We start from the raw sequence: 144179 nt of genomic DNA, 5'->3' as shown, positions 1-144179 counted from the left end.
GTAGAGGTTGAAGAGCAGGGAATAAACCAGGGAGTGGGTTGAAGCAGGAAGGAAGGGGGAAAACCAGATTGGATTGTGTCCTGGAGGACAAAGGAAAAGAGCTTCTGGGAGGAGAGAGTGGTCAGTGTGGTCAGATGTTGGTGACTGGCCAAATGAAATGTGGACCCAGAAGTGAGCAGTGAACATGGCGTTGTGGGGGAAACTGGTGACTGATGGGGGGTGGGGGTGGTTGGGGAGCCATGAAATGGGCAGAAGTATGACGAGTGGGCTCGAGAGCACTGAGAACCAGCTGGCCCTCTTGAAGAGTTCTGCTGGAACGACAGGACAGAGGTTAGGCAGAAGATGGAGGCAAAGAGTTCCGCCGTCATTGTGAAGAAGGAAGAAAATAGAGATGCTTGTGTTTAGGTGGTTCTGCTCCAATAACAGGAGACACTGCTCCAATAACAGGAGACAGGAAAGAGGGAGTCAGGTCCCAGAAAGGCAGGGTCAGGTCCTCTAAAACCCACTCCTCCAGGAAAACAGGAACCCTGGCCAGAGAAAAGTCAAAATCAGCTTTTCAGAACTCTGAGATTTGACTAAGGGCTTCACCTTATTCAAGAAAAGCAAGTGATGATTGGCATGAACGGGGAGCTTGTTGGGTTTTAACGTGACCAGTTCCCATAGCCCTTTCCCCAGCTCTGTAGCAACCTCAGAACTAGCTCCTCCTGGCAGCTCCTAGAAGGAGAAAAATGGAATGGACCTTCAAAATAAGTCCCATCTCTAGAGAAGTGCCACCATATGAGCTGATGCCAGCTCCCTGGAAAAGCTTCACCTTCGCTCCTGGACTCAACCCGCTGTTCTTTGACCTGATTATTCTTATTCTTATTCTAGCTTATTCTCTGTGAACAGTTCTATCTCCAGTGTTCACCAAACTGGTTAACAGTACACCCAGCTGAATTTGGGCCTGATAAAAGACTAAACAAACAAAATAAAAACAAAATTAGAGGGGAAAACTAGTGAACAAGATGACAACGTTGGACTGTGAAGAGACGTAACATATCAGGGAATGGAGAAGGCACATACATGCAAGGCTGTGTGTCTACACAGGGAGACCCGACAGGTCCCTTCTCTGGAGGAGCATTAGGCTCTGCCCAGGCAGCAGTGAAGACAAAGGTTGAGTTGTAAATTGCCTGCTAGACAACATGACCCCACGGTGGTTATACACATTAGGAACACAGACTTCATAGAATTACTCCAACAAATTCATTAAGTAAAAAATATCATCAACAACACACAGAACAACAAACCTTGAGAAATAAGGGAACACAGTCTTCAGTCTGCCACACTATATTCATTAAAATGCCTGGCTTTCAACAAAAAATGCACATCATGTAAAGAAACCCCCAAACATGGCTTATACATAGACAGAATAAAACAACCCACAGAAATGTCTGAGGAAGTCCAGATGTTGAATTTACTAGAAAAAGACCATAAATCAGTTGCTAAAAATACGTTCAAAGAACTTAAGGGAACCATGTCTAAATAATTAAGGAAAGTGTGACAAAGTCTCACCAAATAGAAAATATCAATAAAGAAATCTAAATTATAAAAAAGGACCAAATAAAAATTCTGAAGTTAAAAAGTCATACAGCTGGCTGAGTGTGGTGGTGCATGCCCAGTGGCTCGGGAAGCTGAGGCAGAAGGATCACGAGTTCAAAGCCAGCCTCAGCAATGTAGTGAGGCCCTAAGCAACTCAGTGAGACTCTGTCTCTAAATAAAATACAAAAAAAAAAAAAAAAAAAAAGCTGAGGATGTGATTCAGTGGTTAAGTGCTCCTGAGTTCAATCCTTGGTGCCAAAAAAAAAAAAAAAACCAAAAAACAAAGAAAAACAAATAAAATAAAAATTTCCCTACAGAGGCTCAGCACTGAGTTTGAACTGTACAAAGAAAGTATCAGTGAGCTTGAATATAGGTCACTGAGATTATCTAGTCTGAGGAACAGAAGCAAAAAGAATCAAGGAGCCTCTAGGACACTAACATATGCAAAATTGGGTGCTCAGGAGGAGAAGAGAGAGAAAAAGGCCAAAAATTTTTAAAAGAGATAATGACTGAGCACTTCTCAAATTTGATGAAATACTATATATACATATCCAACACACTCCAAGTAGGATGAACCCAGAGACTAACAACTAGACATATTATGGTTGAATTGTTGAGAGACAAAGAGATGATTTTTGAAAAGAGCAAGAAAAAAGCAACTTGTCATGCACAATTCAACCTCAGTTAGATTAACAGCTATTTTTCTTTTTTTATGAAACAATGAAGGGCAGAAGGCAGGGGGATGACACATTTAAAATTCTGAAAGAAAACACTATAAACCAAGAATTCTACATCTGGAAAATGTATCCTTCAAACATGAAAGACAAATAAAAACATACCCAGAGAAGGCATGTAGGATTAGTACACCTGCCCTGTAGGAAATGCTAAAGGGAGTCCTTCAGCTGGGCACAGTGGCCCACGCCTGTAATCCCAGTGACTCTGGAAGCTGAAACAGGAGGAAGCAACTTAGCAAGACCTTGTGTCCAAGTGAAAAACAGAACAGGCTGGGATGTAGCTCAGTGGTTAGCACACCTGGGTTCAAAAAAAAAAAAAAAAAAAAAAAAGCAAGGAAGGAGGAAGGGAGGGAAGAAGGAGAAAAAGTGTGTGAGGGAGTCTCCAAATTGAAGTAAAGGGACATTGGAAAGTAACTCAAAGACATATGAAGAAAGTGGTAAAGGTATCCAATGACATTAATATAAGAGCCAGTGACCTTATAGTTTTTATTTTCAGCTCATTTTTCTTATATGATTTAAAATATGAATATGTAAAACAATAATCATAACACTGTATTGACAGGAATATAACATATAAAGGTGTAATTTGTGTGATGATAATAGCACAAAGAAGGGGAGGAGAGAATGAACTTTTTAGAGCAAAGTTTTTTTTTCAGTATACAATCAAAATTTAGTATTAATACAAACATGAATGTCTTCAGATATTGTCATTCCTGAGACATCCACTAAGAAAATACTTAAAAAAAATTCTTGGGGATGGGATGTGGCTCAGAGGTAGGGCACTTGCCTAGCACATGTAAGGGACTGGGTTTCATCCTCAGCACCACATAAAAATAAATAAATTAAATAAAGGTATTGTGTCTGTCTACAACTAAAAAACTTTAAAAAAAACTTCATATATACCCACATACACACGTGGGGGAGGGGATAGCAAGGAAATTAAAATGATAGTCTAAAACATATCTATTCAATAAAGTAGAAGGCACTAATAAAGAAATAGAGAAACAAAGAAGCCCCAATATATACAAAAAAAATGGTAAGATGGCATATGTAAATCTTACCTTATCGGTAATTACATTAAATGTAAATGTACTAGCCATTCTAACAAAAGGCAGAGACTGGCAGAATGGGTAATCAAACATGACTCAACTATAAGTATGTCTATATTTAAATTCAACAGCATAAAGAGGAAGAAAGTAAAAGGATAGATGAGAATACACCATGCAAATAATACCTCAAAGAGAGAGGGAGTGGCTGTGCTAACATAAGACCCAAAAAGACCTTATAACCAAATTGTGGAGACAAAGATGACATGATACTTAAGTATGTCAATCATCAAAAAGACATAAAATCTGTAAACATATATGTACTTAACAACAGAGCCCCCAAATCTGTGAGGCAAACTGATGGTAATGAAGGAACAAACAGTAATAGAGACTCCACTATCCCCCTTCAGACAATGGGTAGAGCAACAAGTCAGGAGAACAACAGGAAACAGAAGACTTGACTGTTACAATAAATCAGCAAGACCAACAGTAGACGCATACACATTTTCTCAAGTACATTGTGCGGAACATTCTATGTTCTGGCTGTAAAAAAAAAAGCCCCAGCAAATTTAAAAGGGTGAAATCATCCAAAGAATGTGCTCTGATCACAGCAGAATGAAATTAGAAATCAAAAAGTGGAAGGAATTTGGGAATTTCACAAACACCTGAAGAACATACTCTTTGATAATTAATGGGCAAAATTTTTAAAATTACAAGTGAAATTAGAAAATACTGAGATGAATTAAAGCAAATGTACATTATACCAAACCTACAGTTTGCAGCTAGAGTAGGGGTTAAGGGCAGGGGGAGGGTGACTGTTAAAGGGTGGCTGTTGGAGTTTTTGGGTAACTGAGCTATTTGGCATCTTGATTGTGGTGGTGGTGGTTATGCAAATCTACTCATGTGGTATATTCATAGAACAGTGAGCACACACAAAATTTACTTTTATGTATGCTGACATAAAAATAAAACCTAGAGGCTAAGAGTAACATTTGTATAGATGATTGTTTTTATGCACTTTAAATAATAGCCATTCACAAGATCCTCCTTATAGAAGAACTCCTTAAAGCTCCCAATACCAGTTGTACATTTTCTTCAGTTATACAAATAAAATATTTGGCTTAGTTACAGAACAACAACAACAACTACAACAACAAACCAATAGGATGCTTATGACTGCTACTTCTAAACAACTTGTACAGGAGGTCCAAAAATAATTGAAGACATAAGGATTGTAAAGAAGGAAATAAAAACATCATTCTTTATAAGTTAGGGAGAGGGAGACCAAGAACTAGGGAGGGAACAGATCTTACCCCAGATGCCACCACAGTGCAGATGTTGTGGTCTGAGGCTGACCTGAGCCAAGAAGGCAGAGGATTTTAAGTGAACTATGCAGCTCTAATGTTAAACAGGATTACAAAGTGCCTCACTCTCTAAAGAAGAGACTATTGTTTAGCACCGAAAGTGACTAAGCTATGAGAATTTCCACAAATGCCAGGAATATTGAAAACACTAGATGTTGTAGAAAACAAAAAAAGAAAGAGAAACCTGCTTTCAGATGGCACCATAAGAAGACAAGTTAATTCAGTAGGCTGAGGAGATGTTCACTCTGCCAAGGCCAGGACAGCACCGCCATGTCCCTGCCTGGTCCCTTCACCCACCCCACGTCCACTCCTGCCAGAGGATAGAATGTTCAGGGACAGTCCCAACTCAAAGTAAACAAAAGAACACCTTCCCTGCTCCCCTGGAATCTGCAGTCCAGGACGGCATTGATGGGAAGGCCACGTGTGGAGCTGTTAAAGAAAAGGGTGAGTGCATCTGGCAGGCGTGAGTGGACAAGGGGAAATGACAGGACCCAAGGAGATGAACTTGGCCGTGAGGCTGGGAGGGAGGCTGGGGAGCACTGGAGCAGGGGGCCCCTAGCTGCAGTCAGACTGGCAGGGCGTCAAGCTCATTTGTCTGCACAGATGAAAGGCAACTGGCTTTTGCTGTGAACTCGATTACTTGCATTAGCTGTACGAGATTTTCTTCTTGAATAATTCTGTACCTTGCTGAGCATCTGAAATACAGTTTCGTGTAACTATGTTTATTTTACCACGGTGCGAATTTGTGCTTTACAATGGGGAACTATGTCTGTTCAGGCATTAGTTTTATCATTAAAAATTAATATCAACAAAGAGAAATACATAATGTCATTAATTTATTTATGAGCCACTTCCTTAGTTATCCTTAACTGGCTTCTTTCTCCCCTGCTCACTGTTTCAGTGCCAAAATCATCTAGGAGATTCTAAAAAGTGCATATTGATTTAGGAAGTCAACTTGTGGCAGCTTTTCCTACCCTTCATAAAAGGCTCGTTAGTGGGTAGAGAATATAACTAATGATAGGACAGAGGAAGTCTTAAGAGGAGGGATGAAGCTCCTTTGCCCGTGCCTTCTGTTCCTGGGGAAGTGTGTGCCGAAGCACGGCAATCACAAATGCTCCCCAACTTCTCCTGAAGCACGTTTGTCTCCCTTCATCTTGTGGGGTTCACTGTCTGTGGGGTAAAGTGTTCTGAAGGACTCTCTTGAGCAGAGTTTGGAGGTTGGTGGGTGAGGGGGGCTGGTGGGGTCCCTCCCACTGACATGGGAGGCCTGTGCCACACATAACGGGATGAGAGTCAGGAAGGAGGAGACCTCCGGAAGTCAGTCTCTCTCTCTCTCTCTCTCTCCCTCTCTCTCTCTCTCTCTCTCTCTCTCTCTCTCACACACACACACACACACACACACACACACACACCCTGGGGAGGTGGTGGAAAGTGTTAGAGTGGGGAGGGAAGAGAGCAGCCTGGAGAATGAGAGGAGGTGGTCTTGGAGGTGGGTCCTGCAAGAAGAGCAAGGCCACAGGAACCAGCAGGGACCAAGGGTACCATAGTGACAGAGTCTGATGGACAGATGGTGACCGTGAAGACTGGCAGGCTTGGGATAGCACTGGCTGGGAGTAGCTCACAGGGCAAAGACCATCACTTCCTGTTCTAAGATGAGCTTGTGGCCTGAGGCAGGCAGGGCTAGAGGAGGCCCAGAGGCCCTGGTGGAGTCTGTAGAGATCAGGCAGGAGCTGAGCAAAGGAGGGAAGGAAGGCCCGAGAGGCCCAGGGAAGACCTCTTGTACTTCAGAACACTGAGTGATGGTGGTCTCTTCCATAACTACGTCAAATAGTTCTCAGCCATAAATTAAGCAAGTGAAAAAGGTCTAACCAAGTTAGCGTTCTCATGTTACGTCATTGCTTTTCATGAAATATTCAAAATCAAAGTACTTTCAACAAACACTTTGTTTGTGCTATCCTTGGGTCCTTACAATGCCCGCTGAGACTCCACTCAACATGGTGTGTCATCAAGGAAGTTCCAGCTAGAACAAGATACCACACAGAGTACATCCACTGGAGTGTCCAAAAGCCTGGACGCTGAAAACACCAATTTCTGGTGAGAATGTGCAGCAGGAGGGACCCTCATTCATGGCTCTTTGGAATGCAAAATGGTGCAGCCACTTTGGAAGGCCTTTGGTAGTCTCTTTAGAAACGAATCGTAGTTTTACCACATGACCTAGCAATCCCACTTGTGGGTATCTACCCAAATGAGCTGAAAACTCAGCACGTACACAGAGGTTCATAGCAACTTTATTCATAACTGAATGAAGTAAATGGATAAACTAATACATGAAAAATTATAATATTTATTCAGTGCTAAAAGAAATGAGATTTCAAGCCATGAATAGACACAGAGGAACCTGAACTGCATATTGCTAAGTGAAAGAAACCCTCTGAAATGGCTACATATTATTTGATTCTACAATAAAAGACCAGTGGCTGCCTGAGGTCATGGGGGAGGGTGCCTGGGGGATGTTTAGAGCAGTGAGACCACCCTGTCTCTGTCTACTCCACATCTACGATGGTGGGTTCTTGTCACTAAATATTTGCTGACACTCACAGGCTACAAACACCCACAGTGCAGCTTCCTTCAAGCTAGGGACTTTGGACGAACTCAAGGTGTCTGCGAAAGTTCACTGATTGTACCCCTCCCTGGGCTGCTGATAATGGGGTAGGTGGTGCTATGGGTGAGAAATCCCTGTATCTTCGTCTCAATTTTACTGTGAACATAAAACTTCCTTTAAAAATTGTGTTTTAAAATTTTTTACTTATTTTTAAGCTTTTATTGGTGTGTGACAATCATACATAACAGTTGACTTCATTGTGATATGTCTGCACATGCACCTAGAATTTGGTCTGCTCCATCCCCGGTCCTCATGGTTCCCTCCCCTCACCTCCCCTATCCTGTCCCCCTGCTCTACTCTTCTTTTTTATGAGGCTCCCCCACCCCTTTTTTCTTATTTGTGTTCCTACCTTCCACATATTAGAGAAAACACATGACCCTTGACTTTCTGAGGACTTATTTTGCTTAACACAATGCTCTCAAGTTCTGTCCATTTTCCTACAAATGACATAATTTCCTTCCTTTTATCCTGGTTGGATAAAACTCCATGGTGTATATACACCATATTTTCTTTATGCATTCATCTCTCAATGGACACCAAGACCTGTTCCATAACTTGGCTGTGGACACGGGCATGCGTGCATCTCAACAGTACTCTGGCTTTAAGTCTTTGGAGTGGTTTAGTTGGATCATCTGAGGGTCCATTTCTAGTCTTTGAAGAGACTCCATATTCATTTTCATAGTGGTTGTACTAATTTACAATCCCATCAACAGTGTAAAAGTGTTCATTTTCCCTCTCATTCTCTCCAAAATTTATTATTATTTGTATTCTTGATGATTGCCATTTTGAGGTGAGATGAAATATCACTGTAATTTTGATTTTCATTTCCTGATTGCTAAAGATCTTGAATTTTTTCATATATTCGTTTGTCATTTGTAGTCATTCTTTACAGAAGCGTGTATTTGCTTCATTTGCCCATTTATTGGGTATTTGTGGGCTTTTTATTTTGAGTTAAGTTTTTTGAGTTCTTTATATATTCTGGATATTAATTCTTTTCAGAAGAGTAGCTGGCAAAGATTTTCTCCCCTTCTGTAGGTTCTCTCTTCACATTCTTAATTGTTTCCTTTACTGCACAGAAGCTTTTTAATCTGATGCCACCCCATTCACTAGCTCTTGGCATTATTTCCTGCTATAGGGGTCCTACCGAGGAAGTCATTGTCTGTGCCCATATGCTGGAGTGTTGACCCTCTGTTTTCTTCTAGCAATGGCAAAGTTTCTGCTCTAATTCTTAGGTCTTTGATTCATTTTGAGTTGACTTTTGTGCAGGACAAGTTTCATTCTTCTACATGTGGGTATTTAGTTTTCCCAGCACCATTTTTTAAGAAGGCTTTTATTCCCCAAGGTAGTTTTATCAGATGACTGTATTTGGGTGGGTTTGTCTCTGTCTTGGTCAATGTGTCTGCTTCTATGACAGTACTACGCTGGTTTTGTTCCACAGTCCTGTAGTATAATTTAAAATCATGCATTGAGGGGCCTCCAGCACTGTTCTTTTTTGTTTAATATTGCTTTGGTTATTCTGGTCTTTTATTCTTCCACATTAGTTTTAGTTCTGTTCTTTCTAGTTCTGTGAAGAATTTCATTGGTATTTTGATGGAGATGGCAGTGATTCTGTAAGTCACCTTTGTTAATATGGAACATATTCTTCAACTTATTTCTCAGTGTTCTATAATTTTCACAAATATATGGAACACTTCAAGGACTGGAATGTCTTCCTTGCACAGGACCCATGCTGACTTTCCTGTGTCATTCTGGTTTTAGTGTATGTGCTGCCAACCCAGCACAACATTTTTTACTTTTAAAAACTGCAGTGTTGGTACCTTATATACAAACAGAGATACGATAAATTGTGGTATAAAGGTGTATTAAGAATTGTAATGCAAAAAACAATAAGAGAGCTCATGTATAATGGCATAAATTGCCGTGAACAGACTTTATATACAGAGCTAAGAAAAATTGTGCTGTGAATGGATAATTATGAATGTAATGCATTCCACTATTGTCATGTATTAAAGAAAGAAATTTTTAAAAAAGAACATTTCTAAGTTAAAAATTAATGGTGTTAGACCTGAGGCTGTAGCTCAAAAACAAACAAACAAAAAGACCAAAACAAACAAACAAACAAAAAACCTGCAGTGTTGGGTTGTGACAGTGGGATGGGACAAGAATCACCCAAGATTTCTGAGCTAGGAAGTGACTGGGTGGCTTATGACGTCACTGGCAGATGTCAGGGCTCTTAGGAGTGTGCTGGAGCCGAGCAGGTGGAAGAGCTGAGCACAGAAAGGCCAGGAGACCCTTGTGGAGAGGGTTCTAGGTGGCACAGACTCTCCTGTCTAAAACCCCGTCTTTCAAGGGTACTTGGAGAGCTTAATGGGGTGCAGATGCTGGCAACCTGACACATGGTTTCTCACATGCTGACATTTAGTAACTACTTTATCCCTTGGCCAAGAGAATCTAATTCCAGAACTCTCCGTATTCTCAGGATGTTCATTTGGCAAAGTAGCTATGGACAGATATTTAGGCTTTTCTAATTTCAACGTCCTGGGTCCACCAAAGGGTGTGGGGGGAGGCTTCTTTCATCTGCTGGTGAAGAGGGCACCAGCAGGCCCTATGCAGCTCAGGGAGAAGCCAGGGCTGCAGACTCCTGCAGAGGGGCAGAGCGCTACTTTCTGCAAAGAGTTGCATGTCCTTTGCCAAGTGGGAAATGACAATTCTGGGATGTCAGTTTTTCCTGAGGATGCTGCTGTAAGAGTTTCAAAGCCAAGCAGCCCGGTGTTTTTTCCCCCATGCAGCAGTTTTGGGTGACCAGGATGGGCTGGATACCCACCTCTGACGTGTGCCTGTGTACGTGAAGGATCAGCATCAGGGGCTCCTCCTTCTCTCCCTTGTCTGGAGGGGGAGCCCAGCAAGCAGTTGTAATGGAACTGAAGTGAAAATAAAAGAAGGGAGGGAATAAAAAAGGTTATAAGTTTCCTGAAGTTTAGTCTCAAAGTGCACTGCAACTGTGGATGGTTAGGAAACCCCAGAGGCTTATACACCAAGCTGAGTCCTGTGAGAAACAGGGTGACTCATTTGTGCAGAGATTTCTGGCCAACCTCAACAAACAACGGAGGCCTTAGTGAAAGAGAACAGCAACAACTTCACTGTGTGGTTCTAAATGTTTTACTTCTAAACTTTTGTGTGGAAATAATAGCAACTGCCTGCAGTTTTTAAATTCATGGCTCAAATCGTGTTCTAAGGAAGTGCCCCTCTCAGGAGGACCCTGAGCTCACAGGTTCTCCAGGGAAGACCCTGAAATGGTGTATGTACTCCAGGGAGGACCCTTCGCTCTGTGAGTACTCCAGGGAGGATCCTGAGCTCTCATGTGTTCCAAGAAGGACCCCAATCCATGTGTATTCCAGAGTATGTTTGTGTGCTCCGGGGAGGACGCTGAGTTCACATGTGCTCCTGGAAGGACCCCGAGCCCATGTGTGCTCCAGGGAACTGGGCTCTGCTTCCTTGACAATCCTCTGCAAACCCGTCCCCGTCCCTGTCCTGCAGGCCCTCGCCATTGCACCAATCAGTGCCGGAAGGGGAGAATTCTGGGACTGCAGATCTTAAATTGTGACTTAATCACAAGACAAGAAAAGGATAGTTACACAAGTCATAAGGCCACTGAGAGTCAAAACAATGACTCTTCATAAGGACATGCTGTTTGAAACCCTCCACACCTACCAGAGTGGCTGTAATCAAGACGGTGAGTGTTGGCCAGAACTAGGAGAAGGTGGACTCCTCAGACATCGCTCATGGGAGCATGAAATGGTGTTTTCCACTTTGGAAAACACTTTGGCAGTTTCTTAACAAGTTAAACCTGAATTTACTATAAAACCCAGTAATTCCACTCCTAGAAATTTGAGAGAAATAAAAACATATATCCACATGAAGACATGTACACATATTCACAGAAGCAGTTATGAAAGTAGCCAAAATGTGAAGACCATCCAGATGTCCGTCACCCGATGTCTGGTCAGGGATGTGCTCACTCATCTGACGCAATGCTGCTATAATGCAGAAGAAATGAAGTGGCGCCAGGTGTCACCCTGTGGAGAAAGCCACAAACAGTAAACCAAGTGACAGAAGCCTGGGGCAAAAGACACTGCTATATCATCCTACTTACATGAAATATCCAGAAGAAATAAACCTGTAGAGATGGATTAGAGGTTGCCTGGGGGTGGGGAATAGGAAGCCCGATGCCAGTGGGCAAAAGGGACCTTTCTGGGTGATGAAAATGTTCCCAACTAGATTGAAGAATTCTGAAAATTTCCTACAAATCATTGAATTCTATGCTTAAAAAAGGAAGTCTTATGGTATATAAATTATACTTTAATAAATCAATTAAAAACAATGATGATGACTATAACCCAGGAATCTCAACTCTAAGTTGTGGAGGACCTGGGATCTAGGACCTGCCCTTGGAAGTCACATTCCCTCTTACAGGCAAGAGTTCTAGGAGCAAGAGCCAGAGTCCTGAGTTCCTGGGCCAGTGAGCGAAGGTAGCAAAGCTGGGAGCCATCAACAGAGAGGAACATTATGTGACCCTGTGCCTTTGCCGGCTGCCACCCACCACCATGCTCCCTTCGCCATCCTTTCCAGGCTCCTGTGTACCTTTGGAGTGACCTGGGACTGGCATCCAAGGCAGCAGGAAAGTGGACAATAGATGCAGTTGCCCAGCTTTGTCCATTCCGAGTGGTCAAGGATGAGCCAGAGCTGAACTCTCCCCTGTCCAGCTCACTGCCACAGCTCCAGAGACCAGACTCTGGTGTCTCAATCCCGGCTGGTAATTCTTTTCTTCAACTAACAATGCTTTGCTAGGACACAAATAATGCATGTTGGTTGTAAATAAAATTAGAAAATCATCACAAGCCAAGAGAATAAAAAGACCGTCGCTGCATGACTTCCACCTAGAAAGACCACTGTGAACATCTTCGTGTCTCCAGACTTTTTGTATACAACATAAGTATATGGTACACTAGCGGGCACCAACTGAGATGGAAATATGTGGGATGCCGTGTTTGGGAATCTGCTCTTTCACTCAGTGATGTCATGGACATCCGGGCCAGGCAGGACTTTCCATCTGAATGATGGAAACCCCATGAAGATTGGCTGAAGCCCCAAGGGAACTCATCAACAGAGTAACTGGAAAGTCAGGAGCCAGAGGCCATCCTAGGAACATGCCCTCCCTCCCACAGGTTTGTCTTGCCCTCCAGCATATCCCCCTGGGTGGCCCTGGCCAAAACATCCTCAGGACCTAAAATCTCTGCCCATACAAGGCGGCTCTCTCCCAACAGCTCCAGGAAGCACCAGAACGGGGCCCTGGCTCCCACTGGCCTGTTGGGCTGGGGCTGCCTGAGCCGGCTCCTGTGGTTGGGGAATGTGGAGCTGCCCCCAGCAGGCTTCATCTCAAGTCCTGCCCCCACCGGTGGGGACAAGTGGGGACAAACCACAGAGATGAATGGTGAAGGGGTGTGAGTCCCCCGGGAAACTTGGGGTATAGGACAAGGAGAAAGGACAGACTGTTTTCCTTGTAACTCGTCATTCTTCCACCGACAGATGAGTAAGGGTGATCTACCCAGTCCCTACTGTGCGTGTTGAGGTACTTAGCGTGCTGTTGCTCTTCTCTGCCCCGTTATAAAGATCCCTAACCCTTGCTGACGGGTAGCGAGCCTGATACAGCACAGGCGGCTTTGGGCTCCTTGTGGTGAGCAAGCCATGCCAGCAACAGGCTCAAAGCATTGTGTCTTTCCCAGTGTCAGAAGCACACCACTGTCAGCATGGCAGTCTGCTCAGTCCTGGGGGTCACCCGAGACTCATAAGCAAACACAAATTCTTTTGTTCCAGTCTTAAGTTCTAATATTTATAACACTCAAGCCACACATCACACCTCACACACACATGTGCATATATGTGAGTGTGTGTATGTGTGTGTGTGTGTGTATTACAGAAAGACTCTGAAAGCACAAGGTCCAGGAGGCTGAACTGAAAGCGAAGGCTTGGAGCAGGTGGGAATGCAGAGTCACCGTAGGTGGTCAGGTAAGATTACAAACCCATCTTGCTCAGGGTGCAGACCTGTCAAAGTGCAGGAACTTGCTCTAGGCTAGGGTCTGGATGGTCAGCAGCTTCAGAGCATCAGCTTGGAGTGGGTCACCCATGGTTGTCACAGATAGGAGACGCCTGAGGGCACATTTGGAAGTATGTCACTGTGGTGAATTTCCTGGGCAAGGCTTGATGAGATACCAGGTAACTGGGTCTGGGACCCCAAGTCTGGTCCTGGGGTGCTCCTCATTTTCTGGGCCTCGGTGACAAGGTTCCTTCATTCAGTGTCTGGTGTCTTGGATAAGCTCATGGGTCTGGTTTTTCTGATTTGAGTTTAGTATATTCATGCATCCGTGGACTTCTGCTAAATCAGTACGTTCACAGGTGGTCATTTTTATTAGCACGATTACTTGGTGCCAGGCAGATGGTGGTGGTTTACCTGCACAGACCAGGTGTAGAGCTTTCCACCTCAGCTCTTAGAATGGAGGAGCTGGCGGCAAACTCCTGCTCTATAAGGTGGAGTCACCCCGGGCCTCCTTCTCCTCTCCCACGTCCCCACCTCTTCCCTCACCTCCAGGTCCTCCCTGTAAAGAACTCCCGGGTTTACCGCCTGCGTCCCCCACCCAGGCATTCTCCAGACTCTGAAACACCTCCCTTCCTCTCAAACTCTCGCCTCAAAAACCAGCCTAATCTCACTGAAAGCAAAGTCCTGGGTGCAATAATGCCCTGAAGAGGACTTTCTTAAATCCGGGACAGCATCTAAGGAGACTTTGCTGGCTGGCCTTAGGTGCTTCTGACTTGGCCCTCCTCAGCCCTGTAGGTGACCAGAACTGCCCCCTGCCTGCCCCAAAGGGCCCCTCCATCCTGTGGCTGGGGAGTGTGAAGCGGCAATGGGCAAAAGAAGTTGCAGCAAAACTGAGCTCGAGTTAAAATCTTGTTCCATCCAAGGCTGGAAACATTTCATAATGCCAGGAACCCTGCAAGGTTTCTTAGCCCCAGGCAAGATACCTCAGTGAGCAGGTGTGAAGGCAGAGGGCATTTCCCTGTCTGCTTCTGGAGTGGGTGGGCGATTTAATATCAATACAGTGATCAGAATATCCAGCCAAGAAGCTGGTGAACTCTGGCCCTGTCACTCCCACCATATAAACAAGGCCAGCACCCTTCTCTACAGAACATGAGTTAACAACATTTGCTCATCTGTACTGTTGGGTCGCTGGCAGAAGTTTATGATCTGATCAATGTGAATATATAAAGTGCTGTACAGTCATAAAAATTAGTTCTTGTTGCCAAAGTCCTTTCAAGAATAGATATGTTTATGTAGAAATGTAGCAGAATGAACACTAATAACCCTATTTGTCTAGGAAACTATGGAACGTTACTTTTTCTTCCAGTAATGGCCTGCAAACCAGAAATTCATATTCTGCTCTCAGTGACAAGTTCAGCTCTTGATAGAGGAGGTCAGAACCCAGAGGATATGTTCAAACATATTCCCAACCCTGTGATGTGTCTGCACTGCTCAACTTAGCCTCAAGAATCAGAAAGAAATATTTATGTGTTAAAAGCACTCTCTTGAGGGCTGGGGATGTGGCTCAAGCGGTAGCGCGCTCGCCTCGCATGCGTGCGGCCCGGGTTCGATCCTCAGCACCACATACCAACAAAGATGTTGTGTCCTCCGAGAACTAAAAAATAAATATTAAAAATTCTCTCTCTCTCTCTCTCTCTCTCTCCTCTCTCTCTCTCTCTCTCTCTCTCTCTCTCTCTCTCTCTCTCTCTCACTCTCTCTCCTCTCTCTCTCTCTCTAAAAAAAAAAAAAAGCACTCTCTTGAGAAAAATTCCATGGGGTGTTCAAAGTTTTCCGATTATTCAGAGGAAATGCTTGCAACCATATCCCACTCATGTATTCAGCAGATTTTAAGGGCCTATTCCACATCAGGCACACATTAGATACCAGGCCTTCAAGGCCCAAGCCTCAGGCCTCCTCTAGTCCAATGGAAGACAGTGCAAAGGTGGTGGTAGAGAGGCTTCATGGTCAAAACCACCTCTAGACACATGATGTGTTCATTTCAATGAGACTCAGGCATGGGTCCTGGGTCCTGGACTCTGGAATCTTGGGGAGCCTCTCCTCTGCTTATACAGAGCTAAGTTTACATTTCCTTCAAGGCAAAGGAAAACTGCACCATGAATTTCTGTCTGAATGCAGTTTAATAGGACTGGAGGGGTCACTGAACTCAGTATCTAATATGACTGTGATTTCATAGTTTTGGGAAAGGGAGTAGTGGTTCTTGAATTTCATAGTTTTTTTTTAAGGAGTCAAACCCTATTCAAGTCAAGATGATGTGAACTGGTACTGGAGCAAACTATTCCCCTGCTCAGACGCACCCTTCATCCTGAGTGCAGCTGCCATGCCCCTAGCCCCACTTAGCCTGCCAGTCATCCGAAATCACACAGAACTGGCCAGTGGTACCCATGTTAGCAAGCAGGACTCCTGGGAAATGAGACTAAGCTCATTTCTCAATTATTCAGCAGAAGTTTGCAATTTCATTGTCAATGTAATAATTTATTCATTTATTTTTTATTGCTCTAGGGGATCATCTTTTGTACCAAGTAAGCTAGCCTATAAGGCATCTTCTTGTGAATAATAATAATAATAATAATGAGTCCCTTTTGAACAGGCAATTTAAAAAGTGTCTCTTCTGATAAAGTGTCCCTTTTTAGTTCCCAGAAAAAGGAGTTAGTGAACTGACTGACTTCTGATGGATTTCAGCCCTATCTGACTGCAGTGCACAAAGGGCACAACAGGATGACAGTCCTTCTGGGGTCCCTTGGGATCTTATCTTGGCTCTAGAGAGTACCCTAATTGCTGTATTGAAACAATGCTGCCTGTTAAAAGGATCTCTTCATCATGGGGTTTCAATTTTCTTTTCTGTATACTTTTCCTTATAAAATAACAAAAGAAATGTATTACTAACATTATACAACCCACAAAAGTAAACTTTAACTTGTAAATCTTAATGATAATCTTTATTTCAAGTTCTGCTTTTCATTTCAATGATTTTTATTTTTGTGATTTTTATTCCTAGATTTTTTTTTTTAAACTGGGGATTGAACCAAGGAGCACATTACCACTGAGCTACATCATCAGCCCTTGCTATTTTTTGAGACAGGTTCTCACTAAGTTGCTGAGGCTGGTTTTGAACTTGCAATCTTCTTGCTTTAGCCTCCCAAATTGCTGGAATTACAGGAAGCGCCACTACTCCTGGCTTATTCCTAGATTTTAAAGAACAAGTGGCCACACTTCTTCATCTCAGTCTCCTTCCTATTCCTTCCTCCCACACCAAATGAAATCGTGGAAGAGGGCAGCCACTGCACACTGCTATCCCAGATGCTGAAGCACCCTGTGATGCTTTCTGAGTCCTGCAACTGTAGGAGAAGAAAGTTTTCAGCTATGAAACTCCTGGTGCTTCTGGTTGGGTGTGTCTTAGAGATGGACAGAGGCTAGAGAACCAGTCTCACAGGACTGAAGTGATTGAGTGGTACTCACATCCCCAGGGGCTGTCCCATTAAGGAAATACTTATTTGTGCTGTATTCAAAGTGTTCCTTAGATCCAAGCATTTGTTGACTTGATATTTTCCAGTTCCTGGGGACTTGTACCAAGGAGCCAGCCATAAGAAGAAGTTAAACCACCAGCTGCAGAATAGACTAGGTTGGAAAGCCTGTTCCTGAGGCAATTACAGAACGCGAGATCTGGGTTTGTGTAATTCTATTATGTCTAAGCTCGGAATGTATTCTGAGAAATTCGGGCACAGGGAAGGAGGAAGGCTCATAGGGATGGGGCTGGCACATAACCAGCGCTGAATAGGCTTTGGTTCCGTGAATGCCTGGGCCAGAGGGGCGGATGCTTTCCGGGACCTTCAGCTGTGACAGTGCCAGGGGTGAGCGCCACCCATAGCGGACTCGCTTTTTACTTGGAGAAAGGTCTGGGGAGCAGGAGAAGCACCCCGCTCCGTGTGTGTGTGTGTGTGTGTGTGTGTGTGTGTGTGTGTGTAGGGAAAAGGATGGAGCCCCGACGCCCCCCTGCTTAATAAAGACTGGGATTTGATAATCGAAGCATGCTCCTCCAGATTTTACAAACATGCAGATGTAGGCACATTGCTGAGCACTTTCTCCTCGCCCCATAAGCGGAAATCAGTGTGTCCTCTTTACGTGGAGAAAGACGCCGGGAGCCTTGGGCTGCCTGGGTGGGAGGCGGCTGTTTGATCCTGGGCGGGTGGGAAAGGGCGCACCAGGTTGTCCCAGACATTCCCTGACGGTCCCGACCCCCAACTATACCCGGAGGAAGCCCAAGTTGAGGTCGGAGTCGGTGGAGAGGGAGGGGATCGAAAAGAATAGCAGCCCACCGGGGAGCCAGGGGTCCAGGTGGGACCCGGGCGCTCCCGCGGCTCAGAGCTGGGGCGTAGGCAGCGGAGCTGGCGGTCGGGGGCGAATCCACGCGGATTCCGTTTGAGTGAGGGACTGGTCTTCGGGGGAAAGTGGGACGTGGCTGCGGGCGGGGGCCGAGTGGAGAGGGGCGCCTGGCGCGTCCCCCGGGAGCTGCGAGCGGACCCGCCCGCGGGGCTCGGTGCGCGCCCTCCCCTCCTCCCCGCGCTGCCCCTCCCCCGGCCCCCCCGCCCGGCGGGTCCTGGAGCTGCAACGCGAGCGCGGGGCGCGGGGCTCTGGCGGCGGCGGGCCGGGCCGGCCTGGCCATGGCGCGGGCGGCGGGCGCGCGGTGCGGGCGGTGTGCGCGGTGCGGGCGGTGCGGGCGGTGCGCGCTCCTCGCCTTCGCCGCGTGGACCGCGGGCTGGGTGCTGGCGGCCGCGCTGCTGCTCCGCGCGCACCCGGGCGTCTTCTCCGAGCGCTGCACCGACGAGAGGAGCCGGCGCATCCTGGCCGCGCTGGTAGGTCCCGCCGCCGCACTGCCCCGCGCCGCGCGTCCGGGGTGGGGGCCTCCGACACCTCCTCGGGCCACTGGAGGCTGCGGCAAGGCTGCGCCCACCCCGCCCCGGGGCCGAGGGCTGCGGTGGCTCCCGCCCGGGGGAGGGGGCCCCGCCACCTGCGTGGAAAGCCGAGGTTCACGGCCGGGGTCTCAGCCTGGGAGTCCTCCATGGGGGCGCGGGGAATAGCCCTCCCCTTTTCGTCAAAATCGCTCCTTTGTCCCAAGACAGCGTCCCTGCATGACTACCCGCCGCCACTTCTGAGCCTAAGCTCCCGAAGAAAGTTTGCGGGTCGGTTCCTGGTTTCTGGTGCCCGCGACCCGTGTCAGGCGGCCGGGATCGGGGAGTGGGCTGGCTTGGGGTTCGGTGCTAGTAGGGGACCGCGCGTCTGTCCCTCGGGTCCTCCGGTGTCCCTAGGCCAGTCGCCCTTTTTTGAGTCCACCCTGGGATAACTTGCTACCTGCAACTTGCCTAGTTGGGCGCACAACTTGCCTGGTAGGGCCCCGCCTCTGCGCCTCAAAGCCAAGGCTCTACATGGTCGGGCCCGTGGGAACCCAGGCAGAGCGCTTGCGGATGAGCGCAGCGCGCAGCGAGCAGGCTTGGTGCCTTGAGGGGCCCTGTCCTGGTCCTCCACTGCAGTCTCCTAACGCAGTGGAGGGCTTGCAGGCACACACCGAACAGCTCTTTGGCTGGCCTGGGCAGTTAGGCAGAGAGACACACTTGGCTTCTGCAAACTGCTCTGTGCCCTGGGCCTTGTGCCCCCAAACGAAATGCTGGCCTTCCTGGATTCCAAACAAGAGCTGCTCTTGTCCCTGGCTGCGGAAGATTATGTGCAGCAGAGACTGGAATACAGGTAGACAGACACTCCGCCCCAAGGAAATAAAAAAAGAAGACCTCAGCAACTATGTTGCTTGATTTCTTAAGCGATTGTTTATTTCCTAAAATAGTGATCATCTACACATTTGATTTGAAAGGTGATTTATTTAAGAAATCCCCAACACATGGGAACTGTTCAGTCCAATTGCTTACATATGGGTGGGGTTTTGGGATTGCAGATTTTCAAACCATGGCAGCATAAAGGTTTTTAAAATAAATAATTTAAAAAATGAGATTGGAAAAAATAAAGATCTAATACAAATCATGTTCCCTAATTGAATGGGAATCTGTGAGGAGTTGATGGTTTTTTGGTGAGACACATCCTAGACTCTCCATCCATTCCCCCCACTGTTGCACAGAATTTCGATCAAGTTTTAAGTTTCAAGAGCTGTATGGTTTTTTCAGTAACTGAAGTAAAAATTCCTCTCAGTTATAAAGATTTCTCCCCCCCCCTTTACTTTTGGGGAACGGATTGACTAAGGTAAACAAAAATTAATACTTTGACTAAGATGCAAGACCTATTTATAAATTTAATATGATAATATTCTAGATTAACATAAAAACAAACACAGTTTTTCATTTATTTATCTTTGGCCAAGAGGGGAAAGGCCTAATGGAAATTAAATAGCCTGTGATAATTTAAGTAATTGCTAATCATAACTTTCCCAGCATTCCAGGTCCAAAATTAAAACCAATTCTGTTGAGAAGTTTGCCAATACATCTTCAATGGCAGCCATGTGGAATCATTTTCTAGTCTGACATACCACTGAAGAGAGTGATTCTGCCTGTAAAGGCTCTCAATCTTAACCATTGCCAAAAGAAGGATTCAGTGACACATCTGTCTTCCCCAGGTTTGTCTGAGGGTGTCTCAGGTGAACTGATGTGTTGGGAGCCGTGAATCGTCCTGTGTGAGTTTGCTCTTCCTCACACTCGCTCAGAAGCTCTCTCTCCCCCTTTATTACTGCCACATCTCTTTCTGCTGTTCTGCATTTGCTGGTGTGAGACCTACCCAGAGCTCTGACTCAACTTCTGTCCAGGACACTCTAAACTAGGACAGGCTTAAATATGACCCCCATTTCCACAGCCCAGACGGGGCTGGGCTGGGCTGCCAAGCAGAGGGTGGCATTGTGGCTTCTGAGGACTCCAGCTGAATTGAGCCTCTGTGTCCCGGCTCCCCCGGCACTTTTCATTCTGCCTGGCTTTCATCCTACATAATAAAACGAGTTGTTATTTTCCTGATTGGCCTCCAGACTCTCATTAGCTTTCACTCTGAGTACCGGAGCACAGAAGAATCAACTTTGCCAGCCAAGCCAAAGGGAGCCTCTGGCAGAGCCAGGAGTGGTAGTGAATCCCCGACTCCTGTTCCCAGGCCCAGCAGGGCAGGTGGCATTGCTGGCCTAGGAGAAGCTGCCTGCAGATACTGCCACCAGATGATGAAGTTAGGGGATGGGGTCGGAGACCTATAGGCTCCCCCATGCCCCCAGCCTACCTCCTGGGGGAGCACCACACTCTGGGGACAGGAGTCCCTAGAAGAGCCAACTTGAGTTGTTTGAAAGGATTCATAGCCTGGGTCTTGGAGCTTTGGATTTTTTCAGTCACACTAAGTGCTCCTCTTTCTGTGGCTTTTCAGCTTATACCGTAGTCCAGTTGCACAAGGAAGCTCAGCCAGGCTGAGGGGAATTTGACTCTGCTTGCTCAGTTTGGTGCCTGGCTGCTGCTGCAGGCAGAGCACTTCCTCAGAGCCTGAAGATGCCTGCTGCCGGCACTGCGGATGTGCTCTATGGCAGGCACTGTGCAGAGGATTTGTGCATGTATTATTTCATTTTTAATCATCTTGCTTTGTAGTAGCCCCCTTTTTCAGAGGGCAAAACAGAGCTGCAGGGAGGTAAAGTAACTTTGTCCTTCTTTACCATTGTGTTGAGGAGCCAGGGTGTGGCCCTGTGCAGTCCCACAGTAGAAACCCTGAGACAGTGCGTGGCTTCTCCTGTGATTAAACCCTAAACTGTGCTGGGCGTGGTGGCACACACCTGTAATCCCAGTGGCTTGGGAGCCTGAGGCAGGAGGATCCAAAGTTCAAAGCCAACCTCAGCAAAAGTGAGGCACTGAGCAACTCAGTGAGACCCTGTCTCTAAATAAAATATAAAATAGGGCTGGGGGTTTGGCTCAGTGGTCGAGGGTCCCTGAGTTCAATCTCTGATACCCACAAAACCAAGACAACAACAGAAAAAACCCTAAGCTGTTACTTAGCGGATACTCAGCTTTTCCAGAGGATGTCGTTTTCAAAGCACTTCAAAACTATCCCCAGAGACTTGTTATCAGGAGGCTTAACTGCCTTGTGGCTGGTTAGTTTTTGATGTGATTTAATTTTGTGCCTTTGTTAGGGATTCATTTTTAACAGGGCAGGCTTATCTTTCTTGGTGGCCCCCATGGGACCCAGAAGCCAGGACCCATACCCAGGAAGATTTCATAACAGTAACTGGCTCTTTCCTTGAGTGCTTGGCCATGTTTTTAATATGGAGAGGGACTGCACAGTGGACCAGCTATCGGCTGAGATTGTGCAATGCGCATCGTGGCGGCTTGAGGAAGCAGTACCCTCATGAAAAATGAATGTGGCTAACCACACCGGAACTGAATACTTCTTACAAAACCAAGCACATAAAAGAAAACAGCCCTTCAGTATGACCTCTGAGAGCCTGCTAGTCGTTTCCTAGATTAGAGTGGACAGGTTTTGTTTTTGCCTGAGAACCATGATACAAAATGCAAAGACACTAAGCAACAACCACAAAGAACACTTCCAACAGGAGCTGGGGCTGCCCCATGGAAATGGGCATTTGTGTGTTTGTACATGTCTATGAGAAACTCAAATCCTCTGTGAACTTCATTAACTTAAATAATGCCAGAGCCAGAGACAATGAGGCCTTTTTTCCCCCGATTTATTTAAAAATATGACACCTGTGGATTTTGTATGCACAAATTTGGTTACAGAAATGTACCTGTTTTCAAGCTGGCAGTTAGGAGTTCCCCATCAGCAGAAAAATGTCTGATAAAGTCTGACTTTAAAAATAAGTAAACCCCTATGTGTGTGTGTTGGGGAGGGGGACGCTGTGGATAAAGCCCAAGGCCTTGTGCATGCTAGGCAAGTGTATTACCACTTAAGTAGCCCTGAACAAACCACTTTAAATGAGTTAAAAAATTTCTAATTCAACAGGATATGCTGCTAATGAGCTAATCCAACTCTTGTCTCTCACATGATGAGAGCTTTCCCTTTCAAACTTGCTATTTGTGTGTTAAACTTACTGTCTTTTAAATTGCTGGATGAAGCTTTAATTGTGGCCAGCGGGCACAGGCATGCCAAGAAACCTTAGGCACTTACTGAAGCGCTGGTAACCAGCCACAGCCTCACAGTCTGTATAAGAAGGGCAAAACCGAGATACCAAAATGCATCATAAAGGATAATGGCAAACGGCAGCTCTGTGAAAACTGTGTGTGTCTGTGTTTTAATGTAAATGATCTATCATGGCAAACAAGGTAACTGGGGCACTGAAAAGTTAGGGCAGAAACCCAGGGTCTCACCGTGGTAACTGGCAGGGCCAGGCCAGGCTTTGATCACCCACCTCCACTTCTTGCCCTTTCTGATACTCTGTATCCCAGCAAGGAGCCAGCCATGTGGACCCTGCACTGATAGGCCAATGTGCTGACCTCCAGAAAAGCAGCCAAGATTAATGTTCCTCTTAAAAACTCACAGGCTGATGCCAAATCCAATGGTCAAACCACTGTTCAAATGTCCAGCAGCTCCTGTCTGGCATTGCCTTCTGAGTTCACGGGGCAAAGTTTGAGTACACATCTTTAAGTTGGCTCTCTCCTCTGCTGGTTCCTTCTGGTTCTCTGAACACTAGGTGCTACTTTGAAGCTTGGACTGGGCCTCTGCATCCTGTTTCCTGGGCCTGATCTACATTCACCCTCATTGTCTCTGGGCAGAGTTCTGCTTTGTCTGTTCAAATTAAGCTCAGATGCATCTCCTCCAGGAAGGAGCCTCCTGACCCCACCTTTCATAGCCAGGGGTGGGAGGGTGGAAAGGGAGCTCTCATTGCTGAGGCCACTGTCCTGAGGAATGTGCGTCTTCACCTTGTTTGGCCTGTCAGGCTTCCTGGGACAAACACAGTCGTCCTCATTGTACGGCATACAAACCAGCACATAGCCTGTGCGGGGAACTCTGGGGGCCAACCCAGCCTGCCCTAGAGCTAAGCCTCACCGTCTTGGACATTTCACCTTTTAGTGCCGTTCAAGAGCATCCAGGGCAGTCACTTCTGTGAGCTGACGGGTGGCTGCAGGTGGAGGATGACCCTTGAATGCTCACCATCAGCTGGTTAACTATGGAAGATGGTGTTGGTGGTTTGCAGGTGGCAAGGTGGGGCTGAAAGCCCGTGGCCTTTCCCAATTGTGTCAGTATCCAGCTGGCTTCTGGGCCCCCAGCGGTCATTCATGGCTCCTGGCAAAGGTGGCTGCAGCTCAGATCAGAAGCGCGAGGGTCCTGGCGGTCAGCTGCCAGCCTCCTAGGCTTTCCCTCCCCTCCTCCCAGCACGGGTCACCTGTCCCCGTTGCCCCCACCGGGCTCCTGCTGCCCACTTGACTGTCTTTTTCAATTCTGTTCCGTACTTCACACAAAAGCACCTTTGGCTAAATTATAAATCTAGAGACACTGGAAACATGTTTATGAAATTGAATCAAACCATGTTTGGAAATCATCCTTTATTTGTTTTTGGTGCTGGGGATTGAACCCAGGGGCACTTAGTCACTGAGCACATCCCCTGCCCCTTTTCATTTTTATTTTGAGGCAGTCTCACTAAGTTGCTTAGGGCCTTGCTAAGGTGCTGGGGCTGACCTGGCACTTGTGATCCCCTGCCTTAGTCACTGGGATCCCAGGCGTGTGCCACCATGCCCAGCCTTTTTTTTTTTTTTATTGTTGTTTCTTATTTAAAAGGAAATTTAGGGCTGGGGATGTGGCTCAAGCGGTAGCACGCTCGCCTGGCATGCGTGCGGCCCGGGTTCGATCCTCAGCACCACATACCAACAAAGATGTTGTGTCCGCCGAGAACTAAAAAATAAATATTAAAAATTCTCTCTCTCTCTCTCTCTCTCTCTCACTTTCTCTTTAAAAAAAAAAAAGGAAATTTAAAATTGTTTATTATACTGAAAACACCAGATAAAGTAGGAAAAAAGAAAACACAAGTAAAATCAATAGCCTGCCCAGTGTCTGTGGTTCCCATCTTCTAAGGTGCCCACCTCCTGTGGTCTCTGGGACGCGTGGTTTCTCACAAGGACAATATGGAAGCAATTATAGGCAACGTGGCTGACACCAAGGGTCTCATCCTTTCCATGGTCATTTCATGACAAGTTGCCTTAGAAAGAGGTACCAACATTAAAAACAGGCATTTTACCAAGATTCTGCAACGTTCCAAGAAGAATGCATATGATTTCAAGGGTGTTTAGAACTGTTTTTCTGGGTGTGTGTATTAGTACAGCTTCCTCGTGGGTGTCAAAGACGAAGTTCCAGCCATAGGTGATGGGCCTCCTTCACTGGCTGGAGGGTCTGGCTGTGGCTCTCTGCTGGAGAGCATTATCCTTTGTCACATTGTCTTTGGCAAATGTGCCCCGTCCTTTAGGGTATGCAGAGATGTAGAGCCTCACAGCTGGCAGGGCACTCTCAGTAGGAAGCCAGGTGTCTGTGCTCTGGGCTATTGTTGGGGCAGTGACCCAACAGTGCTGGAAATTCAGTGCTTACAAGCACTGGGGAGGATTACTTGTTACTATGTGGTTTGAACAACGGTGATCCATTATCTAACACTTTGGGGTCAGGTGTGTTTTGGAATTCAAACCTTTTTGGGTATTAGGGAGATCATATAGCACACATGCATTTTATTTTGCATATGGGAAGCACCAGTAATCAAATTAATAATCTTGCAGCAAAATATATGCAGATTCACACTGAATCAAATACATGCAGACTATAAATAGCCTCTCATTTTTTTTTCAGTCTGATTTGGATACTACATGAGGCCAAATGAGTCAGGAAAACTTGTAGTTTGCAATTGTTTGATTTTGGAACTGTGTATGTGTCCAGGCACTGAAAGTTCATTTTTCAACTTCAAGGAGCATCTCATAATCTACTTGAGGTTAATAAAGCTAACAGGAGACAGCCAGTTAGTCTTTGGAAAGTAGTTAAATAGACACTTAGCTGCAAGTGCTGCTGGAGGGCCATCTCCCGGCCTCTATCCGCCCATATTTTTTAACTGCCACACCCGCTCTGAACTTGCTGTCCTACCTGTGCCAGGAGGCAGGGCCCTGTGATACAGCAAGGCGATGTGCTCAGGGCATAGCAGCAAAACTGGGGAGGAGCCAGGTTTCTGGCTCTTGGGCCAGTGCTTTGTCCTGTGTTCCATGCTGCACAGTGTCCACAGCTGGTCCTTCAAGGTGTTTTATAACCAACAACGTGGGGTGGAAAATTACTTTAGGATTTTATACTTGTTTTATGACCTTGTAGGGAAGAAGGCGACTGGTCACGTGCTGTAGAAGTTCTGGGGAAGAGAGGCTATATTTGTGGTGTGGGAGGCAGATTCCTGTGTGGGAGAAACAGGTGGGATTAGAAAATATGCTCAACCTGTAATAAAAATGGGTCTGAAGATTTACATTTCCTGAAAAAGATGAAAAGGAAAGAATCACAATCCTCTCTTTCTTTCTGCTCTGTATCCCTCTCTTCTTTCCTTCCTCTCCCAGGATTGTTTGGCTGGACAGTCCTCTTAGGGAATTTGTGGGTGGTGGGGAAGGATGTTGGGTCCCCCATTGGCACTATCTTAAAGTCCCCATCCGAGGGTGCTGGGTGGGCTTCCTCAGCACTGCTGGAACTCAGTACTCCCTACGCACCCAGCAAGTGACCCAGAGGGGCCATTCCTCTAGCCCACCAGCCACAAGACCTCTTCTAACTCCTGTGTCCTCCTGGTTTTCTCCTCTAAGCATCTGCAACCCTACAGCTGCTAGCCTCGTAGGCCACGTCAGTTCATGTTGAGAGCAGCAAGCTCAAGGTGTGTCCCTGCTGGAACGGGCAGTCCCGTGGTTGGCCCTGGGAGCAGGCGAGGACCTGGTGCCCATCTGGGTTAACAGCTCTTGGGTGGGAGTGTCTAATGCTCTGTGGGGGAGCTTCACATGCAGCTGGAGTTGAGATCCACTGGCCTGGGCCAGAGCTTTCATCTGACTCGGTTTTCCCAAGCAGCTGGGCCACAGAAGACAGCTTCTGGCCTCCAGACCTCCTGTTCTAAAGACTGGTCCTTGGCCCGACTGAGTGATGTAATCACGAGGAGATTCTCTTCCCTCCCAGAATGAGTTGTCCTGGGGATCCACAGGGGGCTGTTTCCAAGACTCCCATGGATACAAAACCCAACCTGGGGGTGCTCCAGTTCTTTATATAAAGTGGTGAAGTATTTGCACGTAACTACCCACATCCTCTGTGTGCTCCAGATCATCTCTAGGTCGCTTGTGCTCCCTAGAGCCATGCAAACACCACGTGAGCAATGTACTATGCTGTTTAGGAATCAATGACAAGAAAAGATCTGTACATGTTCAGTACAGATGTAGATTTAAAGAAATATTTTTGATGGGTGGTTGGCCACAGAACCCACGGATGCAGAGGCCTGCGGTTCACCTCTGGGGGCTTCTCTCCACAGCTGGATCAGGAGCCCCTGAGTGAGGACCAGCCTGTACTCCCCCCGCCCCGACCCTGTGGTGACCCACTCTTCCTTTCCTTCCAGTGCCAGGACTACCGGGGCGGCTGGCTGGTGGGCGACCTCTGCGAGGACCTGTGTGTGGCTGGGGAGCTGCTGTACCAGCGCTGCCTGTACTACGAGCGTGGCAAGAGGGTGCTGCAGGCCCAGTGGCGGGGGAGGCCCGTGGTGCTCAAGTCCAAGAGGGAGGCCTTCTCCAGCTTCCCGCCGCTGGGCCTGCTGCAGGAGGAGGAGGCTGGGCAGAGGGGCCAGGGGGTCCCAGAGGCGGAGCTCCTTCTGGTGCTGGCTGGGGAAGTCAAGAACACCCTGGGCCTGGAGCTGCCCAACAGCAGCATGGGGCCCCTGTGGCCTGGCCGCTGGGGTCCAGGCTGGCGGCGGCAGCTGGCCAGCGCGTGGTCCCTGCTCCAGCAGGAGGAGTACGTGCACCTCAGCCTGCTGCAGGGCCTGAGTCGCCATGTCCTGCCTGTGCTGGGCTCCTGTGGCCACTTCTACGCGGTGGAGTACCTGGCCGCTGGCAGCCCCCAGCACAGCGCTCTCTTCCCTCTGGGCCAGGCTGCTCCCCGGGGCGGCCAGGCCCAGGCACAGGCCATCAGCCATATCGCGCTCAGCTTCCTGGACATGGTGAGCCATTTCGACCATGACTTCTCCCACCGTCTTCACCTCTGTGACGTCAAGCCCGAAAACTTTGCCATCAGGAGTGACTTCACAGTGAGTGGGCCAGGGGAGGGTGTTTGTGGAGTGAGCTGCGCTGCGGGTCTGCGGGTCTGGGGGGAGGAGAGGACCTAGGCCAGCCCTCCTGCAGAGGAGGAGCTGCAGAGGGCCATGTGGCTGTGCGCACAGTGGCCTGGCCCACTCACCCAGTGGCCTGGCCTGGGCACATGGTGCCCAAACTGCCGTGCGCTGCAGCAGCGTGTGACCTCTCAGTACTTCTCTTCTGGAGAGGTTCTAGTTAGTTTCCAGTCTGTGTTTAAGACTGCCAGCAGGGCAGGAGGAGTCTGGTGCCCGGGTCAAGTGCTGGGCAGCTGTAGGACCCTGGAGGCAGAGAAGGGGCCAGAGGGACTCAGTGCTCTATTACGAGATACCCCTGTCCCCGCACTGGGCCCACACAATGTGTCAGGGTAGCTGCTTCCCCTAACACTGGCCTCATTGTCTGCCCTGACGGTACTTGGTCCCTCAACAGGAAGTGGTGACAAGACTGCCTGTGATGTGGTGGCATTAAATAGGTGTTGGGGAGCTGCGCTCTGGTCCCTGCTCCTGTACAAGCTGGTGTTCCTGCACTGCACACACTGATCATCAGGGTGAGCGGGCTCCCGTGGGACTGGCTCATGATGGAGTAAGGCTCTTATTCTGGTCAGGACATAAAGGGACAAAGAGGAGGTGCCACTGCTGCTGGCCATGACTTTGAGGGCAGGTGGCACAGGAGTGACATAGCCTTCTTAAAGCAGCTTGCCATCTGGAAAACAGAATCTGCCTGCAGCACAAATCCCTGGTCTACCTGAGGGACTTGTCCCTGAAGGGCACTGGAGCATCTGACCTGTTCTCACTGCCCTGGGGGGCGGGCAACAAGCAGGTGTGAAAGGGACTGAGCTGGAAGGTTCTGGCAGGTTCCAGAAGGCTCTGGGAGCCTCCAGGGCAGGGAGCTCAGGGCCCTCAGCCCCACCCGCAGTGCTCTGGGCTCCCCATTCCCACAGGGGCCAGTTCCCACGACTCATCCAGCAAGTGTGCCTGAGTGTCAGTGAGTGGAACTGTGGGCGCCGCGGGCTCCAGGGACCTGGGAGGAACCCGGCTTCATGGAGGGGCTGGGGCTGGGGATCCTCTGTGTGGAGGGGGCGCCCTGGGTGTTTATGGGTCTGCGTGCTGATGCCCCAGTTCCTGGTTCATGCAGCCACCTAAATTGTGCCTCCGGCGTCTTGCACTTGGTGGTCCTGAGAGCTCTGCTCAGTGAAATCCTGACCTGCTCCTCACCATCCCTGACTGTGCTCCCCAGAGCCGTCCCTCTGAGCTGGCTCTGGGGCAGGTGGGGTGGGGAGGGGAGGGAAAGGGTGAATCCCTTCACAAGCCCAGGACCCTCCTTGAGACACCAAACTACACGTCAGCTGTCTTACCTGGATTTTGTCTAAGTGAAAACCAGCAGACCCCACATCACCTAAGAACTTTTTTAGAAATTCAAATTCTCAGACTGCACCCCTACTGAATCCACATAGGCCGGATCTTAAACTCTGGGGTGGGACTCAGCAGCCTGCGCTGTAGGAACACCTCCTTCCAGCTGGCTCTGGCTGTGCTCAAGTTTGAGATCTGGGTGCTCTAGGTCCCAGTGGGTGGCTCCTGCCTTTGAGCCCCAGCTGCCCTGCTGCCCTGTGGTGGGAGGGGTGCCAAGAATCCAGGATTCCAAGTCTCCCCCCACCTGCAGGCCCAACCCTCTGCAGGTATGGAGAATTTATCCAGTGGTTGCAAATGAACAACTAGGTCAGGGCTTGGTGACCCAGACTGTGGCAGGCAAGGGCACCTTTTGAGCAAACTGTGTCTTCCTGCTGTAGAGAATGATAACGGAGAATAGACTATGAAACAATTCCATGCAGCGGAGAATGAAATAATCCTCACTGATCTTTCTATTCTGATGCCCGAGGAAATCTGAAGATAGCAATGCACCTTCAGTAATTTCATGCAGGAAGGGCTCCACGGTTCTCTTGATGTCAAGAAACATCACACAGGTTTCTGTGTTTGTGTGGTTACTGTTCTTATTTTAGGTGTGTAGGGTCGAGCTTTCAAGAGCTGTAATTCATCCTTGGTGCACAATATAAATTAGGAGGTAAACCTGGCTCTCTCTGGGATGAAAAACCAGAAACCACCAGAAACGGGAGCGAGAAGGAGCCAAGGGCTGGAATTCCACCTTGGAGCCCAGGAGGAGCTGGGGAGGCTGCCAGAAACTCCGGGAAGAGGAGCTCGCTCTGGTGATAAGTTATAAAGATGATAGATTCATTAGCACAGCCCTCATCCATTTTTAGTATATTAACCAGGCTAAATAATGAAATTAGCCATTTATTTTGGCTGAATAATGAGATAAGAAAGATTGATTAAAATGATAAATTCTGTTTGCTGTGCCTGAATTAGTTATTAGGCAAAGCCCTCAGACAGGGAAAAGTTCTCTGCTCTTTATTTTCATGATTCTGCACATATTTTGAAACAAATTATGTTCCCTCCTGCTCTGTTTTACTAAATAATTCCCAAGAAAACTTCTTGCCTTCCAGCATCAATCTTAAGTGAAAAACAAAGATGATAAATAAATAAATAAATAAAAAGGCAAGCACCGGGGCCTGTGCCTCCCGTGGCTGCAGGAAGCTGGAGGAAACGAACACCAGCAAGCCAGCTCTCTCCCAGGGGCTGACTGACACTGACCTGTGAAGGCTTGTGAAATGCCACAACGCCATCAGATTCATCAAGCTTCCTAATAGCTTTTTGATACCTGGGAGCTATAAGCTGCATGACTTGGGCAGACTCCAGGTTTTCTTAGATCAAGCTCATCTTTTTTTGTTGTTGTTATATCCAGGTGGTGGAGGAAAATCTGCATAATTTAGAAGTTCTTCTTCTTCTTTTTTTGAAGACTATTTGGTTTGAAGCCAGGATGATAAATCTGAAATTCCAGGGGCTTGTGAGGTTCTCAGGCTCACAGTGGGACTTGGAAGTGGGTCCCTCCTGTTGATCCTGTTGAGTCAGGATCCACATGTGTCTATCCTAATTTGAGCACTTTGTCCTTTCCCTCACATTTCTTCAGACTGGCCAGTTGGAAATTCATTGGTGTGGGTAGCAAAGGTGCCATAAAACTCAGATAAAAATCCCGATCTCGAAGGTGTAAAAGATATGCGGGGATTGTCAAATCTAAATGGAGTTGCTCATGTCAACCCTAACCAAAGCACCAAAATAAATAAAGCCAGAGATTGTGGAGGAAGGGTTGCTATGCATGACTCCCTGACAGGAACCACCAGAGGAGGCTGTCAAAAAGCACAGCTTTGCACAGAGGCCACCGCAGCCTTACATATAAGGCACTTCTACAAGGACATCTGCCCAGCAACTGTCTGTCAACCTCAGACTGATGCCATGATTGTTATTAGTCATTGTGACCCAGCATATTGTTTCAAACATCTTAAGTAATCCTCGTTGTTGCCCTAAGAAGCTTCCCCAGGCCTCAGCCCTGAATATAGCAGAAGTTTGCTGCCATCCTGTTCCCACCATGAGGCTCTGCTATTCCCACGCTAACTCTTCCTAAATAGATGCCTGTGTTCTTCGGAGAATCTCTGGTTGTTTTTGTTATTTAGGATGACAGAGGTCAGAGACCAAAGCTGATAAAGTAATAGAAATAAATTCATTGTTAAGCCATTTCAGAGATTCTACTTTTGAAGCAGAGAAAATGTTCAAAGATGAAAAGTGATACTTGTAGTTATGGCTCCAAATCCTCGGCTTTAACCAGTGACGGCAAAGTTTCTTTCTGCAGTTGAAGCTTTGCAATATAATCCATGTGAAGAGTTGTAAACTCCTGGTGTGGGACAGCCACTCCAGGTCCTGGGCGGGCTCTGAATGAGGTCAAAGAGGCTAGAAGGAGGAGCCCAGACAGGCTCCTGCAGCGAGGCAGGGTGTCCTCTGATGGCTCCCTGCTGTTTTGATTGCAGGTCGTGGCTATTGATGTGGACATGGCCTTTTTTGAACCTAAAATGAGGGAGATTCTTGAGCAGAATTGCACAGGAGATGAAGACTGCAATTTCTTTGACTGTTTTTCAAAATGTGATTTGCATGTGAACAAATGTGGAGCTCAACGTGTCAACAGCAACCTGCAGGTGAGTGGGCTGCTGGGGGCTGGGATGCCATCAGTCCCTCTGGTGGCCTCTGCCCTCTCTGAGTACCCCCAGGTATTCAGCAAGGGCCGGGCAGGGGGGGGTTTACTGTCTACCCCATGGGGAGGGTGGGCAAGTGACCACTGAGATCTGATGGATGGAGGTCCCAGCAAAGCCACCTGCTGGGCTTCCTCTTCCTTGAAGCTCCACCTGAGCCTTGGGCTTGGAGACCTGTTCTCTGGGTCCAGTGTCTTCGTCCACATAACCCCTCACACAACACACACACACACACACACACAAACACACACACACACACCAAGAATGAGAATCCAGAGACCCATCTGTCAAGGATGAGACTGATAAGAGTACAAAGCAGGCCTCAGGATGGACAGACACTGCAGTGCCACGGGATAGACTTGGGACAGCAGAGGTTGCAGGGTTGAGGGGGGAGGAAGCCGAGTCCAGGTCAGCAGTAAGTAGGAGTCAATTGGGCTTCAGACAGCTGAACTGGGTTTCAAGGTGGGAGACCCCACGTCCAGGGTTGAGTACCCCACCAGTGGGACATCATATCTCCTTTTGGTAGAAGTAGTCCCTTCCAGCCCTCACTTGAGGTGCTTAGGTGGATGAGGGTGAATGGGGGCCCACAGGTCTGAGGCCTCTGCAAGAGGGCAGTGTCGGGACCACCTCACCACTAAATCAGAGTCGCCAGGGGAGCACAGTGCAGGGTGTCATCCCAGGGTGGGATGGGTGATGGGTTGGGGAGAGGTGGACAGTCGTGCTGTTAATCTGGTGGTCTATGGCCAGGTCAGATAAAGGCCCTGGTTCTGCCCCAAAGTGACCCAAACTTCAGGGTGGAATTCCAGAACCGCCCTGGGCTTCCTCCTGAAGGAGGCCCAGCAACGATGTGACCTGGAGGCCTGCTGCCCTGACCTCTTTAATGTGGCACCCACACCTGGTGCATCCAGCTGGGGGAGTGGGGTGGTCTTCACTGTAGCATCACCCCAGTCACCCCATCCACAGCACAGGGACACGCCTTCTCTACGCAGCATAAAGAGCCCAAGCTTCTGTCCCTTCTGATTCATCAGGGGGCACAAGGAACCAAAGAAGTCAACGAGAAAGAGCAGATACCAGACATTTGAATGCCCATATCCAAAGAGCCAAAGAAATGGAAAATAATTTCTTCTCATCAAAGATATGCATATGGAAATCTGATGATAATAAATTTATTTTGTCAGTTGGGAATAGTCATTAAAATGCTATTCATTAACAGTTGAAGCTTCAGAGAAAGAGATAAATGTCTATATTGTTATAGATCATAAACTATATCTCTCTGGAGAGTTGTGAGTGTTGGAAATGTTTATATTAAGCAATTTCACTTGTCCATAAACCTGATGATTGCTTTAGAATAAAGTCCTAGAAGTGAGATTGCACATTCTTTAAGGATATGAGATAATTGAAGTGTTAAGTTAAAAAAAATAGAGACTACAAATCAACATTTAAACTATGAATAGGATATTTTTCGAAATAGGATATTATTGAAAAGATAGATACCAAGCTGTCAAAAATAATTATTTCTGAATGGTAGGGTTACAATTTTTCTTCATCTTGCAATTTTTCTACTTTTCTAACTTAAATTTCACACAAAAATTCTAGCCATACATAAATTGATTGACAAATAAATGGAATAGAATAAAAATGTTCACAAATAGGCTTACTGATAAGTGGGCATTTAGTGTGTGGTGAAGGGGGTGCAGCCCCGTGTGGGAGCTGGGTTGTGTAATGACTGGTAAAGTGGCAGCCCAACAAGTGGCCCAGTTAACTCCACGTTTCATTCCTTATGCCGAACTAAATTCCAGATGGTCCAAATACTTACTTGTAAAAAGTGAAATCCTTAAAGTACCAGGAAAGAACATCCTTGGAGAATGTAATATTACTCTAGTGCAGGGAAAGCCTTTGTAAGTATAGAGCACAGCTCAGAAGCCAAAGGAAGAACAGTGCACAAATTTAGCTCTGTTTAAAAAAATCCCCATGGGCAAAGAAGCCACAAAATCACCAAAACTATAAGCAAAGCAAAAATACTTGCAATTCTCCTCACAGACCAGAATGGTAGAGCATGGATGGAAAATTATCCCTGGCTCCCAGAGATCATGCAACCCCTCAACCAGGAAATCCACAGAACTTCTTTACCAGGGTTGTGCCTGCTTCCTGGCAGCAGCATCTAGCAATTGGTCAGTGTGGGAGAAGGGGGCACAGGTACAAAGCTGAGTCCCTTTGCCCCCATAAAGGACAACTATGTAGGTCTTCCTCAGTTCCCTAGAGATGTGTCCCCATGAACGCTCCCAACAAATCCCTGCATGCAAACTTGCCATATTGCCCAGAGTAGCATTTGTGCAAACATAAAAGAAAATGGGGCCAATGTGTTTACAGGCTTAGATTCTGTCTAGGGTGCTTGAATAGGAGTCACCTCTCAGGGGAGCCCAGAATCCGGGCTGGTTGGAGACTGAGATCATGGTGTATTCTTCAGGACACTTTAAAGTCTGCACATGAAAATGTGTTCTTGATTCAAAAAAGAAATAAAGTTGTCTTTTTAAAAAAGTAATCCTTGCCTTTATAGGGTCTGGAAAATGAAAGTTAAATTACTTTTCTTCTATGAAATAGCAAAACAATAAAACGGAGGCATTTGCTGAATGATCCCAACACCAAGGGTGATGTGGGAGATAAAGCACTGTTAACTGTGCAGCGTCCAGGCCAGGGCTCCACGGAAGGGCTGTGAAAGCTGTAAGCAGATCACGTTCGAACTGAGAATTTCAAGATCTCTTGGGCATCAGTGAATTTCATAGCCTTTTAGAATTAAAGACCATTATAGAGTAACTTAATTTTTTCCTTGCTCTGAGGCTGCGTGGAACAGTGCACGTGTCTGTACTGCCTTCCGCTGTGCTCCATCTGGCCCTCAGGACGCCCCGTTGGGGTGGTTATCATTGCTGCTCTGACCCACTTGTGGACAGGACAGCCCATGTGGAGTGGGGACAGGGCAGGGCGGCTGGCTGAGACCCACAGAGCCACTGACTCCTAAGAACTGTCCCTGTTGGTGACTTCTACTCACTTTCTCTTTGGAAATGTGTTCAGTCCTCTACGAAGCATCACCCAGAACCTCTCCGCTGCTCCAGGCTGGGGATGGACTTCCCTCTGCACAGGGAGCCAGGCTCCCGCTCTCTGAGGTGGGGCTTTTCTGGGTGCAGAGTGGTCTTGGCTGCAGAAGGGAAAGCCCCCCACCTCCCAAGAGTCCAGTGGCCTCCCTGAAGGAGCAGAGCCAAGGTCCGCTGGAGAACCAACTGGGGACTTGGGAAGCTTTGAACGATGACTTGCCGCCCTGAATTAACTGCGCACCCTTCTTTCCCCAGGTAATCTGTGACAAAATATTTCGCCACTGGTTCCCCTCCACTCTCAAGAGTTCTGCTGTCTCCTTCCGGCTCCGGCGGCAATTACAGCAGGCTGTACAGGAATGCACGGATCCAGAAGTCTCCATTGGGAACTGGAGAGCAGCCCCCAGCGTGTTCTGGAAGCTTCGCAGGCTCCTTCAAGCCCTGCTGAAGGAGCTGCAGGAGGCAGAGAAGTAGACACTCAGGCCTTCAGCATGCGCAGGGCAGAGAAGTGACCTGGAGTGACTTCTTGTGCAGTTGCTCTAATGATGAGACATGTTCACTATGCAAATGGATTGTCTCTAAGGTACCGTGAAGTCTGACCTGTGCAGTTGCCGGTGCTGTTGAGTTTCACTTCAGCTGCTGGGACAAGTGTCCCCATGCTCCACCCCAGCTTGATGATTTTTGTTGGTCCTGACCCCTCTGTCACACCCTGAAACGACAGAGGGGGCACAGGGCATTTTCCTTTGGGGGGACTCTCAGAAAACCCAAGCCCCATGTGTAACATTCTGTAGAAAGCACTGTGTCCAGTCATCAGAGAAAAAAAGATCTAATTGCTCTTCCCTTTAAACCATTACCACAAGTGTGTGCACACAGGTGAGTATGCAAGTGAGCATGGGTGTGCACAGGTGTGTGGACATGTATGTATATACCAGCATGTGCTTATGTGTTCATGAAGAGCAGTATGAATGTGTGTACACATGACTGTGTGCAGGCAAGCATGTTAATGTGTGTGTGTGTGTTTGCATCTGTGTGAGTGTGTGTGAGCGTGCATGGCTGTGCACAGGTGACTGCTCTGTGGTGGAGTTTGAGTATGCCTCTGTGTGCACACATGAATATGAGTGTGCACCTGCACCAGTGTTCACCTACAGGTGTGAGCGTGTGCACCCGAGGGAGTCTGTGTGTGTGAACACGTGCACATGAATGGGTGTGACCGCAGGCACGAGTGCATGCATGAGTGTGCATGTGCATGTCAGCAGAGGAGTGTGAGCAGGTGGACATGTGGGCGTGGGGGGCTGGTTTCTCCAGCCTGTCCTCTGGGGAAGTTTTCCTAGAAGCAGGGAGTTTGCTGAACACAGTGTTGTCTTGTCACCCAAGAGAATTTAAGTGGACCAGGTGCTGGGGTGGGCACTGACTGTGGGTAGGGGGAGACCCGCTCCTCCTGTGACTGAGGGGACCACGCCACAGGCACCAGAGCCTTCTTTGGTGGGATGTGCTCTTCCGAGTGGCGCTTTCCTGCAGTGGACAGAAGCCATAGGAAGCAGACCACTCCGCTTGCTTCCTGGGAGGGTGAAAGCCACGGGGAGCCACAGGGACTTCACTTCCACTCTGAGCTGGGACCTGTGTGTCCCCAGTGAACCACCAGAACCACGCGTCACGTGGAAGCGGAGCAGAGAAAGACGCGGCCCGGAAGGCATGAGGAGGGGATGTCGGGGTTTACAAAGGAAAAGGACAAAATCTGAAGTTTCAAAAATGCATAAATTGGAAAATTTCCAACAATCTCTTTGTTCCTGACCCCCAACCCCTTCCTGATCTACACGAGGGAGCCTGCCTTCTCCAGGTCCTCTGGGGCGCGTCTCTGTGTACCTTGTCGGCACAGCTCACACTGATGTCACACAAGGAACTGGGATCTCGGAAGCCCCACCAGCCCTGGATTCTGAGGTCCTGGAGACTCATGCGGAGGCCACAGTGACCTGCGCTTCCTACCCCCACCCCCCCGCAGTGTATGGGATGATGCCAGCTGTCACACAGGAGGACCAGCCCCCCAGTCCTGTGCCTGAGGACCCACTTGGCACTTCTTGTCAGCAGCATCTCCGTCTCTCTTGTGGCAGAAGTGTGCTGAGACCCAAGTTGGCAGATTCTCACAGGCTGGGCCTGGTGCTGGGTGAGACCCCTGCCCCTGCCCTGTTGCCGCTGCTTCTCTGCTGGGCAGGTTTTCACCTGGGAAGGGACCCAGGAGGGCAGGTCGAGACGGGGGAGGCAGGAGGGGCTTTTCCACCTGCGCCCTTGGGGCCTGAGACTGAGCTCCTTCTGGGAATCTTGCAGCCCCTCCTCAGGGGCTCAGGGCCCCCTGGCCAGGCAACCAAGCTGCCAGGGAGGGAAAGGCAGTTTTCATTTCAACCAAAATGGAAATGAATGCTTTTGTTTGCCCTGGAGACTGTGCAGGGTTGATTACCCAACACAACCGTGGTTTTCTTGCTGCAAGGGGCCACTTTATCTCCTTCCTCTTAGGATGGCTACCTGATTACATGCACTTTCCCTCCCTGCCTGGAGAATTCCGTGTGGGACAGTGGCTCTTAAACAATCCATGCCGAAGTTCAGGCTTGTTTTGATTTTTTATATAATACAATAAAAACACTGTGTATCAGTACTTAATTGTTGTAGTGTGGTGGTGCTGGGGATTGAATCCAAGGGCCTTGCTCATGCTTGGCAAGGCTCTGCCACTGAGCTACAGCCCCATCCTTAATTATTGTAGTTATTTATTTGTTTGTTTGTTTATTTACATATTTGGTGTTTTTTAGTTTCACATAACATTATATTATATATATATATATATATATAATCATTTTGACACCATTATAGAAGCATATAATGTGTCCCAATTTGGTCCCTCCCAGTTCCTCCCCCTTCCCTCCCCCTGCTCCCTTACCTTTGCTCTACTGAGCTTTCTGCTATTTACTTTTAGTTTCTGCATTTATTTAAAAGTCAGTGTGGATGTAGGTGAGGTGAGATTCACTGTGGGATATTCCTGTGGGTACTTAGGACAGTCAGGTCAGATTGATTCTGCTGTTCCTCCCTTCTCCCGTCCCCTCTCCCTCCCCCTCCATCCTCTTCATCTAGTTCATTGATCTTTCTTCTACTTTGATGGAATCCACCCCCCTTTCCTTGTCTCTCTTTCTGTCCCCCTCCCCACCCCCCATGGGTTTGGTAGCTTCTCTGAAAATCAGAGAAAACCTTCAACCTTTGACTTTCTGAGTCTGGCTTATTTCACTTAGCATGATAGTCTTCAGTTCCATCCATTTACCCCAAAATCCCATAATTTCATTCTTCTCTATGGCCAAGTAACCCCCCCATTGTTTTTCTGTTGAAGGGCACCTCAGTAGGTTCCATAGCTGGACATTCTGAATTGTGCTGCTATAAATGTTGATGTGGCTGCAGCCCTAAGGGGTGCTGATTTGAGATCTTTTGGATCTATACCAAGAAATGGAATAGCTGGATCATCTGGTGGTTCCATTCATAGTTTTTTGAGAAATCTGCATACTGCTTTCCAGAGTGGTTGCACTAATTTACAGTCCCACCAACAATGGATGAGTGTGCCTTTCCCTCCATATCCTTCTCAGCATTTATTATCATTTGTATTCTTTAAAATTGCCATTCTGACGAGAGTGAGATGAACTCAAAAAACTTGACACCAAAAAAATCCAAATAACTCAATTAATAAGTGGGTGAAATAACTAAACAGAAGAAATATAATTGGCCAATAAATACACTAAAAATGTTCAATATCTCTAGCAATCAGGGAAATGCATATTGAAACCATTTTTAATATTTTTAATGCAACAAATGAGATGCTTCTTTGCCCAGTTGAGCAGAGAGGGAAATGTCAGCCTCAGTGAATTCTGTTTTATGTTTCAACAACACTCACAGTAGACAGAACACTCTCAGGGAAACATTGATGGGAATTGAAAAAGATTATTAAGGCAAGTTAAATTTTATCCAGATCAAAGCAGGCATTGCATTATCATCCAATCCTTTGTCAGAGGCCAGTTTTCAAAATGTATCCTGATGGATTATAGTTAAAATGATCTTCTGATGATAGAAACAACTCCAGGTTGTATGTCTAGTTGGCTTACAGAGGACACATCTCAACCTGTGGCAGGATTAACGAGGTCCTGCATGGCAATCACAGGGGGCTCGGGCCACAGGAGTTTGTAGACACCTGAACTGGCCTTGTCACATGATGTTGCAAACATTCACAGACACTGCCAACATCGCCAAACCTCCTGGATGCTCCTCACGTGAGGGCACAGGCAAAGCACACCTCCTCCTGGGAGTGCAGCAGCCTTGTCTCCCAGGGTCCTGCCTGGGCAAAGTCCCAGCCCACCCAGGCCCTGTGTGCACCCAAGGCAAACACTCAGGACACCACTTAAATCATCAGAAGAGCAGCTGTTTTTAAATTTGATTTAGAAGCTGTTCTTTGAGTATCTGGAGGTGGAGGAGTTGTTCAGGGGGTAAACTGTTCCTCCCTCCATGCCCTGCTGTCCACCCCTTCTGCAGCCCATCATGAGGGGAACCCAGACATGGCTGCATCTGAAGCAGGACCCTCAACCAACACCCGAGGGAGCAGAACCTGGGGCCCAGATCTTGTGATGCGCAGGGTCTGTTGGGACCCTGGCCATGCCTCCTGCTTCAGCACAGGGGTTCAGCAGTGCAGGATGCCCGCTGTGCAGTCACAGAAACCCAGGGAGACAGGAGGGGTACCATGCTGTCTTGGCCTTGGACAGCCGGTGGCTTCTCCTGAGGGAGGTGGCAGCAGGGGCTTGTCATAAGTGTCACTGGCCCTGTAGAACAGAGCCAGCTGCACCCTGGGGACGGAGGGGTTGCCTGGAGGAGGCCCTCAGCCCCACTCTAGGAATTTCTCTCTTCCACCATCTTCTAGTTTGGCCACCCTGGCCCCAGGGCTTCCTGAAGATGAACACTAACACCTGCTGTAGTCTCTGCCGCGAGGTCTGGGGACACTCGGCTCAGCATTGGCTCCTACACGCTCTGGCCTTTGGGGGTCCACTTCCTGCTCAGTCTTGAACCTGTGAAGGTGTCTCAAGGACGTTTGAGCCAGGGCTGTCGGGGGAGCAGGGAGAGGTATGCGGCCCTCAGCTGTGGTCAGGGTCTGGGTGGGGGCCCTTGCTTTTGTCCCTGACCTTGAGGGCTGTGTACTTTGTTTTCCACAGTAGAAATCTGAGGGAAGCGACTATTGCACACTGTGGCTTTCAAACTGAAACTCAGGACACGTGATCGCTTCTGATGTTCAAAATGTTTGAACACTTGAAAAGTGTACCCCAAAAGCACAGGATGCAAGGTGACCACTCGTCGGATTTCCATACAACGGTAGAAGACCACACTGGGACGTGCAGGAGGAAGGCCCCCGAGAATACCCACACCTCCACGTCTAAGTTGTTCCAAAGCCGCTTGTCGTCTGGACAGGTCATCACCTGAGGAGTGCGTTTCTCTGAGTCACCTTAAACAGCCCCAGCTGGACTCACTGCCGTGTCAGGACAGATGGACTGAGCTGATGAGGAACAGTCAGTGTGTACTTGTGGAAGGTTCTGGAACTTGGAGCCAGAAGCCTGGTCTGGGAACCAGCTCTTGTGACTTTAGACCTTCCCTGGCCTCAGTGTGAAAAGTGTGTGCAAATGTCCTGCAGGGAGCAAACAAGACACCGCAGGAGGCGGGAGACCAAGGAACAGCTGCAGGTTTCCTCCGGGACTCCTTGGTCTGGGCCAAGCGGAACTCCAGCCCATTCACAAGCTGTCACAGCTAAAACCACATCTCCAGGATGGTGCAGGACCATGTCCACAGCTCAGGGGCCCTCGTGGCCTTCACCTGTCCCCCTGGACAGACACAGGCCTTTTTGTCTGATTGCCCAGGAGTGAGGAGGGAGGCTGGGCCCTGCATGCCCCTGTCTGCCCCTGATTCCTAGCAGGTGCAGAGATGGGGCTCTAGAGCTGCTTGTGCACTGGGAGGACCTGGATCAGGGCCACACCCCCTTCTTTAGAGCCATGTCTTCCAGGTGCCCAGCCCGACTTCCAGAGCGTGGAGGAGAGTGTGGGGTCCCTGAGACGGGAGCAGCTGACTTGCAGGCCGCTGCCAGCCTGCTCCCAGCCTCCCCTCGCCGTCTGGGCCCTTCAAGCCTCTGTGGTGCCATTTCTTTCATCACTTTCCCTTTCATCCTCTCCCACGTCCTGGCGCTTCTTTGAAGACAGGAGATGAAACGAGCGAGTGGTCTGGTGCGGGCTGCGGAGTCCTCACGTGGGTGCTCTTCATCAACGCTCCTGTCTCCTTCTGGCCTCCTCCTGCTGAATCTCGAATTTCGCCATTTTTCTCCACGGACCACAGTGGCCCAGCTGTCTGCTGAGACCGGGGTGTGTGTCCTTGAGGTCCTTGCGACCTACCGAGGCACAGCCCTCCACGTGGGAGGGACGCCAGGCGCACAGCACTGCTGGGGTGGGGGCTGCTGACAGCAGCGAGGGCATCGGGGCCTCCAGGGCCTCCTTGCTGTGGAGTCTCCAGAGTGCCCCTGTGTGGCCTACAGTTCAGGAGGGCCAGTGGAGCGGCGTCTAGGAGCAACCTGTGACTGCCTGAGTTGGCCAGCACTCCTCTGCGGCACTTTGTGTGGGGGTACATTGCCCACGAGGTTTCGCACAAGGGTCAATTTCCATAGCAACGGTTGAAAAGGAGCAGGAGTGCTTTAGCTGTGCTTGGAGAGTAAGGGCAACACGACACGTTTCCTTCCGCTTGGAGCAGAATACACGCGACTTCACCGAGGATGGGGAGCACAGGAGTCTTCCCTGAGACGGGGAGGGGTTCCACCCAGGACAGAAGCGTATTCTGTGAGACACCATCGTGAGAGCAATGTTGGTGAGCTTGGCCGGTAACAGAAGACACCTGACTGCTGACATCCAAGCTGTGAGGGTGTCGTAAACAGTGAGCAGAGGTCAGACCAAAGACCTGCCTTAGACACTCACACTCACACACTCACACTCACACTCACATGTGTTCAGACCTGCTCATGCACATACACTCACACTGCACACACCCACACATACAGACACATACACACACAGACACATTCACACAGGTGCACTCACACATAAAGTCTCAGTACACACCAACACCCACATTCACACACACAGCACATGCCCACATAGACACAGACACAGCACATGCCCACACATACGTGCACACACGCCCACACATACACATACACACACAGACACATTCACACAGGTGCACTCACACATAAAGTCTCAGTATACACTGACACCCACATTCACACACACAGCACATGCCCATATAGACACAGACACAGCACATGCCCACACATACGTGCACACACGCCCACACATACAGACACATACACACACAGACACATTCACACAGGTGCACTCACACATAAAGTCTCAGTATACACTGACACCCACATTCACACACACAGCACATGCCCACACATACGCGCACACACACGCCCACACATACAGACACATACACACACAGACACATTCACACAGGTGCACTCACACATAAAGTCTCAGTATACACTGACACACACATTCACACACACAGCACATGCCCACACATACGCGCACACACATGCCCACACATACAGACACATACACACACAGACACACACACAGGTGCACTCACACATAAAGTCTCAGTATACACTGACACCCACATTCACACACACGCCCACACATACAGACACATACACTCACACCCACATTCACACACACAGCACATGCCCACATAGACACAGACACAGCACATGCCCACACATACGTGCACACACACAGCACATGCCCCCCCACACACACTGCGCATGTCTACACATAGACACATCAGACACACTTGCAATCACCATCACAAGGGAGCGAGTGCCAGGCCTAAGAGGCATGACTGGTGGGGTCACAGTCCTCGTCACCACCACCAGGACAGTCCCTCTGCTGTGCAGCGCTGCCCCCCAGGCTCACCAGATGGCAGGAAGAAGGCCCAGGGCTCCTAACTAGCTAGGTTCCATTCTGAGTCCTGACCCAGAGAGGCGGGGGTTCTAGGTGCCTCCCTCCTTTTGAAGGCTCAAAATTTCTCTCACAGCCACGCGCCTGCCCCAGCCTCTGTGGTAGCTCTGCCCTGGCCAGGATGGAGGGGCCAGAGAACTCCCACAGGTACGCCCCTGGCCCGCCTGCTCAGGGTGCCAGACCAGCAATCGGCTGTGGTCTTGGAGGCTCACAGCCCAGGACAAAGCCCATGGCCAGCAGCTGCAGAGGAGGCTTTCAGTGGGATCAGCTGGTACCGAGAGCACAGACACTGTGGTGGACGGGGTGGGACCAGCGTGTCCCTCTGGACAGCAAAGCTCCCTCACTCCAAGTGGGAGTGACAGAGGATTCTAGACAGGCACAGGGAGGGAGAGTGTGGTCTGACACCTTGAGATGCAAGACTAGTGGGGTGCAGTTGTGAGAGTGGAGTTGGGGTACACAGTGGAGACCCTGCTGCAGATGGCCACTGTGCCCAGATACCATGTGGAAGAACTGGGGCGGAGGGGGTAGGGCCCTGGTGAGTCAGAACTGTGTCGGAAAGGAAACCAACTCTCCCACATTCACAAATGTCAGGACAAGAGGTTCTGGCCACCACAGCTGGGGAGGGGCGAGAAGACAGGCAGGCCCGTTAGTAGAATCTCGCTCACCTGAGTTGTGAGAGTGTGGATCTAATTCACCGGTGGTGGCTCGGAAATCCCAAGACGGAGCAGTTACCAAAGCAACGCCTCCACCGAGAGCAACTGATAGCCTGGAGAAAATCAACACATTCTGCTTTTTCATAACAAAGTACCTGTGCAGCCTCTTGGGAGGAGAAAGGCCCAGTTCTCCTCTTCAATAGGATGACATGTCCCTGGACACCAGCAGTGCTCTGGTCACCTGGAGGAAGGGCAGGAATGCAGCCTGCGCTCCTGGGCTACTGGACGGGATGCTTTCTCACTCCTGGTCAGCTGTGGGCAGCAGCCTGGGACATCAGACTTCTCAGAGCCTGACCGCAGGCCGCGTCCCAGCCGGGCGCTCCAGCTCACTGATCTGTGCCCCTGGGGCTGCAGCCCGGCCTCAGCCCACCCTGAGGGCGCCGTGGCCTCCTGCTGCACAGAAGGGCTTCGCAGTGAGGCCTGCAACTGATTGCTGGGAAAAAAGTGCCTCCCCCAACTCACACACAGTCTCACACCCACGTGTACATGCAGCTACACCCACGTGCACACACCCACAAGGGGCTCATTCCTCAGAATTGCCCTCTGCTCCCAGTGGCCAGTGCCATCAAGGATCCCGTTAATCAGTGGCCATCACATCTCCCAGGCCATGAGGGATACAGATCCGTGTGCAAGAGCTAACTGGCGCCCACGCCATTTAAGTGACAGTCGATTGAGTCCCTGGAGACTTTCCATCCATGGTGACACAAAAGGAATCTGCTTTGAGAACCAGAACCAGTGGCCAAAAGAAAAAAAATGCTGGCGTTGCCTAAGTCTGTGCTGGACGCCAGCCTGCTGAGGCCAGCCTGCTGAGGCCAGCAACATGGCCCAGGCCCACAGTGGGGCTCAGCTCGCATCTGTCTTGCCTCTGTCTGCCACCACCACTGACCAAGGTGTCCTTACCACTGTCCTGCCCTGCTGGAGTTGCTACCCAAACCTGGAGTGGCCCAGTCTGCCTGCCGTTGTTCGCCTCCACACACCTGACCCAGCCCTGCTGTCACTCACATCTGGACTGAGATGGCAGCTTTGTCACCACCCTCCACAAACTGACCCTTCAGTCCAGGGCTGTGGTCACAGCCAGAGTAAGTGGTTTTAAGTGTAAACCTGATGCTATGATGTCCCTCCTCAAAACTTTGTTCACCCCACATGTTATTGAATACCTAGTGTGCTCAGCACCTGGGGATAGGTCAGTGAGAAGGACACACAAAATCCCTCCGCCATAAGGAGCAGACACTGGGGTCAGAGAGGCCAGGGAGGAGGATAATCAATGACCAAGAGTGAGAACCGTGTTGGCATAGTGACGGACGCATGTTAAAGCCTGGTGAGTGCTCTGGAGAAGCAGGACCAGGTGGGTGGCATGCTGGACATGCAGGGATGGAATGGGCAGGGGTGTCAGAGGGCTGTCTTCAGGGACACAGCCCGGGCAAAGGCTGTGTTACGGTTTCCCTCATGTGCGAGACAATGCAAGAAGGTTCAGAGGAGAAATGACTGGGTTATGAGAGCCTTAAATCAGTGAATTAATCCCCTGACAGGGATTAACTGGAGGTAACTCTAGGCAGATAGGGTGTGGCTGCGAAGCCAGATTTACAGATAGGTAGTTAGTGCAGTTAGGTAAATCAGATCTAATGTCCAGTAGGAAAAAGAAAATGGAGGCCGTTATAGAGGATGGCAGGAGTCCAGGAAACCAGAGCAGCATCAGGGGAAATGGAAATGTCAACGTCCCCAAGGCCCCGAGCCCATCCTAAGGAACTGTTAATGAAGCAGCTCCCAGCAAACAGCCCTTCCTGCCCAGATGACTCCGCCAGCCCACCTCCCTCCCACCTTTGGGCCTTCCCACCTGCATTCCATCACTCCGGATAACGGGAGACAAAGGTCAGGAGGGTGGGCAAGCTGAAGGAAGATCTTAGCTATGAAACAGGGAAGACTCCCCGGATTCCGCCTTCGGGGCCCCCATCTTCCTCCGGGGAGAAGTCTCTTCTGCTGCCTTTAATAAAGCTTCCATGTCCACTCTACCCTTGCCTCGGCTGCTTCTCTGGTGTTATACTTCAGCATTCGGGGAAGCAAGGACTCGTCACCGGTAAACAGCGCTAACAGCTGGCGGAGGTGGGCCACTGGGAGCTGTCTTCCAGGTATATATTTTGTCTGTGTTGAGGAGAGTTTCTCTCTCTGTCCCCTACCCAGTGCTGTGTTCTGAGCCACTTTCCTCCGCCATACTCTTCAGCCACGATCTGCCACATCTTCTGCCCAGAGCAGTGGCCGCCTGCAGACTCAGGCAACAGGTGGGTTGTCATTCACAGAGACCTAGGAGCTAGCTGAGTTTCCAATAAGCTAAGTGTGGCTGTCTGTCCTCATTCAAGCAGAGAGATCAAGGAAACAGCCCTTCCTGGACAGGGGAACTGGGAACATCGACTTCGAGGGGGTCAGCTGAGGGACCATGTCAGACTTCATCGGTGGCTTTCTTGCTGCCTAGTTTTCAAAGTTTCCCAGAGAAACTTATTTTGAACCGTTACATTTAATAAGATTATGGGCCAAGGCTTTGGAAAAAATACTCGTCTATAAAAATCGAGGTTATTTTTGCCCCGATGCTTGGTGTGAACTGTCCTGTGAGTCTGGAAAGCCAAGCTGCCCTGCCATGCTCAGAAGATGTGTTCCCCAGCCCTGCGGGAGGTCAGAGGAATCTGCTCTCACGTGAGGGGCCGACTGCATGGTTCCAGGGACTCCTAAGTGTGACCCTGCACCAACACGGCTTCTAGGGCATGCTACACCCACAGCCAGAGAGAAAACTATTATGTGAACTGCTGCTCCTTCTGAAATGCTTTAAAATTCAAGGCACCACTGGGCCCAAGTATGTCATCTGGATGGAATTTGACCTCTGATAGGGCCTTTTCCTTACATTTAGCAGTTTCTGAGGCAAATGATCTCCTTCTTTTCCTCCTTTAGGGAGGTTCAAGCAGGTAACAAAGGTATGTGGAGCCATATCCTAATATAATAAGAAATGGTGACATGTTCCCTTCCTCTCTCCAGGATGGGGTGAGCTTGTGGTTTTGTGGTTTCAGTTGCAGGGTAATTGATCAAGGACACTGCCTTGGTGACAGCCTTTTCACCCTCAGGCAGAAAACTCAGACATATCAGGCAAAGAAAGCAGGTCTTAAAAATTCGCAGAAGTTGTTCATCAGGAAGTATTGTTGGAGTCTTTGATACTTGCTTTTGCTTTGCTTGCTTTAGATTTTCCTGTTGAGGATATTGAGAAAGTATGTTTATTCCCAAACCATGAGAAAGACTACGGCAGAGCCGTCTATCCTAAATCCCCCTCGGCCGAGGAGAGGACGGCTCAGGCCTGTCGGGTCCAGCCTGGGCTGGTGTGAGGGTCTGCTGGAAGGGTGCAGGAGCACATCTGTGTCTTGGCCATACCATTTGTTCTTGGATCCATCCTACGACTCTGTTCTCAAACCTTCCTAGGGCTGTGGCCTCCCCACCAGGGACCATCATGGGAGGGGCTCACGGGAGAACAGGAAGCACCATATGGTGACTTGGAAGGTTCACGGCAGGGTGGGTGAGAAATCTCTACTTTCGGTCTCTGGTGCACGAATCTCAGGCCCCTTGGCAGGGGCCTCAGAAGACAGCTGTTCCTGCTGCTGCTTCCAAGGGTCCACGTGGGCTCATAACACATTCTCCGGTGGACTTTCCTTGGAACACGTAGTTGTGAGATCTCAGATGAAGTTGTCAATGCAGCATCTCCTCCCAGTGTGATGGAACAGCAGAGTCTGAAGATGAAAGCAGGAGGCCTATCTTCAACTCTCAGATGGCTGGAAGGCTCAGGTGCCTGCAAAGAGAACAGCTGGAAGGTGTTAGGTTTGGAGAGAGTGACTGTCATTAAGCCATCTATCAACAGACTGACTCATCACCACCCATCCACCTACCTATCGTCTATCTCTAGTCACCATCAATCAATGAATAGATCAACCATCTATCAATCATCTAGCTATACTATGGTAGTATTTTCTTGAAAAAAAAAAAAAAAAAAGCTCACACTGAGGCTATTCTGCAAAGAAAAAGTCAGATGGTACTACTTTTGAGACACAACCTCCATAGAGGAGCCAAAAGTACAGATGACATAGAGAGGTTTCGCAGCTGGGTGCCACGTCTTCATAAAGCAGTGCTGGAGCCAATCAGCCCAGAAGCTTGCAGAACACTCAGTGTTCCTGGCAGGGAGCGCAGGGGTGGGGGACTGGGGTAGAGCCCTAGTGTAAGTGAAGGAACAATCACGTTTCACCCCTGATTTTCCACCCCCTCCCTTGGCCTTCAGCTGCAGGGTGGGGGGACTGTTTCCTGAGTGTTGTCTTAAAGTTCACTCAAGTCTTTGTGAGGTTAATGAAGCTGCCAGATGGCTCAGAAGTAATCCTATTCCTTACTCCTGGCTGGTTCAAAGGGGCATAATCTGAAGGGTTTGGGTGGTTGTGGCGGGTGAAAACTTCCGCAGTGGCCAAGGCGGGCGGCACGCGGGCCTGACACAGGTACTCCTGGTCTTGAGGCGCGGGGCCTAGGACAGTGTTTGCTGCACCCTCCAGGGCTGACTCTGTTGGTTGAACTGGGAGAGTGTGGGAGTGTGTGTGTGTGTGTGTGGGAGTGTGCGTGTGGGAGTGTGTGTGTGGGAGTGTGTGTGTGGGAGTGTGTGTGTGTGTGTGTGCATGTGTGTGTGTGCGCGCAAATGTTCTACCAGGCAGTGCCAGCTGGATGGAAAGAGACAGGCTGGTGAGGGGACGAGGGGCCTTGCTGGGGTGAGTCCTCACAGCCCAGAGTGCTCCGGCACCCCAGGGCGTGGTCTGAGGACAGTCCCAGGCGCTTGAGGAGGCGAGGCTGTCTCCAGGAGAGTGGGGAGCTGGCAAGGTCTTGCCTTTCCCTAGAGCCTTCTTCCTGGACCTGAGGCCACTCTGCTCTGCACTGTGCACAATCTTTGTCTTCTCCCTTAAACCCCCTCTCATTGTTCTAACCCTTCAGGAAAGACTCATTCTGCCTCGGTGGGGTGTGGGGAGTGGAGGGCTGCAGCCCAACACCTCCCCCATCCTCCGCTGTGCTGGCCCTGAGGCAGGGGCAGGGGTCTTGGGAGCAGGGTAGGATGGAGAAGGCTCCTCCCAGGGTCAGAGGGCAGCAGTGCAGGGAGTGACTGGCTGTCCTGTTTGGAGCACAACCCACCTAAGATGGGGGACCCCAATAAGTCAACTAGTGACAGTAAACTGAGAAAATTGCTGAAATGGGCAGCAGAGTGTCGATTTGAGATCAGTGAGAGGGAAGTGAGTGTCGATACGTGGTCAGCAGAACGAGTCATTGAAATGCTTCCTGCCCAGTGGGGCTTGTTGCTGGTGATGTGACAACGAGCTTAGTGGCCAGTGGGGACGCAGAATGGAAGGGCCACCTTCTGACTCTGAGCACTTGGCCTTTCCATAAAGACCTATGTCAGGGAAAACCAGCAGGTTCATATCCACATATTGCCCTCTGTTGGTCCCTGCTACTCTTCCTAATGAAACCATACGCAGGTCATTGTTAACCGCTCCAAATCAAGTCAGGAGGAGTATCGATCCGAGGAAAGCACTTTTCTCAATTGCTACCAACTTTGGAAATTGAAATTGACATTAAGGCTCCTAATTCCTTGGAAATATAAATGGAAATCAATAAAAGAAGGTTTATTGGGGACTAAACAAAGAAATTGGCTGGGAACAAAAAACCAGAGGTGCAAGTGAACAGGGGGAGCAGGTGCAGGAGCAGGCGAGGGAGTCCACGGAGAGCTCCAGGTCCGCTCTGCGGCCTGCGGGGCGCCAGCGGAGATCACCTCAGAGCAACACAGAGGGCAGGCGCTGGACGGTCTCCGTCAGCTCTACCTGAACCCTCTCCATGGCGTCACTGGCTCAAGCGGGGGACTGCAGTGGATAAAAATAGACCATCTACAGGTGCTGGGGTCTCCTGGGGCCGGCGCATCTCCCCAGCTCCTCCACCAGGCAGATGGCCCCTCTCCCCCCAAGGCCCTTCCTGTCTTCTCCTCTAGACGACACTCCAGGTCCCCTGCTCCCTCCCATAGGCTTGGCACATGACGCCACCATAGTGACTGATGTGTGTCTCTTTGCCACAGCTGTTACCCTGCTCTGGAATCAATTGTGAAATTCTGCCTTGAGGGAAAGGCAAGATAGACATAATTTAGTCAATATTTCTTGAGCACTAGAAATAGGGGGATCATAAACAAATGAAAAGCTTCCTTCCTTCTGACCCAGGGCTTCGTGAATGCTTGGCAAGCCTCCAACACTGAGCTGCATCCCCAGATTATTAAATAACAATCAATCTGTACCACTGTCAGGCATGTAAAGTCACTATGAAAACAGCTGGGTCCTGGCTCCCGCAGGGGAGAAAGCCCCTGGGGAGCTGGGCATGCACCTCAGAACCTCCCTAGACCACTGGCCAGGAGATCGCTGCGCTGGTCAGCTCTGTTACTAGAATGACACCCAGGACAATCAACTTCTAAAGAGAAAAGGTTTATTTTGGCTCACATTTTGGAGGCTGTGGTCCACGATCTGTCAAGCCCATTGCCCTGGGCCTGTGGCAAGGCAGCGTGTCCTGAGAACACAGTGCAGCAGGACCACTCACCCCGCGCTGAGCAAGCACACAGAGCAGGAGGAAGGAGGAGGAAGGCCCCTGGTCTCACGGTCCCCTTACACAGCATGCCCCGTGGCCTGAAGCCCTCCCGCTGGACCTGCCTCTAAAAGACCGCCTGGGGACCAGGCCTTTAAGACAAGGGCCTTCAGGGGCATTTAAAATCCAAACGATAGCAATCGCCAAGGGAACTGTTTAAAAATGCAAAGGCGCAGGCTCGCTCCCAAATCTCCTCCATCGAAATCTCCAGGAATGTCAACGGATTTGGCGTTTCAGAAAAAACTTCTCGTGGGATTCTGATGCTTAGTGAGGTTGATTTGTCAGATGTCAGTGTTGGAAAATAAGGGATCATCTGGGACACCTTTCAAAACTAGCTCACCCTAACCTGTTCAGAATGATTTGGGTCTAGTTCCTCCGGGAGACCTGGGGTTCCAAGTTTTACACTAGAAAACCAAGGCAGGGCCAGTCAGAGTGGGTGGAAAACGTCCCGCTCACATGTGATGTGCGTGATGTGAAGACCTGCCACAAACTGCAGGTGGATTCCTGGTCCTAGGACTGCCCTATACAATAGCAAACAGCGTGATTCAGGAGACCTGACTTTTGTCATTCTCCCACACCGCTTCCCCATGGCTGCAATAAAAAGTCACCACGAGTTTAGTGGCTTTAAGCCACATGAATCCACTTCCTTACAGCTCTGATGGCCAAGAGTCCCAGTCAGCCCCACGGCCTGGGGTCATGGGTCCGCAGCGCTGGGTCCTTTGGGAGCTCCAGGGTGCAATCTCTCCTCGCCTTTTCAGCTTCTGCAGGTGTTCCGAGGCCTGTGTCCCCGTCACTCCAAGCTCTGCCTCCATGACCACGTCACCTCCCTCTCCTGAGGACATTGGTTATGCTTAGGCCCACCCAGATTATCTAGGACAATCTTCCCGTCTCAGAGCCCTTAATCACATCTGCAAAAAATCCACAGTCACAGGCCCAGACATGGGCTTTCAGGGGCATTAGGGATTAGGACTCAGAGGTCTTTGGGGAACTCATTGATCATCCACCATGCACCTTAGTCTGGATGAAAGGGTCAAATGCAGGCGACTGACAGGTTCAGTCACCTCCTGATGGCAACTAAAACCAGCTGGGAGTTTGGTTGGAGAGAGTCAGTCAACTCCCAGGTCTGAGAACACAAAGCGAAGTGCAGACGGGTTGTAGGGAAAGGGCAGGGGAGAGCCAGGGAGGGGTGCTGTCACCTGCCCTTGCAGAGATGCTTCGAGGAACGGTAAGAAGCCACCACTGAGCTGTTCACTTTTGCATCTCTTTGTGGGACACAAAAGAAGGGCAGAGACCCAGAGACGTGTATTAGTTATGATCAGCATCTCCGTACCTGTACACAAAGGTCATGTCCACAGGGAGGTTTCATGGTCCCAAAAGGAAACTCTCAAAATTCTCACTTTGTTTATTTTGCTCTTTTAACCTAATATCACACTGTGGGGAAACTTCATTCTCCCTGGAAGCCGGCTTTCACTAATGCCGATTGAGGGCGTTTCTCAGCTTCACAGCTGCAAATATTAAAATGCAGACTAGCAGATTACAAATCACCAGGAGCCTTTGACAGGGTCCTGAAGGAGGGCTGGGGGGGGGGGGGCGTTTAAAAGGACATCAAGATCCTGAATAGAGTTATTGAACTTAAATAACTGTATTTAAAAAAGGAGACATTCTTTCATTAAAGCCAGAGTGAATAATAATGTTTTTGTCTTTGACACCAAATAAAGTCATTTAAGATGAAAAACCCCTTTGAGCTGCTGATGCTCAGAACGGCTTGGAAATGTGTTTCTGTGACCCCTCCTCGGAGTGTGGGAATGTGTTTCCTCTCTTGTGAGATTTCCAGAGGGAAAATGAGCTGTGTGAATAGCGTGTAAGCCAAGAGGAGGCCCTGGGAAGGGCACGGCCCTGCAGAGGGGCAGGATCTCAGGCACCTTTTGCCCAGTGGCCACCTGTGGAACCGGCCCCCCAGGAGCCAGTCTCCTGTCCCTGCTGGCACAATCCCGGTCTGCTCTTGAATGCAACAGTCCTGGGGTTGGGCTCACAGAAGGACAGGCTCATGGAAAGGCCCAGGGAACAGCTGGCCTTGGAGGCCAGGACTGTGAAAGCTGCTGCTGGCCCGAGGTTAACCTGAAGGAAACGCAGGGTCTGGCTCTGTCTTTTCTTGCTTTTGTCTGTGAAGTAGGATCTGGCGCTCCTAACCCTCCCGGGGTCCGACACTGTAAAGCCTGGTGGTAAAGAGCACTTCGACACCACTGCTATGCTGTGCCTCAGCTTCCCCGTCGCGGGTCAGGCACCATTGTCCCTCAGAAACTCTTGGCAGAGAGCATCGTCTGGTCATTCTTCCAGCAAGGCAGAGACCGGCCTTGTCTGTCTCTGGGCCCCAGCGCCCACCACCAGCCTGGCACTTGGCCAGGGGTGCGCCAGCGTTCTCAGCTGAGCGCTCTGAACGGAGGTGATGACTTCAGCCTTCTCAGGCCTCGCCTTTCCTATTAAGTGACCACTGTGAGGTCCCCGTGACTGCACTGACGGCTTCTCTGTGTGTGACGTGGAGACCTGAGAATTGGTATTTCGACACACTAAGTCCTGCCACCGGGTGGGAAGAGCAAGGCAGTGAGGAGACCTCCCAGCTCCTCTGGTAACAGCTCTGAGTGGGAGTGACAAGGGCCCCTTCCTCCTAGTTGTCCCCCTGCTGCTGGTCACTGGGGTTCAGGTCTGCCCTTTGGAGTCACTTGTGAGACTCCACACCAGGGGAAGTGGCTCGTGGCCCCAAGGCTGTCATGTTCTGGGAGATTCTTGCCTCCGCGTGAACGTGACTCAGTCTGGAGCTGCCTGCACCCTGTTCGGTGCCGAGGCTGCCTTATCCAGAAAGCAGCCCGTGGCCAGGCCCCAAAGACAACACGGAAGGCCCTGGTGGGAGGTGCTGCTCTCCCAGGGGACCGACAGGAATGACGGGAAATGTGTAGCAGGCTGTCGGGGCACAGCAGCCTATCAAGAAAACTACTTTTGAGGCCTCAGATAAAATTCACTTCCATCGTCAGAAGGAACTTTCATCACAGCGGGCTGCAGAGCTTTGGTGTGAGGCCCCAGAACAGTTACAGAGAATAACCAGGAGAAAGCAGGATGGCTAGAACAGCTGCACGGAAGCTCACGATATCATGCATCCAAGAAGGAATGAAAATCACACTTTGGAGGAGAAAAACCTGTAGTTTTCTGACTTTCTTTTCAGCCAGGTCCAGAATGGAGAGCTTTGCCCCTTTGGAAATGCTCTCAATGGCCGTGAGTGACAATTAAGAGAGGCACTTACCGGGGACTGTTTGCACCTGGACAGCCCAAGGGGCAGAGGTTAGCTTGCACAGACTGCAGCATCAGTCCCGGCTTCTCTGGTGTGGACCCGGGCGAGCATCAGCAGAGCCCCAGCAGTCTCCAGTGTTAGGAGACAAGGACAGCTGGCTCCTAGGTGGAGGCCGAGGCCGCCGTGAGCACCTGCGCCTTCTGGGCCCTCTCAAGCTTTGGAATGACAGAGGCGCAGGAGAGTGGTCCCTGACCTCAGGGAAAGCCATGGCCCAGAAGAGGCTTCCCCCAAGGTTACAGTCCCCCAGATCAGATGTGCCTCTTTGGTTAGCCAGAGGAGGTATGTGCAGAAATGGTGTATTTCTCTCTCTCTTCACCCAAACCAGAGGGAGTTGACATCAGTGGTGTGCAAACGTCTCTGGTCCTGGAACCACGCGTGGTGTGTCAGCCTTGCTCCCAGCTCCCCTTCCTAGTCTGCGTGAGACAGAGGAACCGCTTCTGAAGGGCTGGCAGGAGGTGAGCGAAGGAGCTAGCACCTTGTGCTGTCATGGACCCACCTCCAGAGCCCGCCCAGCCAGAGACGGCGGCCAGCCCATGCCTCCATGAGTGCTCACGCCCTTTGACTTGTGAACCATTGATGGGCAAAGCAAACCCTGTGCTGGTTACAGGAAGCAGACCCTTCAAACCCCAGAAGAAAGCTGGCAGGTGGCAGGTGACCTTCCTCTGGCCAGTCGGACACCATGTTTGTCCAGAGGATGGCAAGCTGCTGCCTCCTCTCGGGGCAGGAGGGCCTGGGAGCGTCACTGGGCTGTGGAGTGGAGGCAGGGGCAGGGAGGTGGGCACAACCCACAGGAGCAGGTCTTGTTCATGCTGCAGGTTAACTGCCCCTCCAAGCCTTCGGAAGACATCAGCACAAGGACTTGCAGCACAGGACGGCCCCCTGGGTTCTGTTCCCTGCTAGTTTCTTTCTTTTTTAAAAAAATATTTATTTATTTTTTAGTTGTAGCTGGACACAATACCTTTCTTTCTTTATTTTTATGTGGTGCTGAGGATCGAACCCAGGGCCTCGCATGTGATAGGCGAGCGCTCTACCGCTGAGCCACAACCCCAGCCCCTCCTGCTAGTTTCTATTGTTGCTTTTTGATGGTTCTTCGGCCACTGCCCTCTGAGGGGGTCACCTAGCTCATGGGTGCTGAGATGAGGGTCCTGAGGAGGCAGGAGGGCATCTCAGGGTAGAGGCCCACAGCCCTGTCCTACAGCCCCAGCAACAGGCAAGGAGGCCTGCTGGGGTTCCCTGTCACATAGATATGGGGAACAGAGCTCTGTGTAGGGCTGAGGGAAGCCGCTCCAAATCCAGCCTCCCAGCCTGAGCACATTTCACACGGCTGGCCCACTGGCCCAGAGCACGGAGCTCATGGCTGTCCTGGCCTGGGGGATGCCGAGCGTCCATGCCTGTCAGTCAGTCAGGGTCCCTGAGTGAAGAAGGCTGAGGCTGATCCACCTCCGCCCTCCTCCTCCGCTGCTCTCTGCTTCTACCGCCCACTTCAGGGGGCTAAGGGTCCTCCCCTCCTCCCTGGGGGGGGGGGTTGTGAGATTGTCGTGTGGGGGATGGGCAGGGGCTGAGATCTCCTAATCCTGGCGGTGGGATGGGATGGGGTGGGGGTGGGGACTGCAGAGCCCATGGTGGGAGGGAAAAGTCACCCAGTGTCTGCAGCTGGTAACTGGACACCCCCACAAGGGACTGGCCACCCACAGAGCAGAGAGCTACTTGAAGCTATGTGGGTCACCAACTCGATCAAATGAGGCATTATAGTCCAATGAATGGCAGGCTGGAGATGAGAAAACAGCCCAGAACGAGGGTGGGAAAAGCCACTAGGCTGTGGCTCTGGGAGCTGGGAGTCCCTCTGCAGTGCCCCTGCCAGGCTGTCCACGCCACAATAAGGCCCGGGACTGGGTGCCCTCCAACGAGGCTCTCTTGATTGTTTAGTTGGTATAAAAATTCCTTACGTGATTTAAAATCTGTTTCCAGTTAGCTTCTCCCATCCCTGCATCTTTCCTCCCAGGCCCTGCAGCGTCTCTTTCCTCTCCCTGCTCACAGACTCTGTGAACTTTACAAAGGCTTCACAGCCGAGCAGCAGCAGTGGCCCAAGTGGACTGGATTCAGAGCCCTCGGGTAGAAGTGACCCTAGGCGAAGGCCTTCGCTGCAGTCTCTGCAGTTTTAATGGCAGCTAGAACACGATGCCTTCTAGTTAGAGAAGCTACGTCGCAGAGATGGCCGCAGGTGGTTGCTGCAGGGTGGGGTGAGGAGTGAGCATTTGCTGAGTGGGAATAGAATTTCAGTTCTACCAGCTGAAAGGTGATGGGGTCGCGCGGCTTTATGAAGGTATTTCATGCCACCGAGCTCTAAACCTAAAATGGTTAAGCCGGTAATTTTATGCCATATGTATTTTACCACATTAAAAACTAGAATGAAAACCATGCCTACTTCAAACACGTTATATGAATTAGAGAGATCAGGACCACTGTCCGAGGATCGAGCCCATGGGTGGGCCTGGCATGCTGCAGGAGAGAGGCAGAGATGGTCCCGTCCTCAGTCCAGTGGACAATGACAGGTCTCAGGTGAAGAATGAACTGGTGGCACTAGGACATCATCTTTGGGTTTGCCTTTCAAGTCTTTCAAGTTGGCTTTGGTTACTTTTTTACTTGATAATTTTTTTTTTTTTTTTTGGTGGTTCTAGGGATTGAACCCAGGGCCTGGCACATGCTAGGCAAGCTCCTGGAAATTCTTACTCTGCCCCATGACCTCAGAGTTTAGTCCACATGACCTGGTAGATGGAGCCAATTCTGAGGCCACCTCTTATCAGTGGCCCATCTAGAAACACACAAGAATGCTTGCTAAAGTAATTGTTTTAGTTGGTTTTTGCATCACTGTGACCAATATATCTGACAAGAACAACATAGAAAAGAAAAACTTATTTAAGGCTTGCAGATTCAGAGGGTCAGTGCTTACTGGTCCACTCCATGGCTCTGGGCCCAGGTGAGGCAGAGCATCAGGGAAGAAGGACATGGGGCAAGAAAACAGCCCAGGACACGGCAATAAGGAAGCAACGAGAGAGCTCCACTGACCAGGGACAAAATATATACCCCCACTCCCCAGGGACTCACCTCCTCCAGCCCCAGCTGCCTACAGTGACCACCCAGTTAATCCCTATCAGTGGGTTAATCCACTGATTAGGTTATGAATCTCATAATCTGATCATTTCACCTCTAAAATTTCTTGCATTGTCTCACCCAGGAGATTTTTGGAGATACTTCATATCCAAACCATAATAGTAATAAAACATGTAGAAATTAAGATTGGGTTGGAAATTCAGCACCACACAAATAAAAAACAAAGCAAAATTAAGTAAAATGAAAGAAAACAAAAAACTCCAAACATAAACTCACCATAATGAAACTAAAGAATATCAAGACCCAGCTAAAGGTCAGGATGGAGCTTCGCGCCCTGTGAAGTCCTCAACATGCTTCCACTGCAGGAAGGAAGGAATTGAGTCCATGGGTGTTCGCTCCCCTACCCCAGGCCCCACACAGCACAGAGGTGGCATCTGGCATCAGGGAGGAGCCAGGGAGGGCTGCCTGAACTGTGAGCTGGGGGCTAAAAACCCCTGCCCATCTGATTGGGAACACAGCTCAGAATCATGCCCACACTTTAGGCCTTATTCTGCAGAATTCTGGGCCACGTGCAGGTTGTCTGAATCTACATCATATATGAGGCGCAGAGACCTGAAGTGAGAAATTAAAATGTGGACTGGTTCAGAACTGGGACTTCAAGAGATGCCCCACATCCCAGGGCAGGTGCAGCACTGTGTATGGAAGAGGCTCACCCGGCAGTTCACACATCACGCAAGGGAACCTTTGACCATGCCCAAGTGAGTGGTTGGGTTCAGCAGCTAAGATAAAGCACACCCAGGAAGTGATTTATCTATGCAAAAATGCCTGGGATCTTTAAAGAGCAAAGAGGTCATGAAAAAAGTGCAAGTCGATTAAAAAGGAATGAATAGAAACTCTAGAGGTAATAAACGTGGCTGTCCTGATGAACACTCAGTGGACAATGGCCAGGTGCTATGGCAGAGTTTAGCCCTCGACCTGCGCTGGCTTCATGAATGAAGTTTTGAGACGTGAGAAACCGCTAGGGAGTTTTGAATTAAAGAGACAAGACTCTAATTACCTTTAAACCAGCTCCAGGACGGCTCCTCCTAGCTCCAGCCTCCATCCACCTATTGTGGTATTGAGGTTTACTGAAGAGGCCAGCGAGAGAGAGAGAGAGAGAGAGAGAGAGAGAGAGAGAGAGAGAGAGAGAACACACCAGGGAGTGGACTTTTATTGGGGAACAAAAAATTCTGGAGAAAATCCCATCCAATGAAGATTAAGGGGGGCAGCATCCCAAGGTCAGGGGCGAGGTCTGGGTCTTCGGGGTAGTGGCCAGACACGCCTCTGCACAGACAAGCCCTCGGACCTGGAGAAGGGTGGAGAAAGCCCTGACAGCTGTGTCCGAGCGCCAGGAGGTAACTCAAACCACTGCGAGGATGGCCTCCCACAGCAGAGCTTGCTGTGACCTGGAAGGTAGCCTGGAGACCACAAGACACTGAGCAGTGGGCACACGGGAGGAAGCGTCATGGTGCCTGAGGGATGCGTGGAGTGCGTCCAGGATCCAGCCCTCACAGTTTCCTCAGGAAGAGAGGAATGCAGAGAACAGGAAAGCGCAAGATTGGACAAGATAAAGACAGAGAATTTTTAGAATTTAAAAAAGACTTAAGTCTTCAAGTTAAAAAAGCACACGACAACGTTAAGAGCGACTCCTCAGGGCAGGGGTGCTGTTTTGTGGTGGAGCACAGGTCTGGCATTCAGGAGGCCCTGGGTTCAACACTCAGCACCACACAAATAAAAAACAAAATAAAATTAAGTGAAATGAAGCAAAACAAAAACTACTCCAAACTTAAACTCACCATAATGAAACTAAGAAGTATCAAAGAAAACAGATGGCAGGGGGAAAAACCCAGCATCCCCAAAGACAATTAGACTAAAAACAGATTTCTCATCATTGATGTTAAATGCCACTGAATAACATTTTTTTAATAAATCAAAATAAAATAGAGTTCCATACTCTGCTATCTTATCATTCAAAGATAAGGATGAAATAAAAAAGCGTTTCCAACCTAAGATGTTTGCCAGGCCAAGCCTTCTCTGAAAGAATGACTTAGGGGTATGTCCAGTAAGAGGGGAATTTAGCTCCTGAAGAACAGTGGGTGATGAAAGATGCAAAGGGAAACAAATATTAACACACAGTAGAAAAAATGGTTAGGCTTCGGCTTTAAAAATTACTGATTTGGGGAAATGTAAGAGCAAGATGGAATTAAAATAATAGAAAAATGAACGAGGCATGGTGGGTGACAGATGCTTGTAATCCCGGAGGTTTGGGAGGCTAAGGCAGGAGGACTGCAAGTTCAAAGCCAGCCTCAGCAATTTAGCAATGCCTGAAGCAACTTAGTGAGGCCCTGCCTCAAAAAAAAATAAAATAAAATAAAAAATAAAAAGGGCTGGGGATGTGGTTCAGTGGTTAAGTGCTTCTAGGTTAAATCCCCAGTACGAAAATAAATAAATAAATAAACAAACAAACAAATAAATAAATAAATAATAGCAGCATGAATAATGGGAAAGAATTTGGAGTGAAGACATTCTAAGGTAGTGGTTTTGTTCCAGAGAATATGGAAAATCTAACTCACTTTAATTTTAAGTAGGAAGAAGTGAATCCCAGGAGCATCCCTGGGAGAGTCTTTATGAAGGGAAGTCAAGGCCTTTGGCTGAGCGAGTGAGGTCTAAAGGAGCTGAATTAGGACGTCCAAGCAAGCCAGACCACCCAGGAGAAAAGCCAACCTTGTTCCCTCTTATCAAAGTTATTTCCAGTCTTTTCCTGCTTGTATGCCTTTTGTTCATCAGAAATATTCAAATGGTTCTGCCCACCTGGATGCAATGTCACTGCTTTCTCTTGGAGCTTGAATGTGTCTGTTTAGTGTAGTTAAGGGCAGTGCCAGAACTGTGTTCACACCCTGCACTTTAGTGGGATCTGAGGAGCTGGAACGTGGGTAACTTTGGCAGATGGGTTTGAACCTGGGAGTCCAGCAGTAAAGAACCAGAGGTTGATGCCGGGCAACCATGCCTACAAAGTGTTGTGACTGTTGAATGGGGGCAGCTGCTGGACACTGCTCATTGGTGATTTTGGTGGAGCCAGTGTTAGGTCATAATTCACATACAGTGGTTACTTAAATCTCTGCCTTGTCCTCTCATTTGCCTTTTCTAACATTTCTGCTTGAAAGGAAACTCAGAGGTCAGAGTCCCTGGATTGGGGAAGCCTGAAGGGCTGTTCCTAATGCCTTGTCATCCAGAGCAATGGAGTTAACATTTAGATCTTTAAAAGTTCAGAATGCATGTTAGGATGGAATAGAGTAACTTTCCAATCAGAGATAAACCGCATTTTAAAAAATGAAGAGGAAAGAACCTAAATGAAAAGCAAGGAGAATAAACAACAAAGTATCCTGGTGGAAGAAGTCTGTGTGCGCTAGACAGAGGTCCTTGCCAATGGAGTAATGCAAGAAAAAGAAATGAAAAGTTACAAGCACTGGAAGAAAGAAATAAAACTCTCATTTCAGATGATTTTATTGTGTAAGTAAAAAAATCAAAATAATCTATTATTTCAAAAACTTATTGGACGAATCTGGAGGCCATAATGCTCAGTGAAATAAGCCAGGTGCAGCAAGACAAATAACACAGGATTTTACACATGGAATCTACAAAAGTCCAACTCACAGAAGCAGAAGATGGGTTAGTGGTTATGAGGGAATAGGGGCCCTGGAGGATGGGAAGTTATTCTTTAAGGGTCACAATCAGTTATGCAAAAAAATCCTTTTAAATCAACAACAAACCCCAACATATTTGATTAAATAATAAAAAGAATCAATCAAGAAGTTATTAAAATTAAGAAGAAATTTAGATGCTATTTACAATAGCAAAGAGAATGAAATATTCAGCAATGCCTATATCCTTTATAAAGAAAATTGCCTAATTTTCAAAGACAAAAAGAAGAGTTAAGTGAGTGAAAACACATGGGTATTCAGAGACATATTAGAAGTTGTCCGTTTTTCCTCCAGGTTGCTGTGGCTTGGTAAAAACCACCCTGGACATAGTGGCATAACGACCAGCTATTTTTATCATGCTCACAGAATCTGTGTGTCAGAGTTTACAGAGTTCAGTGGGTTGGGTTGGGTGGCCCCCAAAGACCTCTGCTTCCAAGATGGTGCCTTCATCCCATGTCTGGCCTCCAGGCTGAGCTGACTTGCAATTTAGCTTACTGGGAATGTGTCCTCGCACCAACATGTGGCTTGGCCTGGGAGGCACTGGGCTTGAGAAGTAACGTACAGATGACATGTGATCCCAAGTTGGGAAGAGCTGGTCTGTATGGTGTGAGAACCCTCTCATTGCCGACACTGCATCATACGGCTCAAAGGAAAACCAAGCTGTCCTGCAGAAGAGAACCCCTGCTTAGACACTCACAGGTACTTGGTGGTGAGGGATGTTTAAGTAGAATTTGGGTTTGTGCCTATAATCTCTTTCTTGTTTTTATTTTTTCCCTTCTTTTCCAGATGAACAGATGCTGCCGAATTGCGAACCTAGAGAGCCTATTATTTTATTGATTTGCTCAATTATAACTCAAGATAAACTTGGGTACTTATTACCTGCCTTGGTGGGAAGCTGCAGGAGAGGAAACTGCTGCCCTGTCTGTACCGAGGAGTCACCGGAACCCTGCAGGCAAGTGCTGCAGGTCTGCTCACTGCTTTCCCTTGCAGCTTGAGGAGAACACACAGAAACAGGCTGGGAGACACTGATGGAGCAAGCCTTTGTGTTCCCTCCCTGGAAATAGAGTTTAGTCAATTGCTCCTCTGACATAAAGTCCAGTTCTTGCAAAATTGATGATTTCTCTGGGGGGTCATTCTCTCACCTTTCCTTTATGATAGATGCATTTTTGATTGAAGAAATGAGCTTTAACTTCATATCTTTTAGAAAAAAATGAAACAACTGGCATAGATTAAATAAAATTTCCTCTAGCTGACCTCTGAATATGGTGAAACGGCAACATTTTTAAATTGTCTATTAGGCAGCCCACTTAGAATCTAAGCCTAACTCTATTTCCTATAGCTGTGTGACTTGGGTAACTTTCCTCACCTGTCTGCAACTCAGTTTTCTTATCCACAAAAAGAGGAAAATTTATATCCTGGACTTTCATTAATAGATTAATCCATGGGAAGAATCCCAGGGTGTGCTGCTCAGAACTAGCTCAATGACTGTTAGGTGTTAGTATAATCGCTTAGTGAAACAAATTTATAAATACTATTTTTATGAATCAAGAAAAAAATTGCTGATCAGAATATGAATAGCCAATAGCACGTGAGAAGATATCCAACATTGGTAGTCATCAGGGAAATGCAAACCCAAACCACAAGACACTACTGCTCTGGCTACCATAATGGCAAGAGGCACAACCAGAAAACAGCAAGTGTCGGTGAGGATGTGGAGAAGCTGGACCCCTCAGATCCTGCTGGGGGAAGGTAACACAGGGCAGCTGCTGTGGATGATGGCTTGGCAGTCCCTCAAACCCCAAACACAGAATCCCCATACAACCCAGCAGTTCCACCCCAGGCACACACTGAAAAGAATAGTCACCTAATGATGGGGATGCATTGTGATCTCTTAGGTGGTTTTATTATTATTATTATTATTATTATTATTATTATTATTATTATTATTATTTTTAAAGAGAGAGAGAGAAAGAGAGAGAATTTTTTAATATTTATTTTTCAGTTCTCGGCGGACACAACATCTTTGTTGGTATGTGGTGCTGAGGATCAAACCCGGGCCGCACGCATGCCAGGCGAGCGTGCTACCGCTTGAGCCACATCCCCAGCCCCTGGTTTTATTATTGTGTGAACTCTGTAGAGGGTACTTATACAAACCAAGGTGGCTACAGCCCACGAGGTGACATGATCTTAGGAGCACTGTCGTGTTTGCAGTTCATTGTTGACCAAAACGTTGGTGTTCAGGGCGTGACTGTGTTTGTAGACTTGTTGTAGCAGCAGCACTGTTCATCACAGCCATGAGTGGAGACAACCCGAAGGGCCATCAGCAGACGAACCAACAAAATGTGGCACATCCCCACCATGGAATACTGTCCAGCCGCAGAGGGAGCAGTGCTGACCCATGTCACCTCATGCACAAACTACAAAAACATTGTGCGGAAAGAGAGAACGCAGACAGAAAGGTGGTGCATCCCAGGACTCTATTGCCTCGAAATGTCAGGGGTCAGCAAATCCACAGAGACAGAGGCTGATCAGTGGTTGTCACAGGCAGGAGGAGAGATGAAGGGGTAGTGGGCGCGACTACTTACTGAGTATGAGGTCTGCGTTTCAGGTGATGGTGAAGTTCGGAAGCTAGGTAGCCAGGATCGCTGTGCAACATGTGAATGTTCTGAGTCGTAGGGTTTTGAATGTTCAAAAGGTACTATGGTCGCTACATTTTACTGCACTAAAAAGTGCTGATTAGAAGAGCATTTTCTTCACTTAGCTATGGGGACACATGGGACAGACTTTCCCTGAAGGGGGCTCCATGCAGATTGAGCCTCCATCCTGGGCTCTGCCAGCTGGCTTGAGGTACAGAGGTGCTGCACATGCTCAGAGGTTTATTTTCTCGCACAAAGGGGTTTCTTGGAAAGAACGTGGTCCTGTGCAGCGGGAGCACCTTGGCTGGTGGAGCCCACAAAGTGGTCTGGTTCCAATCCTTGATGCTGGTCACTCTTGGTCAGGGTGGAATGCTGCTTGTGAACACGTGGGTTCTCCCTTTTCAGAGGAAGAGAGGTGGCCCCAACATGACAGAGGAGACCAGAGGCAGCACGTGGCTGGGTCCTGCAGAGACCGGGAAGGCGAGGGCTGAGGACAGGACCTGGGTTGAAAGGAGAAGCAGTCTCCTGGAGCACAGGACTGGTGTGGAGGAGGCAGGAAGCAGCTTCCCCTGCAGGAAACATGGGCAGGCAGCCAAGGACGGAAGTGGGGAAGAGCCCTGAGGCTGTGATCCTGAAGAGGGGCGCTGTTTCGGCTCGTTTCTCTGTTGGAGAACCACATCCCCTACCACCTGGCAGCCCTCTTTAGTGCCACAGGGCCCAGTTCAGATGCTGCTGCTTCTGGGCAGCCTCTCGGAAACAGCGCAACTGGAGTCAGCCCCAAACCAGCAAAGGCCTTCCTGGTCCTGACTTACAACCTCTGGACTCTGTGAGGGCTTGAAAGCATGTCCACCCAAGCTCTGTTTCACTTTCAGTTACGTTCATGAGATTCTTGGCATCTTCTTATGGAGAGGGCTTGTGTTAGGTGATTCTGCCCAACGATAGCTCAGTGTTCTGAGCTTGGTTAAGGTAGGCCGTGGTAAGAAGCTTGGTGTTCTGTGGGTTTAGTGCATGGAATATGTTTTCACATTCAACATTTTCCACTGACAATGGGGCTAACTAAGTGGAGCAGCAGCTATACAATGAATCATTTACATCTTTCTGGCAGCTCGACTTTCTTCTGTACCTCAGATGGAGTGCCCAGATCTGCCCCTTGCACCTTGCATCCTGGTTACCCAGCACCACATATGGCACCCTGGCATCCAGGGCTTGCTGAGTGAGGAATGGTGGGTAGGCTTCAGCTCCGTGATTCCTGGTTCTTTTTCCTAGGACCACACTACTCTTTGCAACCTCCAAAAGAATCACCTGATATTTCTGGACAGAGTGGCTGAGCAAGGCCAAGCTCTGTGCCATTGGAAACCCCTCATCTTGGCCAGCATGTGGGGTGCTGGATGTTACCTCCTTTTTGGTTCCTTTCTAAACGGGGGTGCAGGACGGGGACAACAGACTGCAGTTCGCAGTGAGGGTACTTGGAGGTCTCACGTGCTTCCTGCAGGCTTTGCTTTCTGCTTTCCTTGGCCTTAGCCCAAGCCTCTCGGCAATTATTTTTGGCTCATTCAGTGAATGGCTGTAAATCAAGCCCTTCTGTTCTGAGTGCCTAATGCAGGCTTGTCTGTGGGTCGTGGTTATAGTGTTACTGGACAGTCTTGTTCATAAGCTCTTCGTCCCTAACTCAGTTTCTTGTTTTGGTGTGCTCTACCCAGCCTACTCTCCCAGCTGCATGGAAACTCCAAGTGGGTTCCCTGCGGAGGAAAATTTCCTCAGATCTCAGACCCCAGATCTGAGAAATCCTGTCCTAGAATTCCCAAATATTTAATCTGTCTAGATTAGCACAGGGCCTGAGTCCCTGAGGCTTTGTGTTCAGCAATGGGGTGACAGGACCAGACTGTCTCTCAGGGTGAGGGACCCACAGCAAAGCTTCTCACGCTGCTCATGGACGCCACAGACAGCGCCCCCTGCTGGGGACACCCAGGCTGGGTGCTGGCTGGGGCTGGGGTGGGACTGGGCTACTCGGGGTTCTAGGTCCCTCTGTTGCAGCAATAGGACACTAGCTTTCCACTTGGGCCAACACAACCAGCTGAAGGTTCTGGAGCAGTCTGAAATGGGTCCTGTGGGCCAGTACCAGGCGTTGGCTGGACGATCTTCCTCCTGGAGACTCCAGGGGAGCACTGTTTCCTTGTAAAGGCCAAGAAGTGCAGGGACCTGTATGAGTTGGAAATAGTCAGGAAACAGAGTCTCCCCTTTTCCTGAAGTGATGTTGTTTAATAACATTAAACACAGTTATTACAGATTGTGGACGGAATGCTTGTGTCCCTACAAAACTCTTTTGTGGTAGCATTTTGGGGGCTGTGGGGGTGGTTGGATTTTGAGGGTGGCGCCCTCATGGGTGGCTCAGTGCCCTTATGAGAGTCCCAGGGAGCTCTCTGACCCTCTCTCCTCCACGTGCGGACACAACTGAAGGTGACCGTCTGCCACCTGGGAGGGGCCTTCCTGGGACCCACCCACCAGCACCCTGATCTCTGACTTCCAGCCTCCAGAGCTGTGAGAAATCAGTCTGTTCTCCAGCCCCCGTGTGTGGCACTCTGTTACGGCAGCCTGAGCTCCCTGATGTCAGCGAACGGAGGAGATGGGGAGGGCTGGGAATGGCTCCTACACCGCAGCCACATCCAGTGCTGGACAACGTCATGAGTGATACGGAAGCCTGGGGCTGCTTCTCTCCATGGGGACATGACCTGCAAAAGACATGCCTGGCTCAGTGGTTCTCATTTGGGAACTTGTAAGAGAAGGGCTCACCCCTGACTCACAAGTGGTCCTGGTGCACACAGACTTTGTGTCCCAGTGTGTGGTCAAGCAGGCTGTGGGCTCCTGCAGAAGTCTCCAGGGACAGTGCCAGAGTGGAGAGACTCAGGTGGGATCCTGCTCCTGGCTCCCATTCCCACGGCTGCAAGATTCCGTAACTCACAGTGCATTCCTTTAAGTTAAGCACCCCCTCTCCTTTTAAAATAGGGGAGGCCAAGAAACACTTTGATTCACTTGTGTTGCAGTCTCTCTGGGCTCCCTCCAGCATCCCTTAGACCATCAGCTATTTTTATTACACAACCAGAGAGAGAGAGAGAGAAAGAGAGAGAGAGAGAAAGAGAGAGAGAGAGACACTAATGTTTCCTGCACATGATGCTTTCTATTGATTAAAAGAATATGGTTTTCCCAAGGGGATTATTTTTGTGTCATGGGGTGAGATGAAAAGCCACCAGCATTTACGGGTCGGAGGGAAATCCTACAAGTGATTTGCACACTCCAGGGGCTGAGTTCCTGGAAGGAGGCTCTCCCTTCCTGGTGCTCGTGGGGTGGCAGGCTGCAGCAAGCTGCTCCTGGGCTTGTACCAGTCTTGTGCTAGGGGAGGACCCCATGACCTTGAACAGCAACGAACCTGGAAAAAAGCTACAGAGTTCTTGTCATTCTCACGTCCATGATGTGACTTTGGAAATGGCCCACCTTCACTGGTCCATAGCCACCCTCTCTAGGCAAAGTACTGAGAGATAAACATCTTCAGAGTATGTGAAAGCACTCTTGCCATTGCAGGCTGCCGGAAGGTGCACATGTTCCTGACTTCCGCAGGTGCCAGGGAAATGCCAGATCAGCTTTGTCGTCCACACACGCAGAGGGCTGTTGGTATGTTACTGTGGTATGTCGGGTTGGGAAACACGAGACCATGATGTATAAGCTGGAGTTCTCAGTATCAGACCACGCTCTCTGGGGGTATTTTAGTAGATGTGAGTGGAGTATTTCTTGAGAATCTGCCCAGAGATCTGGAGTTGGACAGATGTTTATGGAGTCTAAGAAACAAGAGCTCCTGACTAGCTACAGTCTGGAGGCTCTTTCTTTCCTTCATGTTCTCCTCTTGTGGGATTTGTCCTTTTTTCTTTCTCATCGAGAGTCTGACATGTCCAGGTTGGTCTGGAGGCCAGGCCAGGCAGAAGCCGGAGGCGGGCTGGTGGGTGGGATGACCCCAGCTTGTGGCTGGAGACCTGGCTTCTCACCTGCTTCCCTGGTGTCCTGCTGAGTGGCCAGATCCTTGTGGACAATCGTCGGAGGCCGTGTATGAATCATGGGTTTGTTTGAGCCATCACAAGGCTGGGGGTTGCTTTTCTGAGAACTCCTGGCTCGGATTAAAGCTGACACTCCACCTTAGCTCACCTGGGCCTCAGCTCTTACTGTCCATGCCTTGATTCTCTGGTAACCAGCCAGGTGCCACCCTCTGCCTACCTGAGGGTGCTGCCGAACGTTTGCTCCCAGGGAAGGACCCTCATGAACCTGAGTTCCACTGGTCCCCAGAGTTGTCACAGAGGAGTGCTCGGGAACTACAGCCTGATGAATAAAGCTGGCCTCTGTGTACCGGCAAGTTCAGGGAGGCAAATCAACTTCCCAGGGAGGGAAACTCAGAAACTGGCAGCGGAGGTTTAGAAAGCTGCTGGTCAGGGTCAGCAGGAAAGCCTGGCCAGGAGGACTTTGGTGACCTATGATTCCATGATAGGGCTGGGCTTGAACGGAGGTCAGCTGAGGGCTGGTGTCAAAGCTGAAGGTGGAGCAAGTTTGAATGGGGAGCAGTAAATGCAGGAAGGTCAGGAAGGAGGACAACGAGCCCGAGGCCCAGGCAAGGAGGTGGGCCCCCAGGAGTGGAGCTCTGGCTACGACTCCATCACAGCTCTGGGAAGTCCAACGCACATGAGGCCTAGGACGCTCCCTGCTGACTGCGTTAGTGATGCACAAGGACTGATAGTTTGAATCCATGATGGTGAAATTTGAAAGTGAGCTAAGCTGAGTGAGTACTGCCCCCTTCAAAAATGTGCACGAGATGCAAGTTTCATCCTTATGTCCAGTTCTATTTCCTTCTCATATTTAGATTGGAATCTTTGGGCTTCTATGTCCAACTTCATGAGGAAAAAGGAAACAACACAAAGCAAAAGGCCAATCTTTGTGGAAATTTAGACCTGCTAGTGCCTGGGAGACCCTCGACATTCCCACAGTCTCTCTCTATGGTCATTTCCTGGCTCGTGGGTAGACACGGGTTCATTCAGTCACAAACAATGGATGTGTGTTTGGGTTCCTGAAATGGTGAGACCGAGCATCCTTTGAGCTCATGCCCAGTGTGAAGGAAAAGTGCACTGAGCTCAGCGTGGGTGGGGGACATTTCTCTCTCTTTCTCTCTGTGTATTGGCCATAAGCCAATTCCAGCATGTACATATCTATATATTTCCCATGACCATGGTGGCTGAGATGCCCTGTGACCTGCCCTCTGCAAACTGAAGACCCAGGACACTGGATGTGCAAGTCAGGCTGAGGGCAGGAGATCCATGCCCAGCTTGGAACAGAGCAGGGGCTTCCTGGCTCAGCACTGTGCCCTCTTGGGCCTCTGGTTGGCTGAAGCCCACCCACAGTGGGAGAACCGTTTGCTTCCTCCAGTCTATTCAGTCCCATGCTCATTGCATCAGGAAACGCGCTCACAGACACACCTAGAAGTAATGCTTAATCAATGCATACCTGTGAGAAAGACAAAACGTCCCATACATACAATACTTAATCTGAACAAAAAATATACTTAAGAGAAAAAAATAAATGTGTATATTTTTTACAATGATTAAACTCACGTTAGCAGGATAAGAAATACCATTACCAAAGAAGCACATTTGACAATTTTTATATTTCTTTCAAAATTCTATGAAATAGTTATGAGAGAAATACTTTTAGAATTATGAAAGAAATATAAAAATTGTCAAAATCAAAATAGAGTTGCTTGTGTCAACCCAAACACAAAAGAGTAAGAGCTGGAAGGTTATGAAGGAAGGGTCTTATGCAGGAGTCCCCGGTAGCACCCACCACAAAAGACGGTCAAAAACACAGCTTTGCCCAGAGGCCACCACAGCCTTACGTAGAGGCTACTTCGGCAAGGATGTCTGCCCAGCAACTGTCCGTCAACCCACACTGACTGGCTATTAGTCACAACCTCAGCCACACTTGTTGTCAGTCTTTGTGACCAAGGATCATTGTTTCAAAACATCTGATGTAACTCACCGTTGTCTTTAAACAGTCCCCCGGCCTCACCCTCTTTGAATGTGCCCGTAGTTTGCCAGAGCCCCGCACTCCCTCTACTGTGCTCTGCGACCCCCTTGTGACTCTTCCCGAATAAATCCAGTGTTCTTCGGAGAATCTCGCTTTGACTGTTATTCTTATTTTAAGTTTAAGTTGACAATTGTTTTTTAAAAGCCAGATTTCATGATACATGTTCTTGTTTGTCTCTTGCACATCCTTGGTAAGTTATTTCAGACTTTGTTTCCCTCTGTTGTGATCCTGTATTTTATATTTCTTCTAGGAATGTCAGTATGACTCTGTGTGTGTGTACATATACTGACCAGGACTTGGGTTTATTTGGCTAAATTTTATTTGTCACACACAAAAAAAGTTCAATGTTTCAATGAACTGTGTTGATGTCTGTACAACCCCCTTCCTAATGTTTAAGCAGATTCAATGTCTGAAAGTAAAACTATATGAACTCTCTCGTGCTTAGTCACTCTCCTCAAAGGTCAATATATGTTCAATGTAGTTTGGCAGCATGGATTGGATCCCAGAACAAGAAAACAACTAAGTGAAAATCAAATCAAATCTGAGTAAAGTCTTAGTTTAGTAGGAAGGAAGGAAGGAAGGAAGGAAGGAAGGAAGGAAGGAAGGAAGGAAGGAAGGAAGATTAATGTTTAGCCAAATATTTGGGCACCCCGTGGCTCGTCAAGTTGACATGGGAAATGAACATCCTGGTTCCTTTACAGGCTTTTCAGATCAGTTAGCCGCAGCATGGATCCTAGAAGGACCAGGAGCACAGGTGTCAGACAGACCCGACATCAGAGCTACTCCACCTCCACCAGTCTCCTCTCAGTAAAGGACTCCAGTGAGCTCTCCAGTGCCTTCAGAGGTGTGGGTCTTCCTTCAGAAATCCCATCTCATTGGCCATGCGCCAATCCCAGGGATATGTATCTCTGACCAAGTTCATACTGTTCACTAGAAAACCTTTTACCTCATACTACGAGCTCCCAAATCCCGCCCCCTCCCAACACAGGGCCACCCACTGAACGTGACAGGGTGTGTGGAATCACTGTGGGCAATGCCAGGGTGAATTCATTTCCCAAGCACTCTTTGCTCTTGGCCTCCAGAGGTTGCCTCCCACATCAGCCAGTAAGGCCTCTCATCTCCTGTGGCCACATCTGCCTGCAGGTATTGATGACTAGACCTCACCACACACCTGTGCTGGAACTTCCTGCCCGGCCCCCACCACCCAATCAGCACCACTGCCATTGGGATATTCAGAGTAGTGTGGGCTTTACACATCAACCAGGGGAAGGTAAAAGACATCCTAAAATAGGGGAGGGGAGATGGTCTTTCCACAGGGAACGAGAACATTGCCTCCGCCAGAGACAGCCAACACCCCAAGCTTCGAAGCTCCTCAAATTCTCTAATAAGACTGTTGATTCCAAGACAGAAAGGTTTTAAAGAAGCAGTGACATGCTAGAACTATCCAATGTGGGGTAGATTTATGACAATGAGTTGTGAATACTTTATTCATTTAGATGCCTTTGAAATTATTTGAACATAGGCTGAGCTAAATCTTAACAGTTGTTATTATTTTTTGTTTTAGTTTTTAGTCATTATTTAAAATTTTATATGTATGCAGTTTGAAAATTCAAATGTTTTTATGAACATAGTATCAAAAAACAATCATCCCAAGCTCTTTGTTTCTTAATCCCCTGGGAGGAAGGTATCGCTTTGTCTTCACTGATCATCTAAGAATGTTTCTCTGTTTCCAAGGACCATGCTCAATTGCGACCAGTGCCCTCCATCTCTCGGTGCAGCCATCCTCTGTTTACTTGTGATGCACATGAGGATCTGTTGCTCTTTCCCCCTGCTGGTCTTCCGACCCCACCCCATCAATTCATGCACCTTCCAGAAGTTCTATCACAGTTTTGTTTAGGTCAGTGTTCAATGTTTACATGATGACGAATAAAGATTATTCACAGCTGAGCCATGAACTTTTTTTTTCCTGAACTTTATACTAGTCTTATTTGCTTTGTTTTCATGCTTTTATTATATAGTCAATCTCAAGACATTTGGAATCACAGAGTCACTGTCCCCAGGATGTCTCTCTGAGGTCCTTGCCCTGGCTTCACTTGATGGTCACCTCTAGACCACAGGAGAAGCCAGCATTCCAGGATGGCCCTGAACCAGCCGCAGGTACACTCCCACCATCTCTCTTGAGTGTGGGAGAACTTATCTCCTGTGACATCTTTAGTTTCTGGATTTGATGCCTGGTTTGGGTCTGAGGAAGGGAGTATGGGAGTTAATTACTTGGACCTTCTTATCTAAATGCCTTTGATCTGCTCTGACACATGGCTGGTGGTTGACTAGGTGGAGACCTCTAAGCAGAAAATTCATTTTCCTTCAGAATAATGGAAATTTAAACCCCATTGTCTTTAGCTTTGCTGTTGCTTTTCATAAAGCAGTTTCCTCAAGGGAATCCTCATGGCTATGGATGGAGGCACTTGTCTGCTCTTTCTGGACATTTGTGGGATTTTTCCTTTGTCTCTGCTGTTCTGAACTTGTATCCTGCTGTTCACAGGTATTCATGAGTATTCCGTGGACCCTCCTATCAGGAAACTAATTTACTTCTCAGAAATTGTCTTGAATCACTTTGATGATTTCCTCTATTCTAAATATTATTTTCATATCTATTTTAGATATTAGGCTTCCTGAACTTATTCTCTATTTTCTTTTCTGTCCTCTTTTCCATATTTTTCTTATTGTTCTATTTTCTGCATATTTTCTCACCTTAGTCTTCCTATTTGAGTCTTCAATTTTGCCCTCATATTTTAGTAGCCGAGTTCTTTCGTTCATTCTGTGGCTGTTTCTTTTTTGAAAAATAATACTCTTAGTCTCATAAATAAAATGCTTATCCTTCTTTCTCTAAGAAAATTGACAATAGCATTTTGGAAGTTTTCTTCTTCCTATAGAAGCTTGCTCCCCTGTATTGTGGTCTCCTCTCTCTTTAGTCTCTTCCATATCAGAGTTCCATAGACGTCTGTTGATCCTCAGATTTGAGTATCAGGGACTAAGAAGATCACTGGATCTCTGAGGATTTGAATGTGTTTGGTGAGTATAGGCACAGGTGGGGTGACCCACTGAGCTTTGTAGTAGGGAACTTCTGCTGCCAGTCTCTGTGTCTGGGCAATTTCCTCTCAAGCTGATTCAAGTTGCTTAGGAAAGGTTTTTGTGTCTTTGGTTTTGGGTTTTTTTTTTTTTTTTTTAAATTGCCTACCTGGAGGACTTGATTTCTGAGAGCCACTTTTAGAGAGTTAAGAACTTGAGTGCTAGCCACATTTCTCCAGGGAGTAGGACACAAAGACAGACTTTCGTAAGAGGTTGGCTTACACAATTCTCAGGGCTGCCAGGTCTGCAGTCAGTGGGCATCAGCTCAGTCAGGAGTTGATGCCACCATCATGAAGCAAAAGTTCCTTTTTTTTTTTTTTTCCTGGAAATCTCGGTTTTGCTCTTTTTGTTACTTAGGATAATGTGCTTTGCAGAAGATCAACTGACTATGGCCACATCTACAAAATTCCTTCACAGCAACTTTCGGTTAGTGCTTGATTAAATGACTGTGTACTCTGGCCTGACTACGTTGGCACACAAGATGAGCCTTCAGTCTCCCTACTCGATTAAATGATCATTAACTCATCCAGAAGGAAGGCTTGATTCAATAGCTACTTATTAAGCACCTCCTGTATGCTGGGGCCTTTAGTCCCTCCATCCTGCTCCCCATGTGCTGGTGCTCACCACCCTGAGCCAGCGTTACAGCTACAGGGAAGAAAGCCTCATGTGTCACTGGGGAGGAGGCCAAGTCATCTGGACGGCAGAATGCGGAAGGAGTGCGGGCCTTCTCCTTAGAAAACTTCTCCTGGTGCCTCACTGCAACCCACTCCTTCCCAGACTACGGCATGTATTACCTGTCGTATGCTTTCCAGATCTTACCTCGCCTGGCTAATCACTCACACCCCTGAGGGAACCCTTGCACACCGTTGGTGGGAATGTAGATGAGAACAATCATGGAGAACAATCTGAAGGTTCCTCAAAAAATTAGAAACAGAATTACCCTGTGGTCCGGCAATCCCACTTTTGGATATGATTCCAAAGGAAATGAAATCACCGCCACCCGTGTTCACTGCAGCATGATTCACAAGAGTCAAGACACGGAAACACTGAAATGTTCAGCAGAGGGTGAGCAGATGAAGACACTGTGATTCACATAGGGAATACTATCCTGCCATTTGTGACAATATGGGTGAAACTGGAGGACATTATGCTAAGTGAAGAAAGCAGACACAGGAAGACAAATACTGCATCATCTCACACACATGTGATACCTGACAAAGTCAAACTCAAATTGACCAGATTATATTGTTCTACAGTTGCATGTATGGATATGTAACAATGAATCCTGCTGCAATGAATAATTATGATATACCAGTAAAAAATATTAAAAACAAAGTAAAATTTATAGAAGCTAGCACAGAACAGAACTTGTCAAGGAGCAGGGGTGAGGAAATGGGGGTATTTTGGTCAAAGGGCACAGACTTTCCCTTGTAAGATGGAAGAGTTCCAGGATCCAATCACAGGGTATTAATCTGTGGTAATCACTGTCAAAGTATACTTCTTAATATTTATTTTTTTAGTTGTAGTTGGACACAGTATCTTTATTGTGGTGCTGAGGATCGAACCCAGGGCCTCACACATTCTAGGTAAATGCTCTACTGCTGAGCCACAACCCCAGCCCAACTGTCAACACATATTGAACCATCATATTGTACATCTTGAATATAGTCTATCTCTGTCAATTACTTTAAATAAAAATCACATTGCTACTTGATTAAAACAACTGCTTTGTAAGTACTTTACAGCTTCCATTTCCAGTCAGCTTAAAATCATAAATGATTACGAATTAAACAGCATTTGCAAACCTTGAAAGATTTCTGTTTGGAAAAATTAACAAACTGCATTTATATGTAATTAAAAAAAAGAAACAGCATTTAAATTAAATGTACTAATTAGCCCTATCTTCCCACAGTTGATCTAAATTAATGAAGCTTTGCTATCTTATAGGATTAAGCACCCTGAGGGCTTTTATTTTATTTACTGTCATTTGAGACATCATTTTCTCCTCTTAATAAATTGCCTCCACACGTCATAATGATAGGAACCCAAATTTTCTTCAGTTCCATCAAATCATTAATACAAATTATTGACCAAGATATATGGAGCAAGAGTTCATCATAGCATTATGTCAAAGGGCAAAACTTGTAAGCAGCAAAAGCCCGACGAAATTTGGGACAAGCCCCACTAAAATGGCAGTTGTGTAGAGATGCAGGTGGGGTGGGAAGCCGATCATGCCCCAAGGCTGGGAAAATCAGACGGCAAGTCTGCCACAACAGAATGAGGAGGATGACTTACTTTTGCAAATCTGGAGTAAAAGAGAAATGACAAAACCCACAAGCATTGGGTCACAGTGCTGGGATCATGAGTGTCTCTCTCCCATTTATTTTCTAAACTTAATGTTATAGGTTATATGACTTATAATCAAAGATATTTTACCCCAAACACATTTTCGACCAGGCTGTGCTAGATGTTCCCCTTGTTCTAATGTAAGCACTTTCCCATAGAAAATTCTCGGGAGACTTTATTCAGCAAATCAGAATAGACTCCAATCCAAATTGCCAAACCTTCAGTTTTTGCAATTTTAATACCTAATTAAAATAATGGTTGGGACTCAGTAACTCAGAGAAACTCGGAGCCTGTCTGCCTTTGGGCCCACTGGCCAAGTGGGCAGGCAGGTCCTTTCAAGAAGGGCTTTGCCACCGCTCTGACCTTAGCTGCAGTGTCCTGAGCCCCAGACTGACGCAGTTCAGGCACAGGTTTGGATTCTGGGCGATCTGCATCCACTAGGATCACAGGCAGAATCCCTCCTCCCTGCAGCCTCGTGGCCTGTTATCACTGACTTTCCCATGAAATGTGGACAGCTACATTGGGATTCATTCTCTCTTCCCAGTAAAAAATCATTTGAAAGGTTAGAGTTATGGCCAGGTTGGGAGTGAGAGGAGGAAGGAGACAAACAAGGGAATTGTTGGTGGGTGGTGGTGATAGACACATGGGGCCAGGTGGAACCAAACACCTGCAGGGACCTGAGCAAGTGCTTCTGGAAACCCTGCTTTGCTACAGGGATGGATTTTGATCTGATTAGATCTGGGAGACTGTGCAGATCACTGGTCTGTCATTTCCTCCCCAGGTTCAGACTGCATCACTGCATAGGGGAGAAGCAGAATGGTGAGTGTCATCGGTCTGCACGGCAGGTGCTGAGGAGCCATGCAGGACAGGACAGGACAGAAAGCCTGGGTCCTGCTGGCGAGGAGGGGAAGGCGACTCCATGGGCAAGTGCACGGAATTAAAGGAGTGGCTCTCCTCAGAGAGCCTGCTGTGAGCCTCCGACCGACCAAGAGCTCCTTGTGTCACTCCAATTGCTTTTCTGGCAGAGAAATGATCTGTGTTCCCTAAACTTTATGCAAAGAGCTCCAATGCCAGCCCTGGACTCCTCAGACTGAAAGGCAGATTCAGTAGTTATAGTCTGCCAGGGATTCTCAGATGAAATTGTGTAAAGAGCAAACACTGTGCATGGGGAACCACTGTCACAGAGCGTGCGCTGTGCTTGGTGCTCCCTATCCAAGTCGGAACCATCAACCAGCAGCCCTCTAGCACCTTTCCAATAGGTGCTGCATAGTTGTGCTTCATGCTCCATGGGAGGTGCCACCCAGCCCTCTGCCCCTGGGGTGTCTGCCTGCAGAGATGGAGTTGTACAGCCCCCCATGCATCTCAGTGCATGCAGCAGACCTGTCCCTGAGATGGTCCGAGTCCAACCCCTCCCTAAACAGTTTGGAGTTCCCAGTTTCTGAATCGGCTATCGCATCACCATTCCCAGGTATCAAGACTCTCTGGTTCCCCAAGACACACCTGAGGTCACCTGCTGCACAGCACCTCCCTGGCAGTCATAGGCGGCACATCCCATGGACTTGGGCAGGTCCCAGCAGGCTCAAGGGGTTGATGAAATTTCAGACTTCTCTGAGCCAGGAATTTTAAAGCCTTTCCTAACCTCTTTGAATCTGGCCATTGGTTATCATTTCTCTGGCTTTACTTGGTGTGTGTCTACACACTTATATCTGATATATTATTTATAATCCTATCTGACAGACTGTAAGTTAAGGTGGGACCTTGTAATGGCCGTCAGGCTGCTGTGTGGGGCTCAGACCCAACAAAAGAGATTCGGGATCTCAGCAGGTGAAGGAAGAGGTGCAGTGAGGCCGGGTCTCAGCAGGTGGAGGAAGAGGTGCAGTGAGGCTGGGAGCAGACAGGCTTTACTTGGAGCGGGCAGCAGGCCAGCCTCTAGTTCCACACCCAGCCAGACCCTTGAACCATTTCTGTAGGCCGTTTTATGTGCAGGTCAGACAAAGAAGGCACACTGCCAACAGGTTATGCAAGTGAGTGCATGCTCACAAGCAATGCAGTGACCTTGAGTACACACCCTGAATCAGGGTGTTCATGACCTTGGCTACATACTGAAAACATAGCCTACTGGAAACCTCAGCGAGGAGACCTAACTATTCCCATCTTGGCCTGCCCAACACGCTATGAGCCAAAACCCAGGAGTGCATCTTCCCTTTGTCCCTACTATCTCATTTTCCCTGAGAGATTTTACCCTCCTTATTGTTTCCTATTGTAAAGGAACTAAGGTCTCTTATCTTCTATAGCTTCTTCCTGCCGATACAGGGAGGTTGTTCCTTCTTATCTTAGAGGTTACAAAGCTCTTTCACTACATGATCTAAAGGGACGAAGTGGGCAGTGGAGGTTCCTTGCCTGTATCCCTATTAATTTTAATGATAGTAAAAATAAGCCTCCTGCAAGATACCATCACCCCATTACTTGTGTATTCACTTTCTTGAGTAGGTACTTGAGGTCCTCTATGGGCTCAGGAGTGTATTTATGTAAATCTGAAGAATCGTATGAGAGATTAGGTGGAACAAATTTTAATCTTAGCAAGGGGACCCACCTGGGGATTTTCTGTACATTACAGTAGGGTGGTGGTGAGTATAACCTGATAAAGTCCTTTCCATTTGGGCTGAAGTTGGGGTCCTCTGGTGAACCCTCCCTCCATGTTTTGAGCATAACCTTATCTCCTTCTGCACTCTTGGACGGACAGCAGGGTTTTGTGTCAGATCAGGAAAATTCTGTTTCCAAACTATAGGAGAGCAGGTGAATGACAAGTTAATGACATAGTGTGAGGTGTGGCATGTATTTTCATCAAACCAAAAGGTGGCAGTTAAGTAGGGTTGTCAATTTGGCATCTACAAGGGGCTTAGAAGTTTTGAATAGCTTTTTGAGGCAGCACAGTTCTGAAAGGGGCATTGGGAAATAGCTTTATCCAAGGCTCCTGGTCCTTTGGATTGGGGATGCCAAGCTGAATGCAGCTTAGCTAAAATTTAAGGATATAATCCAAGGGCAATAGAGAGGATAAGTTTATGCAGCTGTGTAGGATTTGCAACAAAGGAAGACCATCATCACTTTACAAGAACTCTGGGAGCCTGAATTGTGGAATAATTTTTCTCTCTCTCTCTGTCTCTCTTTCTTACTAGGGATTGGACCCAGAGGCACTTAACAACTGAGCCACATCCTCAGCCCCCCCCCTTTTTTTAAATTTGAGACAAGTCCTCGTTGAGTTGCTGAGGCTGGTTTTGAGCTCACAATCCTCCTGCCTCAGCCTCTTGAGTCCCTGGGATTACAGGTGTGTGCCACTGTGCTTGGCTTGAATAATTTCTTTTAAAAGACATTTATATACTCCAATGGCTTTCTCTGTTTCAGTGGAGAAGGCTTCTGTCCATCCTATAAATGTAAGTGAATATTTATATCCATATTTTTTAGGGCATTTGGGTAAATTCCAGTTGCCAATCTTCCCATAGATAGATGTACTGCTACTAGACAAATTTTAAAAATTGGGTTGTCTTGTTACCAAATTTCACAGCTTTGTAAAACCCACTGATAGTCTTATGAAATCCTTTTCCAGTAAGAATAGCCCTTGTCAGTTCCCAAAGGGTGTCCTTTGGATAATAGATGCCCTCATGTGAATATTTACTAACATTCCATTGATAAGCCTCAGGAATAACAGTCTTCTCCCCATCTGTGAGCCATCCTGTCTCATTAGCATAGTATAACCCATTTATTCCATTTTGTGTTTCTGTGGAGGGGTTCTTAGGCATTTTCATTAGAAGAATCTGGGACTAGGGCCATAAGTTTATGCAGCTGTGTAGGATTCTCTGTGGGAGCCAGGGGATTGGACACAAACTTTGCAGTCTTATCTACCATATTATTATCTTGGCTTACTGGGGATCCATCCCATTGGTGTCCCTCACAGTGAATTACTGCCCTCTATTTAGGAAGTCACACTGCCTCAAAACTTTAATAATAGGTCTCTATACTTTATCTGGAAATTTTAAGTTGTTAACACCCTTCTTTCTCTCTAGATAGCAACTGGGCATGGAGTACTAGAAATCTATATTTGGAATGTGTAGATATTTAAGATTCTTCCTTATTTTAATTGTAGGGCTCCAGATAAGGGCAATGAGCTGTGCTTTGGGCAGAGGTGATAGAGACAGGCATTTGCTTCTATGGTATCAAGTAGCCACTTCCCACTATGTATCCAGTTTCTCGGATGCCCTTTTCTACAAAACTGCTTCCATCTGTGAACCATCATCCTCAGACTTACTAAGATGCACGTCTTTTAGGTCTTACTGGCTGGAGTAAGTTTCTTCTATAATGCCTATACAGGACTATCTAACAGGAGGGCCTGATTTTTTTTTTTTTTTTTTTTTTTTGGTACCAGGGATCGAATCCTGGGGCACTTAACCAGTGAGCCACATCTAGCCTTTTCTATTTTGTATTTTGAGACAGGGTCTTGCTCAGTTGCTGAGGCTGCCTGTGAACCCTTGAGCCTCCTGCCTCAGCAGCTGGGATTACAGGCCTGGCCACCTTGCCTGGCCGGGAGGGCCTGACTTCTTGTTGGTCTTCCCTCCATGAGTTAGAGATGACCTTGACTTCTAAAACTGCCTGGGCTTGGGGTGGTGAACCTTCTTATGTTGTCCCAAGGTTGATTAGGAGGCCTTGTTGACCACAAACCAGGTGTAGCCTCTGCTTTCAAACAACTCGACCACTAGACCTAGTGTTTGGAGAAGTAGGAAACTGCCCTTGAAGCAGGTCTAATGTTTGAACTGGAACCTTTAAACTAAATCCAGCCTTTGTGTGTATAGAGTTTCTAGGTTGGGAAGGCCCCGCTGGAGCACGCCCCAGCTCAGTCTTTAATCAGTCACGTGCCCTTCAGTCTGGTGGAAAGTTCCTTTGTCCTCTCCCTTTGGTGCCTTGGGTAAAGGTTTTCTATCCAGCCATAACCGGGAGTCCATCGCTGATGGATATTTCAGGCCCAGAAACCCACAGAGCTGTCTTTTAGGTTCAGGCCCGGACAGTGAGGCAGTAGCTGATGCTCACTCAGGACCCACCTAGAGGCTCCTGGGGTGTGGACAAATCCCTAATACTGGACCCTTTGAAGGGGTTTCTGGGCCTTTTAGGGAAAACCTGATATCAATAATGGTGTACAAATTAGGGCCTCTCAGCTTTTGGGGTCCCCGCATTTGAAGACATGGAGACTCTGAGGGCTGTCTTCTTACTGGAAGGGCAAGCAGCTTCACCTCTTCTGGCCACTGTGGCACTTGTGCTCATGCCACTTCTTTCCACATCTCACAGGAACCTCAGGGATTGAATCCTGGGGCACTTACAGAAGCAGAACTGTCCCATTTCCCCAATGAATTTGGATGAAACCCAGTAAGAAAGTCAGGTAAACTCCAAGAGACATTGGAGGAGAGACCAGTGATCTCTAAGGAATCACCGGAGATGACACAGACTTGTGCTCAGTCGGGGCCGTGGTCAGCTGACCGTGCCAAGCTGTCTGGGCATATTTAACTGGGAATCTGATCTTTCTTGAGAGGTGAAGGCACTGAGATACTGGGTTCGGTTGGTCCCATAATAAATATATGATACTTAAGAAGCAAATAAAAGGCTAGTGGATGGATGTCTTGTTCTAAGAGCACTTCTCCCTAAATTTGATTTCAGGCCATTGAGGTACTTGTTCCTAACTTTGTCAACAGGTCCCTTAGTAACCGAGGGATGGGACATTCTGGGACATAGACAAAGGAATGGGAGACAGTTTGAGAGCCAGTTCTGCAAGTGAGAGGAAAAGTGAAGTGTCTCACTTTGAATCTACCACACACTCCTGTCATGCAGCACTCCTGGCTGAGTCAGGACAGCTCCGGTGCTGATAAATAGTTTCATTCTCCTACCTGCTACGTGGAGGGTGACTCGATCTCGACTCCTGGGGCTCCTTGGGTGCTGGGGCCTGTCACTCATGGCAGAGTCATCTTCCAGTAGAACCAAGATTGCTCCAGCGGGATTGCTGCTCGGTGGCCCTGGGTGGGAACAATCAGAGCATACTCTTGCCCTCCTCAGGGCAGTGACTCACTGACGGGCCACAGGGGCTGTCAGAGAGTTCAGCTTGTGGAGGGCTCTTTCCTAGGGTCACTTTCAGACCCCTGGGGTAGCGTAGCCAAAAGCTGTTTTTTTAGCCAATCATCTGCCCACTTTGCCTCCTCTGCCCTGTCTCTATTGCTAAAAGCCTTAAAGCCTTCACTATCCAGAGTAGCAACTAAGAAAGGCATGGCACCTTCTTTCATTAGGCTGAGCTGAATCAGGATTTGTGGAATTCAAAACTGAAGCCCGATGGAGGAATAAAACAAAACACGTGGTAATCGATCGCTAGAACGGAAATTTCCAGGACGATGACAGAGGTACAAATGTGATCTCAGATGTGGGACAGATGCAGTTAAAACCCCCATTTAAGGAGTGTGGTTAGAGATCACAGTTTCAAGTACCCGAAGAAGAGGTGACCTTGGAAAGAGAAGGGAACTGCCTCCCGGTGTTCTGTGCTCACGTCGTTGCAGGCTACACAGGACTTCCTTACTCACTTCATTGCCTGTACCTTGTCCCACTTCCTTTGCACAGTACAACGTTCTGAGTGACCAAAAAAAAAAAAAGCTAATGTTTCCTGCCCTTGAAATACTCCCCAATTCCTTAAAATTTGTGATTTTAAGCGTTTACAGGAATTTAAACTACGAACTTCAGAATTTCCTCACTATAGTTCTATCCATCCTGCTCCGATCATTTGCTCGGCAGAGGCCCACACAGCAGCCTCGGGTCTTCTGTGATCTGATGAAGTAGTGCTCCAAGTCGGCTGCAACGAGACAAACGACCACAGCGTCTCAAAGCTTACTCGGATTCCAGCGTTGTAAGAACTGATCTGGACAGCCACTTTCCAGAGACTATTATAATTAGAAAAGGGGCAGAAGGCAGAGGGTTGGGAGCTGGCAGCTGGCATTAGATGTCAAGAGGCACCCGTGGGACTCAGAGGTTATTTTTATGCTCTGACTATTATAGAAAGCACAGTGCCTTACACATTTTCTAGCTCATGTTCCCAGCCCAATATGTGATTTTCTTTTTCATCAAAGAATAGTAATAAAACATGATGACTGTGGGTGAGACCAGATCCCAAGATTTTATATATATTCTTCATGAAGACGGAATAGGAAGAAAAAAATCATTTCCTGCAAGTATCTTGTCTCTTAAGGCATGGGAGCTTATAATGGTTTGGATCTTTTGTGCGTGTGTCTGGTGCTGAGGATAGAACCCAGGGCCCTGTGCCTGTGAGGCAAACTCTTTACAGACTGAGCCATATCCCCAACCCCTGGTTTGGATCTTAAATGTCCCCAAAGCTCATGCGTTGAAGGCTCAATCCCAGCTGATGGCGCTATCGGGAGGTGGTGGGAACTCAGGAAGTGGCCTAGTTGGAGGAGGTTCGTCCTTGGGCGTGGGCCCTTGACGACCACATCTGTCTCTGGCCCCTTCCTCCTGGTGTTCTCTTTTTGGCTCTGCTTCCCAGCTGCCTCGCGGTCAGCAGTTTCAACCCACAGTGGCTCCTTGCCATGGTCCTCTGCCTGGCCACAGGCCCACGCTGCTGGGGCCAATCCACTAAGGGCTGAAGCCTCTGAAACCCTGAGCCCAAATAAATCTCTTGTCCTTGAATTGTCTTTTCCCAGGTACTTTGTCTAGGTGACAGGAAGCTGACTAAACAGAACTTGATGTCACTCTAGGCTAATGGTCTTTCTTTTTTGAAAGCTGCCCACGGGGGAGACCCTCTGTGGAGAAGGGACGATCCTGGGGCTCCAGTTTCCAGGAGCTGGACTCCTCCCTTGCATACCACAAGGTTGTAATCACAGTGGTCAGAGCTGCATTTCAGCAGATGGCCACTCTTTAGAGTGATTTTTAGAATGTTTTTCTTTCCTGAATATACATTGAGGCCGCAACGTCGATGTTTGTTGGTTATTTCTGTGGAGTTGGTGCACAGATCCTCCCAGGTAGACCTGAGTAAAGATCTGCAGACTGTAGGAAGCGCAGGCCAGACTGGCGCTCTCTTTCCTTCTCGGCACTAGAGAAGACCCTTGTGAAGGAAGCCGACTATTGACAGAGAGAGAGAAAGGAGGAAGGGAAAGGAAGGCAGCTCAGGTCAGATGGAAAACAGCAGGAAATGAGTGGGGCGGGGCAGTCCAACCTGCACTCGGGCCATCTGATGACGATCCAACAAGAACGCGGACTTCCAGAAACAGACAGATGTGGTCATGCGCTCTAATATTTCGGGGAACCCCAGGGCAGGAGCAACCCAACTCAGTCCATGAATGAACTTTTCTTCTGCTGATTTCCCTGGAAGGGGCAGCCAGCTCAAGGCAGCTGAATGTCACGAGGGAGCAGCTGAGTGGAATGAAGAGATGGCAGTGGAGAAGTGAGGGAGCTTCTCTGAGAAGCCACCAGCTCAGTCACTCTAGTGAGCTGCAAGTGACTTGGGTAGACACACACAACAGCAAATGCATCACGTGGCATCACGCCACCTCCCAGTTCCTGGAGTGTGCTTCCCCACGAAAGGCCCCCTGCCCAGCTGCATGCCCACGTGGGACACTTCAGTCACCCACACATCCTTGCTTTCTCTATGGTCTCGAGACAGTGGTCGCTTCTTGCAGGGAATGAGGTCAGAAGGAAGCTCTGAGGAAGCTTCTGAGGTTTTGGTGGAGATTCATTATTGTTTGTTATTATTCTCTAGCTTGTATATACATACACACACACACACACACACACACACACACATATATCTTCTTCTTATTCACTATCATTCTTAAAGTTGTAATATTGTTACTATTCTTTAAACTCTACATGTGTAAACTCTTTTGAATCATGATATATTTTTTTTCACAATAAGAAAGGTTTTCTTAAAGACCAAAATGTCATTTTTTTAGGATCTGTAGAAGCATGACATTCGCTCCACATTGGTTTTGGTACCTTACAGTTGTACATAGTGATAGAATTTGCTGTTAGATATTTATACATGCACATAATATAACAATATAGTTCACCAATATTACTCCCCAACATTTCCCCCATCCCTAATCCCTGGTCCCGTTTCTCTACTGATCTCCCTTTGATTTTCATGTGATCTCCCTCCCACAATTTTCCTCTCTAGCTTCCACATATGACAGGAAACACAGGACCCTTGACCTTCTGAGTTTAACTTACATTAAACATATTCACATAATGATCTGTACTTCCGTCCACTTTTCTTTATGGATGAATAGAACTCCTGTTTTTATATGCCACATTTTCTTTATTTGAATTTATTCAGTCATTGATTAGTCATGATGTTTTTGTTGAAAGTACCAAAATTATTCAATGAAAGGACAGACTTTTCAACAATGTTTCTGGAACAATTAGATGTTGACAGGGAAAGAAAATATCATCCAATCTCCTACCTAAAATAAAAACTGACTCAAAATAGATCATGAACTTAAATACAAAATGCAAGCTTAAAAACTCTTAGAAATGAACAAGGGAGAGCATCTTCAGGACCCAGAGCTAGGCAAAGATTTTAGACTTGACACCGCAAGCATTTTTCTCCATAAAAGAAAAACATTGATTTTGGATCTCAACAAAATTAAAATATTTTGTTCTGCAAAAATATGTAGACAAAAAGGAAACTATGACTTGATAGAAGATATCTGCATAATATATTTTAAAATCAATTTTTAATTTATATATGACAGCAGAATGCATTACAATTCATATGATACATATAGAGCACAAATTTTTCATATCTTTGTATACAAAGTAGTAGATGAATGGATTAAAAATGTGGTATATACATCTGATTCAAATGTACAATATATCAAGATCATTGTACTGTCATGTGTAACTAATTAAAACAAATAAAAAATTTTTTAAAAATGTAGTATATATACACAATGGAATATTACTCAGCAATAAAAGAGACTAAAATCATGGCATTTGCAAGTAAATGGATGGAATTAGAGAAGAGAATGCTAAGTGAAGTTAGTCAATCCCCCCCCAAAACAAATGCCAAATGTTTTCTCTGCTATAAGAAGGCTGATTCATAATGGCGTAGGGAGAGGGAGCATGGGAGGAATAGATGAACTCTAGATAGGACAGAGGGGTGGGAGGGGAAGGGAGGGAACATGGGGTTAACCATGATGGTGGAATGTGATGGTCATCATTATCCAAAGTACATGTATGAACGCCATTTTTTTCATAACCATAACAGGACTTCAAACCACGTACTTCGAGTCCCTCACTTAAAACACAGGAACTGCGCCTGTGGAAGAAGACAGCTTTCTGTGCTGACTTGGTGCAACTTTTGTGCATCTCAGTCAACAGCAGTAGTTTGAAGGGCCCATTGCCATACTTCCCAACAGAATTCCTGTTTGATCAAAACCAGCCCAGGCAAAAGCGACCAATGCAACTTCCCTTCCCTAGAAAGAAATTGCACTCTTTTTTATGTAATCAACTTAAATGTCTGAACATCCTTCCTTTAGACTTCTGCAGATTTTCTATGCTCTAGAGCCTCTTTTTTTGAACAAAGCAACAATATATCAAGGTTGGCAAGTTGAGGAGGGGACGAAGTCTAGTGGGGCTGCCTGTGATGAAGTCATGGCTCCTAACACTCTCCGCCTTCCCAGGGACAAGAGGTAGAGGTGCTGTGTGTGTGTGTGTGTGTGTGTGTGTGTGTGTGTGTTCCATGTGTTGGGGGAAGAGCACAAGGGATGCTTGTTAATGTCTTCCTTGGTCAAAAATAATTGTTGGGTGTAGAGTATTAAGGCAATATTCAGTGGTTTCTAAATGTCGTGATCTCTGAATGTGGGCAGCGATCTCTGCCTATTGTGAGCTATTATTCCTGTACAGCAGGGAAACTCAAAGCCATATGTTTCAATGTAAATACTTTCTGATAACGTGGAACAAGCATTCTGTTTCTCATTGTCCCTGTGAGCTGAACTGCACTTGAAATCAGGTTAGCATGAGCTAAATTCAATCATTGTGTGACCTGATTGGGCATCTGCAACCTGGGGTATTGAATATCCTACTTTATGTTGTTTTTATTTTCAATTTCATCTATTTGTTTCCTTAGAGACCACAGAGCAATAGTAGGCAGCAATATAATGAAAGTGGTAAATCTGGTTAGAGAGAAATATGTCTAAAAATACGCTCCTTCCTTTCATCTCAGTGGCCCTGTGTTTAGTGCGGCTTACTATGTTTATAAAATACTAAAACTGGCTCTCAGGAGGAAAGAGGCAGGCGGAACTTACTGCTCTGAGAAAGGGCCTACTCAATTTTATATAAAAGTTCTTTGTTTCATAGATCTGCCATGAAAACCTAGGTTATAGTCATTAACTGCCGTTTAGACAAGGTTGCTGAGTTTCTGGAGACTCTCGTGAGATGGTAGTCCCTGGGCCCCCATGTGCATGCAGAGGGCTCTTCCAGTTCTAGGGCTTCCCAGCCACTGACCAGCTGCATGGTCAGGAGACAGCAGGGTGGTGGGGAAATAAGCACGTCCTGATACCGTGGAATCCTTGATACTGAGCTCTCCTCAGGGAAGGTCAGTCCTTCCTGCTGAAAACGGAAGTTCACACTGGTTTCCCAGTTCTCAGAGCTGCAAGCTGGAGCCCTGGTCCCAACTAATTAAGAATGATTCTCAAGGGGCCAGCAGGGGAGAGGAACCCCCTTAATAAAACCAGCCTCTTGGGGACTTTTCCAAGCATATAAGCTCCATGTGACACCTTGAGACCACTATCTGTTGCTAAGTGAAATGAGAAATGTTCTGAAAGGGAGCGTACGCGCACAGGGCTAGTGGAAGGGAGTATCAAGAGCTACTCATCTGCACAAAGGTTTTTAATGAAAATTGTGTATATACAGAGACTACTGACACCCTTGAAAATTTCTGTGTAAACATGTCTTCTCTGTTGTTTATGTCACACATTTAAAAATTGTGACTCACTGTGACTTAGCAGAAAGAATGCCACAGGGAAGCACAGGGTGTGAGGGACACCTTTAACCTAACTCAGGGGTCCGCCAGGCTGCCTGGAGGAACTTATGTCCATTAGAAACACAAACAGGAAGATATTCAGATAACAGAACCACATTTCCTAAGTACCTCAGACTTGGTGTAAGTACAGCTCGCCCCAGCCTTTCCAGGGAGTCTGATTTGGGTAGCAAGTCTTCAGTGAAAAACAATTTAAAAAATAAGTAATTAAGTAAGTAAAAGAAAAAAAACTTTGATGAAAGGTTAAAGAATTCTTTCCATTGGAGTTCAAAATATTCTCAGCAATTTTAGGGGGGCTGTCTGGAGTGTGATGCCCCACCCTCCAGATTGCTGGAGTGGGAGAGGTAATCCACAGGCAGAAGGCCTGGAGGCAGGGTTTGGGCTTAGGTGGCCTCGGCCTCTTTGCTGGATGCCCATTGGTCTGGAGACCAAGTCAGCGCACCTCCGGGGCCCAGTACTTGCTGGTTCATCCTGGAAGGCTGCACCCCAGGGATCTCCCCTGGATTCCACTCGTGTAGTAGGGGAGCCAGTTCTTAGTCCTCTACATCACCTGTGGACCCCACATTTCCTGGTCTTGGGTTCAGTCTCCAATTTCCCCCACCCCGCCCTTGGGGTTTCCATGGAGATGCGTCTCTCCCAGCGGGTCCTGCAAGCAGTTGGAAGGAGGGGATGGGAAGAGCCTGGTGGGTTGCTGGACAAGTCGTCCCCGTTTGATTTCCTCCTGGTCACTTAAGCACACTCTGTGTCCTGCAGCGTGTGTTTATTTGGCCTCTATTTCAGGCCAAGCTCGGGTTTGCCAGGCGGCAATGCAAAGTGGTTCCTTTCCTTGTCCCCCACAGGCCGCCTGGGGAGACGGTGGCTTCTTTCCCCACACATGGATATTGGACATCGTGCATCGCATCATCCAGGTTTGTGGGGCAACGTCCTGGGTCCCTGCACACCCCACAGGCTCCTCTAATTCCCTGATCCCTCTACTCGGCCCGCAGAGGCCTCTGGCTGGAGCTTCCGCCTGGCTCTGCAGCCTCCGTGCTGCTGGGGAGTTTTCCTTATTTATTATATCCAACCTCCTGTGTCCCCAGTCTGCTTTGAGTGTCCGGTTTTAGGGTCCAGTAAAGCCTTCCCCCTTTTTTTATTCACCCACATTGTGGAGAAGCTGCCTGTCTGCTTTCTGGGCTCTCCACTGTGGAGCAGCAGGAGGCAGCCTCCTGGTTCCGCCATCCTGGGCCTGGGTGCGCTCTTCAGAACTGTTCTCTCACACAAAGGCAGAAGGAGAGGCAGCCCAGGATGATTTGCCCAATCTAACCTACACAGATATTTCCTCCTGTGTTCAGATTGATGTCCTGAGGTGCTTGCTGAGCACTTTCCCTTGTAACCCCGACTTCATGACCTTGTGTGTGCCCTGTATGGAAGTATTAGTTATCTGTAGCTGGTAACAAACCAAGGCCAATGCCTAGAGGCTTAAATCAGCCACGGAGATGTGTGTCTTGCTATTTCTGTGGGCCACGGACTCAAGAGTGGCACCGCTACGGGATGGTTGACCTACACAGGACCTTGGGTTCCATCTGCAGAGCCCCCAGTGATGCCCCTAAGGTATCCAGGGACTTCATATCCTCTCTTCCCCCTGCCCCTCTGTACTATTGACTATAACTGTGACTTCTGACCCCTGTTCATTCCCGAACAATTCAGCTTTTTGTGACTATATCCTACTTCCCTGGGTCTCTAATTTTTGGGACTGGGCATTTCTCTCCTCTTCCTTTACAGTTTATAAGATATGCTAGGCCCTGGCTGATTCTTAATAGTTCTTTCTAGTTCAAGTTTATAGTAAAATTATGTTTCCTTTTTCAGTCAGTAAAGGAATAGTTTTTTGATAGCCTCTTGTTCTTTAATCTTGAAGAAGATATTACAAAGAAATGCTTGAGATTCATATCTAATATGGAATACCCCCACCCTGCCTCTTTTTTTCCTCAGATCTTTCATCATCCTTGTTATGAGGGTAAGCACTGAATTAAACTGGAAAAAGAGCATAAACTAATATTTTTTCCAGAACATATATGAAATGATTTTTTAAAAAATAAGGCCACAAAATAAAAGTCAAACAAGACAACTGCAACCTGAGATCCCTGCTCACTAGTCATTAGTTATTAAAACTTCTTAAATGGCCTAATATGATTAGATCATTTAATTTCATGGTGCAGCAGGTCACATTGTAAGACTTACTCTCTAGCTCTGCTGTCTATGAGTGTACTGCTTGGCAATATTTTCTGAGAATTCTGCTTATTTCTAGAAATTTCAGTGAATTCAGAAGTTAAAAAATCGCAGTTTATCTTAGAAAGCATTTCATAGTCTCACTAGTTATGCAAACTGATTTCCTTCCTTCTATCAGTTTGCATAACTATCTATCTTCTTATGGATAGATAACCATTTTCTGTATAGGTAATGTATCTAGAAGACAATATCTTGTTCCATTTTCTATACTTCCAAAAAACAAAACACATTTCATTGTAATTATGCTATATCTCTCCCCTGCAAAGCAGCTAGCTGTCCATAGAAGACCAGAACTAATAATAATAATATGATCCCTCCCCTGCAGGAGGGAGGACCTCAGTTCTTGAACAGGAGGCCCTGGCTCCTTGCTCAGCCAAGAGGTGCACACTTACCAGGCCTCCCTTCTACTTTCCTCCTATATCTTCTTTCTTTAAATAGATCATTTGTTGGCTGTCTATAGCTTGCATTTCGTAAGAGGGGAAGCACTAGAAGTTAGTTAAACTCAGGACTACAAGAACTCATATTTTTTTTTTCATTCTTATTAGAGAAGGAAAAAGAGCAGGAGGAATTTGTAAAACCTGATGGTAACTGAAGGATCTTCAGAACTGTGGTATGGTTCCCACAATCAAAGGTCATTCTTGTTGGCCTTGGCTCAGCAGAAGCTAACTTTCTTTTTTGTGACTATTGTCCTTCTAGGTGGTCAGGAGCCACAGCTGTCTAAAAGTAAAGAGCTAGAAACCTGAAAACCTGAATTCCAACCGTAACACTGTCATATAATTGGTTGCCCAACTTTGAGCAAATTTTATAAATTCTCTTGACATCAGTTTTCTCATTTCATAAATGAAAACAGTGATCTCATAATATTATCAATGTAAAATGAAAAATTGGGGTAAAAAAATTTTAAATCTTTCTGTATAATAAAAATAGATACAAAAATATTCAGGACCTAGAACAGTGCCTACTAATTATATAAACTATGTCTAAACAACAAATTTCATTTTAAAAAATCCAGAAAGGTAGCACATTTCACTTTGATGACATTTATTTTTTTGTTAGTTTTTAAAGTGAAAGAAATTACAGTGCATCTTATTTGCTGAAGCTCATTAACTTGTCAGTATAACAAAACACTATTGTCTACAGGAATGTCGCTCTATTTTTTAATATAAAAGATTCATCTATTAAGGTTTTGTAATTACTGGGTTTTTTTCCCCTAGAAATAGAAGTTATAAAAGAAAGTTTAGCTAGAGGGTAGACTGTACAAACCCTGTGCTTCTGTTCAATACCATCGACACTGGTTACATTATGTGAGTGGTGGCTGGGCCCTCCCAGGGACCAAATCCTTACTGTGAGGGTATGTATTTCTTCCTTCTCAGTGCTTAGAATAGGGTGGAGCCTCATACTCAAATTTTTACTAAGTATCTGCTCAGGAAATAGTTCTCAAATTCAATAGCTACCTAAAAAGAAAAAGATAATCAGAAAATAGGGGAAGATTCAAGATGGCAGATTAGGGAAGGCTGCATTGCCAGTTGCTCCCCGGCTTTGTTAAAGCAGTGGGAGTACGGCTTCTCAGTGAGGTGGGTGAAAGAGGGAATTCACTGAAATTAAGTATTGGACAGAGTTTCTTAAAGACTCAGAAGTTTGGGTGCATTGAACTAAGAACAAGAAAGAGTACACTGGAGCCAAGCTGGTTGTGGCCACGGAAGTGGTGGCCAGGCTCACTGCAGAGGGCAAGGATAACACAGAGAGAAAACATAGTGGAAAAATTCTGCATGGAAAAACCTATAGAACAGAAAAACACCTTGAGCTTAGCTGATCCAGAGGATATGCAGTGAAGTGGAGTTGGAAAAATGCTGTGTTTCTGAATTGATGAGTGGAGAGATGAGGCAGGATCCACGTTGAGGAGCCCAGGAGATCATAGCAAATGCTGCCACACTGACCCGGCAAGGGCCTACCATATGACCTAGGATGTACTTAGCAGAACATGAGTAAAATAGGCACAGACAAGATTGAGCCCAGGGGAATTTAAATCAGAGATATGGAGGGAAATGAAACCTGCTTTCCCTTTGAATCTGGCAGGTCATGTGACCAGCTGAAGAGGGTTGGGAAACTGAACAAGCAGGTGTGAATACATTCTGGAACTAAGCCTAGGAAAGCCATATTCATGGGTAGCAGAATGTGTGAGACCCGTGGGGAGGGTTAGCTCCCCTTCGCCATTATTGGGAATTATTGGGAGGCTCCCGAGATCCAGACTCCTAACAGAGATGGCATTTTCCTTGTCTTAGGGGGTGTCCATCTAATCTTTCCAGAGCAGATACCAACCAACAAAGCTCCTAAAGCCTGATTAAGGGTCCATATAAAACAGTGGTAACTGAAAAAATCAGGTATAAAGCAAGAATGTTCTTAGTTTTGTAAAAATAAATATATATATACACATGAAGGTCTGTAAGGGCCAATGCAAACATGTAAACAAGGATTCTTTCTGGGGAGTATGGTTTGGAGTGATTTCTTGTTTCCTTCTTTACATTTATGAATAAACTTTTTAAAATTAAGCTGAGTCACAAGAGGCCAAAACCTTCAACTGAAACAATCATAAAACCAAAGGAAAGGTTTTCCTCTGTGACTGCAAAGCTGGCTTCAGACACCCTCTTACTGGGTCTCCAAGGCAAGAAGACCAGTTGTGTCCTTTTTGTGGTGACAGTGTCAGGCTGCCAGCACAGAACCTGAGGTTGAAAGTGACCTGCTCCTCAACTAACCTGTAAACAAGATATACCTCTCCATTTACTTGGATCTGTTTTAATGTCACTTGGTAATGTTTTATTTTTCTCCCTGAAGTTTTTGACATTTCTAATATATTTTTAAACAGAATTCTTGATTTGAGGTTTATTGGATAACTTGATGCAAATTTGGGCTGAAATCCACTTTTGGGGGTGGGGGACTTCTTAGGAATGTTTATCCCACACTGCCTCAGCAGTAGCCCATAGTCCCCTGTTACCCTTCTTGGGTGCTGAGGACATCGCCTTTCAGGTCCCAGCAATAGGTGTGTGCTGCAGGGGCAGTGGGCAGCTCCAGTCAGACACCCACCTTTGGCAGTCTCTCTTCTTCTATCGTTCCCTCACTCCTCTATGTCATCAAATCCTCAGCTCAGTTTTGTGTCTGGGTTATCAAATTTCTTAAGAGCAAAAGCAATTTTGAATACTATTGCTTATTTTTGTGGTTTCTCATTTCCTCTAAGATTTAGACTGGTAACTTTATTTATTTATTTATTTTTAAATTTTTTATTCTGATTTGTTATATATGACAGCAGAATGCATTATAATTCATATTGCACATATAGAGCACAGTTTTTCATATCTCTGGTTGTATATAAAGTATATTCACACCATTTGTTCTTCATACATGTACTCAGGGTAATGATGTCCATCTCATTCCACCATCTTTTCTACCCCTATTCCTCCTGTCTTCCCCTCCCAACCCTTTGCCCTATCTAGAGTTTTAAAATTCTGATTCAGATGAAAATAAAAGTTACCAAGTTTAGAACTGAAGAGGGAATGAAGGACTTGAGGTGTCCTCTGCTTGTTAAGAGTCTTGTACTCATTTTGTAATAACAATACTGGCAAGGTGCAGAACTAAGAATGGATTTGAAAAAGAAAATTTATATGATGTTCTTATTCTCAAAATTATAATAAGAGTTTAAACATTTTTTAATGAAATTCTGTGACATTATTCACTTTAGTTGAACGGTTATACTGACAAATGTTCCTTAAGTGCAGACCCAAGATTTATTTTAAGGTAACTTAACTCCTGTTCTCAGAGATTTAAAGATTTTATTTCAAAATTATTTTAGTGGTGAAGTAAATAGATATATAATAAAACACAGAAACAAATATATTTTGCCAGTTTTCTCCTGAAGTATGACTGCAAATTTATATTTTCTATGCAGGAAATACACGCTGCCAACTAGAAATAATTCATTTTGAAGCTTTCGAAAGAAACAAGTGAAGCAAAATTTTAAAAAATATGTGAATTCTACACACACACACACACACACACACACACTCCATATATATTCTTTCATCTCTGAATGCAAATAGCAAAACATCCTTGAATGGTTTTAAATTCAGGAATTCCATAATATAATCAATATGCAGTAGTATCCAGGATGCTCTTTGTGGAATACAACAAAACATAAAGCATTTTATTTCTTGTGGAAAGTAGAAAAAATTTCACTGGTAGAAAACAAGCGTAGAAAAGATAAATGAAGCATTTAAAATCAATTCATATCAGTTATCGTTAAAAAAGCAGATAAATTAAGATGGTTGACAGTTTTTCCTGTTAAAACTGAATGGTAGCAGGTTCCAGAAATTTTAAAAATCACAGGAAAAGCTTCAAATTGAAAAATTTTTTTGTTTGACATAGTCTCACCCAGTACCTTTTATATGCCCGAAGTATCTATAACAGTGCTTGGCACACAACAAACACAGTACTAAATACCTACTGAATGAAATCACAAAGGCCTTTTGAGAACAACAGTTTGAGCAAGTGCTAAGGCACTAAAGTAGTTTACATAGGCCCAGTAGCAAATGCATGCAAAGAAATGGAATCACAGCGGGAAAGGAATTTGTAATGTGTCTAAGCTTTTCCAGTCCTATATACAATCACTCTGACATATGAAAAAATACAGTAATTTGAAATACCTTTTTTTTTATTTAAAATAAAACACTATAAAGGATATGACGGCATGAACATTTTAAATATCAATGCGTAAGGACCTTAAATCTTTCTTTATAAATACTGGCTACTCTTAAGTATTAATAAATATTCAATACTTTGTCAGTTCCAGCATAACACCAGATCATATGCAATTTGAAAAAAAAGCAAAATCTGGTTGATTGGTTAGTCAAATAAAAACTAATCATTGAGAAGCTCCACATTTTTACCTTTTTGCTATAGCAAGCAGTAAATACAATAAATGATATAATTATAACATGTAATAAAAGTATAAATAAAAACAAATACAAATGTAAAAGCAGCATATACTCTGAAAATGTATTACATGAGAAGAATTTGGTACTCCTTTAAGTATGATTCTTGAAATTAATTTTGGCCTATTTCCATGGGTATTTTAAATATAATGGCTGATTTCTTAAACTTCTGGATATAGGCAAAAAGAAATCATGATTCTAAAACTAATGCACAATTGGAATGTGAAGAATGATTTTTCAGGAGGAGAATTTCACATTGTGTATAAATCAACAAAAACTTAAACAAGTAAAATTTAGTTTTCCTTAATTAGATTTGGAATTATCTTGGCTTTCAGAAATTATAATCTTTGAAATGTACCAAAATCTTCATTATTGAAAATATGAGCACAAAGTTTGGTCTAGAAACTTTTTCTGAACATGGAATGTTATATCAACAATCTATCTACCAACCAAGATTAAATCACATACATATAAATACACATATATATATTTCAAACTTTCATTAGGATAAAATTATAAGAGAAAAATAAACCTACTTTACACAAGAACATTAGCTGATATTAACACAGCAAGTTTTGCCACATAGGTTTACATTTATCAAAGTGAAATACTATATTGTAAATTCTAAATTTTACATACTAATGAAGTGAAGGAGGAGCAACCAAGATTCTCTTTATAAAGAACTCGGAGATATTACATATCACTTTAGCAGTGGACTTTCTTTTAGCTCTTCTGTTTAGTTTACAATGTTAAGTCTTCACTGCCTAAGGCTTAGTAATGATAGGGCAACTGCAGGAAGCAGACTGGGAATCCAGAGCAGTAGAAAGTCTGGCTTCACAATGATTACATGTGTGGATGACCGTGCTGACCACACATACATATTTGTGAATATTACTTTCACAAACAAATCCTGTCATCACAGCCTCACTGACAAATGATGTCCCATTCTTTACTACAGTGTCTTACTTATCTATAATACTAGCTTCAGAAGGAGAAAGGAACACTCAAAACAGGCTTTAAACTAAGTGTATGTGCCTGTGAAAATGGCAACTTGGGAAATAGAGAAAATTCTGGGAAAACAAAAATGCTTAAAGGTTTCAGGAGCTAGAGTTCTATTTACATTTCAAAGGAGAGTTTATGCCTATTTTTGTTTAACTGCAGTGGTTTAGTGAAATGGTGGGGACAGACCACATTTAAACAATCAAAGTTCAACTTCAACTTGGTTCTCTACTAGTTTTTGATGAAGGATTGTTTCAGTGGGATTCTCAATGAAGACTTTTGGTTTCTTTTAAATGTAATGCAACAATTGGATCATGTTTTATAAAATAAATGTCCAAAATGTTTGAAAGCCAGAATAACACTCATTAGGTGAGAAGCTCTATTTGTGTTTCTCTTTTTTTTTCTAATGTTAGAAAATTTATTTGTAATATGAACCAGAAGGTCATTCTGGACATTTGCTTCAATACATATGTAGCCTGAGGCCTGGGTCAGGAGTCAGAAGAGTTTGCTGGAGACTATTAGTCCTGGGGCTCAGGCAGTAGCTGTCTCCTTGGTTTCAGCAGTGGATACAAGGCTTAACTCACTGCCTGGCACACTGCAGGGGACAAGAAATGTTGCTGGAAAAAGAAATCTCCACTCCAATAAAAGCTCTCCTTCTGCTGTAAAATAGGCTTTACGTACTCAGGGATTCCTGTTAGTTCACATGTAAAAACAAAAGTGAAATTTAGTGAGCCAATGAGACACAGTAGACATCCTCAAAATGTAATGTATACATACATCCTGATTTTTTCTTTAAAAAATACACCATACCTTACATTCAAGATAGGTCCTGAAGTGTTCATCAGTGAAATTTTATGTGATACCTTGAATTTGCTTTAAAATATTACAACAAAAAATGCTTGTCTATGAGGACCAGATTGAGCAGTGGCAAAACATTAATAATTGGTGAATCTGGGTGACTGTGTTTTTTCATACTGTTATCTGCACTTTGTGTGATTTAAAAATTTTGATAATAAAAATAATTCTTCAAATTAGTTTCAATAATAAAAATAGGAAAGGCAAAAATATATTTTTTATTATCAAATTACTATATAAAATAATTAGAAACTTTCCAAAGATCTGTATAAAATTAAAGAGAAAATTATCAAGTGAATAAGGAAGTTCCATAGCAGCACACGGAACCTGACTCATGCTCACAGGAGTGACCATGAGACACATCTAGAAGAGCATTCATCAGCATTTGGAATGGCCATCTCTGTAAGCATCTCTGCAAAGAGAAATTGTAGGCAGTTTTTTTTTTTAACTTTTTCTTGATACTGCTGTTTTATCAAACTTTTCCCAGGAGTACATATTAATTTTTTAATTAGGAGAAACTGTTATCTATAATGAAATTCTATAATCATCCTCATTATGTTATTGTTTATAGATGATGGAATGACTTTATGTTAAAAATTATGTCAGATTTTAAGTAAACAAAGTAAGAAGGTGCTATACTTCTAAAAATAATATAAAATCTGGAATATATTACATTATTTCCAGAAATACAAATAACAAGTTTTAAGGTACATTTTTTTCCTTAACCACCTACTGAGTGCATTACAATGTAAAACGTCTAAAACAATATAAAATACAACATTATAACATACCTTTTTTAGTTAATTCAAATTAGGATAAAAATTCTATTAGTTATAGGAAGAAAGAGCATTTGGAAGAAGAAAGAATGTTTTCTAGTTGATTCCTAAAGAATTTGAAAATATTCCAATAGTTCTATGTAAAAAAAAGTATTTGTGGATATTTTAGTAACATATTTGTTCTTAGAGAAGAACAGATGGAAACACAGAATAAAATATAATTTCCAGATGCACAAGTTTATGAATTCAGTGCCATGGACTCAGCATTGTCAATTAAATCTCAAGATCTCAAGTTTAAATTTAGCTGATACTACATCCCTTTCAGAATGAATTCTGACCTGGTGATGAACCTCTGGTCTCCCTTGAGGTCTGTTATCTCAGGTGCCATTAGAAGGATGGTATTCTGGAGGCATATAACCTTACATCTTAAGGCAGGCTGCCGCTGTCCTCACTTCCTAGTCTGCAGGGACCCCAGAAGAGTGAAAAGCAGCCCACAGGGCCTGTCTCTGTGTCATTCCCTCTCTGGAGTCTTTATTATACAAAACAGTGGCTGCACATAGACCTTATTCAAGAGATGTGCCATTTCCACTTCTCTGTATTTCCTTGCTGATGTTAAAAAGAAATTTAAGATTAGCTCCCTTTTACCAAAATACTGGGGAGCCCCCAAAGTAGCAAAAACAATTCAAATAATGTAAAGAAAAACAAATAAAAGGTGTCATCTCAGTTACCTGGTAGATATTCTTTCCTTTTACATCTATGTTCTAAGTTTTGGGAATGGTGAGAGATCTCTTAGGTTTTGGTTTATCCAAATCAGATATCTATATCAGACTGAAGAAGTACACTTTATTAAAAATTAACTGTATACTTACACTTGTCTTGGGTGGAAATTCTGTTTCTTAATACTTGTGTTTCTAGATGATCTTGGGCAAATCATGTAAATTCTTACTTTTTAAAGGTCTAGTACATCATGAATATCATCAGATTAAAACAATTTTTCCAAATTTTATTTTTTACCTGGTCCCTAGAAGAACTGGATCGCCCGATGAGCAGTGCTGGAATGATGCTTCTTTGAAGTGTCTGAAGGCTCCAGATGTAATTTTCTTTTAGACCGGGCTGTTCTGCTTACTATCGACCTATGATCACTTACATTGACTTCTTTAGTTTGATTTGCTGATTGCTGCTGTAGTTGGGGATCTTTAGTTTCTATGTCTGATTCAAAAATGTGTGGCTGTCTTTCCAGTTTTAGAGACTTGTGGCTTTTCCCTAAAATTTCTGTTATACATTTACTTGTTAAATTTTCTCTTTCATGGAAATTAACAGAGCTTTTTATCATACCTAAATTATTATTTGACATCTGAAATACTTCACTATTAGATAGCTGTTTGCTTTCATCTGATCTCACCGTTGATTTTCCATAAGAGGAATATTTTGTCATACTTTCATAGGACTCAATATTTATTTCTTGCAGAGATCTGGAGCTCTTCTGATTTAAATTTCTAGCATGCATCTGAATGTTATCATTGGGTGTTTTTTTAATAGTTTGACCTAAATTTAGTTTGTCGTTCTTGATTATACTAGTTTTAAGTGAAAATAATTTAGATTCTGTAAAAACATGCTGTTTTCTTTTCAGTTTGCCAAGTGCTGAGATATTTTTGTTTGTCTGTAACATTTTATTTTTGAAAATTGGTATAAATTTAGGGGTGATGTTATTTTGGGAGCTAAGGCTTGTTTGCTGAACTTGATTGTCTCCTCTGTTGAGTTTTGACTCTTTAAAACAAAGTTGTGGAACCTTGTGAGACAGGGATGGCTTTCTATCCTGAGCAGACTCTGGCTGGCCGTGCAGAGATGAGAAAATGCCAGACTGTGGCTGGCTTGTGGAAAGCTCCACCTTGTGGTCTGTTGCTACTGAACATGGTAGAAGACTGGGAGCCCAGGAAGGTTTTAAGGAAGTGGCTTGAGTCAGAGAAGCCCTGAACAGTTTTTTAGTAGTCAAATTGGGCGGCTTGACTTTGTTTTCCTGAAAGAATAGAAATTGGAAAAAAAATTAAAGTAATAATGTCCTTAACTGAAAATAAATAAAAATATAAATATCATCAAAAAAAGAATATAAAGTAATACTATAATATGTAGAACAGGTGAAGAAAAACACTACGCAAATAGGCCTTCTGGTATAATGTGTACATTTCTTATGGTTTATATCCATCCTTTCAAATTAATGTCTTATGATGAAGGCATATTCTAAATTCTATATAAATAGCTATGAAAACTACACACACAGAGAGCTACATTGTCCTCCAGAAGTGTTCATGCATCCATCTTGCTAAGAATGTTCCCTCTTCTCTAATCGGTTCTCAGCTGTGGTTCTCCCTGTCCTGAAAGTCCCACCTCCTCCAAATCCTCCACCTGTCAATCTACCACAGAATGACTGTTTTTCTCTCAACCCTCTAAGGATCTGCTGCCAGTTAACAATTACCTGTCACAAAAAACTAGTACAGGGAAGTGGTCTTATGGTTTAGTGAGAATGTTTCACCTCCCTAAATAGATAGTACATTCTTGGAGAGGAAGAATCATGACTTATTTTTTCTTATATCTTTTATACTTACTCAAAAGTACTTGTTGAAAAAAGGAGATGTTGTGTCCACACTAAACCTTTTAAGATAAGTGGGATTTTGGCTACAGGGCAGGGCTTTGTCTTAATTGTGTTTGTACTTTTGTTGCCTACCACAGTGTTTCAGCAAGTATTTGTCAAACTGACTGGTCAGATGCATCAAAGAGAGCCAAGTATTTATGGTTAGCTTGAAAAATTAAAAGTAATGTTTTCTTTTTAAAACACAACAATAAATAAAACAAAAATTTTATAATAAATTAACCATTTTAACTATTTTTAAGTGAACAATTTACTGGCTGAAAGTACAATTTACATTGAACTTATGTTATCTTATGATTTCTAAAACATTTTCTTTATCCCAAACAAAAATGTTTCCCCTTCCTCCCAGCTCCTGGGAGCAATTTGCCTAGTCTAGATAACTCTATGAATTTGCCCATTCTAGATATTTCATATGAAATAATACAGTATTTCTCCCTTTGTGTCTGGCTTATTTCACTTGGCATAATGTTCTCAAGTTTCATCCATGTTGTAACATACATCAGAATTTCATTTTCTTTTATGGTTGACTATTCCATTGAATGCACATGACATTTTATTTATTAATTCATCTATTGATGGAAGTGTTTATAATCTTTTAAAATACATATCAATTAAATTTTAGTGTCTATAAAAGAGTGAAATGTAGTAATAATCTGAAACATTGAACACAGTGATTTTTCACCTTTCTACATCAAAAATATCTCACAGCTTAAAATAAAATTTAAAAAGCTTCTAGGAATAACATTCAAACCAGAACAATTGTATTTTCTCCTGCCTACTGAAGTTCAGTTGTTGAATAGGGTTAAAAGGAAACTAGGAGAGACTTTGGGGAGATCAAACCTGTAAATAGTAAAAATAAGAGATGGACCCAATTATCTATGAGGCATAATAAGTTACATAAAATTGTAGTGGTTTAAATTTTTAAAATCTATAGAACTTTAACATACACTTTGGGGGACAAAATTCAAATACCTCTAGAGAGTAAAGAGTGGGGTATAGCTGTTCTTCTAAAGTCCTCTATATATGGGAGCCAACATAAAGGTAAAAATTGTCTGAGTAATCTTGTATACCATCTTTGTCAAAATACCACAAGAAGAGACCATCACCATCAGATCGATCAAGAAGTGAAGGCTTGCCCCATCCCCAGTGGGAATGATATACTGGTATTCACCTCCATTCAACTTTCTTCCTGGTGTTCTTTCCTGAGCAAGAGCCTGGAAATCTCAAAGTGACATTTTCTCCTTTGCATTCAGGGTTTTGACTTAGGACCAGCCAATCAGTACACATACACAAAATTTGGAAGGAGGAAGTAAGGTAAAGCCCCACTTCTGCTATTTTTGATGAAAGGCTAAATGTCTTCTTTGACTTTCAGTTATAGTTAGCAGAAGCTCAGGTGATCACTCACCAGCCCTGCAGATATCCAGAGCAGATGAAGCTTAAAGCATGTGCTTTAAGACCCTATTAGGCAAACCTACTAGTGAATTTCCCCATGCACCACTACCCTCATCTTATGCACACCAATTAAGCATGTGAGAAGAATTCTTAAATATGGTTGAAATTCTACTTCAAGGAGATGATTTTATCTGAAGTGGCTGAGTTACCCTGAAGTGTCCAGGTTGAATTTTTTTTCCCATTTGATGAAAAAAGGGTTCAAGAACTAGGATGAAATTATTATAGAAAAGTGAAAAACATTCATTTCTTGGACCCTGGGTTTCATAAACTGTAGTAACTTTTAAACTACATACCTACAACCTGAAATATCAAAAGAAAAATGCACTCTAGAAAGATTCATGTAAGAATAAATTACTTATGTTCTAACATGAAACTTTTCCAGAATATGGGTCTTGTTTTTGAAATATGTTTATATTCATACTCTGTTTTCTTCTTGCCTGTCTCAGATATTCACTGCTAGTGAAAATAGTTTCCAGGAATTTGTTTTGCCCCTTGGCCTGTGTCAATATATTATTTACTCATAATTTCAATTTTTAAAATAATATAAATAGCCCAAAGGGGGGAATCTCTAGGTTTATATTCAAAATTTATAAGAAGACTAAAAAGAAACTATGTAAACAGCAGATGAGATCATAAATAATTCACAGAACTTAAATATATGTAAATGGTAAACAAACCAAAGCTTTGTGAAGTCATGAGCCAACAAAAAGCATAAGCTTTATTATATCATTATAATTATTCTCCTAGGTATCATTGGAAAATGCACTTTGGTGGACCTTTAATTTCTAGAATTTATATATAATGTATATAACATTACACACTGATATAAAATTATAGAGAAAACCCAAAAGCTTGAACCTATATTTAGATATGAATGGATATCTAATGGAGGCCTAGTATTAAGGTAACGATTAAATGAAACTTGAGAAATAACCAAAATGTGTGAACAAATGTACTTCATCTATTAAGACCTGTATATATGCATGGCACCAGCTTAGTGTGGGGATATTCTCCAAAGTAAATGATTCTGATTTTCTAGCAAATAACTGCTATAGATAATGGTATAGATGAAAAGATATTTAGAGACATATTTTCTGATTGAAAAATGAATATTTGAGGTAAATGAGTAATTGTAGTATGAACTGTTTTTTGATGATATTAAGGAACTGTTGTTAATTCTTGTAGGTATAAAAATGCTCTTATAAGGCAGAAATGCACACCACAGTCTTTAAGGCAAAAGAATAACATATCTGAAATTTGTCTCAAAATAACTCTGGTTTATCCCTTACCTAAAAATATGTCAAGGGAAGCTAGATGACAGGCATGTGAGTGTTCATTATACCAGTTTCTTTCAAGCATCATTAGAAATTTCCATAATTTAAAACAGCTAGTTTGGCTAAGCACTCCTGCTAATTAGAACATTTTAAAAAATCAGCTGAGTTTTAAAAACTCAGGACAGTTTACAAAGGCCTGGCAATTCTGGCCAATGTAGAACTCTGATGGGCCAGTCTAGCCTCAGATGGCTGGGAGGATTGGCCAAGGCTGTCTAGTGCCTACCTTGCTTCAACATCTGTCTTACCCAACCTTGCTTTCTTCCCATCCTTCACAGGTGTTGCTCCTGTGAAAGACAATCCCTGACAAACATGACACGCACTAGATTACATTTCAGAGTTGCTCCCAGAGTGTTTCATCCATGACAAGTGGTGTCTCACCACCACTGTCTCTTTATATCACTTTACAAGTGAGGAAACTAAGTCACAGGGAGATCAAATAGCTTGTCCCAAATTATACAAGTAATAAGGGATTCAAAACCAGAAAACTTCTAGAATCTGAGCTCTGAAGAGGAAATCTGAACTTTTTCCAATTACAAAACTCAGAATGACTATCTGGATTTCTTTTCTTTTTTGCTTTTTAAGAGAGAGAGGGAGAGAGGGAGAGAGGGAGAGAGGGGGAGAGAGAATTTTTTAATATTTATTTTTTAGTTTTTGGTGGACACAACATCTTTATTTTATTTTTATGTGGTGCTGAGGATCGAACTCAGCGCCACATCCCCAGCCCCCTGGATTTCAATTCTAATTTTGCAGTATGTTAAACTGTGTGACTTCAGTTAAATACTTGGATTCCCTGAGCATTGGTTCCTTCTTCTTCAAAATTAAGAAAACAATTTTTTATCTCTAGGGCCAATTTTGATAATTAAATTAGAGGATACATGTAAAGGTATCTGGTACACAGAAAGCACAGAAATGACTAGAAAAGCACTTAAACTAGAAAAATAAAAGGAAAGAAAGGAATGAGTAGACTCATTACAATAAGTCTTATTATCAGGGTTCCATTTTCAGAAGACAATGTATAAGCAAAAGGTATAATGTATGATCAAAATTTCCAGTTATTATTTTACATTTATGAAGCAATTTTCACAAGTACATTGTCCTGATTTAGTATTTATAAAACAGATTTGAATTGTATTTAATAAATAAATAAAAACACATGATGTAATTATATATCTTCTTCCAAATTCTCTGAATGTGATCTTGGCTAGCAACTAAACTATAAAATAGGTTATGTCTAGGAAAAATGTTAAGACATGGTATCATAAAGATGTCAGTGGTATTTGTCCATCCATAGTCCTTCTAAGGAAGCCTTGCTTATAGCCCCTGATGTCTAGTTTACCATATTTTTGTGCCAGCTTCCCCAGCTAATTGTAGAGGGGGTGGATAGCCCCTGACCCAGGGATACCAAATTCATAAGCTGGCTAGTGACAGATGATGTGACTGGGCTTAGGAAGAGAATGGTCTCAGATACCAGCTCTGGTGGATCTTAGTAGAGGAGTATAAGGAAACTCAAATAATTCACATGGAAATAAAACCTGAAAAAATGTCACAAGGTATGATGTTTGGGGCAAATAAATAAAGCCCAAATCACTATAGCAGTGGAAACTAAACAGAGACCCTTGGTAAGTAAGTCAAGAAGGCACATTGAGCAGACAAGCTATGCAGAAAGAGAAACTGTAGTCCTGTGAATGATCTCTAGAGCACTTCTGTTCCTGGTGGGCATCCAAATGTAGTTCCTTTTTAAGTATACACAGTGGTTCTAGTGTATTCCTATTTTATGCTGGAATAATGGACAGATGCTCTTTTCCATGAGAACAAACAAGTTTATCTGTTAGCTATCTACCAATACAGAAAAATACAGTTACATTCAGGAAAATCTCCATAAATCTTAATGGAATACAGAAGCTTTTTCAAGAAGGATTTGTGGCATATGAAGACAAAGCAACACTAGTTTTCCTTTCAAATGCCTTCAGTGGAAAGCCCTTTCTGTGTTTCTGGGTAAAATACAGCAGGCCCAGAAATCTTATTACTGTTTGGCAACAAGTAAGTCCGGTCATACAAAATGCAAACAAGTTAAACTCACTAGGAAGACAAACAATTCTAAATTTACATGTATCTACTATTGTGGTCTCTGAATACAGAAAGCAGAAGCTAAAAGTAGGAGAAACAGACAAATCACAATCATAGTGGGAGATCAGAACACCCCTTCAGCAAATATAAGATAGAAACCAAAAAGAAAAAAATAACTAAAAAATTCTCACAAGTTAGGAAATTAAGAAATATACCTTTAAATAATTCATGGGTCAAAAAAGAAATTATAGTAAATATGAAAATATTTTAAAATAAAAGATACTAAATTTTAAAAGTTCATTCACAATATATACTTAAGACCCAATCTAATAAGGTGTACAAGATTTACCTATAAAAATTATAAACTATTATTGAGAGTAATTAGACATATTTAAATATGAGGAGAAATATAAAATATTATAAGACTCGATAAACTCCAATCAAAACCCAACAGGCTGTGTGTATGTGTGTGTATGTATGTGTGTAAAACTTGATAAACTGAAACTAAATTTGAATGAAAATGCATGAATCAAGAATAATAAGATGCTTCACTAGATTTAATAAATCTATAAAATTTAATGTTCTTACACTAATATTTGTAATAAATGCAAAGATTAAGATTAATTATAATTCTGAAAGTATAGTATTGGTGCAAGGATAAATACACAAACCAGAGAAAGATGAGTGAGCCCAGAAATAGTCCCATACACATAAGACACCTTACAAAAGAGATTGTACACCAAAAAATAGCAGGGAAAGAATGGTCTTTTCAATTCTATTGCTTGGGCAAAGAGATATCCTTATTAACAAAGAAATATTATTGCCCACATCACACCATAAAACAAAAATAAATTCCAATGGGAATGTATATCTAAATTTGGATGGAAAAGAATAACCCTTTTATTAGATGATATTATAAGAGAATACATTCATCACTTTGGGTACAGACACTTTTTTTAAAAAAAAAAAAGACACAAAAAGTACCAATCATTAAAAAATGGATAATTTTGACGGTAAATAAGACTTCCTGTCAACTAAAATACACCATTAAGAGAATGAGAAACATGTCATAGAATGGAAGGAGATAAATGTGAAACACATAACTGATAAAGAATTCATACCTGTTGTCTGTTAATACCTCTAAAAGGATTAAAAACAAACATACAACACAGTACAAAAATGGTGGAAAGACACTTCAGAAATGATGGTCAATATGCATATGAAAATGTATTCAACCTCATTAATAATTAGGAAAATATAAATTAAAAATATGATAATAAACACATCTGCCAGAATGGTTGAAAGTAAAGACTACTACCACATGTGGACAAGGATGTGGGGCAATATAACTCTCCTATACTGACTGAGTCAGGAGGGGATTTGTATAAACTGGCGCAGCCACTTTGGAAAATAGCTTGGCATAGGTACTAAAGTTGGAAGCATACTGATTTCACTGCTGGAAGAATCAAGTCCATATAACCAGGGGACACACAGAAATGTTCACTACAGCATGACTACTAATAGCCCTCAAACAGAACCAATCCAAATGTCTATCAATAGTATTCTGGATAAACAAACTGTGGTATAATAAAATACAATAAAAACTACACAGAAATGAAAGTGAATTGACTACAGCTAAATGAAAGAACATCGATGAATGTCACAAATACAATGCTGAGCAAAAAGAGCCAGACCCAATGGAACACATCTCTACAATTTCCTTGGCATGAAGTTCAAAAAGAGGCAAAACTCAAATATAGAATTAAGGATCATACTAAGATTAAAAAACAAAGAAAACAAGAAATAATTTTCAAAGAAGTCAGGATAGTGGTTACCTTTCTTTGAGTATGTTGAGTAATAACTAGGAATGTGTAAGCAGAGGTTCCCAAACTCCTAACAATATTATATTTTATGCCTAGATTTATTTACATGGGCATTTGATAATTATTTATTAAACTGTACATATATGAATACACCTTCTTCTCAGCAGTATATGGATCCTTCTCTAAAATAAACCATATATTATGCCACAAAGCAACTCTCGGCAAATACAAAAAAATGGAGATACTATCCTGTATTCTATCATATTATAATGGGATGAAACTAGAAATCAATGATAAAATTAAAAATAGAAGATATTCCAACACCTGGAGACTAAATAATATGATATTGAATGAGCAATGGATAGTGGAAGACATCAGGGAGGAGATAAAAACATTTCTAGAGGTAAATGAGAACACCAATACAACATAACAAAATCTCTGGGATGCTATGAAGGCAGTGCTAAGAGGAAAGTTCATTGCATTGAACTCATTCATCAAAAGAATAAAAAGTCAACAAATAAATGACCTAACATTATATCTCAATGTCCTAGAAAAAGAAGAACAAATCAACACCAAAAGTAGTAGAAGACAGGAAATAATTAAAATCAGAGCTGAAATCAATGAAACTGATACAAAAGAAACAATTAAAAATTGACAAAATGGAAAGTTGGTTCTTTGAAAAATAAATAAAATGATAAACCTTTAGCCACACTAATGAAGAGAAGGAGAGAGAAAATTCAAATTACTAAAATTTGTGATGAAAAAGGAAATATCATGATGGACATTTTTGAAATATAGAAGATAATTAGAAATTATTTTGAAAAAGTTATACTCAAAAAAGAAAATTTTGACAACACTAACAAATTTCTAGAAATATATGATCTACCCAACCTGAATCAGGAGGACATTCACAATTTAAACAGATCAATTTCAAGCAAGGAAATAGAAGAGACCATCAAAAGCCTACCAAGAAAAGCCCAGGACCAGATGGATTCTAAGCCAAGTTCTATAAGACCTTCCAAGAGGAACTAATATCAATACTCCTCAAATTATTCCCTGAGGTAGAAAAGGAGGAAACCTTTCTAAACTCTTCTATGAGGCTAGCAGCACGCTGATACCAAAACCAGACAAAGACACATCAAGAAAAGAAAACTTCAGACCAATATTCCTGATGAATGTAGACGCAAAAATTCTCAATGAAATCCTGGCCAATTGCATACAAAAACATATTAAAAAGATAGTGCACCATGATCAAGTGGGGTTCATCCCAGGAATGCAAAGTTGGTTCAACATATGGAAATCAATAAATGTAATACATCACATCAATAGTCTTTAAAGACAAAAATCACACAATTATCTCAATAGATGCTAAAAAAGAATTTGATAAAATACAGCACCTCTTCATGTTCAAAACACTAGAAAAACCAGGAATAGTAGGATCATACCTCAACACTGTAAAAGCTATTTATGCTAAGCCCAAGGCCAACGTCATTCTAAACAGGAAAAAAAAAAAATGGAAGCATTGTCTCCAAAAACTGGAACAAGAAAGGGATGCCCTCTTTCACCACTTCTATTCAACATAGTCCTTGAAACTCTAGCCAAAGCAATCAGACAGACAAAATAAAGGAATATGCATAAGAAAAGAACTCAAACTATCACTATTTGCTGATGACATGATTCATTCAGCAAAGTAGCAGGATATAAAATCAATACCCATAAATCAAATGCATCCCTATATGTAAGTGATGAACCCACTGAAAGAGAAATTAGGAAAACTATCTGATTTCAAATAGCCTCCAAAAATATAAAATACTTGGGAATCAATCTAACAAACAAGCTGAAAGACATCTACAATGAAAACTACAGAACACTAAAGAAGGAAATTGAAGAATACCTTAGAAGATGGAAAGATCTCCCATGCTGTTGGATAGCCAGAGTTAATATTGTCAAAACGGCCCTACTACTAAAACTGTTATACAGATTTAATGCAATTCCTATTAAAATCCCAATGACATTCTTCATAGAACTAGAAAAAGCAATCAGGAAATTCATTTGGAAAAATAAGAGACCCAGAATAGCCAAAGCAATCCATATCAAAAAAAGTGAAGAAGGAGGCATCACAATACCAGATATTAAACTATAGTAACCAAAACAGCATGGTATTGGCATCAAAATAGACTGGTAGACCAATGTTTGTACTAGACAAAAGTGCCAATTAGAGAAAGGATAGCCTCTTGAACAAATGGTGCTGGGAAAACTGGAAATCCATATGTAGCAAAATGAAATTAAACCTCTATCTCTTACCGTGCACAAAACTCAACACAAAGTGGACCAAAGACCTAGGAATTAGACCAGAGACCCTGCACTTAATAGAAGAAAAAGTAGGCCCAAATCTTCATCACGTTGGATTAGGCCTAGACTTCCTTAACAAGACTCCAAAAACACAAGAAATAAAATCAAGAATCAATAAATGGGATACATTCAAATTAAAAAGCTTCTTCTCAGCAAAAGAAACAATCAGTGAGGTGAATAGAGAGCTTACAGTATGGGAGCAAATTTTTACCTTACATACATCAGATACAGCACTAATCTCCAGAATACATAAAGAACTCAAAAAGATTTAATACCAAAGAAAACAAACAAGCCAATCAATAAATGGGCTAAAGAACTGCATAGACACTCTCAGAATAAGATATACAAGCAAGCAATCAACAAATATATGAAAAAGTGTCCAACATCTTTAATAATTAGAGAAATACAAATCGAAACTATTCTAAGATTTCATTTCACCCCAGTTAGAATGGCAGTTATCAAGAATACAAGCAACAATAAGTGTTGGAGAGGATGTAGGGAAAAAGGTACACTCATACATTGCTGGTGGGACTGCAAATTGGTGCAACCACTTTGGAAAGCAGTATGGAGATTACTCAGAAAACTTGGAATGGAACCACCATTTGACCCAACTATCCCACTCCTTGGTTTATATCCAAAGGACTTAAAATCAGCATACTATAGTGACATAGCTATACCAATGTTTATTGCAGCTGAATTCACAATAGCTAAACCATGGAACCAACCTAGATGCCCTTCATTAGATGAATGGATAAAGAAACTGGTATATACAATGGAATATTACTCAGCATTAAAAGAAAATAAAATTATGGCATTTGCAGGTAAATGGATGGAGTTAGAGAATAGTATGCTAATTGATATAAGTCGATCACAAAAAACTAAAGGCCGAATGTTTTCTGTGATTAGTGGATACTGATCTATGATGGGTGGATGCTGATCTATGATGAAGGGAGGGACATGGGGAGAATGGAGGAGCTTTGGACTACGCAAAGGGAAGGAGGGGAGGAGTAAAGGGGTAGGGAAGATGGTGGAACTAGATGGACATCCTTACCCTGGGTACATGTATAATTGCACGAATGGTGTGTCTCTATACTGTGTCCAACCAGAGAATTGAAAGGTTGCGCTCCATTTGTGTTTGATGAATTGAAATGCATTCTGCTGTCATGTACAATTAAGTAAAACAAATAAAAATAAAAATAAATTGAAAATAAAAAGAACAGAGGAAAAAATAAACTGTACATATATGTATTTTCTATATGTATGCTATATGTCACCATAAAATTTGATTTTAAAAATACAAAGAGGACAAACCCAGAAGAAGCAGTCCTCATTCCCCCAAAGTTTTCTAGTAAAACTTAAAACTCTAAATCCGATTTCAAGTTAAGTTTTTTACCCCTTTGTTCTAACAAACTCTAGGGTATAGAATAAACCCCGAATGGCCCTTCTTTCACTTATCCACCAGCAGACATAGTGGTTTCTCAGTAAAGTCAGATAGGAGCCAGTACTGCTTTCCTCCTGCAGTTTCCAGAGAACACCTCCAGTGGCTTATCCTGGTGAGCAGCAGGCACCCCGCCTTCTACTGAACTGAGTTTGTACCCACAGCACGGTCTCCAAAAAATACTCTTTAGTGCCCTCTTTAATCTCTAGCAACCCAACTCATTTATATCCTCAAAGTAGGTGAAATATTTCAGTAAACAACTATAATACCATGTTAAATACACCAGTGACAAATGGCAAGAATAAATGGCTAAATACATTGATGATAGCATGTAGTATTAATGAAACACTGAACTAGGAGAAAAAGTCCTTACACAGGGACTGGGTCATCAAAGAAAGCAAGAGATCCAAGTAAGATGGCTGCATTATATGATTTGAACTTTAAGTTAAGATTAAAACATCTCTTACCTGTGTATGAGGTTTGGTTAGTTCATGTGTGTAGTAGCAAGGTTTATTTGTCATCTTTATGGGAAATCCACATATCTGGGGTAGTTTAGACTTTAAGTCTGAAAGAAAACTTTTCAATACTCCTTCCAAATCTACCCTTGGAAAGAACTGGATTGGCTGACTTCTAATGCAACTGAGAGGGTATCTGAACAATGTTAAAGAACAATATGAGGGGTTTTGTATACACGATATAGCAATTGTCATGGAATTTTAAAAAGTATTTAAATAGCAATGTTGAAAAGATACATAAATAAATCCTAGCTAGTTTTATATTGCCTGTCCCATACTATTCAAAGCCAAAAAGCACACTTCCTCAGAGACCTTCTTCATTCCTTCCATTTTTAAAAAATTTAACTTTTTGTTAATAATAGTTGCATATTTTTATGGGGGTATATGATATTTTAATATAACATTCACAATCAAGGCAACTCTTGTTCCCTAATTATACAGCTGGCAAACTAAGATATTAAAAAAATAATTTATAAGGAACACATAACACTTGTAGATTATAATGATGAATATCTAATATCTCAAAAATCAATGAAATATATATCTCAAAAATCAATGAAATATTCAGAGAGCCAACACATATGGATTATAATCAAATCCTAAAAGCAGTTCTCTGAGGGAAGAAGTTACTTTTTCTCATGAGGAATATTCTAAAGACTTGGAATAATGTCTTAACATTGAGTGAAAGGGTGTAACTGGTATATGTAAACCTCAGTTTTACAGCAGATGGTTAGGAAATGTAAAATAGAGAGAGCAGGTGATGGCTATTCCATTTCTAAATTCCAGTTGGCCAGAATATAAAGAGTAAGAGACAGGAAGGGTGAACTCAGTGCTTATTAAGATTTTAGAGTTCTACCTGAGCACTTGTGCTCTTTTTATGATTGAATTTTTAAAAAATACAGTTAACTATTTTCTTACGTTAATTTGATGCATTAAATGCAAGTCATATCCTCTAAACTGCCTGTAAAATTAATCTTCCAGAAAGAAAAATCTTCGTAATTTCTTTAATTCAACCCTTCCAATAATGTCCAACACACCACTGGAGGGTGCTCTTGGCTAAGGAGACTTACACCTTTTTTTTTTTTTAACTTTTTTTTTAACTAGGAAACAAATATGAAAATATTTTGTCTGTCTACTCTGTTTTCTTTTTTATCTAAATTGTTGAAATAGTATTTAATGAAAAAATTAGCCTTATTAAGCTCATCCTCAAGTAAATAGGGAGAAATTCTAAGCAAAACAAAAGCCACTCTTGCAGGGAAGTAGAGGGAAAAGTAGTTTCACTTAGCTAATGACAAACTGGTAGTGGGAATAAGACTAGATAAAAGGTGGGCAGACAACGTCTGATACAAGTGGTGCCTAAAGGATACGTGAAGGTTCTTTCTCCGACCATTTTGAAGTAGATGTTGCAATATATTTTAACATCTCCACAATCTTCTGGAAGTTTATAGCCATACTATAAATTAAGCACAAAATTTAAATCATCTTGGAGAAAGCCAAACTTTGGTTAAATTACAAGAAACAAAAAAAGATAACTCTAATATAACATATATTTCTGCTCCTACCAGGTCATCCCAGTGCATTTGGAAATCTTCAAATGAGTGAAATGGACAGTCAGGGGGTGTGACATGAAGAATATTTATTATTTGTCCCATTTTCATACTGTGAAAATAAGAGTTGGTAAAATATATGAGCCAATGCCTAAATATAGCTTGATAAGTTAACTTGCAATTTAGAAAGTGTTCAAAGGTTTAGCAATTATCTCACTAACCACATATAAATTTAAAAACTAAGCTGGGCGTGATGGCGCATGCCTGTAATCCCAGTGGTTTGGGAGGCTGAGACAGGAGGATTGTGGGTTCAAAGCCAGCCTCAGCAAAAGCAAGGCTCTAAGCAACTCAGTGAGACCCTGTCTCAAAATAAAATAAAAAATAGGTCTGGGGATGTGGTTCAGTGTTTGAGTGCCTCTGTGTTAAAAACAAACAAACAAACAAACAAAAACCCTAATCATTTTCTCAAACACACATTGTATTAAATCTTTTGTCTTAATTGACAAATAAAAATCACATATACTTATCAAGTATGACAAGATGTTTTAAAATATGTATACACTGTGGAATGGCTAAATCAAGGTAATTAACATAATAAGCTTTGCCTCACATACACACATGCTTTGTGTTGAGAATACTTAAAATCTACTCATGGTAGTTTTTAAGAATATATCATTAACTATAGTCACCATATTGTACAATAGATCTCTCCAACTTATTCCTCCTAATGAAATTCTGTACCCTTTGACTATCATCTCCCTAATCTACCTCTTCACCCCCACCTTACTCCTTGGCAACTACCATTCCATTCTCTGCTTCATGGGTTTAAAATCGCAAATTCCACGTATGAGGTCACCCAGAATTTGTTTTTCTGTCTGGCTTATTTCATTTAATATAAAGTCCTCCAGGCTCTTCCAAGTTGTCACAAATAACAGGATTTCCTTGTTTGTTAAGGCTGAATTGTATTCCATTGTATATATTCACCACCTTTTCTTTATCCAGTCCACTACTGAGGCATACTTAGGTTGTACCCATCTTGGCTACTGTGAATAATACTACAATGAATGTGGGAATGCAGTAGCTCTTTGACATACTTATTTCATTTCCTTTGTAGATCCTTTGGAAATATACTCAGTAGTATGATTGCTGGATCATATGGTAGTTCCATCTTTAACTTTTTGAGGAACCTGCACTTTGTTTTTCATAACAGTTATACTAATTCACATTTCTACCAACAATAAGCCAGGTTTCCCTTTTCTCCACTTCCTTTTCAATACTTACCTTTTGTCTTTTCAATAACAGCCATTCTAATCAGTGTGAGGTGATATCACATTGGGTTTCAATTTGCATTTCCTTAATGTGGAACATTTTTAAAAATATATGTATTGGCCATTTGTAGGTCTTCTTTTGAGAAATGTCTAATCAAGTCGTTTGTCTATTATTAACCCTGCTATGGTTTGAATGCTTGTCCCCTCCTAAACTCATGTTGAAATTTAATTGCCATTGTAACATTTTAAGAGGTGTGAACTCTGAGAGGTGATTAGGCCAGAGGCCTGCTCTCATGAGTGTATTACAGGCCATTATCTCAGGAGTAGATTTAGTATAAAAGAACAAGTTTGGCACTACTTTATGGCGTATCTCTCTCTTGCCTGTGGCCTTTCCACCATGGAAATGATGCAACAGATGTATTAAGAATTGCAATGCAAAAAAATTATGAATGTAATGCACTCCTCTATTGTGATGTATGTAAGAAATAATAAAAAAAAAATTAAAAAAAAAACTCCTCACCAGATAATGAATATGCTGGCACTTTGTGGACTTCCCAGCCTCCAGCCCAGTGAGAAATATTTGTATTATTTATAAATTAACCAGTTTTAGTTATTCTGTTACAGCAGCACAAAATGGACTAAGACAAATCCCCTATAATTGCATGGTTTGAAAACATTTTCTGCCATTTCATAGGTTATCTCTTCACTCTATTGACTGCTTCTTTGCTGTGCAGAAGTTCTTTAATTTGTCCATTCTTACTTTTGTTGCTTGAACTTTTGTTTAGATCCAAGAAATCAATCCCCAGATTTTTCCAGTATGTTTTCTTCTAGTAGTTTTACAAAATCCTTCTTGAGTTGATTTTTTAGAGGGTATGAAATAGCATTCTAATTTTATTATTTTCCATGTGGATGTATAGTTTCCCCAACACCATTTATGGAAAATACTCCTTTCCCTATCATACATTCATGGCACCTTTGTTAAAAATCAATTGATCATAAAAATGTGAATTTATTTCTGGTCCCTCTATTCTGTTGGTCTGTTTTTATGCCAGTACCAGACTATTTTAGTTATAGTTTTATAGTATAGCTTGAAATCAGGGATGTAATACCTCCAGGTTTGTTCTTTTTATTTAAGGTCTCTTTGGCTATTTGGGGTCTTTGGTGGTTCTATAGGAGTTTTAAGATTTCTATTTTTCCATTTCTTTGAAGAATGTCATTGATATTTTAATAGGAATTACATTGAATCTGTAGATTGGATAGTATGGACATTGTAAAATACTGTTTTTTAAAAAATCCATGCATGAGTTATCTCTCCAATTATTTTTATCTTCTTCATTTCTTACATCAGTATTTTATAGTTTTCAATGTATAGGTCTTTCACCTCTTTGGTTCAATTTATTCCTGAAGTAATTTGCTTTTATTTTCTTCTCTCTATTGTGCATGCGCAATAGCATGCACTATTATGTATGGGACTGTTTTCTTGATTTATTTTTCAGACATTTCATTGTTAGTGTACAGTTTTGTGTGTTAATTTTGTATTCTCCAATTCCACTAAATTCATTCATTAGTTCTAAGCTTTTTGGTGGAGTCTTTAGAGCTTTCTATATATCACACTAAATTATTAGCAAATGAGACAATTTAACTACTTCCTTCCTTTCTAATTTGGATGTCTTTCATTTCTTTTTCTCTCCTAATTGCATTGGTTAGGACTTCCAGTACTATTTTAAATATAAGTGATGAAGTGAGCATCCTTGTCTTGTTCCTGATCTTAGAGGAAAAGTTTTCAAGTTTTCATCAATGAGAATGACATTAGCTGTGCCCTGAGATTGACATTAGCTGCAGATGTTTCATTTATAGCCTTTATTTGTATTAAATCTTAACAACTAAAATTGTTAGCAAAACTAAGTTGAATTGCTGCAATGTGCCAATTATAAATACAAAATGATCATTAGTAAAATATCGCCACATAAAATTATGACTGGTAATTGTTTAGGGAAAAGTCTGCTAAGAGTTTAATAAATGACTGTTACATTTTTTCCCTATCTACCTCTTCCCTGCTTCAACATTTAAATTATGCTACTAATTCATTTTCCTGAGCAGGTTAAAATTTCATCTTATACGTTTACATTGATGAGTAATCATTTTTTCTGAAGATAATACACACTTAAAACTTAGTTCATATAAAATTATAATGAATCATTCTTAGATACAAATTTATAAAATTTTGATATAGTATTATGAGATTGTCATCTTATAATGAGAAATGTAGAAACTGTACTGATTTTTAAAACTAGATCTAATAAAAATGTAAATACATAATAAAATTATTTTGGTAATTTAATAAAGAAAATTTTGACTTCTGTAAGTATGACAATATTATTCCAGTACTGTTTTAAAGTTACAATTCAGTTTTTAAAATTCATCAAAATTATCTATACTTTTACACATATCAATGTTGAGGAAATTACTATATTCTGAACCCACCTTCAACATTACAAATTGAAATCTCACCTTGGTAAAATATAGCACCAGTTGTTCAAAATGGAATGTCTCTCAATGACAGCATTCTTGTTAGAATGAAAATTCTCTATAATACTTTGAGAAATATCAAACTCCTTTAGCTTTTAATTGAAATAAGATGTTAATGCATAAGTCCTTAAAGTATTTGGCAAAAAAAAAACATTAAAAATACAATCTCTATATGCACAGGTAGTTTATCCAGTAGTTTTAAAGATTTAAGCTTCACTGAATCATGCATAGCCGCTTTACAATATGCAATCCATGTGTCACAACACCCTGTTTCTTCTCAGTACAGTGTATCAAGTATTTCACACTTTCCCTTTTATCCTTCCAACCCAAACTCCTATTTTGTAATTTTTTCAACTCATTTTTAGGATTTTTCATTATGTTAATTTACAGGGAGTTGAATTCCTTCTAAAGGAAGCTATTTACATTTTGTAAGCACAGCTGCTTAATCAGTTTTAAACATTTTTTTAAGTGCAGGATAGGTGGTTAGACCTCTACTTGGTCTTTTGGAGGACAGAAGACAGAAGCAATGCTCCATTTTTCTTTTATATCCCTTTTCTGACTCCTGGAATGCTTTATCCTATTTCTTCAGTTCCCTAACAATACAGTATGGTATTTCATCAGCTTATGTGTATCCACTTACAGTTCTCTCACCCTGGAAGAAAGCTCCTGTGAAATATTTTCCTATAGTTAGTCAGATTCAGAGGCCTCAGGTAAGGTTAAAAAAAAAGAAATATTAATGGGTGAATGGACACTATATTAAGATTAGGGAGAATGATTCACTGTTCCTCACCCATTTTAATATCCATAACATCATTTGGGAAACAATGTTCTAACTTTAGTGTCTATTGCTTTTCAAGGAATTCCAACTGAATTGGCCAACTTTTATTATCTGGTCAAGTCAATAGCATCTTAACAATATACTTGAAACATTGCCCAAACTCTGATTTATCTGACTCCAACCATTGCAGGCCTGAATCTAGGCCCATCTCCTCTATGTCCAGTGGATATCTTCAGAATTTCTACAGCATTCCTTAAGACTAATGGGAATGAAGGAGCAGAAAAGAAAAACATAAATGCAAGAAGAGGAAAGTAAGAATAGCTCATAGCTCAGTGGTAAAGCACTTACCTAATATATGTGAGACTCTGGGTATGATACCCAGCACCACACACACACACACACACACACACACACACAGGAAAAAAATAAGATAAGAGCAAGTCGTTCAGAACATACATAAAGATAGATAATATCCTAATCTTATGCTTATGAGATCAGTTGCTTAAGCCATATGATAAAAAGATGGTTGCAGACAGGGTGGCCATGAATGTTAGACTGGTGGATGACTAGACTGAGGGAAAACACAACCTAAAATGGAATTTAAAAATGTAGCTATCAGGGGGCTGGGGCTGTGGCTCAGTGGCAGAATGCTTGATTAACATGTGTGAGGCACTGGGTTCGATGCTCAGCATTGTATATAAATAAATAAAATAAAGGTCCATTGACAACTAAAAAATATTTTTTTAAAATGCAGGAAAAAGGTAGCTCTTGGGTTCAAATATTCAGTCTATGAGTTCTCATGCATATCTATTTATACAGCTTGACTTTATATTCAAGTGGGAATTTTCAACACTGCTCAGAGACTCAAGCCAATTATTGCTGGGATCTCCATGATACCAGCACTTGTCCACACTGGTCTTTCTCAACAACGATTATTCTAAAGACTAGCAAACTACCCAAGAGAATGCTAACCCATGATATCTATTTATGAAACAAATATTTATGAAGTATCCTTATGTTACTAAAACCATACTGATAAACAGGTACTCAGTAAATATTTTTTCCCTTAGAATGTCAATTTAAAGAATGTGAACTTAATTTTCTAGGTAACATTGAAATACTAGAGATAGTTAGTTGGGGACATTTGATTTAAAAGGAGAACTCTGTGACATTATGAGAAGTAGAGAATAAAATAGAAGGGGGAAAGACTGGTATAAAACAGTAATGGAAATTGAGAGAGAGGAGCCAATTACAGAGACCAAGGTAGGCTTAAAAGACAAATAGAAGAAGTGAGGAAGAGGATGAGCGAAAGTTGATTCTGAAGTCTCTTAAAAGGTACTTACTGACTTTTGTTGGCAGTTGTCAAAGAATAAATATAAAGAAGGAATAGATCTGGGTTGGGGGAGGTGACAAAAAATACATTCAGTTTTAGACATCATAATTGAGTCTGAGTACCATTGATATATATGTGAAAATGTCTATGAGAGAACAGAGAAATACATTAGATTATTTGGAAGGTAGAGGTGTATAGGTTGAAGCCATGGGAATGGATGAACCTGCTACAGGAAAGAAGGGAGGGCTGATAATGGAACCCTAGGAAATAGCAACATCGAAGTGGTAAGTAAAAGAAAAACCACAAATAAATGATATAAAATTCTGGAAAAAGGAGAAAGGAGATTTTTTAAGAACAAAATGGTAGAAAATAGTAGGTATTAGTTCCAAATGTTTCAAGGATGAACTCTCTCAGACATTTTCTTTTTATCTGAATCCCTAAATTTAATAATATATTTTCTATAAAACTTGATACTACATTGCCAAACATTGTTACATAACTGTCATATATATATATATATATATATATATACATATATGTGTGTAATATAACTAGATACCATAAATATGTAATATATGTGTATCATATACATTATGATCACCAGTAAATGGCTGTCTATAGCTTAAGTACAAATGTGTAAATAAGTAGATTATATATATAGTACCCACTTCTGTAAGGCTCTATGAAGCATACAAATTTAAACCAAGGTGGGCTGGGATATAGCTCAATTAGTAGAGTATTTTCCTTGCATGCATGAGGCCTGGGTTCAATACCTAGCACCAAAAAAATAATAATAATAATAATCTTTAAGCCAAGGAACCTAAATCTAAATGAAGGAAGCATAGTATAGTTTTTAAAAAAAGTTGAGGTACAAACTAAACCTTGAATTGCTTACTTATTACACTTAAGGTCTAGAGCAATTATCTAACCTCTGTCTCAATCTATTTACTTATAATATTAAAAGCTATCACTTTTTAACTTGTATTATAGGCTACATGAGTGTGAAGCACTTAATATAATTTAACCCATGAGGTAGATATCATCCACAATGTACTAGAAAAAGTGAGATTCAGAGAGATAAATAACATGCTCAAAGTGTTCTTACTATTAATTTAAGAACTGGGAATTTCAATGTGATTCTAACCTATGGTGTAATATTAACCAGTATTCAGAAAATGTTCTCATCTTCTGGTAAATTTATATATAGATAAAACTTTTGGAAGGAAAAGATATCTCTCACCAGCATCTTGCACATATACATTATGATGCCCAATAAGCAGCTGTCCAATAGAATAGAACTCCTTTGGATGGAACAGTTAGTAAGACACAGACCCTCTCCTCTAAGACTTTTCAGTTTAATAAGACATTTGCATAGAAAACAATAACAAAGAGAGAGAAGCCTTGCGAGCTGGAAAGTTTTCACAATGAGTGATAATCCAGTTAAGTCTCCAAAAATGAGCTGGAGAAAGGGCAGTGAGGGCTTATAGCACAGTATGAGCAAAGACATGAAAAGATGAGAAAAAAATTCACAACTTGTCTACAGGAAAGGAGGGACGGTAGATGAAGCTACATATAAAGTAGTTTGGATCAATTCACTGAGGACCTTGTATGTCACACTAAACAATTGAGTTTTCATCTTACATCTTTCATCTCCACACAGTGGAGGTCACAGTAGATTTTAAAAAGGAAAATTAAAGCACAGAAGATGACCTGGAGGGAAGAGAGACAAAAAGCATCCTTCCCTCTTCACTCATATTTCCCTCACTTGGTCTAATAACCAATATTAGACTTTGATTAGAAAAAAACTAAATTCAATTATCCTTTAGTTATGGAGGACACAGATGAACAAGGCAGACACTAAACTCTACAAAAGATTACAATTTAGTAGAAACATAAACATGTATGAAACTAATTTTTATAGCAATTCGATGCTGAAAATGCCATTATAAAACAGGTAAATAAAGATGACATTCAGAAAAACTGATCATCAATCATTATTTAGGGGATTCATTTAATTTGATAGGCATATATTGAATGTATGTTATGGCTTGGATCTGGAATATTCCCCTAAAACTCATGTGTTGAAATCATGGTCCTCAGTGCAGCAAGGTTCAGAGGTAGGGCTTTTAGGCAATGATTGGATCATGAGGGTCAGACCTCATCAGTTAATCCAGTTGATGAGTTAACCCATTGATAGCTGAATATTCTACTGGGAGTGGAACCTAGTCGGAAAAAGTAAGTCATTGGGGTAGGTCATTGGGGTGTGTCCTTATCTCTATCCTTGGACTTTTTTTTTTTTTTTAGAGAGAAAGAGAGAGAAAGAGAGAGAGAGAGAGAGAGAGAGAGAGAGAGAGAGAGAGAGAGAGAGAGAGAGAGAGAGAATATGATTTTTTTCCTGGAGATAAAAACAACAGAATGCCTTTATTTTTATGTGGTGCTGAGAATCAAACCTGGGTCCCGCCGGTACTAGGGGAGCGCTCTACCGCTGAGCCATAATCCCAGCCCAGTATCCTTGGACTTTTGATGTCTTTCTCTCTCAGCTTCCTGGCTGCCTTGAGTTGGGCAGTCTTTCTCTGCCACAGTCTCCTGCCTTGTGTTCTGCCTCATGGCAGGCCCAAAACAATGGGAGTCAGCTGACCATGGACTGAGACCTATGAAACTATGAGCCAAAATAAATCTTTTCTCCTCTAAGTTGTTCTTGTCAGGAATTCTAGTCACAGCAATGAAAAGCTAACTAACACAGTATATAGTATTGACAAGAGGAGAGCAACGTGTCTGTCCCATTTCCAGTTTTCCTTCCATGTCTAGAAAGCTCTGCTAACACACATTCCTGGTATCACTCTGCTCTACCACCCATTATTTTCTAAGGTAGAGTAGGTGGTTGGTAAAATTGGGATAAATAAGCAGGTATGCTTGGCTGAACTCCTCCCTCTTTTTCTTTCTCTTTTTTTTAAGAAGCCTGTTTATATATATATATGTTTTAGTTGTAGATGGACACAATGCTTTATTTTGTTTATTTATTTTATGTGGTGTTGGGGATCGAACCCAGGGCCTCACACATATTAGGCAAGTGCTCTTCCACTGAGCTACAATCCCAGTCCCCCTCCTTCTTTTTCTTGGGAGCTGGCTTGCTGGCACAGATTGATGTCCTCTGTTCTCTTTGTTATATACAGTACAGGGCCTGATCTCTCCAGAAAAGACTGTGGTTTTTCACTATGCCATAAGTGGGTGGGTAAATATGCCTAATTCTAGGGTTCAGATAGTCTACTTTTTCTAATAGCTGATTTGTCTTCCCAATAATAAATGGTATGACCAGTTCATGTAAATTAGGCCAATATTTTATCAGGTTAACCCTTTCCACTCACAGAAATGTCCCATTTTGGAATGATAATTTGTACAGGTGTTCTAATCTCAAAATTTCTTCTTCCTCTTTGTCAATCTAGTTTCAAACATAGGTATAAAGTATCATTTGAAGAAAATTTAAATGTGAAAATACAGTATTAATACTCATGATGCTTATAAAGGAACTCAAAACTACAAAAAATAATATAATTCTTAAAATGTAAATAGTATATGAGTATAGCACAGCAGATAGGAGGGTTTAAATGAGATCAGATAGGGTTTGAAGCCTTGGAAAAGTTTCTCATCAGTCCAAGATAAGCATGGAATATCACACATTTCAGTTTATATACAAGCCAGCTTCCCTACTAACTTACATAATTCGTGAAGGCAGAAAAGTAGATTCTATTAATCTCTGACCTATCCATTGTCTCACCATAACAGGATATCAAAAATTAAAGAGAAAAAAATGAATGAGGGAATAGCATTTGAGGGGCCCTTAAAGGATGAGCATCTATATGGCCAGTTAGAAGGGACATCCTAAGCAAAGGAAGAGTCATCTCTCTTAGGCCTGGGATTTCTTAACCTCAGCACTATTGACACTTCGGGCTGGATAATTCTTTGTTGGGTGGTATCAGGGTGGTTGTGGTTGTCCTGTGCTCAGCAGGATATTCAGCAGCATCTCTGGCTTCTTATCCACTAGATGCCAGTAGCAATATCACCTCCCCCACACATTGTGATAACCAAAACTGTTTCCAGACAGATGCCAAATATTTCATGGGAAGCAAAATCATTCATTTTCTCCTAAGTCCTCTTCTGTTGGGAATAACTGGTGTAAAGGAAAGAAAATAACACTTCTTAAGAGACAACTAATGTACAGTACTCTGTATTAGGTGCTATGGAAATTAGCAAAATAGAAGATATGTCCACAAAGACGACAGAGAGTGTTATAAAACATAGATGCACAACAAAATAATGCTACCAGAATGCCAAGGGTAAGGGGTGAATATTACATTTAGTATGAGCTAAAATTGTGCTTTTATCATTTTGAGGTATAAAAGAGAGGTATGAAATGGATCTTGAGACAAGATAAGGTTATGGAGTTTTGGATGCCATCTAAAAATATTTCTGAACAAGGGATAATATGATAGAACCATATTGAATACACTGAAATTATATTTTCTTTGAGAAGGAATATTTAGGACAATATAAATATATCAAGCACTTAATAGTATGGATTTTTTGCTTCTGTGATAACAAAAACCCTCCCATCATACTTCATATTAAAAATTAAAATCTAATAGCATGTTAGTAATATTAACAAATATGTTAATTATATAGGAATATAATAAATTATAGAAACAAAACATGTGATACCTCAGGTGGTGGCAGTCTGATGGTGAAAACTTCTATACTTAGACAAACTTGAGTTTCTGTTACATTGATGTCCAATACTGAAAAATACAATTAACTATGAACTGCTTGGAATTATTATTACATCCCATTAAACTATTTTAGTAACAAAAATCACTTTAACTTATTCAAGTTCGAAACTAGGTTAATAACAGATTTTTACATAGTAAAATTCAAATAATTACCATATGATATTTGATAGTCTACAGATATCTAAAAGAAGACAAAGGTATGAAAAAATATGGGTGTGTGTGTGTGTGTGAGAGAGAGAGAGAGAGAGAGAGAGAGAGAGACAGACAGACAGACAGACAGACAGGATTATAACAAGAAAAACAAGGCACTCTCCAGTTAAGATGAAAGCCTACAAATACCTTAACAAACCTGAAGTCTTACAAACTAAGAGTGGAGACTGTCTTCTTTCTAGGCCTCTGACTTGAATGGTCTTTTACTATCAAATTTCTTCAAATATACTGGCAGATATATTCCAGATCTCCTAGAGCTCTGAGGCTTCTTCCTTACTTTTTCATAAATAAAATTACTTTTGACAAGTCAGGATAGTGGTAACCTTGGGAAGGAATATTATCTGAAGAAGAATTAGGGGAGTAAGGAGTATTGGCAATGTTTCTTGATCTGAGAACTGGTTATGAGAATATGTTTAGTTTGCAAAAATTCAATGAGTATATACCTACAATTTCTAAGTTATGTCTTGGTATATTTCAATAAAAGTAAAAAAAAATGTCTACACAGATTAAGAAATTTTGCTCTTCTACACTGTTATCTTTAATCTCTAACTATAGTCTCATGCTAGTGTATGGGGATGAAACTAAGGTAATGAACCCATTCCTCCAGACCTAGAGTACAGCAACTACCACTTCACTACTGAAAAATAAAACTAGTGCCAGAGAGCAAATGGTTCTCAGCTAGACAGTTTCCTCAACTCCAATAGTTGTGGATTATGTGCAGGGTTTTAAGGTTATTCCCAAAAGGTGGAAAAGGCTACCAGGACTGATTAATAACTTCTACTGTTTGCTGAGGATTCCCACCCATCTGCTACTTCAGGACTACTGTCCACCTGCAATACAACAATGCAAATCAATTGAAAAAAACTTGGTTGGACCTTATAGTAAACCATATATTTCAGATTATCTATGTCCCTTTAGACAATCTTTTTTAAGAAAAAAAGAATATTTTCATAAAACTAAAGCTTTGGCCAGGTGCTGTGGCACACACCTGTAATCACCTTAGGAGACTGAGACAGGAGGATTATGAGTTCAAAGCGAGCCTCAGCAATGGCAAGGTACTAAGTAACTCAGTGAGACCCTGTCTCTAAATAAAATTCAAAATAGGGCTTGGGATGTGGCTCAGCGGTTGAGTGCCCCTGAGTTCAAATCCTGGTACCAAACCAAACAAAACTAACCTAAACTAAACTAAAGCTTTGACTTACATCAGAACTAATGAAAAGTTTTGATGACTTGACTGGAAACTATAATTACATGCAGAATTAAATTCCTTCACAGTCATAATTTTCTTTAAGAAAATAAAAATATAGTGTGTTTCCAATTAATATGAGTGAATTTTCCTCAAATAGGTAAATATGGATTTTAAATCAGAAGTGATTTCCCAGGTAAAATTCTGATTATAATTCTATCTGATTAAATTCTGTTATAACTTGGTCATCAAGATTATAATAACCCAATAACCTTAATATTGTTTTAACAACTACTAATTATATTAATGTTTTATCTATTAACATGCATATTTACTTACCAACAGCATTTTGCTTTCCCATTTGAGAAAGAAAATCTCTTCCTTAAAAAAGTCATAGAATACACCATATTATTATAACTCAGAAATAATCATGCTTGATAAATATAACTTTTTGATATGAAATTACCAAGGTATAAAAAATACTTTAAAATAAAATTATATAAAGGAATATCTTATCACAGCTTAGAAAAAAATATCTTCAATTGAAAGGACAGAAATGCCCAATTTTTTTCTCAAATATTTATCTCCTGCTATAAAATATTTAGAAAACCATCAGATTTCAACAAAATGCAAGTTACCAAGAACCTATGTTCATTTTATAATTCTTCATAGCTTGTTTATTCTTAAATACCAAATACTATATAATAAAATTATTTTTAAAGATCTATCAGCAGGCCTCTGTATAATTCCAAAGGAAGGAGATGACATTTTTTTGTTGTTGGCTTGCTTGAGAATGTTTAGTTGGAGCTATTCTAAGAACTAATCCCTTAAAATAAGATACCTTAAATTAAAAACAGCTGTACACAATGGAGTAATCTAGTTCAGAAAGTCCCAAAGACTCACAGACATAATCACCTTGCACCAAGAGATGGCCAGTTCTATTCCAGGCTGGTGCAAGTCTAGCCGTGAATGAATACAAAAGGCAGTTTTGAAGAATTATAGGAATTACTCTTTGTGGAGCCTCCATCTAAAAATATCAAAGGGCAAATTGAGAGCAATTACTATTTCCTTATAAATTCATTGCAAATGTCTGCATGCTGAGATCACCATTCAGCAAACTGGGCTATTCTAGAGAAAAATTATGGTCATTGCTACAGCTTGTGCTATATGGTTCTAAGTTAAAGAAACATTAAAAGAATCTCACTTTGAAACCATCAGTACTGCTAGGCAATATGGCCAAATTTTCTTATTTACCCTGGCCCAGGAAACCTAAACCCTGAGAACTCCTATTGTTGAAAACCTTCAACTTTGCTTTCTGGTCCATACAGAAAAATCCAGGCAGAATGATTTTGTGATATTTTTTTTCATTATTATTCACTCTAATTCAAAATTAGAAATGGTTAAGCACTTACTTAGATGGGCACATATGCAACCAACAAATTATCTCTATTTATAAATAATTTTTTAAATCAGGATTTTCACTTCTGACCAACCAGATTTATCCTTGTACTTGAAATGTCTAAAAACCTAAGCAAGTTGGGCAAGGGTTGTAATTTAGTGATATAGTGCTTGCCTGGCATGTTCAAGGTTCTGTGTTGAATCTCCATATTGCAAAACAACTGGAAGTTATATAAAATAATGATTCATAAGATACTGGACATCAGGTAACAAAGAAGAGTGATCTCCAAGCAAAGGGAAACCCAAGATAAGCCTGTGGCTTCCTCAATTTATTGAGGGTTTTCAGGCTGCAATTAGGGAGGGAAATTGAAGAAGAAGTTGGTAGTCTCTCTGCATTGAGGAAAGAGAGCCAAGAGCTCAGGGAGGCTAAAGAAGCTAGTTTTCTACTTTTGAGGGTGTTATACTGGAGAGGAGAGAGCTACACTGAGAGCAAACTCTAAATATCAGCAGAAAATCCCTCTTGAGGATTCATCTGGGTATAGATGAATGTGACAAAGGTGGGCAAGAACCATACTGTTCACTATATAAACATCCTTGAAAATACAGTCCAGAAGAAAAGGCTTTCCTTGCAAATATGAGAAAGACATGCATAAAAGTGAGCCAAGGAGATTTTCTCCCCATATTATACATAACATCAACCACTGTGACATGATTAACATTTATAGAATACTTCACACAATGAGATCAGAATATGTATTCTTCTCAAGGGGACAAGAAATATTTACTAAAATAATGCATCTTCTGTAGCATATATAAGCCTCAACTAATTTTTTAAAATTCAAGTTATATAAAACATATTCTCTAACAACAATTAAATGAGAAATCAATAGTAGAAAGATCCCTGCAAAATCCCCAAGTATTTGGAAACTATAAAACATACTTTTAAACAATGCATAGATCAGAAAAGCTATCAGACAGGAGTTAGAAAGCATTTCTTACTGAAGAAAATCAAAACAAAACATACATGTAGGAGGAAATAGCATAACATGTCTCTAAATTTAAAAAGAAGGGTGTGAGAAGTGAAATTCTAATATTTTTAGTTAAAATTTCCCTTTGAAAACCTGTTAGTTAACCCTATGGACTTCTTATATCATAAATGTGTACATATGCAATAAGCACATTTTCAACAACAGTAACAAAAAGAAGGCTGCTTTCAAATCAATAATCTCAACTTCCACCTTGAGAAATGAGGGAAAAGCAAAATAAAAATGCAAACTAATCCCAAAGCAGAAGGAAATAACCAAGACTAAGATGAAGATCACTGAAACATAATATAGTAAAACCGGAGTAAAAAAAATCCATGAGCCCATAAGTTTATTCCTTGAGAAGCAATAAGATTGCCAAGTCTCTAACTAGACTAATGAGGGAGGAGGGAAGTGGGGGAGATGATAAGAATGAGAAGTGAGATCACTTCAGATTCTATAGAAAAGAGAAGAAAATATTATAAGCAACTTTATGCAATAAATTTGACAACTTAGATGAAATGTTCTTTTTCCATTTCCTGGAAGTATATAACTTGAGTAGCCCTATTACTTATTCAAAAAATCAAAATCTTAGTTAAAAACCTTCTCATAAGTTAATGGACAGATAACTTTGTTGGTGAATTTTATCACACCTTTATGGAAGAAATAATAAAACTGGACACAAACTCTTCCAAAAACTTTAGATAGAATGGGGTTTTTTCCCTGATAGATCATTTGCCCATTTATTGACTGGGTTAATTAATTTTTCCTGATGTTAAGCTTTTGAGTTCTTATATATCCTGGATATTAATCACTTATAGAAAGAGTAGCTGCCAAAGATCTTCTCCCATTCTGTAGGCTTTCTCTTTATGCTCTCATTTCCTTTCCTGTGCAGAAGCTTTTTAATTTGATGCCATCCTACTTACTCATTCTTGGATTTATTTCTTGAGCTTTAAGTGTCTTATTAAGGAAGTTGATGGCTATGCCAACATGTTGGAGTGCTGACACTATGTTTTATTCTTGCAGTTGGAGAGTTTGTGATTTAATTCCTAGGTCTTTGATCCATTTTGAGTTAAATTTTTGTGCAGAGAGAGGAGGGGGGGATCTAGCTTGATTCTTCAGTGTTCCTAGCACCATTTGACGAAAAAATGGCTGTCTTTTCCCCAACATGGTTTTGATACCTTTATCAAGGATCATATGACTTTATCTGTGTAGGTTTGCCTTTGTATCTTCTATTCCACTGGTATTCATGTTTGTTTTTATGCCAATACCATGCTGCTTTTATTACTATAGCTCTGTAGTATAATTCACAGTTAGGTATTGTGATGCCTCCAGCCTTGTTTGTATTGCTCAGAATTGCTTTAGATATTCTAGATCTTTTATTCTTCCACATGAATTTTAGCACTGTTTTTTCTAGTTCTGTGAAGAATGGCATTGATATTTTGATGGAGATCATATTGAATCTATAGATCACTTTTGGTAAACTGGCTATTCAACAATATTAATTCTGTCTATCCGGAGATCTTTTCATTTTCTAAGAACTTCAATTTATTTTTTTCAGTATTCTATAATTTTATTGTAGAGGTCTTTCACCGCTTTGGTTACAGTTTATTTTATTTTATTTTTTGAGGTTATTGTGAATGGAATTGTTTTCCTCATTTATTTCCCAGCAGTGTATAGGAAAGCTATTGATGTATAGAAAAGCTATTGATTTTTGTGTGTTGGTCTTGTATTCTGCTACTTTGCTGAATTTGTTTATCATCTCTAGAAGTCTTCTGATGGAGTGTTTTTTATGTGTGTGTGTGTTGCGGGGGAGGTTTCTTCTAAGTATAGAATCATCTGCAAACAGAGATTATTTTTTCTTTTCAAGTTTATATTCTTTTGATTTCCTTTTGCCTAACTGTTCTGGATAGAGTTTCAAGTACGATATTGAGTAGAAATGGTGAGAAAGAACATCCTTGTCTTGTTCCTGATGTTTTAAGGAAGAGCTTTCAGTTTTTCTCCCTTCAGTATGATGTTGGCTTTGGGTTTGTCATATGTAGACTTTATAAGGTTGAAGTAAGTTTCTTTTATCCCTATTTTCTTCAGTGTTTTAAAAATGAATGGGCACTGGATTTTGTTGATGCCTTTTTCTGTATCTAACAAGAGGATCATGAGATTTTTTCCCCCTTAATTCTATTTATGGAATGAATTACTTTTATTGATTTGCATATATAGAACCAACCTTGCACTGAAATAAAACCAACTTGATCCTGGTGTACAATCTTCTCAGTATGTTTCTGAATGCAGATTGCAAATATTTTATTAACGATTTTTGCATCTATGTTCATCTAAATTTGTCCTTATCTGGTTTTGGTATCAGGGTAAGATTGCCTTTATAGAATAAATTTGGGAGTGTTACTCCATTTTCTATTTTATAGAATGATATGAGAAGAACTGGTATTATTTTATCTTTCCAGGGTTGGTATAACTCAACTGAGACTCTATCTTGTCCTGGGCTTTTGTTTGTTGGAACACTTTTTTTAAAGTTTATTTTTATATTTATTTATTTATTTGGTACATGGGATTCAACCAAGGGGTGCTTAACCAGTGAGCTGCATCCCCAGACCATTTAAAAAATATATTTTTATTTATTTTTTAATATATGACAGCAGAATGCATAATAATTCATATTAAACATATAAAGCACAATTTTGATATTTCTGGTTGTATACAAAGTATATTCATACCAATTTGTGTCTTTATACATATACTTTGGATAATGATATTCATCACATTCCACCAACATTTCTAACCCCCTGCCCCCTCCCTTCTACTCTCACCCTTCTGCTCGATCTAATCTTATTGCTTGATATTGATCTATTTAGAGTTTATATATCTCAAAGGAAGAAATACAAATGGCCAACAAAAATATTTTAAAAATGTTCAACATCCTTAGCAATCAGGGAAATGCAAAGCAAAACTATACTGAAATTTCATTTCAACCCACTTAGAATGGTAATCATTAAGAATAAAAGTAACAATGTTTGCTTGTGAGGATATGAGGAAAAAGATAAACTTATATGTTGTTGATGGAATTGCAAATTAGCACAACCACTTTGGAAAGCAGTATGGAGATTCCTCAAAGACTAGGAATGGAAACATCATGTGACCTCTTATCCCACTCCTTTGTATTTATCCAAAAGAATTAAAACAAGTACACTAAAGTGAAACATGCATACCAATGTTTACAGTAGTGGATTTCAGAATAGCCAAGTTATGGAACCAGGCTAAGTGTCATCAGACAAATGGATAAAGAAAATATGGTATACATACACAATGGAGTTTTACTCAGCCATAAAGGAGAATAAAATTATTATATCATTTTCTGTTGAATGGATGAAATTGGAGAACATCATGCTAAATGAAATAAGCCAGACTCATAAAGTCAAGGGTCAAATTTTTTTCCCATATGTGAAAGCTGGCGCATGTGGGGAATGGGGGGGAGGAAGAGAATGAATACCACGGGATATCACAAAAATAGAAAGGAGACAAACAGAGTGGAAGAAGGGGATTGAGAGAAAGTATGAGGGAGCACAAACTACCAAATTATGCTACATTCATGCATGAATTTACAACAAAGAATCTTGCTTTTACATATAATTACAATGTTCTAATTTTTAAAAATAATTATATAATAATAATAATAGATGATAGATCAGTAGAGGAAAGAGATCAGTGGGAAGAGTAAGGGAAGGAAAGGGAAGATAAATCGGTAGGAGATTGATCAAATTATGTATCTGGACAAATATGGCATAATGTATCTAATCATTATGTATAATTATAATGAACCAATTAAGAAAAGATTCCTGAATGCAGGGACTTTGTCTGATCTATAGTTTTATTTATAAAAGAATATTTATACTAAACACTGTCATTTTTATATTTACATTAAAATTATAAGAAAAATTAAAATTGAGAAAAATGTCACATCACATAAGTAGAGTTCTCAGCATATTATAGGTGTTCAATAAATATCTACTGATCATGTTGGCTGTCATACAAAATCAAGTACATAAAGGAAAACTGAACATAACCATGAAGAATCAGTGAGGATATGGAAATGAGAGGCTGAGGAAAAACTCATAAATAGTAAGGAATTCAGAGTTTGGAAGTCTGAAAGGGGCAAAACAAATTTACTTAGTAGGAATGAGAACTAGTATATATGGAAAAAAGATAAGACTATTAATGAAAATATTTTAAATATTTTGTGGATGTGACAGCTTACACTGATGAAATTCAAGGTATGATTTAAAAGCCTAGAAGAAAAGACATAATAGTATATGCATTTTTAATGGCATGTAAGGACTACATGTGACATTTTTTCTTGATTTTAGTTTTTCTTACAATTTTAATGTAAATATAAAATGACAATGTTTAGTATAAGCATTCTTTTATTAAATCAATACTGAAATGCTACCTATTTTATGCTCAGAAAAAAACTGTTTTAAAATTTAGAGTTCATCTTAAAAGTCATATTGTACCAAGTCCTTTTGTTATTTGTCATGACCTTGTCCAAAAATAATATAATTTTGACCTTTAAAATCAATATATTAATAAGAAAATTAAATACTACAAGAACAAACCATAAGACAGCAAAGAGGTCTGCATTAAATCATGAAATACTTTCCACAATAAAAGGAAAATTTCTCAGGGATTGCTGAAAGACATAGGTCCTCATTTTAGGTAAACAATATATTATAAATTTGGTTCTCAAAGTTCATAAGTAGTTTTTCAAAGATGACAAGAATCTTTTGGTGACCAAAGATTTATCTTAGCAAAAAGATTTAACTGTAAGCTTTCTACACTGGTCCTGAGCAATACTGTTTTCCCACACACTGTGACTCATGGTTGAAATAAACTTTCAGGTTATTTAAAGATTGCTCAGGGAACTGCAAAGCACCTCCAGGTATTCTGAACCACCATCCTCTTGGAACCTAAAGGAAGCATCTCACCTCGGAGCTGACAAGAAATTTCACTGTTCTGAACCCCAGAAGATCTTGAGACAAAGAACAGCAGTGATGAGAATCATCAATGATACAGTGCTGCAGAGGTACTTGCAGAGGCATAAAGTGAGCATTAGCCAACACTCCATGACTTGGTTTACAAATATATAGATGTGATCAACTGCAAAAATTTGTTTTTCCTCATTGCTAAGATTCAGAATTTCATCACCATATAGAATACAACCTATGTTTTGTTCTTCCACAACTAGCTATATAACTGTGGATAATAATTCCACCTGTCTGGATTTCATTTTCTTCATCTGAAAAAATGGGGAAGTTCATTTATTTAAAGATGTCTATGCTAAATGAGATTATGCCACATAAAATGCCTATGGTAAGTATTCAATAACAACAACAAAATAAGACTTGTCTTTTCTTTCTGTACCAAGTATGCACAAAAATTGTTTGGAAAAAAATTGTAGGGTTCTTTCACATGCATACCAATAGCTTATGAGAAATATACTTCAATATTTTTTGCTAGCAAAAGAAGCTGAATACACTATAATCAATATAAAACATCTGGAATTATTATTCTTTAAAAAAACAACTTACCTTAGCTTCATATTTTTCAATATAGGCATTAAGTTTCTTAGCTTTAAAAAATGGTATCTGTAACAAAAACCCACATTATTAAAAAGGACATAAGTGATATATAATTAGATAATGTAATAAATACCTAAAGATTTTAAGCATAACATAACAGAGAGCCTGGAGTCAGGCTAGCATTCTAGTAGTTTCTATACCTTGAAATAATGATAATCATTATCTCATTGATTTAGAATTTGTGGGCACATTCTCAAAGTAAGGAAAGTCTCTTTGGTAGTGACATGACCCCAGAAGCCACATAAAGGGAAAGACCAATACATTTCATAGATGACTAACTCTTTCCTTAATGTATAATAGATTCTTAGACACAAATACGGAAAATGTACATAAATGGAAATTCAATTTCAAAACACTTAATTGATGCAACTTACTAATGAAAGAAATACAATTTAAAGGAAAATATTTTTTAACCTAACAGATTAGCAAATATTTAAAGATGATAATATCCGGTGTTCTTAAGGGAGAGAAAAAGACCTAGGTCTAGGTCTGTCCTTCCTTCCTTCCTCTTTCCATATATTTTATTGGTGCATTATAGTTGTAATTTGTTGTGGGATGTTCATACATGCACACAACATGACAATGTAATTTGGCCAATATTATTCCCCAGTATTTTCCCTTTCCCTCTACTCCTCCATCTCCCTGGTATCTTTCCTATACTCTACTGACATCCCTTTGATTTTCATGAGATTCTCCCCAACCATTTTCTTTTCCTTTTTATTCTTTAACTTCCACATATGGGAAAAAAACATATGATCCTTGACTTTCTGATTTTGGCTTATTTCATTTTTTTTTAAAGAGAGAGGAAAGGGGGAGAGAGAGAGAGAGAGAGAGAGAGAGAGAGAGAGAGAGAGAGAGAGACAGAGAGAGAGAGAGAATTTATTTATTTATTTTAGTTCTCGGCGGACACAACATCTTTGTTGGTATGTGGTGCTGAGGATCGAACCCAGGCCGCACGCATGCCAGGCAAGCGCGTTACGGCTTGAGCCACATCCCCAGCCCTTATTTCATTTAACATAATGTTCTCAAGTTCCAAGCCTTTTCCTGCAAATTACATAATCTCATTTTTCCTTATGGCTAAATAAAACTCCATTATGTATATATACCACATTTTCTTCATCCATTGATCCATTGATGAACACCTAGGTTGATTTAATAGTTTCAATGCTGTGAATTATGCTGCTATAAATATGGGTATGCATGTACTGCTATAGTTTGATGACTTAACTCCTTAGGATTAATACTAAGGAGTGGTATAGCTAAGTCATTTCAGGAAACTCCATACCAATTTTCACAGTGGTTATACTAATTTACAATTCCACCAACAGTTTAGAAGTGTTCTTTTTTTTCTCACATTCTCCCAGCATATATTATTCTTTGTATTCTTAATAGCTGCCATTCTACCTGGAGTGAGATAAAATCTCAGTGTAGTTTTGATATGTTTTTCCTTTATTACTAAAGATGTTTAACATTTTTAATATTTTTTTGACCATTTGTATTTCTTCTTTTGAGAAGTATCTGTGAAGTTCATTTACCCATTTATTGATTGGGTTGTTTGTTTGGTGCTAAGTTTTTTGAGTTCTTTATATATTCTTCATATTAATACTCCATATAAACAGTAGCTAGCAAAAATTTTCTCCCACTCTGTAGGTTCTCTCTTCACATTCTTAACTGTTTCCTTTGCTGTACAAAAGCTTTTAAATTTGACTTCATTCCATTTATTAATTTTTGGCATTATTTTCTGAGCTATGGGATTCCTACTGAGATAGTCATTGCCTGGGCCTATAAGCTGGAGTATTGACCCCACATTTCCTTCTAGGAATTGCATATTTTCTGGTCTAATTCCTAGGTCTCTGGTCCATTTAAAGTTGCCCTTTGTGCAGGGAGATAGAAAAGTCTCATTCTTCTATATATGGTAAACATATTACAGAAATCTCACATGGTAATCAGTTTTGCCAGCACCATTTGTTAAAAGGGATATCTTTTCTCCAATGTATGTTTTTGGCATCTTTGTCAAGGTAACCCACTTTATTTAGGTGGGTTTGGTTTTGCATCTTCTATTCTGAAGCATTGGTCTATGTTGTTTGTTTTTATACAAGTACCATGTAGTTTCTGTAGTAACTATAACTCTGTAGTGTAATTTGAAATCAAGTATTTTTTTTATCTTAGAATTGTTTTGACTATTCGGGATCCTTTATTCTTTCCCAATGAATTATAGAACTTTTTCCCCCTAGTTCTTTGAAGAAGGATGTTGGTATTTTGTTAGGGATTACATTGAATCTGTATACTGGTTTTGTTAGTATGGCCATTTTAACAATATTAATTGTGCCTATCTGAGAACATGGAAGATCTTTCCATACTCTTATGTCTTCTTCAACTTCTTTTTTCAGTTTTTTATAGTTTTCATTGGAGAGGTCTTTAGCTCTTTGGTTAAATTTATTCCCAGTTTTGTTTTGTTTGTTTGTTTGTTTTTGAGGCTATTTTGAATGATCAGAATTGCTTTAAATCTGTATACTGCTTTTGGTAGTATGGTCATTTGGATAATATTAGTTCTGCCTATCCAAGAGCAAGGTAATCTTCTAAGGTTTTCTTTGATTTCTTTCTTTAGGGTTCTGTAGTTTTCATTGTATTGATCTTTCACATCTTTCCTTACCAACCAAGAAAAGCCCAGGACCGGATGGATACACAGCCGAGTCTACAAGACCTTTAAAGAAGAATTAATACCAATACTCTACAATTTATTTCAGGAAATAGCAAAAGAGGCAGCACTTCCAAACTCATTCTATGAGGCCAATTTCACCCTGATCCCAAAATCAGGCAAAGACACATCAAAGAAAGAAAACTTTAGACCAATATGTTTAATGAACATAGATGCAAAAATTCTCAAAATTCTGGCAAATCGAATACAAAAACATATCAAAAAGACTGTGCACCATGATTAAGTGGGATTCATCCCAGGGATGCAAGGTTGGTTCAACAAATGGAAATCAATAAATGCAATTCTTCACATCAATAGACTCAAAGATAAGAATCTCATGATCACCTCAATAGATGCAGAAAAAGCATTTGACAAAAAACAGCATGTTCAAAACACTAGAAAAACTAGGGATAACAGGAACATATATCAACAGTGAAAAGGCTATCTATGCTAAGCCTCAGGCGAACATCATTCTAAATGGAGAAAAATTAAAGGCATTCTCTCTAAAAACTGGAACAAGACATGGATGCCCTCTTTCATCATTTCTATTCAACGTATTTCTTCTTTAAAGATCTGGTAGAATTCAACTTTTCTTTTTGGTAGTATGGTCATTTGGATAATATTAGTTCTGCCTATCCAAGAGCAAGGTAATCTTTCCATCTTCTAAGGTTTTCTTTGATTTCTTTCTTTAAGGTTCTGTAGTTTTCATTGTATTGATCTTTCACCTCTTTCATTAAGTTGATTCCCAAGTATCTTTTTTTTTTTTGAGGTTATTGTAAATGGGTAGTTTTGTTCATCTCCTCTCAGAGGCTTTTTATTGTTGTTTTAATCTTCTGAAAGGCTTTTTATTGTTGTTTTAATCTTCTTATTCCTTGTTGCTGGTGTGTTTAGGTTTTCTATATCCAACTTATTGCAAAAATAAGTTTTCAAAATATTCTGTAACAATCCTCTGAATTTCAGAAATGTCTTTGTATCTCCTTTTTCTTCTCTAATTTTGACTTGGGTCTTTTCATGACACTTCCAGATTTGCACAAACTCTGTGCTGTCCAGATAATATTGAGTAACAGGATAGCAGATACTGAGATTAGGAGTACACAAATGAAGATGTGCAGGTAAAAAATACATCATCTAGGTCAAATGGTGGTTCCATTCCCAGCTTTCCAAGGAATCTCCATACTGTTTTCCATTTAGGCTGCACCAATTTGCAGTCATACACCAGCATTGTATGAGTGTACCTTTTCCCTGACATCCTTGCAAACACTTATTGTTGTTTGGGCTCTTAATAGCTGCCATTCTGACTGGAGTGAGATGAAATCTTAGAGTAGTTTTGATTTCCATTTCTCTAACTGCTAGAGATGTTGAACATTTTTTCATATATCTATTGATTGTGTATCATCTTCTGAGAGGTGTCTGTTCAGTTCCTTGGCCCATTTATTGATTGAAAAATAGATAGAACCTGAAAGCATCATTAAGCAAAATAAATGGGACTCAGAAAGTCATGGTCATGTTTTCTCTCATACATGAAAGGCAGAGATCAAAAGTGAAAAAAAATAGGGAAAGAATCTCATGAAAATAGAAGGGATACCAGTAAAGAAGAGGAACAGGTACAGAGGCAGGGAGGAGGGAAGAAAGGATGGTATTGGGGAATGAAATTGATCAAATTATGTTATATACATGTATAAATATGTCAAAATGAATCCCAATATTATGTATAACTATAATGCTCCAATAAAAAAATGAACTGATACAAAATATTTAATTTCTAAATTGAAAGCAATATTGATCTGAGTTCTTTATATATAGTTGATTTATTGAAATGAAGACTTCTTCCTTTATATTAGGCATAACTAGTAAAATATGATAAAAGGTATTAAGCCTTTACTATCTTAAAATTTGTACTATGCATTTGTTTTATTTGTTAATAGTCTTTATTTTAGCATTTATGACAGAGAAAACTAAATAGTAAGTTAGAATCACAAAAATGGACTTTAAACATCAGGTATACCAAAGTTAGTCTGTTGTTGGTGTGAGCAAACTACAACATAGAGTGCTTAATCTTCAAATTCAGCTATGACACTTAAGTACTTGTCAATTTTACTCCCACTATTTAGTAATACTAACCGCCATCACCACCCAAATTTGGTTTAGTATCCCAGGCACAGGTGATGTAAGAATATCTTCATGCAAAAACAGCAATTGCCTGTGGATAAGAAATGTATTAATTTCACAGTGAATTTGATCACAATTTACAAAGTAGGCTTTCTTACTACTTTTACTTTATTGGAATATTTAGGAAATCTACTTAGTTCATATTTGATTTCTTCTAGGAAAGGAAGGTATTATAGATTTCTGTATCACTCCCCATAAGTAATACCTTGAACCCTTAAACATTATAGGGACTCAGCCAATATGTGAATTAGAGAATTATGAAGTTTTATATGCTGATATTAATCTGAGAAGTTTTCCCTAAATCTGAATTTCCCAATCTCTTTCATTTGTGAATCTAATTTCCTTTTTCAAAATTCCATTTTTGTCCCATGTCAACTTGAAAAAGTCTAAACATTGTGAAGAATCTCTCTTTTAACTCCTGTTTCTTCTACTTTCCTTTTTTGGGGGACTGGGGATGGCTGGAAGCAATGGTGAGTACAGGGCACTAAATTCATTAATAAAAGGCTTTAAGGATTCACCTATCAGTGAAGTTAGCAATTACTTCCAAATTACAACTATTAACAATATTCTTTTCCTTCAAAAGTGAAATTCTTCCCAAGCTGGAAAGAAGTAGATATGGATTCAGTTTAGTTTTCAACAGGGGAAAAAATTTTGCCTTACAACAAAAATCATCATAATTCAAATTATTATCAGTAATCCTGTTTCAATGGCCAAAAAAAGAAAACAGGAAAAGGAATACAGATGGAAATTTGAAAATTTCAACATTACTAATCATTAGAAAAATAGTAATTTAGATAACCATGAGTATGTGTATGGGGTTATCTCAAAATACAAAATGGGCCAAACTATTTCTGTTGGCTTCATATTTGTTGGAACCCACATGAAACGTGTACAAAGCCTGCCATTATCTAACATAGCCAGGTCTCTGCTTGCTGTTCCAGGTTGACATTAGTGGGTGGGCAAGTTAAGACAGCCCCAATCTATGGGCATTGCTGTCTGCAATTCAAGGGCAAACAGCATAAAATCTCACTTTTCCACCTATTTCCCAAAGGGGTCACAATTAAGTCCTCAACAGTATCATAAAATTACACATAAGTAGAAGGTTATAGGCTCCTTGATGAACTTGGGTGGGAAAACATAATGGGGAGCAAAGTCTTGTAAATGAGAGGAAAATGGAGGAATACCTCACTTCTTGCCCCTGGAAATCTGCATATAAAGAAAATTCGTTTAAAGGGAATTAATTTAAAGATAAAATCTCATGTATTCTATAAATCCTTTAAGTACCTCAAATCATTTAAGGAATTAATACAAGATGGGTCCTCAATTACTATGGATCATACTTTAGGCTTCAACTGAGCTGTTTTCAAAGACTATCCTGGGTCAAATATTCAAGAAAACTCTTGAAGAAATACTCTACAGTATCTTTTATTGACTTGAAAATTAAGAAATTATTCTTGTTCTGTTTATAGTACCTTTAAGTGCCCTGTAAAGACTACTATAAATGTTTACTATGTATAATAGTTATACATTATATATGTCATATGATTTGCAAAAAGTATTTAAACATGTAACTATAAAAGGATGAATATTAATATGTACTAGTATCTCTAACTTTTGAGGAATATAATTTAATTCAAGAATGTGTGTACAGATTTTAAATTTTAAAAAAAGCACATAAGAGGTCACAAATATAAAAACTCAACAGTACATTACATCTTAAGTATTTTGAATCCCTCCTTAAATGTAATCCCACATACCCTGTCAAAATGAATTTCTTTATTTTAAAATTACATATACAGATTAAATGAATATTTTGCTTTAAAGGACGAAACTTCTACAATGACTCCTATGTGATTAAAAAGTTTTAAAAACTTTTTCAGATGATGTATTTTTAAATTTTTTATTCTAATTTGTTATATATATATATGAATGCATTATAATTCATATTACACATATAGAGTACAATTTTTCATATCTCTAGTTCTATATAAAGTATATTCATACAGTTCGTGTCTTCATACATGTTCTTAGGGTAATGATATCTATCTCATTCCACCACCATTTTTACCACCATGGCCCCTCTTTTTCCCTCCCACCCCTTTGCCCTATCTAGAGTTTGTCTAATCCTCCCATGATCCCCCTCCCAATCCCACTATGAATCAGCCTCCTTGCATCAGAGAAAACATTTGGCAAAAGGCGCCAAAAACATAACACTGGAGAAAAGTCAGCCTCTTTAACAAATGATGCTAGGACTGGAAATCCATATGCAACAAAATGAAATTAAACCCCTCTCTTTCTTGCCTTGCACAAAACTGAACTCAAAATGGATCAAAGACCTAGGAATTAAACCAGAGACACTGCGCCTATTAGAAGAAAAAGTAGGGCCCAACTTCCTTGATAAGACTCCTATAGCACAAGAATTAAAATAAAAAATCAATAAATGGGATGAATTCAAACTAAAAAGCTTCTTCTCAGCAAAAGAAACAATCAGTGAGGTAAAAAGAGAGCCTACATCTTGGGAGCAAATTTTTACCCCTCACACATCAGACAGAGCACGGACTCTAAGGTATATAAAGAACTCAAAAAACTAAACACCCAAAAACCAAATAGCTCAATCAATAAATGGGCCAAGGAACTGAACAGACACCTCTCAGAAGATGATACACAATCAATAGATATATGAAAAAATGTTCAACATCTCTAGCAGTTAGAGAAATGGAAATCAAAACTACTCTAAGATTTCATCTCACTCCAGTCAGAATGGCAGCCATTAAGAGCCCAAACAACAATAAGTGTTTGCAAGGATGTCAGGGAAAAGGTACACTCATACAATGCTGGTGTATGACTGCAAATTGGTGCAGCCTAAATGGAAAACAGTATGGAGATTCCTTGGAAAGCTGGGAATGGAACCACCATTTGACCTAGATGATGTATTTTTTACCTGCACATCTTCATTTGTGTACTCCTAATCTCAGTATCTGCTATCCTGTTACTCAATATTATCTGGACAGCACAGAGTTTGTGCAAATCTGGAAGTGTCATGAAGAACAGTGACTGCTGCCTAGATTCATTCATATCTTCTAGTTGACTATGTGTCTCAGCAATCAGACCCTTAAAGAAAACAGTAATAAAAAGGTAGTAAGTTGGTGAAGTAAATAACTTCACCAACAGGGTTTCAATACCAACTCATCATGTAGCTGATGTCATGTTAGAAAAAGATAACAAAATTAGCAAACTTAATCAGTTATATATTACCAACATTTTACTTTTAAGGTTTTCTAGTGATTTTTGTAAAATGTTTTGCTACATGTTAAGATATAATTCCCACAACATAAATTCACCTACTTAAAGTGCCCCAATTCCTTTTTGTTTACTATCTTCAGAATTGTCCAACTACCAATGCAATACATTTTGAACATTTTCATCACATCTCAAGCTAACCCAGAGTTTTTTAAACCTGTTAGTTTCGTACCACAAACTCAGTAACTTAAGTAGAAATACTACAAAACACCAGCTTATTTAGGTTCTTGCAATGCTTCTACCATATTTAATAAATTCCTTCTACAAGTCCAGGCTAATCTTAACTTTCATTTCAAATTTGTTTGGTTTTCAGGAAACAAAATCGTTTATCTCTGTAAAGCAATTCGAGGCTGAGGAGTCTGAGGAATATATTATTCTTCACTTTGTGATGAAAGGAAAGGTCTGAAATCTCTGTTGGGGCCTCTGTCCTAATTCGCACCTTGGCAGTGCAGGCGGAGTGTGGAGAAAGGGAGTGTGAGTGCTGTCCACCCTGACTTTTCGCAGAAGGCAGCTTGGACCCCAGCACTTCCCACTTAGCATCACAGGACTGTCCCTGTTTAAGGACAGTAAACACACTGGCCCAGAAACCTAAGTGTGGCCGCTTGGTCCCATCAGGTAAGTCCCCTAGGTGGTCCTGGGGACACTGGCAGCTGAAACCCGGCTCCAGCTCCCCTGAGGCAGGGGAACTGGGGAGGCCCCAAGAGGTTCTTCCAGCCTGATTCGTTTTATGGAACCCCGCAATTCCAAGGAAAGCCCCCTGCACCCGGGCTTAGGGAGGGAGCCTGTCCCATCCCCCACCCCCCTGCAGGGCAGTGAAGCTGGTGGGCTGTCCCTGCGGGCCAACCAGCCCAGGCCCCATGCAGCAGGGCCCTTGGGCTGCCTTGCCCTGCCCTGCCTCCCCGGAAACAGTCAGCACACCTTAGCGCCTTCCTCCTCAGCACCCTACTGGTCACCCTGAGGGGCCGCTCCTGTCAGGTGTGTTCTCCCAGCAGGCCCTGCTTTCCCACCAGGCCCCGCGCTCTCACCAGATTCCCCCTGCTCTCCAGCTCCCAGCAGGCCCTGTGCTCCTGTCAGGTGTGTTCTCCCAGCAGGCCCCGCGCTCTCACCAGATTCTCCCCTGCTCTCCAGCTCCCAGCAGGCCCTGTGCTCCTGTCAGGTGTGTTCTCCCAGCAGGCCCCGCGCTCTCACCAGATTCCCCCCTGCTCTCCAGCTCCCAGCAGGCCCTGTGCTCCTGTCAGGTGTGTTCTCCCAGCAGGCCCCGCGCTCTCACCAGATTCCCCCCTGCTCTCCAGCTCCCAGCAGGCCCTGTGCTCCTGTCACGTGTGTTCTCCCAGCAGGCCCCGCGCTCTCACCAGATTCCCCCTGCTCTCCAGCTCCCAGCAGGCCCTGTGCTCCTGTCAGGTGTGTTCTCCCAGCAGGCCCCGCGCTCTCACCAGATTCCCCCTGCTCTCCAGCTCCCAGCAGGCCCTGTGCTCCTGTCAGGTGTGTTCTCCCAGCAGGCCCCGCGCTCTCACCAGATTCCCCCCTGCTCTCCAGCTCCCAGCAGGCCCTGTGCTCCTGTCAGGTGTGTTCTCCCAGCAGGCCCCGTGCTCTCACCAGATTCTCCCCTGCTCTCCAGCTCCCAGCAGGCCCTGTGCTCCTGTCACGTGTGTTCTCCCAGCAGGCCCCGCGCTCTCACCAGATTCCCCCTGCTCTCCAGCTCCCAGCAGGCCCTGTGCTCCTGTCAGGTGTGTTCTCCCAGCAGGCCCCGCGCTCTCACCAGATTCCCCCTGCTCTCCAGCTCCCAGCAGGCCCTGTGCTCCTGTCACGTGTGTTCTCCCAGCAGGCCCCGCGCTCTCACCAGATTCCCCCTGCTCTCCAGCTCCCAGCAGGCCCTGTGCTCCTGTCAGGTGTGTTCTCCCAGCAGGCCCCGCGCTCTCACCAGATTCCCCCCTGCTCTCCAGCTCCCAGCAGGCCCTGTGCTCCTGTCAGGTGTGTTCTCCCAGCAGGCCCTGCTTTCCCGCCAGGCCCTGATTCCACCCCCCTCTCCGGCTCCCAGAAGGCCCTGCACTCCCAGCAGGCACTGCTCTCAGCTGACTCCCCCCAGCTCCCAGCTGACCTGCTTTCCTGTCAGGCCTGGTGCTCCCAGCTCCTGCCAGGTATGTTCTCCCAGCAGGCCCTGCTTTCCCCGCCAGGCCCTGCGCTCTCACCAGATTCCTCACAACCCCTACAGCTCCCAGTGGCCCTTGCGCTCCCAGCAGGCCTTATGCTCCCAGCCAGCCTGCTTTCCCATCAGGCCTGTCAGGCCTCCTGCTCCCAGCAGGCCCCTCGCTCTCAGCAGATCCCCACCCGCCCACAGCTCCCAGCAGGCCCTGCACTCCCAGCAGGCATCACTCTCAGCTGACTGCCCCCAGCTCCCAGCTGACCTGCTTTTCTGTCAGGCCTGGTGCTCTCAGCAGCCCCCCTCCCCAGCTCCCAGCAGGCCCCGTGCTCTCAGCAGACCCCCCCAGCTCTCACCAGAGCTCCCCCAGCTCTCTGCAGCCCCCCCCCCCCCTCCAGCTCTCAGCAGCCCACCCCCATGTCACCCATTCCCTTGCCGTGCACAATGAGGAGGATGAATGAAAGAAGTCTTAGTATGGAAGGTGGTAAGGGTGCCTCGGAGACAAGCCTGAAGTGCTGTTAGAGGCCACTGTGTGTATTTAGTAAAGTGGTCAGGAAGGCCTCGGAGCCGTGATGTTGGAGTTGAAGGCGTGAAGAGAGTGGGTGACCTTGTGGATGTCCGAGGGGACCATTTGCCACACACATATCCCATTGATCCTTGAGAAATAAAAAGGTCACATGAAACCTATAAAGGAAGTGATTGTGACTATAGGGGATAGCACCAACGGGAGCCTGGTGGTGATGGGACAGTTCTGTAGCTTGATTGTGGTAGTGATACACACCTGCATAAACCCTAAAGCTGGGTGGAACAATGCGTGTACATTGTACCAGTGTCAATTTTCTGACTTTGATGTTGAACTATAGTTGCATCAACATGAATCATTGCGGGAAACTGGGAGAAGGGACACAGGACCTCTCTGCTATATTTGCAACTTCCTGTGAACCTAAAGTTGTGTTAAAAATCAAAGGTTAAAAAAAGTACAGAACTTCCTTGGAAATTATTCTTACATAGTTTTTGTTGGTTAATGTGAAGCAAAACATTCAAATATATGAACTACAACTGATTAGAGGGTAGTACAAATAATGTACTTTCTTTTAGCCACATATACTACTTAGAAATATTTCCTGAACAACAGAATGTTACACTTGGAAATATTGGCTTGTGGGGAAAAAAAGTAAATATTTTGAAATGCTTTGAGCACTGTTTTCTTTTCAGTGGGCACATATTCCTATGGACAGGTATGTTAGGGGAAAAACTAATAATCACCAAGCACCTAATATGTGCAGCGACCTCTGAGACCCTGCTGGGAGGATGGCCCACATGTGCAACCTCTTGTGTTGCTCTCTTTTGCATCTCTAAAGAAAAGGGAACAGTAAAACACCATGTCTTTGCACACCCCCTTTCTATTCTCAAAAGCCTAGTCAAGTTAAAGGAAAAATGAGAGCAATCCTATCTTGCAGGACTCTAAGCTTTCTTTTATGCACACTGGGAACAAGGCAAATGTCACCTGTAGGAAAGCTACTTTCTTGCAAGTACACCAGGATAGGTGCTCCTTGGAATGTAGTTCATACAAGCAAGCTAATATTGTTGTCACTGCTTCTGCAGACTAACATATAAAACTCCTCTCAAAGTGGGAACTGATGCCAGACTGAGGAAACTGCAGAAAGGATT

The 144179-nt window shown here is 43.2% G+C and overlaps 2 protein-coding genes across 2 annotated transcripts; one reads left to right on the top strand and one right to left on the bottom strand.

The window, feature by feature from the left end:
- The first annotated feature begins 18152 nt into the window (after nucleotides 1-18152).
- DIPK1C (divergent protein kinase domain 1C) lies at nucleotides 18153-36710 on the top strand. Its single transcript, XM_081263293.1, has 4 exons — nucleotides 18153-18388; nucleotides 27103-27783; nucleotides 31740-31904; nucleotides 35303-36710. Exons 1-4 carry the CDS (start codon nucleotides 18197-18199, stop codon nucleotides 35516-35518), a joined length of 1254 nt encoding a protein of 417 aa, XP_081119419.1. The 5' UTR covers nucleotides 18153-18196; the 3' UTR covers nucleotides 35519-36710.
- Nucleotides 36711-65188: 28478 nt separating this feature from the next.
- Nucleotides 65189-140173, bottom strand: LOC308631681 (uncharacterized protein C18orf63; the record flags this gene model as incomplete). The annotated part of the gene is given in 13 exon segments (XM_081263068.1): nucleotides 65189-65530; nucleotides 97885-97912; nucleotides 97914-98887; nucleotides 110451-110634; nucleotides 111866-111951; nucleotides 112061-112157; nucleotides 115825-115934; nucleotides 122670-122746; nucleotides 124473-124514; nucleotides 125049-125160; nucleotides 132151-132207; nucleotides 137021-137099; nucleotides 140010-140173. Coding segments are annotated over 13 exon segments (2322 nt in total). The 5' UTR covers nucleotides 140144-140173.
- Nucleotides 140174-144179: the final 4006 nt, after the last annotated feature.

The sequence above is a fragment of the Spermophilus citellus genome (genome assembly GCF_964194105.1).
Source record: "Spermophilus citellus genome assembly, chromosome: 12".
Classification (NCBI taxonomy): domain Eukaryota; kingdom Metazoa; phylum Chordata; class Mammalia; order Rodentia; family Sciuridae; genus Spermophilus; species Spermophilus citellus.
The sequence above is the reverse complement of the archived record's forward strand: the minus strand, read 5'-3'. Positions and strand labels throughout refer to the sequence as shown.

Coding starts and splice junctions, on each gene's coding strand:
- DIPK1C (XM_081263293.1), top strand. CDS start 18,197: ATGGCGCGGGCGGCGGGCGCGCGGTGCGGGCGGTGTGCGCGGTGCGGG. Junction 27,784..31,739: donor CCATCAGGAGTGACTTCACA/GTGAGTGGGCCA, acceptor TTTTGATTGCAG/GTCGTGGCTATTGATGTGGA. Junction 31,905..35,302: donor GTGTCAACAGCAACCTGCAG/GTGAGTGGGCTG, acceptor TTCTTTCCCCAG/GTAATCTGTGACAAAATATT.